We start from the raw sequence: 137,072 nt of genomic DNA, 5'->3' as shown, positions 1-137,072 counted from the left end.
GATGCTATAAAATGTGCAAATGTCGGATTATTATAAGTGTACATGTGTTATTAATCCACATGAAGACATGAGAAAAAAGATGAACAAGTGAAACACCACTGTCAGCTCAATATTATCACTGTAACTTTATTGGATAAATGTAATAATCCACACTTGAACCGCTCCCGCGGGAATGAGGATGCATTTCTTGGCAAAACACCGGCCACTTTCTAGAAATCATCTGGCCGCGTGACCTCGATGCTTCCCAGAGGTGGATGGCAGGTAGATGTCTGTCGTCCAATAAGGAGCGTGTGACAGGGCACAGAAAGTGAAAGAGAAAGCTGAATGTGGATCCTTTATAAAGGAAGACACCTGTCTTTTCACACAGAAATCTCCTCCACCAGACACGTCCAGAGTTTTTGCTCGGGCCCAGTATCAGACATCAGAGACGGACTGCGCGGCGGAGTTGTTTCCTTCCAGAGACTGAAGAGTAAAGGTGAGATGAAAGTTTATGGGTATCTGCTCTTGCTCACTGCATTCACAGACTTTTAGGGGCACTTTACACGGAAACGAAAACGGGTTAAAACCGCAAAACCTTTTTGCGGATGCACTATATCGTTTAGATCAGGGATTCTCAACCTTTTTTCAGTGATGTACCGCTTGTAAAATATTTTTTCAGCCAAGTACCTCCTAACCAGCGCAAAGCATTTTTTGTTGAAAAAAAGACGTAGAACACTGTGTCAACACTGTCTGTTTTATTAAACTTTGCAACTGCAAATAAACTGCATTCTCCTCAACTGTTTGCAAATGAAAATATATAAAAAATAGCTTAAGATCTTTAAAAATAATAATAACAATAACTTAGTTATAAATAAAGATTTGTGCACAAAATATAATCAACTTAAAGTGTCCTCTTTTAGGTCTGTGTTTAAAACTGAATTTATAAACTCGATTGTTTACAAACAAACACATAAAATCATTATATTTGTGCACAGAAAATGTTCACAAAAATGATTTTATGTATCTAATGTTCTTTAAGGATCAAAATAAGACTGGCATGGCAAACTTACAGACTGTCAGCACTGATGATTGCATTGTTTTAGTGAGAAACTTGTGCTTGTGCTTCACTAAGGATCTTGGTCAGTCTTGGCGGCAGGGAGGCAACTGCTGTGATCAGGCTCTTCTCCAGGCTCAGTCTGTTTCTCTGCTTTGTTTTTATCACAGTCATTGCAGAGAAGGAGGCCTCACATAAATATGTTGAGGCAAAGGGTAGTAGCTGCTCCAAAGCTTTCTGCCCCAGGTCAGGGTGCTCCTGCTTCACACACACCCAAAACTGTGTGAGTGTGGATGTGGCAAACTTCACCTGGAGGCCACGGTCAGATGACACTTCCAGCTCTTCCTGATCAGTGACAGGTAGCTTGCTTCTGTTTGCCTCAGACAAAAGAAATGGGTCTCTGACCCAATCCAGCTGTGCAGATTTCTCCTCCATGTCAGGAAAGTAAGAATGAAAATCTTGAATCAGTTTGGTCTTGACTGATGGACTGATTGATGGACTTGACTGGAGCTCTGTTCACATCCTCACGAGAGAGAAAATCATTCACCTGAGGAAAGCAGGTGAAATTTCCCTGTGCACAGGCCCTTCTCCACAGCTCTGCTTTCTTCAGGAAGCCTCCCACCTTGTCATACAGGTTTAAAAGGCTGGTGTCCTTGCCCTGCAGGGATGTATTCAGTTCGTTCAGTTGGCTGAATACATCTGCCAGGTAGCACAGCTTTGCCAGCCAGTCTGTGTCCTGGAATAAGGTGGCATGGGGGGATATGTGCTCAGTCAGAAAGGTGGTTACTTCGGCTCGTAATTCCAACAACCGGTTGAGTATTTTTCCTCGAGAGAGCCAGTGCACTTCTGTATGGAGCAGCAGCTGTGTGTGTTCAGTACTCATATGCGGCAAAAAAGGCGTGCATTAAGTGGCCTCGACTTGATGAAGTTGACCACTTTGATGGTGTCATTTAAGACGTCATGTAACTCAGGGCTCATTTTCTTGGACGCCAATGCCTCCCTGTGTATCACAGAGTGAGTCCACTTCACGTCGGGATTTTCCTTTTTAATGCGCGTGATGAGTCCTCTCGTGCGGCCTGTCATTGATGCTGCTGCGTCCGTGCAGATGCTGCTGCAGGATTTCCAGCTGAGGCCGTTTGCACAGAAAAAGTTGTTGACAACACAAAAAATATCCTCTCCTGTTGTTTTCCCCTCGAGAGTTTTGCAGAAAAGTATGTGCTCATAAATGTCGTCAGTATCGACGTATCTGACGAAAGCAACAAGTTGTGCATTTCCACTGACATCTGTGGACTCATCCGGCTGGAGGGAAAAAGAGTTTCTAAGTTTTGCTACAACTTGATCGACAATATCTGTTCCCATCTTTTCTACTCTGCGGCAAACGGAGTCATTTGACAGAGGCACAGTCTTGAATTTCTCAGCTGCGTTTTTGTCCAGCATCGTCTCAGCCAGCACAACAGCAGCTGGAAGAAGCAGGTCTTCACCTATAGTGAACGGTTTCTTTGCTTTAGCTATGAGCAAAGACATCGCATAAGAGGCCTCCAGGGCTTTGGCTGATGTTGTGGAGGCTTTCCGCATTGTGTCTTGAGATAACCTGAATTCCGAAAGTTTTCTCTTAAAAAAATCAGGTTCCCTACCAACATGAGATGCATGTTTTGTCTTGAGATGACGCTGGAGGTGCGCTGGCTTCATTCCACTGTTAGCCAACTTATCCCCACAGAAAAAACACAATGCCATGGGAGGATTGGAGCTGGTGGACGTGAATCCCATTAGGGCGTATTCTTCCGAATACTGTCGGAATTTTGGGGGAGCCTTCTTTCTATGTTACCAACAATGAGCGCAGAGTCGGTTGAAGGAATGCTGGATCATTTTAACTTGAAAATTTTTAATGTAATGGAAGCTGTTGCACCGATAAGAATCAAGAGCACCTTGATCAAACAGAAAACACCATGGAGAAACAGCACTACGGTCAAAAACCTGAAAAGAGAATGCAGGAAAGCTGAACGTAAATGGAGGAAAACAAAGCTTCAGATTCACTATGAGCTGTACAAAGAAAGCCTGCGTAGTTATAACAATGAGCTGTGCAAGGCCAGACAGCTGCATATATCTGAAATGATTAATAAGAATGTCAACAATTCTCAAACTCTGTTTGCTATGGTTGAAAAACTCACAAATCCTCCTAAACAGTCAAACCCAGACCTCCTCTCCACAGAGAAATGCAACGAATTTGCCAACTTTTTTAGCCAAAAAATCAAAACGATTAGACAAAACATTCACGCAACACAGACAAACAAGAAAACTAATCTGTGTCTAAAACCTAGAAATAACTCTGACGTTATGTCACAATTTAATATTGTTAATTTAAAAATCCTAGAGGAAACAGTTCGGCATCTGAAATCAACAACTTGTTCTCTGGACATAATACCATCCGACTTTTTAAAACTGTTTTTACCTCAGTAGAAAGTGATCTCCTACGAATAGTTAACAGCTCACCGGCATCAGGCATTTTTCCCAAGTCACTAAAGACAGCTGCCAATAAGCCACTCCTAAAGAAGAGAACTCTAAATGCCTCTATGATGAACAACTACAGACCTGTCTCTAACCTCTCTTTTATATCCAAGATTATTGAGAAAGTTTTATTTAACCAGCTCAACGACTTTCTGAATGAAAGTGGAAGTCTTGATAAGTTTCAATCAGGCTTCAGACGTCATCACAGCACTGAAACAGCTCTGGTCAAAGTGTTAAACGACATCAGGTTGAATACTGATTCTGGTAATGTTTCAGTCCTGGTTCTGTTGGACCTCAGCGCTGCGTTTGATACTGTAGATCACAGAATCCTGTTGCACAGGCTGGAAAACTGGGTTGGACTTTCCTTAACTGGTTCAGGTCCTACTTAGAAGGTCTGAGTTATTTTGTTACAATTGGTAGCTATGAATCTGAGCGAGTGGCCATGACTTGTGGAGTCCCCCAGGGGTCAATTCTTGGACCTCTTCTGTTTAACTTGTATATGCTCCCTTTGGGTCAGATATTGCAGAACTTTAACATCAATTTTCACAGTTATGCAGACGATACACAACTTTATGTGTCTCTGTCACCGGACGACTGCAGCCCAGCAGACGTACTGTGTCAGTGTCTGGAGGAAATAAACACAATTGGATGAGAGAGAATTTTCTACAATTAAATGAAGACAAAACTGAGATCATTCTGTTTGGTAGCAAAGAGAAGAGGGTCAGCGTTGGTAAATATCTTGAGACTCGGGACCTTACAATCACTGACCAAGTTCGTAACCTCGGAGTGTTGATAGACTCAGATCTGACTTTCAGCAGCCACATCAAAGCTGTCACCAAGGCAGCTTTTTACCATCTCAGAAACATCAACAGAATTAAAGGTTTCCTCTCCCAAACAGACCAGGAGAAACTCATCCATGCATTCATCTCCAGTAGACTCGATTACTGTAACGCTCTTTTAACTGGACTTCCCAAAAAGAGCATTAAACATCTGCAGCTCATCCAGAACGCTGCTGCTAGAGTTTTAACCCGGACTAAGAGATCTGAACACATCACACCAGTTTTAAAATCTTTACTCTGGCTTCCAGTCAGTCACAGAATAGATTTCTGCTGATGGTTTACAAATCCCAGAACGGTTTAGGCCCAAAATACATCTGTGATATGTTCAGAGAATATAAACCCAGCAGAGCTCTTAGATCCAAGGACTCAGGTCAGCTGGTCCAGTCCAGAGTCCAGACTAAACATGGAGAAGCAGCATTTAGCTGTTATGCTGCAAACAAGTGGAACAAACTGCCAGTGGAGATTAAACTTTCACCAAATGGAGACATTTTTAAATCCAGGTTAAAAACATTTCTGTTCTCATGTGTCTAGCATGAAATATCTTTTAACTTATCTAGACTGTTTCTTGTTTTTAAATTCATTTAAATGATTTTATTTGTTTCTCTTTATATTCTTTTATGTATTTTTAATGCTTCTTACACTCCCTGCTGCAATGCTTTTTTTTTATGTAAAGCACTTTGAATTGTTTGTACATGAAATGTGCTATATAAATAAATTTGATTTGATTTCTTTGTCACCTGTCCCTCTGTGTTCTCAGCAACACCGTTGCCGCGCTTTAACCAGAACTCCATTGTTTGTGTTGTCAAGGCGACAGTGATTTATTTTGTCTATCATGTAAAAAGGCAAATGCCGCGATTCATGGTTATCAGTCGCGTCACTGTTACGTCGCGCGCTCTAGTAGCCAGTAGAACGCCGTCATTTGGGTACCTGCCCCGCTGCCAGCTGTGTTTGTAAACATACCTGAACTTATATTAATTGATATTTATAATGACTTTTGAATTGATGCTATTTTTTAAATATATTTTTCAAAATCTCAAGTACCCCTGGAGTGCCTCCAAGTACCCCAAGGGGTATGCGTACCCCCATTTCAGAACCACTGGTTTAGATGGTAACAGCGTTTTGGGGGCATGAAAACGCAAAAAAGTGAATCCGCCCTCCAGAGTGGAATTCTTGAAAACGCTCCACTGTCGCGCCACCGTGTAAACGATGAAAAACGCAAAACTGCGTTTCTCGACTTAGGTGAAGTCAGTTTTAAGTTGAATAATCGACAGACATTCGCAAGCCACTCACACACATTTCAAGTGCACCCGTATTGCAGACTTTACAGTAAACACACGTGTTTTATTTGACATTTTGTACTGGATGTTTGTTGATATTACTCTGCCACCGAAAAGAAAATAGTGCGAGCATGAACGAGCTGCCAAATAAAACACGACAGAAGCAACTTTTCGCAACGAAATTTGATATGGATTACCAGTGCACACCAGTAACCACTCCGGTGAGTTGATGATTTTGAAAACGGACGTTTATGGACCTTTTAAGACATGCGCATGACTTGCCGTTCTGAAGCAGGTTGAGAAGAATCAAAATTAGGCAAATACCGGAGACAGCAGTAAACATCAAAAAAGCGGTGAGGGGGGTTCTAAAACATTGCAGACGACTCATAAAAGAGGCTTGATACGTGACATTAGTCCTGTACATGTTCTTACTCATTTCCTTCTTCTTGGCTTGATACGTGACATTAGTCCTGTACATGTTCTTACTCATTTCCTGCTGCTTGGCTTGATACGTGACATTAGTCCTGTACATGTTCTTACTCATTTCCTTCTTCTTGGCTTGATACGTGACATTAGTCCTGTACATGGTCCTATTCATTTCCTTGACACTCTGTCTATGTAACCTATATTTCAATTTACTCATAGCCTTGTGCTTTTCCTTATACAAACTATTTTGAGCATAATTTCTTTTACTTCTTTCCTTCCGCCAAAGCTTTCCTGTATATGTAAACACTCTTTGTCTTGCTTGTTCTGCAGGTTGCTCGTTAAATACATACGGTGTTTGGTGTCTGAAATTGTATCCATCACATGTCCGCACTTTACAATAACCATAACACGCCTGTGTTTCAGGCTGTTGAACACACACTATGTTTTCATAATGGTTACCATTGCAATTCTTTACATAAACTGCCTCTTTGGAGAATTGATGTTTGTGACAACCATATTCAAGCCAACGGTCATTGTGAAGAATCTTAAATTCTATTCTGAATTTAACAGGGGGCCAATGAAGAGAAGCTAAAACAGGAGAAATATGATCCCTCCTGTTAGTTCTCATCAGAACTCTGGCTGCAGCATTTTGGATCAGCTGGAGGCTTTTCACAGAATATGTGGGACAGCACAATAATAAAGAATTACAGTAGTCCAATCCTGAAGTAACAAATGCATGAATTAGTTTTTCTGCATCACTCTGAGACAGGATGTTCCTGATTTTAACAATATTACGAAGATGAAAGAAGGCAGTCCTAGAAACCTGTTTTATATTCGAGTCAAATGATAAGTTCTGGTCAAAAAAGGTTTACATTATTCCACTATTTTATTTTCACCATCAAACTGTTCAACCAGGATTTCTGCAACTGGCTTTCGCCTAAACTATATTTTGCTTTAAAAATGTGAACAGAGATTTGTTCCAACCTTTTCACACTGATAAACACTCCTTTGCACTATTTCCTACTACTTAACCCTTGTATGGTCTTCACTTTTGGGACCCTCTGGTGTCCCTCAGAACAAATTGACCCGGGACATATTTGGGGCTTTAAAACAATTTTAACAATACATTTTATTTCATAAAGCATTAACATATTGTCTTTATCTCAATTTCAAACAACTGAGATGATATATATGTTTAATGAATACAATCATTCTCCACTAGAACACAATTAACAATGGAAATGTGAATACTCTTTTTGCCATAAGCAGGCACATGCAATATTTGTTTGTTCACGCCACGGTGTATTCTTGCAAGATGACTGACAAAGTTAGTGAAGAGAGCAGCATCCTGTGTGTGTGCGTCTGACTCTGCAAACACTCCATAAGTTAGAGCCGCTAATTAAACACACACAGCATGCTGAGGGAGAAAAGTATTTCTGTATGCCTGTATGTATGGAATCTTTTTGTTTCTATATATTTCTTTTGTCATAGGCAAAGTGCATTGGAGAGATGTATAATTTTACTATCAAGTGAGTTGCAATGTTTTTCCTACATGTATGTTTATAGAGTTAGCGCCACCTGTTGGTGCTTGGAAAAGTCTTTTTTTCTCAACAATTCGTGTTTGATCGAACTCCTCCTACATATTTAATGCTAACAGCTCCAGACTTGGCCAGGTTACTCTTAAGACATGAGCTGAAAGAATCATGAAGAAACCTTTCCAAACTCGAACAATCTGGGCCAGGCGATAAAAATCATGTGATGTCGTTTGTGATATGAAAGCCTTATCATCATCGCAAAGTCATGAAACTTGGCACACACATCCACCCTGACGACCTCGTAAAGGGTATCGTGTGTGGCAGAGATAAATGACTCAGTGGCACCCCCTAGAAATTTTCAAAAACCCCTCCGCATTGGGGTTATTATGTGCTCGTACGTACGCAGAAGGTATCGTGCGTGTGGGCAGAGCTGCAGCTCCAGCGTCCAGCGCATGCCCCAACGTACACACATCCCAACGTACGCACACCTCGGCCCTGCATACAGCTGCTTGCAGCTTTCTAGTTATTATTAATTTTTACATGTAAATATTAGCATTTTAGCTCAATAGCTTCCAGATAACGTGATCAATTGACTCCAAATCAGTGTGGGATCATGTAACTACACTGGCTGCATGAGGTACACCTTTTATTTTTACATTTTATATCTGTTCATAATTTTCAATAACTTTATACACTGTAGCTCATCTCTGCTTTAAAGCAATACAATGTAACTTCTCAAAAAGCCCATTATGGAGCTCCCCATACAGGCTTGGAGGTAATGTACGGTTACGGTCTCTTGCTTTGTCGGCCTCTCTCTTTCTCTTCCTTGCTTCAGTCAACGTCTTCTTCTGTTTCTTCGGTGCCTCTGCCATGATGATCGTACTGACAATGTTGCGCTATCTTAGCCTTATACCTGGGAGCGTGAGAGGGGTCTATTTGTTTTTGCGGTAGGTGTGCCAGAAAGCAAGTCGAAGTACTTCCGCTCAGCTCCCGGGCCGGTCCAGCAAAGTTATATTGCCCAGTTATTCCAACTCAGACCCCCGAAGGGCATAGGAGACAGGCCAATCGTAATATTAAAACTCATTCTAGCCGCACAATTTTTTTCAAGCTGTTATTTTAAGGTAGAAATGTTACATAGTATTGCTTTAAATATCAAATTTTTTTTAATTTAATTTTATTTTGAAAACAGGAAGTTGGTACACCTGCAGTCGTCCTCTCCGTGTGTTTACTGTAAAGTCTGCAATACGAGTGTACTTGAAATGTTGGAGGGTTTTGCGAATGTCTGTTGAATATCCAACTTAAAACTAACTTCACTGAAGAGTAGAGAAGTAGAAAGACTTGGTCTTGGTAGTGTTGCCACCTAGCCATCTGGCTCTATGGAAGCAAATCGTAATCAAAATTCAAATTCAAATGCATTATCAGAAATGCTTTTTCATTTTAAGAATGTGGCTGCATTATTTGACTCATAAATAAAATTACTAATCAATCATCCTATTTGCATTTCAATTTTCTTCTTCAAGACTGCTCATTCTTTCACTTAATTCAAATGAAAAGGACAAAGACATTTGAAATTTAATTTTCAAAATATGCCTCAGCAAATAGATACCAAAATTCAATTTGAAATATAAAAGTTGAAAATTCTAATGCATTTACAGAAATGCTTTTTCATTTTAAGAATGTGGCTGCATTATTTGACACATAAATAAAATTACTAATCAATCATCCTATTGCATTTCAATTTTCTTCTTCAAGACTGCACATTCTATGCCATAATCAAAAAGAAAACAAAGCGGACATTGCTTTTTCGTTTTCGTGGTCTGCATGCAAAATACTGCCCACAATTCGATAATGAAAAAGCAATCTGAGCGGCGCAGGAGAGTGACGTCATGCCTGCTGACCGTGCTACCCATCATGTAGGCTACGGTAGGGGGCGGTGTGCACATTTGCTGTACAGTTAGCTGCCCAGGTGGAGTCAAACAATATATCCGATTCTGATGCCCGTGACCGGGTTGAACGGGTCACAGAGAGCTTGGCTGCATACTCTGCCGTCACAGATTCAGAGGTTAGTGCAGCAAGGGCTTGCGCGCCGAGGCTGCGGCCACGACCGGCCATGACTTTCTGGCCGCGGCCATTACTGAGGGAGCAGCCATTAATGAGGCTGAGACAGACGTTGCGAACAGGAGTTGGGGGATTACCTTTCACAGGTAGGATTCAACATTATTATTGGTTGTATTTTGTCAATAGAATATTATTGTACTGTATTTGTGTCTGCTGGCGAAATCGTAGCCAGCAAACGTTAAACTAGGATATGTTTATAGCCGGTGTTATGCCGAGAAGTGCACCCCCTGCTGGTCGTACTTTAAGGAGAGTCTGTGATGGAATGATATGATAAAACTACATCATAATTTGTTTACCTAATTGAATTAACGGATGCAAATCTCAATAAGTCCAAATTTGTATATAAAATTAAAATAACCAAATTTCATAGTTTCAGGTTCATTTTTATATCATTTCATCTGGGCTATAATGAGTTGAGATTGTTAATAGAAAATGTATCCAACCGTCTTTCGTGTTGACTACAAAAGTATTAGTCACGGCCCTTACTTTTGAATATATGTCCAATAATATAAAAATAGTTAGGAATAGGAATACTCTAAACTCTACAATTACCGGATTATCATAATTGTACACGTATTATTAATTTACATGAAGAGATGTGAAAACACCATTGTCAGCTCAATATTATTTTTTTTGGATAAATGTAATAATCCACACCTGAAACGGTTTACGCACGCTCCGTGAATGGGAATGCACTTCTCGGCAGAACACCTCTGTTCACACGGCTATTAGGCCAACGGAGACTTCATAAATCATATATTCCATAACACAGGCTTAGATTACAACTAACACAAGAATGCAACTTTTGAAATAATGCAAATATTACTGTTATAACATTGACCATCAGACTTTACACAGGTTTATTAATGACGTTTATTATGCCTGTATAATTCACATGTAATTCTTTCATCCTAACAAAAGTATTTACCTCATGTCTCATACCCACCCCACAGATTGTCCGACTGAGAGTTGGTGTTATTCCCTCCATCTTGGGCTTACAGGTTCACCTAATAAGAGTAGGTGTATCATCATAAGGCTATTAGCATTCATAAATTGAAATATTATCAATAACAGGGCAGGGTGAAATACTTATCCCTGTGTGTGTGTGTATTTTTATATATTTTAATATTATGCTTCTTCATTTTAGCCAGAAAAGGGCAGGACTACATGTTCTTCCAGAAAAGCTGAAGAGAGCCTGTCTGTGACCACTCAGGATGACAGCAAGGGCTCGCACATTTTCTGGCGGGACACACACACACACACACACACACACACACACACACACACACACACACACACTAGGGCCAGAACACCACCTACAGGTACCGTACATTAACAGCAGAATGACAGTGTGTGATAGACTGGTCAGTAGGCTATATTTATAAGACACTGATGCTCATTGTCAGCTGCCGCTGTTTTGGCAGCTCGAGCCTTGTCGTAATTTTGTACTTTGGAACGGATGGAATGAGAATCCAGCTTTGTTATATACATATGTATGTGTATATATATATTTCTAGTGTAAGGTAGAGGATGTTTGTTTTGTATGTGTATTTATTTGACGATTGCCTATGGTGCCCTACGAATGAATGAGTACGTATGTATACACACTGCTTGAGTAAATATTCAATGATGCGTCGTCAAATGTAGGTACAACCTCTGAGATAAGGGTGAACATAAATATGAAATGTTTCCAGATCTCGGGACTTGGTCGGACGGATTTCATGCGAGAACTCTGTCTCTCCAAGTCCAGCGCTGATACTTGACCTGTGACCTCCAATAAATACTTTGTTTAACTTAAGACTGCTCCAACTGGTTCTTGGGCTTCCAATATAAAGAATCGGGTCTAACACCCTGAAAGAGGAGTGTTTTGTAGAGCTTGTTTTTGTCTCATGCTCCCTTTTATGCAGGTCAAGAGAGGTCAGTTTGCCAATGTGGTGGAGCCTTATTTTCAGAAACACAGACACAAACAATGACAACAAGTTGGAATAATGGTTGTTGATGCCGAACTTTGACTCCTCAATGTGTTCCACAAGCTGAAAAACATCCTCCGTTCTCCTCCCGGATGATGTACGTGACTGTCGTCGTCTTTACAGCTTTGCTGAAGCTTGGCGAATCACCCACTCTGCAGCTCTCAGCACCTTCACCGTGCCACATGATGGAATCACTAGTACACCGTTGTTTTTCAGGGCTAGAAAGTGGTAGCTATCATGAAATGATGAAGGTCCAGCATCTCTGACCAAGCTTGCATGGCACACACCACAGGACAGCTTTTGCAGAATCTGGAGGACTACAAAACCCTGCGATGTAGTACAAAGCATTGTCCACAACATCCACCAGTATAAATATTGAGAAGTAGCTATTTAACATATTTAGAACGGTAATTTTGATATGATGTTTAATAAAGAAATACTCAAATCATTAGACTGAGTTAGTGAGTTTGAGGTTGAAGCTTCTGGGTCATCCTGAGTGGTCACAGACAGGCTCTCTTCAGCTTTTCTGGAAGAACATGTAGTCCTGCCCTTTTCTGGCTAAAATGAAGAAGCATAATATTAAAATATATAAAAATACACACACACACAGGGATAAGTATTTCACCCCACCCTGTTATTGATAATATTTCAATTTATGAATGCTAATAGCCTTATGATGATACACCTACTCTTATTAGGTGAACCTGTAAGCCCAAGATGGAGGGAATAACACCAACTCTCAGTCGGACAATCTGAGGGGTGGGTATGAGACATGAGGTAAATACTTTTGTTAGGATGAAAGAATTACATGTGAATAATACAGGCATAATAAACGTCATTAATAAACCTGAGTAAAATGTGATGGTCAATGTTATAACAGTAATATTTGCATTATTTCAAAAGTTGCATTCTTGTGTTAGTTGTAATCTACACAAATAATAATGTAATGTAATCTATACAAATTTGGACTTATTGAGATTTGCATCCGTTAATTCGATTAGGTAAACAAATTATGTTGTAGTTATATCATATCATTCCATCACAGACTCTCCTTAAAGTACGACCAGCAGGGGGTGCACTTCTCGGCATTACACCGGCTATAAACATATCCTAGTTTAACGTTTGCTGGCTACGATTTCGCCAGCAGACATAAATACAGTACAATAATATTCTATTGACAAAATACAACCAATAATAATGTTGAATCCTACCTGTGAAAGGTAATCCCCCGACTCCTGTTTGCAACGTCTGTCTCAGCCTCATTAATGGCTGCTCCCTCAGTAATGGCCGCGGCCAGAAAGTCATGGCCGGTCGTGGCCGCGGCCTCGGCGCGCAAGCCCTTGCTGCACTAACCTCTGAATCTGTGACGGCAGAGTATGCAGCCAAGCTCTCTGTGACCCGTTCAACCCGGTCACGGGCATCAGAATCGGATATATTGTTTGACTCCACCTGGGCAGCTAAACTGTACAGCAAATACGCACACCGCCCCCTACCGTAGCCTACATGATGGGTAGCACGGTCAGCAGGCATGACGTCACTCTCCTGCGCCGCTCAGATTGCTTTTTCATTATCGAATTGTGGGCAGTATTTTGCATGCAGACCACGAAAACGAAAAAGCAATGTCCGCTTTGTTTTCTTTTTGATTATGGCATAGAATGTGCAGTCTTGAAGAAGAAAATTGAAATGCAATAGGATGATTGATTAGTAATTTTATTTATGGGTCAAATAATGCAGCCACATTCTTAAAATGAAAAAGCATTTCTGATAATGCATTTGAATTTGAATTTTGATTACGATTTGCTTCCATATCTGGCGTGTTTACTGCATCGATAAATATGAAACGTCACACACTTTTGCGTTTCCGTATGCACGCAGATTTTCACCCTAAAACGCTCGTCTAAATGCAGATTCAAAAGTGAAAACGAAACGCCACTTTTGCGTTTTGGTTTCAGATCGTTTCCGTGTAAAGGTAGCCTTAATCTTATTTACTATCTGTGCTGGGACTTATCTTTTGAGAATAGATCACTCTAATAATGTTTTGTTTACTTCTCTTACACATACACAGGCTTTCCTGTATTTAAGGACTGACGTTCTTAAAGTTACAGAACAAACGCAATTTATTTAAATGTCATCAGATAACCCTCCTGTTGTCTTGCAGGTCAAAAGTGAGCCACTACCATGTTTAGCAGTAGAAAAAATACCTTAAACTATCTTTTTCCAACTTGAAATTTGGAGTCTCTTTTGGACTTTTCCTAAAGGGACCCCATCATTAGAAAAAGTCACACTTTATTTTTGTTTATGTTTCCATGTGGGCTGTACACCACTAGGGTACTACTAGGGTAAAAAGTTCAGTTTTTTTCCCCTTTCAATATAATTAATTTAGAAGTACTTACTTCACCTTTATATAATAGCAATAATAAACCTTTATTATGTAAAAGAAAACAGAAAACAAGAAAACTGTTGGTCCAACTGACAGTTGGTTTGTGGTAAAAAAAAAAAAAGTGTAATCCTGAAAACTGGTGATTGTCTTTTTGTATTGTGGAACCAAAAATACATGATAAAAAATGTATTGAATTGAGTTAAATAGATAAATAACAGGTGGTTTCATCATACTAAATAGATTTTGGATTTAAAATTCAATTAAGTTGCTTTATTTTGGGGCTTTGGTAGGGCGGGTCATTTCTGACCCGTAGGACAAGGGGAGTAAACACAATGTTAAGACCGCACAAGGGTTAAAGAGAAACATTGATTGGCCTAAAATAGTTGACACTACCACTTCTTTCACCAAAGGGAAAATAAAAAATAACTACTCGTTTTTTTTTAGCTTCTAGTAAATTATTGTCCCTTTTCTCTTGTAATCGTTGGTTTTTATCTCCTCAATCAGGAGAATTTTCGCCTATAAAGGTTTAATATTTGTGGGTTTTGGACTGTTGATGGAGCAAAATCAGCTTTTTTGAATATCCGCCAACCGAAGCACAAAGCGCGTGACCGCAGTCAACTTTCAGGTTTCGTTTTGCCGTGTAGATCAACTGTAATACCTCGGCATCGGATTAGATATAAATTTTAACCTGGAACAGGCTTCAGCAGAAGCAGAAGCTGCCCACCTTTATTTCGTTAGGGGACTTCAAATGACTTGTAGGAAGGCTGGTGAGACAGTTAGTGGGGGTCTGCACGTGTAGTTCTGTTTTCTTTTGTACTTTAGTAGCTTGCATTAATTATCCTTTTTTGTCCCTTGTACGTTCAGTTACATATTAAACTAAATATTAAATTAGGTCTCTCTTGTAAATGAGACGCTGGGTGGTCTCAATGAGATTTTACCTGTATAAATAAAGGTTAATAAAATAAAAAATATAATGTGTTTATGGAATGCTGTGCAATAGAAAAGAAAAAAAAAGAATTTACACTGAAACTTTAATTATGCAGTTGTATTGTTCAAATATTTAAAGTTTTATGATGGATTACGACTGCAGTTAATAAGAAGTTTAATAACAGATTGGTCAACATGTTGGATTGAATCAGAAACCATTCAAATAAAGCAGCTTACAGTCATGTTTGGCAAAGACAGACCACAGATCCTGACTTCTGACAGGCAACGGACTCAGTAGTGTTGTGTGTTCTCTTGTAGATAAGGATCAGTCTGCATGCTTTCAGTTTGCAGAATTTTTTTGCTGAACTTTGATAACATGAGTCTGTGTCACAGGGATTTATATTCCTCTGCAGGTTAGAGTCCTCGTTACTGAAAATGCCAGAATACCAGGTCGTTGTGTTCGGGAAGCTGGTACTCGGTGAGCTGCACTGTCAGAAGCACACACATCTCATAGTTTCTGTTCTTGTAATAAAAGTTGTCATTAAGTGTTTGATTATTTCTTCTTGCAGGATGTTCAGCGCTGTTTACTTTCATTATGTCCATTGCTAATATTTCAATTGGTGAGTCATAGAACCAGTAATGAATCAGGCAGATGTGTTTTTCTATTATTATAGATATGAAGTAACTGTATAATTTGGATTGATATCCTGTGCTCGCCCCCTGTGTCCACCAGGGGCAGTATACCTGAATGACTGTCCGCAGCAGCCCTACATTCCCATCTATCTGATAGTGGTGGGGGTCTTTGGTCTGGTGCTGGCGGTGCTCTCCTGCCTCCCCTTCGCTCCTAATCTCGATGGCTGCATCGCCTGCGGCGCCTGCATCGTCTTGAACTCGCTGATTTCTTCCTTCCTCTTCTGCTGGTTTATCGCCGGTGAGTGACTCATTGACACATGTCTCTGTTTGGCCGGCAACTGTTAAAGCTGTATAAACTGCTGCGTTCAAAGACAAATCAGATGAGATTAAGTATTAACATCTCTCTGAGGAGCTGATGAACTGTTGGGGTTCATATACGAACTGCAGCCTCCAAAATAACTGAATCAACACTTCTTTAATACGGCTAACAGGTCAAAACCAGTGTGGAGCTTAATGTGAACTCCCATTAAATTAAAACCAAGTACTAACATCAAGTCATGAATAGTACAGTTTTTCATATTAACGCAGTGCAAAAACATCATGAAATGGATTTCTTTAAAAGATTGTTAAGTTCTGCTCAAGCCTGCTAAAGATGCTTTGATCTGAATCAGGTGTTTCAGTGAGAAACATCTAAAACCTGCGTGAAGTCTCACAACTGAAGCAGCATGAGGGCCCTGCAGAGGAAAAATACTCCTCCTCCAAACTGTCCATTCCGTCATGATAGCAGACATTATCTCTTCCATGATAACCCTCCCCCAAGCTGTAATTTCCCAAACTACCTCCATTACAGATTTCCTGTGGAGTTTTTGACCTGAAGCTGTGTGTGTGGATCCTCGTGTTTATCTCATGCATGAATACATGATGAACTTGTGGCTGATAAGATGCACGACTTAGCAGAGGTGTGACACCTTTACGCTGCTCAGAGGCAGCAAGCTTTACCTGCTTTGGAAGTAACTTTGAGGTGTGCCAGCTGTTGAACGGTCCGATTGTAGTTACACATGTGAGCCACTAAATGTCCTTACTCCTTTTTTCATTGTTAGCCGCTCACAAACAACTTCTGTTTTCATGTAAAATAAATTAGAGGAGCAGTCGGGCTCAGTGAGGCTCCACTGCAGCTGGGCTGAACCATCTGTAGACCATGTGACTTAGAGAGGAAGCACATGTTCGGCCCCTCAGCTCTCAGTCCTCTAAACTTCACAGCTTATGTCCAGTTCAGTGAGTTTCATTCTGCATTTGATTTAGCCAAAGTTGGACGGAATCACACCGCATCCACTCTTTAACATCTGTTCCTGATCTTAAGACTACATCACATGCATTTGTATTTTTCTCTCGTTTTCTTTTCTAGGTAATGTGTGGATTTACTCAATTTATGAACCGAACTACAACAAGAATACAACAAACGTGGATCCCTACTGTGATAAGACAGTGTACCTGTTTGCCTTCTGGACCACCACGCTGGTCTACATCCTGAGTGGTTTCTACATGTTCATCGGCTGCTACTTCTTCTTCTGGTTCTACTTCTGCCCCGAAAGCTGCTTCTGCTGCTGCTTAGGATTCTGCTTCAGCAGGACTGACTGAAACAAAGTTCCCTCTTACTCTCTTTTCTTTTCACTTTTAATCTTAATTTGTTTTATATTGAATGATTAGTATCCATTGTGTTGTATTTGTTCTTGTAGTGTTTATGATTATTTTTATTATGCTTTTGCTTCTGTACTGCTCTTTGGTCGACTGAGGTTGTTTTAAATGTGCTCTTTAAATAAACTGTGACTAATGACAGGATGCATTTCAGGGGCTGCGTAAGACGAGCGTGCATGTAAGACTACATGGTGAATGTATGAGTCGTGATACTTGGAAAAGTGTCTAAATGAGATAAATAAGAACAGTGTAGCAACAATAAGATGTTTGCTCTTCATATAAACTCGCCTCCTATGAACAGATCTTACAGATGGAGACCAGAGAAGTTCATACTTTATAAAATATCTCTGATGTGCGAGATGCAAAAAACAACCAAAATGTAACACAAAATAACCAAAAAAGGGCAAAGATTGGGTACAAAGAAAAGTAAAAATAATCGAATTTATTTTTGAAATATGACAAATAAATTAAATTAGAAATAGATTTATGTACAGTCGGACAAAATAAAGAAATGAAAGGCACTGTACATCACAAAATGACATAAAGTTTGTCGCAAAATGACAGAAAACTCGAAAAATTGTAACAGGATGTAATTTTGTTTTAACAAAAGAGCACACTTAAGCTCATGTGGGTGTTTAATTAGTGGTATTTTGCATTTATCTGCAGTGTTACATCAAGGATTTTTACCTAAACATCTGATGCTTCTGCCCTTTGATGACTTACCGGCATTTATGAAGTCAGTGACACACTTTGGGGCTCCGTGCGCTAAAGTCATGTACACTTGCGGTCACAGTGGCCACATGTGTTGACTTTAAAGCGTGCGCTGTCTTTCAACACGGAGCCACAAGTTGATTCTCTGCGTCTCGGGTCTGTTTGATCCTGAGCATCAAACACTTAAATGGGTTTAAAAGAGGCTAAATGTCTTTAAAATATCACTGATATGTAAAAAATATTTTTTAGGTGTTATCAGCCATAGATTTGAGTTACGACTGAGTATTTGGAGCAGATTGGAGAATTTATTTGATATATTTTATAGCTACAGAATGCACCAGAGTTTGCAGACAGATGCACCAAAGCGGGACCAAGTAATTACTGGATTTGTTGAAAAGAAAAATACAGTGTCGGACTTTTGGAGCTTTGTTTTTTTTTTTTATGCATTCAGCATCTGTCGTGTTCTGATGATGATAAAGTTCTTCTGAAGCGTCTGTGAGCATCTTCACCATGTCAGAAAACTGGTTCAAACATCTGTACCAAGCTGGAATTTGTTTTTATGTCATATTTAATTCGTTTGCTTTTCTTCTAAAATCAGATTTCAGCAGACAGCCTGCTGCTCGTCTGACCTGCTGATCGTTCACAATCAGCACACCTGTCCACCTAATCCCCCTCAGCACTTCTTAAACCACCAGTTTTCCTCTGATTCTCTGTTTGAAATCATTCCCCGTGCTGCCATCTGTTTACTTTCCTTCATTTTCCTGTCAGCCTCGCTCTAAAGTGTCTGTTTGCTTTGGTTTTCTTGGAGCTGTAATCTGACAAAGACTGTCTTATCAACACATTAAGACACAAAATCATAATTCTAGGGAGATATTTCATGTTATTGAGTTTCTTTTGTGTAGAAGTCTACAGTTAACATTCAAATTCTCCTCATATGTTAAGGATCTTTGTTTGTTCGATATAAATATGGAGCTCTTGCTTTGTGTTCTTAAAGCCAAACACCAAAAATCATTGTTAATTTATTGAGTTTTTGACATCATTTGTTCTTCAACGCTTGGGTTAGTTATGCTAGCTGATAAAAGATCACTGGGTATGTTGAAAAGCATGTTTGTCCCTCATTTTCTTCCTTTTAGTTTGGGTTTCTCCTTTATTTTGACCTCACATACAAATGATACAAAAGTATCAAAGTTAATGACAGGATGATTCTTAGATGATTTATGTTTTAACACTGATTAGAAATCGTCATCTGCATTGTATTTTCTGCTTCTGCAAAAGCTCTGATGAATGTGTCTGTTGGATTTTAATTCAGCTGTATTCCCAAAAGATGCACAAAGTGTATGCTTACATTTAGAGTCAGGGTTGGGTTATAAAAAAATGTCCCAATCTTTGATGATCCCACAGAGCTCCATCAAATCCATCATCTTCAAATCTTCACCAAGGAAAACGCTATCTCTGGTGCAAACCCAACACATCCCATCACCCCAAGAACACCATCCCCACAGGGAAGCATGGTGGTGGCAGCATCATGCTGTGGGGATGTCTTTCAGCAGCAGGGACTGGGAAACCGGTCCGAGTCGAGGGAAAGATGGATGGTGCTAAAGGTTCACCTTCCAGCAGGACAATGACCCGAAGCATTCTGCTAAAGCAGCACTCGAGTGGTTTAAGGGGAAACATTTAAATGTGTTGGAATGCCCGAGTCAAAGTCCAGACCTCAATCCAATTGAGAATCCGTGGTTAGACTTGAAGATTTCTGTTCACAAGCAAAAAACATCCAACATGAAGGAGCTCAAGCAGTTTTGCCTTGAGGAATGGGCAAAAATCCCAGTGGCAAGATGTGGCAAACTCATAGAGACTTATCCAGAGCGACTTGCAGCTGTAATCGACACAAAAAGTGGCTCTACAAAGTACTGACTTTAGAGAGGGGGGTGAACAGTTATGCACGCTGAAGTTTTCTGTTATTTTGTCCTATTTGTTGTTTGCTTCACAATGAAAATAAAAAAAAAATACATGAAATGGTGCAAACCCTCAAACAATCCATTTTAATTCCATGTTTTGAGGCAACTTAATGGGAAAAATGCAGAGGGGGTGAATATTATTGCAAGGCACTGTAGGTCTTAAAATAATCCAACAGCAAAAGATTGTTTATGATCCAAGATGCAGGATGACGAATAGGGATGGGAATTGTTCAGAATTTAGCATCCAGTTATAAATAGTACAAATATAGTACAAATGGTTGCAGTAACACCACCATAAGTATGCACCAACATTTGATCTATTTTCGCTTCGGTCATTTTATTTTCGATGTGCTTGCTCCGTAGAAATGTATATTGGTGAGAGCAAAGCCATCACAGGCAAGTTTTACTAGCAAAACACCTTCTAAGGATCTGAGTGACATTAATACATTGGATTTTTAAAAAAGAATTTGCCCACAATGGTTGATGGAGAAGGAGAAACTGATTTGGTATCAAAACTGATCAAAATTCCTTTTTCAAGCTGTATGACAGTCTTTGAAGTCTTCCTGCATAAAGAGAGGAGGATGGATTTTGTCTATAAATAAATAATCAGGAACTCTTGTGAGTATTATACATTTTATTTACATATAAACACATACATATAAATATTAAATTATAAATATAAATGATGAGTCGCTCTTAATGCCTCTCATAATTCATTATGAGTAGGCTAATTGATGAATAAACATCCTGTAAGACAAGCGTGCTGCTGAAGCTGGTGGAGTTTCCACTGTTGTTGCATGACATGCACTTTAAAGGTGCCATGGCATGAAAATAAATGGAGGCTTTTATTTATTTGTATAGGCTTTAGTGGTCCCCTAATACTGTATCTGAGTTTTTTTTCCCCCAAAATTCTGCCTTGGTGCAGAATTACAGCCAGTCCCAAAAATGAGCTTTCCTTAGGATCCTCAGAATGAGCTTTTTAGGGTCTGCAGCTTTAAATGCAAATTAGGAGGAGAAAGGCGGGGCAAAGATTGCTCTGCTTTGCAAAGATGCACGTAGCGCTAGTCATTTCAATCAGGAGAAAGGCAGATATCGTGCGCGCCATAACACCAACAGCAGGACGGCTATCAAAACAACAAATAAGTACACAACACTCGCGTTACAGTAAATGAGGTGTCCACTCGCATACCTTATGCTATTTACTGTTACATTAGCGACAGTGACTGAGCTATTAGCTGCAGAGCTAACGACACAGACAGACTGACCGTTTTGACTCTGGAACCATGAATGAATCATTATCCTAACCATCTCATGGGCATGCAAACACCTCCCACAGCCATCCATCCATTTTCTATACCGCTGAATCCGTCGGTCGGGTCGCGGGGGGGCTGGAGCCTATCCCAGCGGTCAATGGGCGAGAGGCAGGGTACACCCTGGACAGGCCGCCAGTCCATCACAGGGCCACACAGAGACAAACGAGACAAACAACCACACACACGCTCACACTCACACCTAAGGACAATTTTAGAGACACCAATTAACCTAACATGCATGTTTTTGGACAGTGGGAGGAAGCCGGAGTACCCGGAGAGAACCCACCCATACACGAGGATCCCACAGCCCAGTTGATGCTATTAGCTGCATAGCTAACGATACAAACCCTTTCTTGTGGTAACAAGCTATGTAGCTATACTGTACATACAGGAAAGCAACACAATTATAGAGTGTTAACAACTCTAAGCCAAAGTGCAGGAGAAAGGTGTGGAAAACTTAGCGTGTGGGGTCGTGACACAAGTATAAAAAAAGCTCGACGTCGCCACCTGGGGGGACCTAAACCCCAAGAACTCCACTTTGGGACTCTTAAGGTAACTCAGGTAGGACATACGTGATTTTCAGTACACAAATATATTTCATTTAATCCTTTAAAAGCTAAGTGACAACTGAAAATAAACAACAAAAAACAGCTGGCGATGAGCATCCTCCAAAGGATTTAACCTGCAAAGGTGATGGTCACAGACAAACAATAAAAACTCAGTTTCCAGTTAGGCCACTCAGGCTCCCAGTAGTTCGATTCCGTGGAAGCGTTAATCCGCCTGCATGACGATCCCGTTTATATGGGAATCTCTGGTCTCTGGTCGTGCTTTAAACTGGTTCAAGTCCTATCTGGAGGACAGGAAATATTTAGTTGAAATTGGTAACTGTGTCTCAGACCAAATGGCTATGACCTGTGGGGTTCCCCAGGGGTCAATCCTGGGACCCGTATTGTTCAATCTGTACATGCTTCCACTAGGCCAGCTAATACGCAGCTATAATGTGTCCTACCACAACTATGCAGATGACACTCAGATCTATGTGTCACTGACGGCAGGAGAACACGGGCCTGTAGATACACTGTGTCGCTGCATCGAACAGATCAGTGTGTGGATGCAAAACAATTTCCTCCAGCTAAACTCAGACAAAACTGAAATCATTGTCTGTGGCCCACAGAAACAAAGAGAAAGTGTTATCAGTCACCTTGAGACCCTCTCTCTAAAACCTGATAATCAGGTTAGAAATCCCGGGGTAATATTGGACTCAGACCTGAACTTTAACAGCCACATTAAATCAGTAACATCAGCAGCTTTTTACCATCTAAAAAACATTGCCAGAATCAAAGGAATAGTGTCTAAACCAGACTTAGAGAGACTGATCCATGCGTTTGTCTCCAGCAGGTTAGACTGCTGTAACGGCCTGCTCACTGGGCTCTCTAAACGGGCTGTAAGACAGCTGCAGTACATCCAGAACGCTGCTGCTCGAGTCCTGACTAGAACCAGGAAATACGACCATATTAGTCCAGTGCTCAGGTCTCTGCACTGGCTTCCTGTCGCTCAGAGAATAGACTTTAAAACAGCTCTGCTTGTGTACAAGTCTCTTCATGGTCAAGCGCCAAAGTACATCTCTGACATGTTAGAGCCATATGAACCAACTCGGGCTCTGAGAACCTCAGGGAGGGGTCTCCTGCTGGTGCCCAGTGTCAGGACTAAACAAGGTGAGGCTGCGTTTCAGTTTTATGCTCCTAACATCTGGAACAGTCTTCCAGAAGATGTGAGACAGACCTCAACTCTGACAATGTTTAAATCCAGGCTGAAAACAGTTCTATTTAGCTGTGCATATGACACCTGAAAGTATTTTATCTGCACTCTTCACTTTTTAATTAACTAATTATTATTAAATGGGTTTTTAATTATTATTATTAGTAGTAGTATTTTTTTTTTTTATTATTATTTTTTAATGATTTTTTTTTAATATATTGCCTTCTTGTGATTTTATGTAGCTGTGAAGCACTTTGAATTGCCCTGTGTATGAATTGTGCTCTATTAATAAAATTGCCTTGCCTTGCCTATAGTTCTTTGTATAAAGCTCTGGGTTTGTGCGATGACGTCACGCGCACGCTTCGTATTTTTTTGGCTCAGAATGTTTCCAACATGGCGTCGAGGCAGAAGCGCTCCAAAGTTTGGTTATATTTCCCCAAAAAGGACAATACTTGGGCCAGTTGCAACACGTGCAGAGCTGTGATCACATCAAAGGGGGAAATACCTCCAACATGCTGAAACATCTGAGTTTAGTTAGGTGGGCGGTCCTCTTTTGGCAGGGTTGTTCTGATACTGTGTTCTTTCCATTTGAAGATGATGGGTTTGATGGTGCTCTGGGGGATAACTCGGTTGATCATCAAGATTGGGACATTTTTTTTTATAGCCCAACCCTGACTCTAAATGTAAACATACACTTTGTGCATCTTTTGGAAATACAGCTGAATTCAAATCCAACAGACACATTCATCAGAGCTCCTGCAGAAGCAGAAAATACAATGCGGATAACGATTTCCAATCAGTGTTAAAACATAAATCATCTGAGAATCAATCATGCATCCAGAGGGGCTGTCAAACTTATTCTGCTTTTCTCTCAGATTTAGGAGCTCATATCTGATCGTTAAAGGAGCCATGGCATGAAATTTTCACTTTTTAAGGTTGTCTAACATTAATATAATGTGACCATGCAGATGGCCTGATCGGGAAAGCTGCCGCTTATGACGTGGGCGCCTCATATGATGTCGAGGTCGTTTCCCCCCAGAGCCCATATATGGCTATGTCAAAACTGCCTTTCCCCGCCCACAGCTCTTTGCGCTGTAGCCTACATGGATGTAAAAAATCTGTTTAGAGCTCCTGCATCAGAACCTCTAAAGAGCCAGTGGACAGATTTAGTTTTTTCTGGGAAAGTGACGCCAGAACCGAAGAGATTTGTGTATGTGTGCGCCAAATATTTCACCGACGAATGTTTCCAGAACTTGGGCCAATACCAAGCTGGCCTTGCCGAACGTCCGAAAATTAACCCTGGATCAGTACCAACCAGTGGCGGCTCCTCCATAGGGGCGATTTGTGCGACGCACTACCAAACACGGAGTTTTTTTTTTTTTTTTTTAATCTAGTTGCTGAGGCGGGACTGATCTGCTGCAGGCAAACTGGTTGTATATGTCATTGTCCAATCAGATTAAGGTCGCGCCTGGTGTTGCTACGCCCATTTTGTGCGATTTCTGTCAGGGTCGAATTTGCACCAGGAAGCTCCCATTGACATGAATGGGACCTCGGTTTTTTTCAAAAATCCTGCTCCCAATGCATTTTCTATGAGGGTTTGTGTGCTCGCACAAACAACGCACAACGTGCTTTCGTCATCATATGTCTGTTGCGCGGGACCATGAACATTCTACTTGTTGTTGTAACATTTTGGTTTTCAATAAAGAAAAAAAAAAAAAAAACATTCTATGAAGAAGATGGCGAGTGTCGAATGCAACAATACGTTAGTGTTTCTGACAGAAGTGCCCTTTAGTCGTCGTACTAATGCGGAGAAGGAAGTTTGGAAGAATTTTGCAGGATTTTCGGGCTCGCCTTGCGAGGCAAAGATGAAACCGAGGGCTCCACCAACCCTGCTATTTTTCCAGGTAGTATAACTTACCCTTTTGTGCTCAATCATTGACTTGTAATGATTTAAATCTTTTATATAATGTTGACAATGATAGCAGAATGTATAATGACACATTCATTGTTAATGGTGCAGTATTATATTTAAAAAAAGAGAGAAATCTCACATAAGTAAGCTGCACTTAACCATGTTTGACAACTGGTTATACTTTTCTAAGTCATATTTTCCAAAACTTCAATAAACACTTGACTTGGATTTATATGTTGTCATTTTAATTAGATTCTGTAGAATGAAAATTGAATGAATCTTATCATTAAGAGCTCATGTGTTTACTTATTTCATAGAATCCTGGAACAATATGAGGAAAATAAATAAATAATGGTTAAGGTGTAATATTAACTGATTGGCAAATTATGCAAAAAATAACAAAAAATTATTTAAAATTATTACAATAAATTATGCTACCTAGACAAATATACCTCAGTCCTATGGACTTTTATGGTACTTATGGACATAACGGGGGAAATTGCAGAGTCACTTTGGTTATTTGGAAGACCAAATAACCCCTCGACTCTGCGTTGTGTTTATTTAAGGAAGACAAGGAGTTTCTGGATGATTGGACATTTTATTTCCTGTGTGGGAGCATAACAGGTTTGCATCAGTGCAATCGGTTCAGCTTCGCACGGCACACTCTGATGCAGCTTCCACAGACTGGAAATTGCACTACCTAAAAAAAATGTCAGGAGCCGCCACTGGGCCCAACTACAGACCTCGGACAAGTAAGTAATTTAAATGAATGACATGGTGTAATGAATCATGTGCTGTTGTTAATCTGTATTCTTTATTTCATTCTAAGACCTGTTCAAGGACTTTTAAGACCTGTGGGCGTGTTTACAGCATGAAATGTTCATGCCATATAAATACATTCTTTCTTTTTTTGTTGTTTTATTCCTTTATTTAGGTCATACTGCACATACACTGCCTTAGGACATGCACATGCTTTTATAAAACTGTTTTCTGTCAAATGTTAGAGTTGCATTCACTGTTTGTGTCATTTTTAAATGTAACATGACCAGAGAAAGACGCAATGTGAAGGAGTGTGGCACCGGTGTTATGCCAAAAAGTGCATGCCTGCAGAGAAATGCATCCCCTGATGGTCCCCTGCTTTAAAGAGAGAATGGAATGATATAACTACATTATCATTTGTTTATCTAATTGAATTAACAGATGCTAATTTCAATAAGTTCAAAATAAAATAATCAAATTTCATAGTTTTAGGTTAATTTTTAGATTATTTCATCTGGGCTTTACTGAGTAAAGATTGATATTCATAGAATATCCAACCGTCTTTCGGGCTTACTATGAAAGTGTTAGTCACGGCCCTTACTTTGGAATATTTGTAGGCCTACAATAATATAATAATAGGTGAAAGAGATGCTATAAAATGTGCAAATGTCGGATTATCATAAGTGTACATGTGTTATTAATCCACATGAAGACATGAGAAAAAAGATGAACTAGTGAAACACTACTGTCAGCTCAATATTATCACTGTAACTTTATTGGATAAATGTAATAATCCACACCTGAACCGCTCCCGCGGGACTGAGGATGCATTTCTCGGCAAAACACCGGCCACTTTCTAGAAATCATCTGGCCGCGTGACCTCGATGCTTACTGTGCACACGCACTTCCCAGAGGTGGATGGCTGGTAGATGGCTGTCGTCCAATTAGGAGCATGTGACAGGACACAGAAAGTGAAAGAGAAAGCTGAATGTGGATCCTTTATAAAGGAAAACCCCTGTCTTTTCACACAGAAATCTCCTCCAGCGGACACGTCCAGAGTTTTTGCTCGGGCCCAGTATCGGACATCAGAGAGGGACTGCGCGGCGGAGTTGTTTCCTTCCAGAGACTGAAGAGTAAAGGTGAGATGAAAGTTTATGGTGTTAGCCCGATTCTTTTATTGGAAGCCCAAGAACAAGCTGGAGAAATCTTAAGTTAAAAAAAGTATTTATTGGTGGTCACATGTGAAGTTTAGCCGTGCTGAACTCGGAGACAGAGCCCTCGCAGGGCCTCCATCAGAGAGAGCCCCGATATCCGGACACATTTCATATTTATGTCCACCTTTATCTCACAGAGGTTGTACTTGCACTCGACAAAGTATAATTGGACATTTGCTAGTGATATGAGCAGGCCATCCACCGTCTTTGTCATGTTCTTTGGATGTGATAAACGATGTGTGTGTGTGAGTGTTGTTTCAGGCGTGTATCTACTATACCAGACCTATCTGACATACATTTCGTTTGTATGAGTGTAAACGTACAAACTAGGAACATAAATTATTTAGTGAACTACAGAATATGAATACATAAAGTTTAAGAATAAAGCCAATTTATAACAATGGGTATCTGTTCTTGTTCACTGCATTCACAGACTTTTAATCTTATTTACTATCTGTACCAGTGGCGGCTCCTCCATAGGGGCGATTTGTGCGACGCACTACCAAACACGGATTTTTTTTTTTTTTTTTTTTTTAATCTAGTTGCTAAAGTGGGACTGATCTGCTGCAGGCAAACTGGTTGTATATGTCATTGTCCAATCAGATCAGGTCGCGCCTGGTGTTGCTACGCCCATTTTGTGCGATTTCTGTCAGGGTCGAATTTGCACCAGGAAGCTCCCATTGACATGAATGGGACCTCGGTTTTTTTCAAAAATCCTGCTCCCAATTAGCCTGGAAAACCGAGACGACGGCTGACTCGGGAGCTAGCTAGCTGGTCGACGGACGTGACGTGGTGGGGATTTGAATTCGTAGTTCGGAGGAGTTGGAGGTTTGGAGTGACGTGGCGGTTGGCATAAACTGATTTGTGACTGGATTGTATGGCGTCTCAGGGTGAAGACGAGGGAGATGATGAAATGGATAATGGAGATTGGAGTCATGTATGTGGTAGTGGTAGGTCAGGAAAAGAGAGAAGGACAAAGGAAGATAATATGAGGGGAACGCAAAGTAGTAAGCGAAGTCTCGAAGGAAATAGCTCAGACGAAAATAATATAGTATGTAAGAAGGTTGTCAGGGAGGAAACCAAAATAATTATAAAATTCAGGAAAGAAGATGAGGGTATTCAACTAAGTCCAATAAATTTATCGAGGGAACTAAAAAAGAAGTTTGGTGAGTTGATTCTGGCTAAGATTCTAAGAGATGGAAATCTGTTGATTATAGTGGGGAGTGAAGAGCAGAAAAACAAAGTGATGAATAGTCAGAACATTTGCAAAAAAATGGTGAATGAGATAAAGATATTGGGAGAAGCTAAAATAGCTAGAGGAGTAATTTATGGAATACCGGTGGATGAAGATCTTGAAAAGTTAAAACGTAGTATTAGTGGAAATGAGATAAGCAACATTAAAAGATTGATGAGAACAGTGGAAGGAAAGAGAGTGGAAAGCCTGTCAGTGATGGTAGAATTTCAAGGAGAAGTTCTTCCAGAAAAGATAAGAGTTGGATGTATGGTCTTTCCTGTTAGGCCATACAATTCTCCTCCGCTAAGATGTTATAAATGTCAGAGATATGGACATGTAGCAGCAGCATGCAAGGGGAAACAAAGATGTCCAAAGTGTGGAGGGGAGCATGGATATGAAGAGTGTAAAAATGAAAAGGATATTTGCTGTAACTGTGGAGGGCAACACAGGGTGACTTATGGAGGATGCGAAGTTAGAAGAAAAGCAGTGGAAATAGAACAAGTTAAAGTCACTCAAAATATAAGCTATGCAGAAGCTGCAAAGAGAATGAAGAAGCCAAGACAGGTGTCAGGGGAAACAATTATAAATACAACATCAGAACAAAGACAGATGAGAACAGATACAGTGATGACAGCTGAGATGAATACAACAGCAGAACAAAGACAGATAAGAACAGATACAGGGTTGACAGCTGAGAAGATTATGTTGTTCATTGCATATGTAATTAACTGTACAGAGCAAGTAAAATATAAAACAGAAAAAATCAAAATAATAGTGAAAGGAGCAGAGAAATTCTTTGGGATAAAGGACATATCTTGGGAGCACATAAATAAAAAGTTGGGGGGAGAAGGGAAGACAGGAGGACAGGAAGATAGAATATAATGTTCATCCTGCAGTGGAATGCCAGGAGTTTAATTGCTAATGGACAGGAGTTTAAGGGATTTATTAAAGAATTTAAAAAAGAGTTGGATATTATATGTATTCAGGAAACTTGGCTTAAACCAAGTTTAGATTTTGTTATTAAAGGATATGAAAGTGTGAGAAGAGATAGAGAGGGAGGGTCTGGAGGAGGATGTATAATATTTATAAAAAATGGAGTTCAATTTAGAGTAGTAGCTAAAGGAAAAGAATTAGAATATATTATTATTGAAATTTGGACAATAAATGGGAACATTAAAATAATAAATTTTTATAATCCATGTAAAAAACTATCTTTAGAGGTAATGGAGGAATTTGGGAAGTATTTAGAGGGTAAAGTGATTTGGTGTGGGGACTTTAATGGGCATAACTCATTATGGGGTAGTTGTAATGATCATAATGGGGAAGTAATTGAAGAAATAATGGATGTTAAAAATTTGGTAGTATTAAATGATGGGAGTGGAACAAGAATTAATTTTAGAAATAATACAGAGTCAGCCATTGATTTGACAATAGTGTCAAATTCTTTAGCAGGTAAAAGTTTATGGAAAGTACTTAATGAAACAACTATAGGAAGTGATCATTACCCTATTATGATAGAAGTTAAAATGCATATAGAGAAATATTGTATAAATGAGATGAAAAAATGGTGTTTTAGATCTGCAAATTGGAAAATTTTTAGGAATAATAGTGAATTAAAAATACGAAAAGTGGATGTAAATAGTAGTATTGAGGATTTGAATTTTAATATATGTAATGCTATAGTAGAAGCGGCTCATCAAACTATAAGGATAAAAGGAGGGAAAAAGGAAAGGAAGTTGGTATCATGGTGGACAATGGAATGTACTGCAGCTATTAAGAAACGAAATAAAGCGTTTAAAGTATTAAAGAAAAATCATAACCCTCAGAATTTGAATGAATACAAAAAATTACAGGCGATGGTAAGAAGAACTGTTAAAAATGTAAAAAGAGATTATTGGAGGAGTTTTTGTAACTCAATAGGGAGGGAGACAGAAATATCTAAGGTATGGACAATGATTAAAAGAATGAAAGGAATTAAAAGAGTGACTGGATATCCAGTATTAAATAATGGAGAAATAGCAGCAGTGACAGATAAAGATAAGGCAGAGATGTTAGCAAAAGTGTTTGTTAAAATTCATAGTTCTGAAAATATCAGTGTAGATGGGAAAAAAGGGAGAGAAAAAACAATTCTGGAAAATAAGGAGCTATTGGAAAAAATGGTAGAATCGGATGATGTATTGAATATGTCATTTACAATAATGGAATTAAATAGGGCACTTAAAAAATGTAAATTAACAGCACCAGGGAAAGATCAGATTTGTTATGTAATGGTAAGTAATTTAAGTGAATTTTCTAAAAACATATTATTGGAATTGTATAATCGAATTTGGGAGGAGGGAGAAATACCAAAAAGTTGGAAAGAAGCTGTGGTTATACCAATTAGAAAGCCAGGGAAAGATGAATCAAAACCAGAAAATTATAGACCAATAGCGTTAACATCCAATATATGTAAAATAATGGAGAGAATGATAAATGAAAGATTGATATATTATATAGAAAGTAAAGGACTTATAACAGAGGTTCAAAGTGGATTTAGAAAAGGGAGGAGTACAATGGATCCAATAATAGGTTTAGAGCATGAAATTAGGAAGGCTCAAGTAAATAAAGAGAGTGTAGTAGCAGTATTTTTTGATATTGAAAGAGCGTATGATATGATGTGGAGGGAAGGGTTATTAGTTAAAATTAGAAGAATGGGTATAAGTGGTAACATGTTTAAATGGATTAAAACATTTTTAGAAGAAAGAAAAATACAAGTGAGAATAGGGAAGGAATATTCTGAAAATTTTAATATAGAAAATGGGACACCACAAGGAAGCATAGTAAGTCCAGTATTATTTTCTGTGATAGTAAATGATATGTTTAAGGATTCAGAAGGAGGAATGGGTTGTTCACTGTTTGCTGATGATGGAGCAATGTGGAAAAGAGGAAGGAATTTAAAATTTATTGTAAAGAAGCTACAGGAAGCAATTTCAATGGTGGAAAAGTGGTCATATAAATGGGGATTTAGGTTTTCTGTGGAAAAAACTAAAATAATGTTTTTTACAAGGAAAAGAGTGGATGGAGAAATTAAGTTGAAAATATATGGGCAGGAATTGGAAAGAGTTAAGCAATTTAAATTTCTTGGGTTATGGTTGGATGAAAGAATGACTTGGGGTGTACACATTAAGAAAATAATAGATAAATGTAGGAAGGTTTTGAATATAATGAGATGTTTAGTTGGTACTGAGTGGGGGGCTGATAGAAGGTCATTGAAAGCTATTTATACAGGTTTAATTAGGTCAGTATTGGATTATGGGAGTATAGTGTATAATTCAGCTGCAGATACAAATCTAAAAAAGTTAAATACTATACAATATCAGGCTTTAAGAATATGTACAGGTGCCTTTAAAACATCTCCTATAGCAGCAATACAGGTGGAAATGGGTGAAATGCCTCTAAAAATGAGAAGGGAACAATTATCCTTAAACTACTGGTCAAAATTACAAGGTCAGAAAAAAGATAATCCAACAGTAAAAGTGTTAGAAACAGGGTGGGGAAAAAGGAAAAATTAAAAGTTATGGAACAATAGTAAATGCTAAAAGTAGGGAAAAATATTTAGATAAAATAGATATAAGTCAAACGATTCCATTACATACAGTTCCACCATGGATAATACCTGAAGCAAAAGTAGATTTATCATTATTAGAAAAGAAGAATAGAAATAATTTTAGTTTGAATAAATATGTTGTACAGGAACATATAAATCAATATTATAATTATGTAAATATATATACTGATGCATCCAAAACTTTAGATGATAGGATAGGGATAGGTATGATTGTACCGCAATTTAAAATTAAAGTGGGGAAAAGGGTAAGTGATGGAGTATCAGTATATACTGGAGAAATGATTGCGGTACTTTTAGCAGTTCAATGGATAGAAGAGGTTAAACCATTAAAGTCAATTATATGTTCAGATTCAAGTTCTTCATTAGTTAGTATTCAAAATAGTAAGTCAGAAAGTAGACCAGATGTATTAATAGAAATAGAACAAACACTATATAGAATTAATATGATGGGGCTTATAGTTCATTTTATATGGGTACCAGCGCATTATGGAGTTGAGGGAAATGAAATGGCAGATAGAATGGCAAAACAGAGTGTAAAAAGAGTAATGATTGATATTAATGTAAGAATGAGTGTAAAAGAGGTAAAGGGTATTATAAAACAAAAAATGGAAGAGAGATGGCAAAAGTTATGGGAGGAAGAAAGAAAAGGACGTTGGTTGTTTAAAATACAAAGGAAAATAGGGAAAATGAGAAGAACAGAAAGAAGTAGGAGAGAGGAGATCATTATAACAAGACTTAGAATTGGACATAATGGATTAAATAAAAACTTATATATGATAGGAAAACATCAATCAGGGAAATGTGAGTGTGGGGAAGATGAGACAATAGAACATGTTATGATATATTGTAGGAATTATCAGGTTCAGAGAAATAATTTAATTAGAAAGCTTAGTAGGATGAAAATGAAATTAGATATAGTAGATTTATTGCAAAAAGAATCAGGAAACAGATGTTATCAGGAAATTTTTTATTATTTAAAACGGTGTAGGTTATATAATAGAATATAGTATAGATAAAGTATATAAATGAGGGTATATGAGTAGGGAGTATGTAAAAGTGTAGGCATAAATAGATATATGGGTGTATAGATGAGTGTTGACGTATAGGTATATATATAGGTGTGTGAATATATATGTATGTATATATATATATATATATATATATATATATATATATATTGAACGGGTATATATTAATATAGGGATATAGATAAATGTCATGTGATCCACACTCCATATCAGTAGGTGGCGGTAATGCTACTAAAAGTTGTTTGCCAACCGCCAATATAAAATCCGAAAGAGAGAGAGAGAGCCTGGAAAACCAGCGCCAACTGCTGGACGGCAAAATGTTTTGCCTGCGGTTGGGTCTGGCCTCGATCCACTTGTCATTTTGAAAATACTGCCCTGAATCTGGCAGATGGCAACTAAACCAATCACAACGCAGAGATGTGTTTTGAATCAACGCGGGCGGGCCAGAGGGTTCTGGTGCGGGGTTTTGAGGGAGTGACGACAGAGCAGTGCGACGTTGGGCAGTGGAAGCGAACATAGACAAGCGAAAGCACAACAAGAAAGATGGCGGCGGCAATGGAACAGTGCTCGTTTGATTCAGCCTTGGCACACAGCCATTATAACGAACAGCCTTGCCACTCTGTATTAAGCCCCATTGTACCGGCTTTTTGGCTGCAGTTCCACCAGAATTCCACTGGGAGCGTCGGTGGAGACCAGAATGAATGGGGCCCTATGGAGCTAGATGCTACAAATGGTCAGTTTCACCTAAGTCTCCTCAAGAGCGCTCAGATTTGAATGTAGTTTCTGAGAGCTCAACATGGGTTTCAAGTAAAAAATCTACTGAACGAGTACATATATCGCTTTGATTTCTTACTGGTTGGCTTCTTGTTGTCCACAACGCGCTAGCATTGTGCTAATGACAGCTGGTCGACCAGCTATGTATGACGTCATATACACTTCAAATCCTTTTTTTAAGCAAATGAGTGGCTCTAAAAATCTAAAACTCAGCCATGGGTATTTTCTAAACACCCTTTTTCGAAAACAACATTCGAATTACTAGAGAAAAAATTATATCTTGAGATAAGGGCACGAAAGGGCGTATAGCTCCATAGGACTCCATTCATTCTGGTCTCCAAAATTGGGCGCCCCACGTGGAAAGAGGGTGGAACTGCAACCAAAATCGCCTCGTTGGAAACCGGAAATGCACCGTGAGTGGCGTATCTGTCCTATTATAGAATCTGTGCTTGGCATCAGTTTTGGAAGAGTCCCCTCCCACCAAAGCTTTCTGTCGCGCTTACTACGTCACAGTCAGTTGCGCTGATTGGTCAGAGCGTTGGCCTATAGGCACAGACGCGGTTTGAAAGACAACGGGTTGTGCTCATCAACAATGTTCCGTTGTATCCATTGATCGGTGCCAGACTAAATTAGACATCCAATCCATTTAGGCTGGTTTATCAGGCTAGCTCCCAATGCATTTTCTATGAGGGTTTGTGTGCTCGCACAAACAACGCACAACGTGCTTTCGTCATATGTCTGTTGCGCGGGACCATGAACATTCTACTTGTTGTTGTAACATTGTGGTTTTCAATAAAGAAAAAAAAAAAAAAACATTCTATGAAGAAGATGGCGAGTGTCGAATGCAACAATACGTTAGTGTTTCTGACAGAAGTACCCTTTAGTCGTCGTACTAATGCGGAGAAGGAAGTTTGGAAGAATTTTGCAGGATTTTCGGGCTCGCCTTGCGAGGCAAAGATGAAACCGAGGGCTCCACCAACCCTGCTATTTTTCCAGGTAGTATAACTTACCCTTTTGTGCTCAATCATTGACTTGTAATGATTTAAATCTTTTATATAATGTTGACAATAATAGCAGAATGTATAATGACACATTCATTGTTAATGGTGCAGTATTATATTTAAAAAAAGAGAGAAATCTCACATAAGTAAGCTGCACTTAACCATGTTTGACAACTGGTTATACTTTTCTAAGTCATATTTTCCAAAACTTCAATAAACACTTGACTTGGATTTATATGCTGTCATTTTAATTACATTCTTTAGAATGAAAATTGAATGAATCTTATCATTAAGAGCTCATGTGTTTACTTATTTCATAGAATCCTGGAACAATATGAGGAAAATAAATAAATAATGGTTAAGGTGTAATATTAACTGATTGGCAAATTATGCAAAAAATAACAAAAAATTATTTAAAATTATTACAATAAATTATGCTACCTAGACAAATATACCTCAGTCCTATGGACTTTTATGGTACTTATGGACATAACGGGGGAAATTGCAGTCACTTTGGTTATTTGGAAGACCAAATAACCCCTCGACTCTGCGTTGTGTTTATTTAAGGAAGACAAGGAGTTTCTGGACGATTGGACATTTTATTTCCTGTGTGGGAGCATAACAGGTTTGCATCAGTGCAATCGGTTCAGCTTCGCACGGCACACTCTGATGCAGCTTTCACAGACTGGAAATTGCACTACCTAAAAAAAATGTCAGGAGCCGCCACTGATCTGTACTGGGACTTATCTTTTGAGAATAGATCACTCTAATAATGTTTTGTTTACTTCTCTTACACATACACAGGCTTTCCTGTATTTAAGGACTGACATACTTAAAGTTACAGAACAAACGCAATTTATTTAAATGTCATCAGTTAACCCTCCTGTTGTCTTGCAGGTCAAAAGTGACCCACTACCATGTTTAGCTGTAGAAAAAATACCGTAAACTATCTTTTTCCAACTTGAAATTTGGAGTCTCTTTTGGACTTTTCCTAAAGGGACCCCATCATTAGAAAAAGTCACACTTTATTTTTGCTTATGTTTCCATGTGGGCTGTACACCACTAGGGTACAAAGATTGTCTTATGGGTAATTTTTGACCTGTGAATTATAAAAACATTTAAACACCAGAAAAAAGTTCAGTGTTTTTTTTCCCTTTCAATATAATTAATTCAGAAGTAATTACTTCACATTTATATAATAGCAATAATAAACCTTTATTATGTAAAAGAAAACTGAGAAAACAAGAAAACTGTTGGTCCAACTGACAGTTGGTTTGTGGTAAAAAAAAAAAAAGTGTAAGCCTGAAAACTGGTGATTGTCTTTTTGTATTGTGTAACAAAAAATACATGATAAAAAATGTATTGAATTGAGTTGAATAGCTAAATAACAGGTGGTTTCATCATACAAAATAGATTTTGGATTTAAAATTCAATTAAGTTGCTTTATTTTGGGGCTTTGGTAGGGCGGGTCATTTTTGCCCCGTAGGACAAGGGGAGTAAACACAATGTTAAGACCGCACAAGGGTTAAAGAGAAACATTGATTGGCCTAAAATAGTTGACACTACCACTTCTTTCACCAAAGGGAAAATAAAAAATAACTACTCGTTTTTTTTTAGCTTCTAGTAAATTATTGTCCCTTTTCTCTTGTAATCGTTGGTTTTTATCTCCTCAATCAGGAGAATTTTCGCCTATAAAGGTTTAATATTTGTGGGTTTTGGACTGTTGATGGAGCAAAATCAGCTTTTTTGAATATCCGCCAACCGAAGCGCAGAGCGCGTGACCGCAGTCAATTTTCAGGTTTCGTTTTGCCGTGTAGATCAACTGTAATACCTCGGCATCGGATTAGATATAAATTTTAACCTGGAACAGGCTTCAGCAGAAGCAGAAGCTGCCCACCTTTATTTCGTTAGGGGACTTCAAATGACTTGTAGGAAGGCTGGTGAGACAGTTAGTGGGGGTCTGCACGTGTAGTTCTGTTTTCTTTTGTACTTTAGTAGCTTGCATTAATTATCCTTTTTTGTCCCTTGTACGTTCAGTTACATATTAAACTAAATATTAAATTAGGTCTCTCTTGTAAATGAGACGCTGGGTCTCAATGAGATTTTACCTGTATAAATAAAGGTTAATAAAATGAAAAATATAATGTGTTTATGGAATGCTGTGCAATAGAAAATATTTAAAGTTTTATGATGGATTATGACTGCAGTTAATGAGTAGTTTAATTACAGATTGGTCTACATGTTGGATTGAATCAGAAACCATTCAAATAAAGCAGCTTACAGTCATGTTTGGCAAAGACAGACCACAGATCCTGACTTCTGACAGGCAACGGACTCAGTAGTGTTGTGTATCAGTTCTCTTGTAGATAATGATCACTCTGCATGCTTTCAGTTTGCAGAATTTTATTGCTGAACTTTGATAACATGAGTCTGTGTCACAGTGATTTATATTCCTCTGCAGGTTAGAGTCCTCGTTACTGAAAATGTCAGACAACCAGGTCGTTCTGTCCGGGATTCTGATACTCGGTGAGCTGCACTGTCAGAAGCGAACACACATATCTCATATTTTCTGTTCTTGTAATGAAAGTTGTCATTGAGTGTTTGACTATTTGTTCTTGCAGGATGTTCAGCGCTGCTTACTTGCGCTTTGCCCATTGCTCAGATTTCAATTGGTGAGTCACAGAACCAGTAATGAATCAGGCAGATGTGTTTTTCTATTATTATAGATATGAAGTAACTGTATAATTTGGATTGATATCCTGTCCTCTCCCCCTGTGTCCACCAGGGGCAGTATACCTGAATGACTGTCCGCAGCAGCCCTACATTCCCATCTATCTGATAGTGTTGGGGGTCTTTGGTCTGGCGCTCTCCTGCTTCCCCACCGCTCAGAAGCCAGATGACGGCACCATCAACCGGCCCTGCGCCACCTGGAACTCACTGATTTCTTTATTCCTCTTCTGCTGGTTTATCACCGGTGAGTGACTCATTGACACATGTCTCTGTTTGGGCGGCAACTGTTAAAGCTGTATAAACTGCTGCATTCAAAGACAAATGAGATGAGATTAAGTATTAACATCTCTCTGTGGAGCAGATGAACTGTTGGGGTTCATACGAACTGCAGCCTCCAAAATAACTGAATCAACACTTCTTTAATACGGCTAACAGGTCAAAACCAGTGTGGAGCTTAATGTGAACTCCCATTAAATTAAAACCAAGTACTAACATCAAGTAATGAATAGTACAGTTTTATAATTAGATTTTATAAGTGATCCTTTTATCCAGTAAGAATACGTATGAAAACATAAACCCTTAAAGGGGAACTCCGGTATTTTCAACATTAAAGTAATACAATGTAACTTCTCAAAAAGCCCATTATGGAGCTCCCCCTACATGCTTGGAGGTAATGCATAAATGTCATAAATCTCTTTCTCTTCCTTGCTTCATCAGTCAACGTCTTCTTCTGTTTCTTCGGTGCCTCTGCCACGATGATCGTACTGACAATGTTGCGCTATCTTAGCCTTATACCTGGGAGCGTGAGAGGGGTCTATTTGTTTTTGCGGTAGGTGTGCCAGAAAGCAAGTCGAAGTACTTCCGCTCAGCTCCCGGGCCGGTCCAGCAAAGTTACATAGCGCAGTTGTTCCAACTCAGACCCCCGAAGGGCATAGGAGACAGGCCAATCGTAATATTAAAACTCATTCTAGCCGCACAATTTTTTTCAAGCTGTTATTTTAAGGTAGAAATGTTACATAGTACTGCTTTAAGCCTCTTTTATGAGTCGTCTGCTAACTCACCGGAGTGGTTACTGGTGTGCACTGGTAATCCATATCAAATTTCGTTGCAAAAAGTTGCTTCTGTCGTGTTTTATTTGACATTTTGTACTGGATGTTCGTTGATATTACTCCGCCACCGCTAAGAAAATAGTGCGAGCATGAACGAGCTGCCAAATAAAACACGACAGAAGCAACTTTTCGCAACGGAATTTGATATGGATTACCAGTGCACACCAGTAACCACTCCGGTGAGTTGATGATTTTGAAAACGTTTATGGTGCTTTTACGGACCTTTTAGGACATGCACATGACTTGCCATTCTGAAGCAGGTTGAGATGAATCAAAATTAGGCAAATACCGGAGACAGCAGTAAACATCAAAAAAGCGGTGAGGGGGGTTCTAAAACATTGCAGACGACTCAGAAAAGAGGCTTAATGTTGAAAATACCGCAGTTCCCCTTTAAAGGTAGGGTAGGAGATCCTGGATTTTGAGTCCAGCGAAGCTGCATTTTGAAAATACACCGGTAAAAAGTCCCAACCCTTTTCTTCACTTTCCCCCCGAAGGCACGCCTCTAGAGTACATGAACGCGCACGAGCACGAAGGTGCACAAGCGCTGTTCTGACAGCAAGCATCGATCGTTGCCGTATTTAGTATTTAGTATTTAGTATATGCTAACTATACGTTTAATAATGCTAGGTGCTAGCCAAGCTGGCTCTAGTTTAGCTTCCTGCCAAGCTTCTGGACGCGTAATTCGTTCACGGAGCAGGGTACGCGCACAGGGGGGGGAGGAGGGGGAGGGATGAGCAGGTTGCAGTTTGATAGACGGCATCAGTATCCAATCATTGTGAACGGACCGTTCACAATGATTGGATACTGTTTTTCCTAGATTGTACGTTCTAGAGGCCACTAAAACTTTTCATATTTGTGTCAAAACTTTTAACTAATTGGTTGCAATGGGGGTGTGAAGAGTATTTCAAGCAATATGTAAAAAAATGTTCCAGAAAAAGATCCCCTACCCCGCCTTTAAGCATAAAAACACAACTTGGGTAGCTATAAAGATTTAAGGTAAACACAAGAAACTTGTTCTAAAGAAAAAATGGACCAGACTCAGTGAATAATTCCCTATACTCCCTATAGATCAGTGAGTAGTGCTGACCAACATGTCATTGGGGTCATCGGGTGGGAACCTCCTTTCATCAGTGTTTAATCTAGTTTGGCCCACGACACCTCCAGGAGGCTAGACAATGAACACTGGCGTCCCAGAGTCACCCCCATAATGCCAGCCAACACTTTCTTTTTTTTTTACAACCACAATCTACCTCAGCCTCTCACTAACTGCACACACCAGTGTGTGTTATTGGGCGTTTATATATGTATTAAATATAAGGATTTATAAGATGTTAACACAGTCTCAATACCTTAAACCCCGAATATAGGGCACCACCTTCTGATTTGTTTTAACTTGTTTAAGTTACAGTCCAGAGAGGAAAACTGTTAAGATAATAAAATGGGTAGTCTCACTGAAACGTAAATTCTGTTTGAAGTGACAACCGGCTTAATAAACTGTCCGTGACGCGCTTGAATGGATTACTTACAAACATTTATTCAACATTGCACAGGTATATAGGTGTATAAACAATTGATAAAGAGACAGAATATGGGTACTTTGCAATAGTTATAAGGAAACACGGTTGAAAGGGAGAGATAACTTAACTAAAAGGGAGGACTAGTGACCTGGGGTTTAAACGTTAATACTAAGTCTGGGCCTTCACACGGAGCTGCTATGGCTAATCACTTCGGCCGGTTATTTCCTACGGATCTCTGCACAACCATCACTTTAAGGAAGGGTTCAGCATCCAGAGTTCAGCAGAGTTCCACGGCTTCAAAGATCTCAGAATTCAGCGCCTTACTTTGTCGTAGAGTAGCATGGTTCTTTTACAAGATGAGCGTCGATGTTGGAGACCACGTTTCCTTGGTTACCAGCGGCTGGGCGTCGTTGTTGGAGACCACATTTCCTTGGTGACCGGCTGAGTGACGTTGAGTCGACTGTTTCTTCTTCTTTCCTTCCTGGATGGAAAGTGGTTGCTTGGGCCGTATGAGTTAGCAAACACTCGCGTGTATCGGACCAGACTTTAAAAGGGGGAAAGTCTAAAAAAAATTGGGAATTAATAGTTACGGAGTAAAACAGAGAGAGGACAAGAGAGTTGCGGGGTGAAGACAAGAGAGCGAATATCCTGCGCGCCTCTGCCTTTAAGCTTGAGGTCAGCAGTAAACATCAAAAAAGCGGTGAGGGGGGGTTCTAAAACATTGCAGATGACTCAGAAAAGAGGCTTAATGTTGAAAATACCGCAGTTCCCCTTTAAAGGTAGGGTAGGAGATCCTGGATTTTGAGTCCAGCGAAGCTGCATTTTGAAAATACACCGGTAAAAAGTCCCAACCCTTTTCTTCACTTTCCCCCCGAAGGCACGCCTCTAGAGTACATGAACGCGCACGAGCACGAAGGTGCACAAGCGCTGTTCTGACAGCAAGCATCGATCGTTGCCGTATTTAGTATTTAGTTTATGCTAACTATACGTTTAATAATGCTAGGTGCTAGCCAAGCTGGCTCTAGTTTAGCTTCCTGCCAACTATTGCAAAACATCCATAGTTGTAATTGTCCCTGGTCATTAGGCTGACATAGTGAAAAGTGTCCGTCATCCGTGTCCTCTGGGTGGCGCTGTGGTTCCACGGAAGAATTTCTGTTAAATCCAATATTCCATAACTTGGTAAATACTTCATGTAAAAGAATGGCGAATGTTTCAAAATGATCTGTAGATTTATGCAGTTCCGATTTTAACAGTTTTATTCCAGGAAAAGTGAGGATTAGGGTTGATTCTTATTCTTCTAAAAGTAGAGAGTTGAACATTCCTTGGCTGGTACCAGGCAGGAAAGAAAAGCAAGCCTGGTCTGTTTCTCTGTCAGAAGGTGTCAGTTTGCATAATTTATTATGCGTGGCTGGTGTGGAGGAGAGAATCTCACAAAGAAACTCCAGTTGGTCAGAATTCACATCTGGGTCCTTATCTTCTTTAGGTAATCCGTTAAGAGGATCGTAAACAGTGAAATGTTTTTGATGTCAAGACATTTGAAAAAGGGGGGAAGGTTTTTATGTAAACATCTCCGTTCTCTGTCTTTCCTGAGAGCACGCTACACCAGTCTCAGCGGGGTGGGGATACAAACCCTGATTCTGGTATGGGGTAGAAATAAAAGAGGTAAAGATAAGTAGGAATGGGATGCCAACCCTGGTTCGGGAATTGGGTAATGAAAATATAGAGGGTGCCAGAGGTGGAGGCAGGACAAAACACACTAGCAGATTCAGCAGACAAACTCACCTAAACAGTCCTACAATCACTAAAAATGCCAGCAAAAACAAAGCGATACAACTCACTCAAAGCCAAATCACCTAAAATGGCCACCTGGTTTCAAAAGGATCACATGGGTCACACCCTCCACTTAAATATCTTGAACTTCTTCTTTGCTTTTCCAAAAGTCTGTTTACCCTAAGTGCTCCCCCTGATGCACCCCCAGCTGCTATTGCTTCTTCTAATCCAAATCCACTGACTGGACTTTACTGCCTCATCTGACACTTCCTTCACTATTTTCCTCACACTCTGTCCACTTACACCCAGCTCCCTCAACAATGAGACAACAGACTTTGCAACAAATCCTCTACATCCTACTTCAACTGGACAGATCCTAACTTTCCATCCTTGCTGCTCTGCTTCTGCCCCCAACTCCACATACCTAATCTTTTTCCTTTCATATGCTTCTGCTACTAATTCCTCCCAAGGAACAGTCAGCTCTATGAAATAGACTCTCATTCTACTCCTAGACCACAAGACTATATCAGGCCTTAGATTTGTAGAGGCTATTTCCTGGGGAACAACAAGTTTATTTCCTAAATCTACCTGCATCTCCCAATCACAAGCATCCTCCAAGCTGCCGTGCCTCCTTATTGTCTTATTAACTTTCTCCCCCTGAATTGCCACTCTCTTCACCTTAGACCAGGGGTGGGCAATTATTTTTTCCATGGGGCCACATGAGAAACAGAAAATATTACTCAATTCTGCATAATATTAACTGTATTTCTTTATAAAAAAGCAGTAAATAGCATTGTTTTGACAAGCTGGTAAGAGTATATGTTATAATTAAGCAATGAAAATTTGAGGTTGCCTTGCAAAAAATGTAATTTATTCAAGCAAATTTCCCAAAACAATGGGAATGGCAATAAATCACTAAAACAACATCTTTCTCTCGTTTTCTTTTCTAGGTAATGTGTGGATTTACTCAATTTATGAACCGAACTACAACAAGAATACAACAAACGTGGATCCCTACTGTGATAAGACGGTGTACCTGTTTGCCTTCTGGACCACCACGCTGGTCTACATCCTGATTGGTTTCTTCCTGTTCATCGGCTGCTGCTGCTGCTGCTGCGGCTTCACCATCGCCACCACCGGAAGCACCACCACCATGAGCAGAAGCATCACCGTCAGCAGAGGCACCACAGTCGCCCCCAACATCAACGTCTAGAGACTCTCTGAAACAAAGTTCCCTCTTACTCTCTTTTCTTTTCACTTTTAATCTTAATTTGTTTTATATTGAATGATTAGTATCCCTGTATTTGTTCTTGTTGTGTTTATGATTATTTTTATTATGCTTTTGCTTCTGTACTGCTCTTTGGTCGACTGAGGTTGTTTTAAATGTGCTCTTTAAATAAACTATGACTAATGACAGGATGCATTTCAGGGGCTGCGTAAGACGAGCGTGCATGTAAGACTACATGGTGAATGTATGAGTCGTGATACTTGGAAAAGTGTCTAAATGAGATAAATAAGAACAGTGTAGCAACAATAAGATGTTTGCTCTTCATATAAACTCGCCTCCTATGAACAGATCTTACAGATGGAGACCAGAGAAGTTCATACTTTATAAAATATCTCTGATGTGCGAGATGCAAAAAAACAACCAAAATGTAACACAAAATAACCAAAAAAGGGCAAAGAAAAGCAAAAATAATCGAATTTATATTTGAAATATGACAAATAAATTAAATTAGAAATAGATTTATGTACAGTCGGACAAAATAAAGAAATGAAAGGCACTGTACATCACATCGTCGCAAAATGACAGAAAACTCGAAAAATTGTAACAGGATGTAATTTTGTTTTAACAAAAGAGCACACTTAAGCTCATGTGTGGGTATTTAATTAGTCTTTAAAATATCACTGATATGTAAAAAATATTTTTTAGGTGTTATCAGCCATAGATTTGAGTTACGACTGAGTATTTGGAGCAGATTGGAGAATTTATTTGATATATTTTATAGCTACAGAATGCACCAGAGTTTGCAGACAGATGCACCAAAGCGGGACCAAGTAATTACTGGATTTGTTGAAAAGAAAAATACAGTGTCGGACTTTTGGAGCTTTGTTTTTTTTTTATGCATTCAGCATCTGTCGTGTTCTGATGATGATAAAGTTCTTCTGAAGCGTCTGTGAGCATCTTCACCATGTCAGAAAACTGGTTCAAACATCTGTACCAAGCTGGAATTTGTTTTTATCTCATATTTAATTTGTTTGCTTTTCTTCTAAAATCAGATTTCAGTGGACAGCCTGCTGCTCGTCTGACCTGCTGATCGTTCACAATCACCACACCTGTCCACCTAATCCCCCTCAGCACTTCTTAAACCACCAGTTTTCCTCTGATTCTCTGTTTGAAATCATTCCCCGTGCTGCCATCTGTTTACTTTCCTTCATTTTCCTGTCAGCCTCGCTCTAAAGTGTCTGTTTGCTTTGGTTTTCTTGGAGCTGTAATCTGACAAAGACTGTCTTTGTCAGATTACAAAGACAGTCTTTTGTATGAGAGGCAACACGTTAAGACACAAAATCATAATTCTAGGGAGATATTTCATGTTATTGAGTTTCTTTTGTGTAGAAGTCTACAGTTAACATTCAAATTCTCCTCATATGTTAAGGATCTTTGTTTGTTCGATATAAATATGGAGCTCTTGCTTCGTGTTCTTAAAGCCAAACACCAAAAATCATTGTTAATTTATTGAGTTTTTGACACCATTTGTTCTTCAACGCTTGGGTTAGTTATGCTAGCTGATAAAAGGACGTCCATGCGCTACACCGAAGCTTGTAGAGTGTTAATCCAACATGACAGCGGACACAACGTTACCGTTCAATGCAGCCTTAGAAAGTGTTTCGGAGTAGATTCACCCTAGGGTCATTTGAACCGTGACATCCAGCCAAGTAGCCCACCCGAAGTTTTTCCGATATTGGCTGAACATCAGCTGAGTTACTGAGTTATCCCGAATAGCTTAGTACAAGCGCTAACGGACCCTGGCAGTATCTCCAAAATTACCACACTAAAATCACATGTCATGACACCAAACTTCTACAGTAGTACAAATATGGTCTGTACTCACAAAACGATGCATTTGGAAGTTTGTACATAGTCCAGGAGTTTATTATTATCAACACAAGCCTGATAGCTTTTCTGCTGCTAAAGCTGCGTCAACGTCACTTCTGGGAGCTGGGAGCTTCAAAGTAAGATAAGGGGTTGATCTACTACTGTAGACAACAAAGCAAGGCTGCTCAATTTCTCCATTATTAAAATAAATTCACAACTCTACAACATACAAATTCATGTAGAATATAGCATATAGGCCTACTTTGTTGTCAATTTAAGTAGCTTAGAGCGCAAGTTTACTTTTATTTTACTGTTTTTTCTTCTTCCTCGTCGAATTTCTGTCATCATCTGGTATAAGTGATACAATTGGCTATGAATCGCGCGCAAAGCAGCATGGGAAGAACCTGACGTCATTTGATAGACATTCGTAGCGCCCAATAAACGGCTCTAGGCATTCGTAAACCACGCCTCAAATACGAGAAAATGCACACCTAGTTCCCAGACCACCATCTCATCGAGATTGTGGACGCGTCAGCCAGGCTATCTTGTTTTAGCATCTTTGCACAATATGTCATCAAAATAGTTTGAAGAGAGTCTTTAACGCAAACAGTCACAAAAAACGTGTTTCAACTCGAGCAAAGTGTACAAAGAGGAAATGGAAGATAAAGAAGGGACCCCAGTTTCTGTAAAAGCCAAATATCAGCTGGAAAAGAAGGAGTCTGACGTGGCTCATCTCTTCCTGTCCTCACCTCATTAAGTCATAGTGAAGAAAATCAACGTGGAAACTTTTACTTTCCAGCACAGAAACATGGGAATTGTGATTATAAGTCATAAAACACAACATTCAAGATCTGCTGTCAAGCAGTATAGGCTGCCATGGATTTTATTTTCTGTTCTCAAACCATCAAGCGCTGATTGCCAGTTTATGTCTGCACATTTAAGTCTAATTACCATTACTGAATATCAGGATGCACAAATGAGATGTTAGAGGGTGCGTTGGGAGTCAGTCTATCCAGTCTTCTTGTGTTTTGTGGACTTGGAGAAGACTTATGACGGAGTCCTGTGGGAGCAGCTTTAGGAGTATGTTGCTACGGGCCATTTGGTTCCACAAAAAGTCAGACTGATGTCTGATGCACACTGGACTCCACCAGGACCATGGACGTCAGAACTATTTTCTGAGGGGGGGTGGGGTTTATGTTGGGAGGGGCGGGGCAAGCACCCACACTTATCAATGATTAAGGATTTGATTTGAAGTTATTTTATAACAGCTTGCAGTTATAAGAGAACTGGAATGGATGAACACGGCATCTTTATTGTTAAGAAAATGAAACTTTGATCACTAAATCAAGCCATTTAAGGAACATAACGGCATTATTTGTACCCTTGAATGTGTCGTCTATTCAGCAGCGATACTTAACATACCCAGGCAGAGCAGATAAAATACACCACAAATGAAAAAAAGAAAAGTCTGCGCTCATGTCTCAGGGCTTTCGTGCATTTCCAAAAGTGGACCTTCTCTCAGTTGACCTACTGATGAACATTTTAAGCAGGGTCGAGACTTTCATCCATAAGGTCACTGTGAGCGTTCATAATGGCCAAATGTGTTAGTCTCTCCTGCGTCCTGGTGTTGAGCAGCCAGGTTTGCAGCCTGAGCAAAGCTGAGGAAGAGCGCTCGGATGCCGCGACAGATTGCCAAGGCTACTGTATGTAGTCAGGCTGCATATCACAGCAAAAGCATAGATCTATCACAGTTGGTTTAGTGAGCTTTCAAACGTTTTCTGTAGCAGCTTTTGACAGTTTATTGATTAATATCATGTACATGTATGAAAGAGCAAGAATGTCTACACTAATTAAACGAACCACCTTAGCCTCGGGTAGGACTGAGTTCCTGTTTCTGGTAATTAACGAGCCATTCCATGGAACAGGTGTGGAAGTCCGATCGTTGACTGATAAAGTTGTTCTGTCCCTCTTTGTTTCCTCAGAGAGAAAAACAAGTCAAACGTGGTGATTTCACAATGAGCATCAGCCTCTGAAGAGCAGAAACAAGGACAAAGTCCAGCAGACGTACTGAGTCGTCTGGAGGAAATAAACACCTGCTTAGTTTAGGTGACAGTTAGGCTCTATTTTGTTTTATTTATTTCTTTGATTTGGCACAACCCAACAGCCTGTTCACCCTGAAGACAACCACAGACAGTAATTGAAAGATCTTTGTAAATTGTTTGAAAATGAGCTTTGACTTAAAGGAGTTCATTCAGGCTCCTAGTTATGAGAAGGTTGAAATTGTGTCGTAAAGATGACTTGTTGTGCATTGCAGAACATTTTGATATTCCTGTGAAAAAGCATGTTGCTAAACATGAAATTAAGAATATTGTTTTGCAAAAAACTGGTTGAGCTGAAAATCTTAGGGGACTCAAGTAGAACCGATCTAGATGTTTGTGATGATGTTTCTCCTGCTGAAGCAGGGGTCTCCCCTTCGAAGGAGGAAGGAGCTGCTGCTGTGGCAACTCCACCAGAAATCAGTGGTAATGTCAGGCTTAAGGTTCGGCTTGCTCGCCTTCAGTTAGATCCCATGAAAGGGGAGATGGTGCTGAGTTTGATCTCAAATTTGAGATTCGGAAGCTGGAAATTGAAGCTGAGGAGGAGATTAATTAAAACAGCTTGAAGTGGAAGCTATGAGGGTTTCGCAAAACAAGTCATTACCAGGTTAATTTGTTCCTTCTGAATCGGTGGCAGTCTTGCCAAGTAAAAGCACGTTTGATGTCAGCAAAAATATAGCTTTGATGCCACCATTTAGAGAGTCAGAAGTTGATTCCTACTTCAATGCCTTTGAAAGGATCGCAACGGCTGTAGAATGGCCAAAGGAGATGTGGGCTGTGCTACTGCAATGCAAGCTAATGGGTAAAGCACAAGAGGTTGCATCATCTCTGTCAACAGAGGATGGCATGGATTATGATGGACTGAAACAGTCCATATTGCGTCCTTATGAGCTTGTGTCGGAGGCCTACAGGCACAAGTTTAGGAATCATAAGAGGTCTAGTGGTCAAACTTATGTGGAGTTTGCACGAGAGAAAGGAGTCTTATTTGATAAATGGTGTGCTGCTAATGAAGTCAAGGGAAACTTTGAATCCCTTCGCCAGTTAATCTTGCTGGAAGATTTCAACAATACATTGCTTGAGAAAATGGTGGTTTTCTTGAATGAGCAAAAGGTGCCTCATTGTCAAAAGCAGCGATCTTGGCTGACGAGTTCATGTTGACACACAAAAATGTGTTTGTATCTACACCTCGTTCAGATAAGGTTTTAACCACCCGTCCACAGAAAGCTGAACCTGGTCAGGTAGAGGCCAGGGATAAGCAGCCACTTCCTTCACGGGAGGTACGGGAGTGCTTTTACTGCCATAAAAAAGGTCATGTCATTGCTGACTGCCTCTCATTGAAAAATAAAGCTTCGTCAACACAAACAAAGGGCATGGGTTTGCTAAAAAATGCATCAAACCCTATTGCCCAGATGTCTGAGAATGAACTAGATCCCAGTTTCAAGCCCTTTGTTACTCAGGGGTTTGTTTCTTTAACAGGTGATCCAAAGGATAACCAACCAGTCACAATACTGAGGGACACAGGTGGTTCCAATCTATTACCCGAGAGGGTATTTTGCCTTTATCGGTCACGTCATCTCAGTGTTGTCATCCAAGGTACTGGAATGTCTTTTGTGTCTGCACCTTTGCATAATATTCACATTAGCTCACATCTTGTGAGTGGTTTTTGAAGAGTTGCTGTTCTTCCCACTTTGCCCATAAGAGGGGTTGACCTCATTTTGGGGAACGACTTGGCTGGTGGAAAGGTGTTGCCTATGCCTGAGGTTTTGGATACTCCTGACACAAGACTTGACCCTAGTGAAATGTTGTTCTTCTATTCTTACCCAGGAGGAAGCCAAAGGGAAGAAGGTGGTATATGTGGAGGATAAGGGTCTCCTGTTGTGTCGCTGGGCTGGTGGCAACTTGGAAGACTGGAATGCTGTTTATCAGGTGGTTGTGCCAACAGTGTACCGTATGCAGGTGCTAGCTTTAGCACAGGATCATCCACTGTCAGGGCATTTGGGCATAAATAAAACCTATAACAAAATTCTCAAACACTACTTTTGGCCAGGACTCAAATCTGATGTTTTCCAGTAACAGGTGAACCATTTGGAAGGGTAATAGTTGACTGCGTAGGTCCCTTACCAAGGTCTAAGAGTGGAAACCAATGTCCTTAAAGACAAGCTTGTCTCACCTTCTAAAACAGTTAAGAGTATCCCAGAGTATGTTACAAAAATGAGAGAGCGCCTTCAGGAAGCTTGTTCTCTTGCTCAGGATACTTTGACCTCAAAACAGGTTAAAATGAAAAAGCATTATGACCGGAAAGCAGTGGCTTGTGAGTTTCACCCAGATGATAAGGTTTTAGTCTTGCTGCCCATCCTCGGTTCTTCTCTGGAAACTAGGTTTGTTTTCTGGACCATATGTGGTGGAAAAGAAGGTTAGTGAGACAAATTATGTTGTCCAGACTCCTGACCGTCGCTGCAAGACTAGACTCTGTCATATTAACATGATGAAACTTTATCACTCAAGAGAAAATGGTCAAGCCTCTAAAAGTCAGGTTGACTCAGTTTCATCTACAGCCCGTGTGGCTTCATTTTCTACTGATGAGGAGTTGGTCATACGCAAAGATCCATCTTGTAAGAACTTTTCGACGGTCCCTTTAACTGCTTTGACCAGTCCTCCTACACCTTTTATTTGGTCTGATAAATGCCAGCATGCATTTGAGAACCTTAAAGGGACACTATGTAATTTCTTCCCCCATCTAGTGGTGCAATTTTATTTTGCAAAGTTGAATGAATTTGCTCTCTAGCGCTTCACGTTTTTAAATGTGAGCTGCAACTGTAACACACATACAACAACACTATGAATACAGATGACAGATAACATGTCAGATAACATAACATCTCCTTTGGTGTGCAAGCAATGCAATTAGTCATATTCCGGGAGTTACCGGAAGTGACGTCGACGCAGCGTTAGCATTAGCCTGCGTTAGCAATAGAAGCATTAGCAGCGGTAAATAAACTCCCGGTAAACTTACAAACTTTCTAATGCCTCGTTTTGTGAGTTAAGAGCCTAAGTGTACTACGGCAGAAGTTTGGTAACAATCAATGCATTATTAGTGGGATCATTTATGAGATAAAATCTATTTAGCTTTTTTTTTTTTTAAACTTTATTAGTAAATCAACAAAATAACAGTTTACAAATGTGAGCATAACGCCAAAAAGAAGATATCCAGGGGGAGCATAGGAATAATAATAAAAAGAAGAAGGTGATGCACTTACAAAAAGAAAGCTAATGAACACAAAGACATATGTGCCAAGGAATAAAATCTATTTAGCATTAGCGGCTGTAATAAGCCATTTGGCGGAAATGACGTCACAATGACGTCATTTCTGCTTGTAGGCCTGGTGGAGAAATCGCGATTCGAAGTGCTTTATGTCCCTCTCGGCACTTCGTCATTTTTCATAGACCGGAAGGACATGGCAGCCTCCATAGAGCTTACCTGCTCTATGTAGATACAGACAAGTTATTCTTCACTCAGGAGGATAAGTGAGATTTTTGACAGAGATCATTTTACACCAATGAGGACTAACTTATGAATGAATATGTTGATTTGAGCTAATAAATGACTTAATTTATTACATAGTGTCCCTTTAAAGCATGTAACTTCTCAAAAAGCCCATCATGGAGCTCCCCCTACAGGCTTGGAGGTAATGTACGGTTAAGACACTGTCGTAAATCTCTTTCTCTTCCTTGCTTCATCAGTCAACGTCTTCTTCTGTTTTTTTCGGTGCCTCTGCCATGATGATCGTACTGACAATATTGCGCTAGCTTAGCCTTATACCTGGGAGTGTCAGAGGGGTCTATTTGTTTTTGCAGTAGGTGTGCCAGAAAGCAAGTCGAACTACTTCCGCTTAGCTCCTGGCCCGGTCCAGCAAAGTTACATAGCGCAGTTATTCCAACTCAGACCCCCGAAGGGCATAGGAGACAGGCCAATCGTAATATTAAAACTCATTCTAGCCGCACAATTTTTTTCAAACTGTTATTTTAAGGTAGAAATGTTACATAGTATTACTTTAAAGGATTGCTTTCTTGTTCTCCTGTTCTTTCCGCCCAAAATTTCAACCTGTCATTTAAACTGGAGATAGATGCCAGTGCAGTTGGGGTAAGGGCTGTGCTTCTGCAGGAAGGTAAGTATTGCATAGATCATCCTGTGAGTTAGTTCTCATGGAAGTTCAGTCTTCATCAAAGTAGGTATTCTACTATTGAAACACTTGCATTGCTCTTGGCATTGCACCACTTTGAGGTTTATCTGGGCTTGAGTGTGGAACCCATCACCATCTTCACAGATCATAATCCACTTTCTTTCCAGGATGTACAATCAAAATCAGCGACTTATGCGGTGGGCTTTAATCATTCAGGAGTACAGCCTCAAGATCTGCCATTAAAAATGGGTCAGAGAATGTTTTGGCAGATGCTTTGTCTCGTGCGCTTTGACCTTGCAATTTGGCTATGGTTGTTCCAAACATTTTTTTTTTATTTGTCAGGGTCATGCAAGGCACTGCTTGGCACTTTAAACACCAAACTTTGGAGCGCTTCTGCCTCGACGCCATGTTGGAAACATCCTGAGCCAAAATACGAAGCGTGCACATGACGTCATTGCACAAATGCTTCAGAGGTTAGCAGAACCCAGAGCTTTATAAAAAGAACTATAAACGGGATCGTTATGCAGGTGGATTAACAATTCCACGGAATCGAACTACTGGGAGCCTGAGTGGCCTAACTGGAAACTGAGTTTTTATTGTTTGTCTCGGTGCAGTCCTTTGGAGGATGCTTATCGCCAGCTGTTTTTGTTGTTCATTTTCAGTTGTCACTTAGCTTTTAAAGGATTAAATGAAATATATTTGTGTACTGAAAATCACGTCTGTCCTACCTGAGTTACCTTAAGTGTCCCAAAGTGGAGTTCTTGGGGTTTAGGTACCCCCAGGTGGCGTTGTCGAGCTTTTTTTACACGCCGAGTATTGTGTCACCACCCGACACGCTTAGTTTTCCACACCTTTCTCCTGCACTTTGGCTTAGAGTTGTTAAATGAATGACATGGTGTAATAAATCATGTGCTGTTGTTAATCTGTAGTCATTATTTTATTCTAAGACCTGTTCAAAGACTTTTAAGACCTGTGGGTGTGTTTACAGCATGAAATGTTCATGCCATATAGATACATTCTTTCTTTTTTTGTCGGTTTATTCCTTTATTTAGGTCATACTGCACATACACTGCCTTAGGACATGCACATGCTTTTATAAAACTGTTTTCTGTCAAATGTTAGAGTAACATTCACAGTTTGTGTCATTTTTAAATGTAGCATGAGCAGAGAAAGACGCAATGTGAAGGAGTTTGGCACCGGTGACTCTCTTGAAACTCTTGAAAAACGTGCTTCCTAGAGGTGGTGGATGTCTGTCGTCCAATTAGGAGCCGCTGTTATAGACAGGACACAGAAAGAGAAAGTTAAAGCTAAGTGTGGAGCCTTTAAAAAGGAAGACAGGGACCTTTTCACACAGAAATCTCCTTCACCGGACACGAAGCCGGTGGAGTTGTTTCCTTCCAGAGACTGAAGAGTAAAGGTGAGATGGAAGTTTATGGTTATTTGCTCTTGTTCACTGCATTCTTTCTGCATGCACGTGTATTGGCCAAAGAAGAGGCTAAAACACAAAGACACCTTTCTCTGCAGTACATGACTTTTAATCTTATTTACTATCTGTGCTGGGACTTATCTTTTAAGAATAGATCACTCTAATCATGTTTTGTGCACTTCTCTTTCACATACACAGGCTCTCCTGTATTTAAAGAGAAACATTGGCCTAAAATAGTTGACACTACCACTTCTTTCACCAAAGGGAAAATAAAAAAAACTACAATTTTTCTTTTAGCTTGTAGTCAATTATTTTCCCCTTTCTCTTGTAATAGTTGTAATCGTTTAATCTCCTCAATCAGGAGAATTTTTGCCTGTGAAGGTTTGATATTTGTGGTTTTTGGACTGTTTTTGGACCTTTGGACCAGAGGATGTGTTCCAATTACAGGGGGGTCACACTCCTCAGCCTCCCTGGTAAGGTCTATTTGGGGATACTGGAGAGGTGGATCCGTCGGATAGTCGAACCTTGGATCCAGGAGGTGCAGTGTAGTTTTTGTCCTGGCCGTGGAACAGTGGACCAGCTCTATACCCTCAGCAGGGTCCTGGAGAAGGCGTTCGACCGTGTCCCTCGGGGAGTCCTGTGGGGGGTGCTCCGGGAGTATGGAGTGCCGGACCCCTTGATACGGGATGCTAGGTCTCTGTATGACGGTGTCAGAGTTTGGTCCGCATCACCGGCAGTAAGTCGGACATGTTTCCGGTGGGGACTGGACTGTGAGGGCTGCCCTTTGTCACCGATTCTGTTCATAAATTTTATGGACAGAATTTCTAGGCGCAGCCAGGGCGTTGAGGGGGTTCGGTTTGGCGAGTATCTCAGGATCTTCAAGTGAGGGACGAATGGAGCAGGAGATTGACAGACAGATCGGTGCGGTGTCTGCAGTGGTCTCTGCACCGGCCCGACGTGGTGAAGAAGGAGCTGAGCCAGAAGGCGAAGCTCTCGATTTACCGGTCAATCTATGTTCCTACCCTCACCTATGGTCACGAGCTGTGGGTAGTGACCGAAAGTACGAGATTGCAAATACAAGTGGCCGAAATGGGCTTCCTCCGCAGGGTGTCTGGGCTTTTCCTTAGAGATAGGTTGAGAAACTCAGAGGGCCTCAGAGTAGAGAGGAGTCAGATGAGGTGGCTCGGGCATCTAGTGAGAATGCCTCCTGGACGCCTCCCCGGTGAGGTGTTCCGGGCCCGTCCCACTGGGAGGAGGCCCCGGGGAAGACCCAGGACATGTTGGAGAAAGTACGTCTCTCGGCTGGCCTGGGAACGCCTCGGGGTCCCCCCGGAAGAGCTGGAGGAAGTGGCCGGGGACAGGGACGTCTGGGCTTCTCTGCTTAAGCTGCTGCCCCCGCGACCCGATCCCTGGAGAAGCGGTAGATGATGGATGGATGGTATGCTGTGCAATTAAAAAATGGCAGTTTATCCTGAAACTTTAATTATGCAGTTGTGTTGTTCAAATATTTAAAGTTTTATGATGGATTACGACTGCAGTCAATGAGTAGTTTAATCACAGATTGGTCAACATGTTGGATTGAATCAGAAACCATTCAAATAAAGCAACTTACAGTCATGTTTGGCAAAGACAGACCACAGATCCTGACTTCTGACAGGCAACGGACTCAGTAGTGTTGTGTGTTCTCTTGTAGATAAGGATCACTCTGCATGCTTTCAGTTTGCAGAATTTTATTGCTGAACTTTGATAACATGAGTCTGTGTCACAGTGATTTATATTCCTCTGCAGGTTAGAGTCCTCGTTACTGAAAATGTCAGACAACCAGGTCGTTCTGTCCGGGAAGCCGGTACTCGGTGAGCTGTACTGTCAGAAGCGCGCACACATATCTCATATTTTCTGTTCTTGTAATGAAAGTTGTCATTAAGTGTTTGACTATTTCTTCTTGCAGGATGTTCAGCGCTGCTTACTTGCGTTATGCCCATTGCTCAGATTTCAATTGGTGAGTAGCAGAACCAGTAATGAATCAGGCAGATGTGTTTTTCTATTATTATAGATATGAAGTAACTGTATAATTTGAATTGATATCCTGTCCTCTCCCCCTGTGTCCACCAGGGGCAGTATACCTGAATGACTGTCCGCAGCAGCCCTACATTCCCATCTATCTGATAGTGTTGGGGGTCTTTAGTCTGGCGCTCTCCTGCTTCCCCACCGCTCAGAAGCCAGATGACGGCACCATCAACCGGCCCTGCGCCGCCTGGAACTCGCTGATTTCTTCCTTCCTCTTCTGCTGGTTTATCACCGGTGAGTGACTCATTGACACATGTCTCTGTTTGGGCGGCAACTGTTAAAGCTGTATAAACTGCTGCGTTCAAAGACAAATGAGATGAGATTAAGTATTAACATCTCTCTGTGGAGCAGATGAACTGTTGGGGTTCATACGAACTGCAGCCTCCAAAATAACTGAATCAACACTTCTTTAATACGGCTAACAGGTCAAAACCAGTGTGGAGCTTAATGTGAACTCCCATTAAATTAAAACCAAGTACTAACATCAAGTAATGAATAGTACAGTTTTATAATTAGATTTTATAAGTGATCCTTTTATCCAGTAAGAATACGTATGAAAACATAAACCCTTAAGCATAAAACACAACTTGGGTAGCTATAAAGATTTAAGGTAAACACAAGAAACTTGTTCTAAAGAAAAAATGGACCAGACTCAGTGAATAATTCCCTATACTCCCTATAGATCAGTGAGTAGTGCTGACCAACATGTCATTGGGGTCATGGGGTGGGAACCTCCTTTCATCAGTGTTTAATCTAGTTTGGCCTCCAGGAGGCTAGACAATGACCACTGGCGTCCCAGAGTCACCCCCATAATGCTAGCCAACACTGCCCCTCACACCACAACCACCATCTTTTTTCTTTCTTTTTTTTTGTTTTTACAACCACAATCTACCTCAGCCTCTCACTAACTGCACACCAGTGTCAGTGGAGTGGGGATACAAACCCTGATTCTGGTATGGGGTAGAAATAGAAGAGGTAAAGATAAGTAGGAATGGGATTCAAACCCTGGTTCGGGTAGGGGGTAATGAAAGTATAGAGGGTGCCAGAGGTGGAGGCAGGACAAAACACACTAGCAGATTCAGCAGACAAACTCACCTAAACAGTCCTACAATCACTAAAAATGCCAGCAAAAACAAAGCCATACAACTCACTCAAAGCCAACTCACCCAAAATGGCCACCTGATTTCAAAAGGCTCACATGGGCCACACCCTCCACTTAAATATCTTGAACTTCTTCTTTGCTTTTCCAAAAGTCTGTTTACCCTAAGTGCTCCCCCTGATGCGCCCCCAGCTGCTATTGCTTCTTCTAATCCAAATCCACTGACTGGACTTTACTGCCTCATCTGACACTTCCTTCACTATTTCCCTCACACTCTGTCCACTTACACCCAGCTCCCTCAACAATGAGACAGACTTTGCAACAAATCCTCTACATCCTACTTCAACTGGACAGATCCTAACTTTCCATCCTCGCTGCTCTGCTTCTGCCCCCAACTCCACATACCTAATCTTTTTCCTTTCATATGCTTCTGCTACTAATTCCTCCCAAGGAACAGTCAGCTCTATGAAATAGACTCTCATTCTACTCCTAGACCACAAGACTATATCAGGCCTTAGATTTGTAGAGGCTATCTCCTGGGGAACAACAAGCTTATTTCCTAAATCTGCCTGCATCTCCCAATCACAAGCATCCTCCAAGCTGCCGTGCCTCCTTATCGTCTTATTAACTTTCTCCCCCTCTTAAACAAACTAAATTGCCACTCTCTTCACCTTAGACCCTCCTAAGTTTACCTGCCTTCGTTTTTCTTCAATACCTGCAGCTAAGCTTCTTAATACCTGGTCATATCACCATGTATACCGGCCTTGTGACAGACTAACCTTACAACCTGACAAAATATGCCTTAGAGTTGCAGTACCTGAACATAACGAACATAACGGGTCTCCATTTACCCAGAGTTTTATGTTCTGGGGAGTTGGCAATGCATCATATGTTGCACCTATCAAAAATCTAATACTCCTTTCCTCTCTACACCTTCCCAATTCAACCACCATCCCTGCTTAGTCTGAGCCACTGCCTTTGTGCCCCTTAACATTTCCTCCTGTCTACAAACCTGCTCAACAACTAGTTTTCTCTTCTCCTTGGGACCTGCTTTACTCCACACTGGTTTGCCTGGGCCAAGCCCCAAGCCTCCCCGGCCTATTTGCTCATTACCCACAATCTCTACATGTCTAATGCTGCGTGTACACCAAGGGCGACCTACGCTGCCTGGCAGTGTTGTTTTCGATGACGATGACGAAATCATTTCGTTGACGCCACTTTTTTTCATGACGATAACGAGACGGTGACGAGATAAACATAGCTCTCTGATGACGAAAACATGACGAGACGTGTGTGAGTTTTCATGACGAGAATGGACGAAATTGTTAGTGGGTGATCTGTCAGACGTTTAAAATGCATGACATTTCTGCTTATTGTGTGTGTCAATTAAAACCTAAAAAGTATCTGCTGCGCCACCTTAAGGCTCGCCACAGGGATATTTTTTCGAAGGTAAGTTACAAATGCTGTTAACATAATCGATAAATTTCATAGTAAGCTAATACATTAGTACGTTTTCCACATACTCCTGGCGCAAATGGGCAGCTAACTTCAGGCTAAAGTTAGCTTTTGTTACGCTAACGTCAATTCATTATGTGTGTGTTACTTTAGCAGCATGTTTAGCCATGTTTACATTCAGTGACGGTGTGGTTATCTCTTTGTGTGTACGTTCTGTCAGCACGTAACTTGATATGTTAAACAGGTCGAGTTACTGTTATACGTAGAGTCTGCTAGCTTTAGCCTAAAAGCCACAAGTGACGTTGTGCAGCCCTAACCAGGACCTGTGCGTTTAGTGCGCTTACAGTAAAGTTGGGACATACGCACAGTACAGAATGAAAAATCAGAACGCTTTAGTATAGGGTCAGTTAATAAGCTATGTATTTTTGTTCTGCTTGTTTGATAGTTAAGACCATACTATTTTCTTAACACGGTAGACTATACTTATTTTTTCTCTTGTTTTTTGACTAAAACTAGACTAAAACCCTTTTCAGTTTTCGTCGACTAAAACTGGACTAAAACTATCACATATAGAAGTGACTAAAATGCGAAAAAAGAACAAAGGAGGAAAGAGAGGGCAGGGACACGAATAAACGTGTTGTTATTTACAATTTGTTATACAAGATATACATCACGTTACAAATTATGTAAAACTACATTAGGTACACCTGAGAAGAGCAGGAATAGCAGAGGCAGCTGTGAAAAATAAACTAAATTCGAAATAAAATCCAAAATAAATCCGAAATAAAACTTAATTGCAGTGAGAAAGGTATGCGTGGGGTTACTACTAGGGCTGGGCAAAAAAAAATATCTCGATATTTTTTAGGATTTTCACGATAAAGATATTTTGACGATATTTAATAAAAAAAATTCAAACTTGCTTTAAGATCACAATAAAATTAACACAAGCATGCAAGTCTAAGCACACACGGCCGGTACAGTGAAACTGCGAATGGCTCATTAAATCAGTTATGGTTCCTTTGATCGCTCTACCATTACTTGGATAACTGTGGCAATTCTAGAGCTAATACATGCAAACTGACCTTCGGGGATGCGTGCATTTATCAGACCCAAAACCCATGCGGGTGCCTCTCGGGGTGCCGCGGCCGCTTTGGTGACTAGATAACCTCGAGCCGTTTCTCAGGCTACTTCTCCCTCCGGAGAGGGAGCCTGAGAAACGGCTACCACATCCAAGGAAGGCAGCAGGCGCGCAAATTACCCACTCCCGACTCGGGGAGGTAGTGACGAAAAATAACAATACAGGACTCTTTAAATCCTTTAACGGGGATCAATTGAAGGGCAAGTCTGGTGGTCTGGTGCCAGCAGCCGCGGTAATTCCAGCTCCAATAGCGTATCTTAAAGTTGCTGCAGTTAAAAAGCTCGTTGTTGGATCTCGGGATCCAGCTGACGGTCCGCCGCGAGGCGAGCTGCCGTCTGTCCCAGCCCCTGCCTCTCGGTGCCCCCTCGATGCTCTTAGCTGAGTGTCCCGCGGGGTTCGAAGCATTTACTTTGAAAAAATTAGAGCGTTCAAAGCAGGGCGTGGCATGGCGCCGTGGTAAGGGCAGAGGACCACTGGCGCCGCACTTTATTGATTTTTAGCGATTGAAAATAAAAAAAATAAAATAAAAAAAATATATATATAGCCTATATCTCGATATTGCAAAATTACTCATCGTCAAAACAACATTCACGATAATTTCGCAAATGATACATATCGCCCACCCCTAGTTACTACACTATTGTATTGAAGCACTCGACACGGCAATTGCAAGAGTCTCAGGATTAAATGACTATTGTTTGGATAGGAACCAAAGTTTACATGTCTGTTTCCGCGAACCCCGCGGATTGTCGGACCCCTACAATCTGTGGATTGTCATTGGTTTTCGCCGAACCGCGTCATAGCTCATTACCATAATATTAGCTTGAGTTAAATGGCTGGAATCCGCTCTGGTCGCTCAGTTCTCTTCGCCCCTGGCGAATCCTCTCTGGTCGCCCAGTTCGCTCACCCTCCATAGAGAAATAATGATTTCCGGCGCTCAGGTAGCGTAGGTCGCTCTTGGTGTACACGCGGCATAAGAGTTGCTTCTGCCTCCTGAGCTGCCATTCTTGGTTTCAACTTCCTCTCCTTGGTTGGGTTTGGAACCACCTTACTAACTACCACATCTTTACTCCCAGCTAACAGGAGCTCTGTCTGAACTTTAGTACATTTAAACTCCTCTACTAGACTAGATACTGGGAGCTGGAGTATGCCTTTCCCATACAGTGCCACAGTACGTAAGCATCTAGGAACACCTAGCCACTTCCTAATGTAAAAGCTAACTAATCTTTCAATTTTTTCTGAATCAGATAATGGAATGTCATACACGTACAGTGGCCACATCAATCTAGGAAACAATCCAAACTGCAGACACCACAGCTTCAACTTTCCTGGGGTCCGTTTCACAAAGCAGGTTCAACAAACTCTGAGTCTATTCCTGAACGCTGAGTTTATCTACTCTGAGATAGAAAACTCAAAGTTTTCGGTTCCAGAAACGCTGATTTGAGTGAGTTTAGTCAGCTCTGAGTAGGTTCACCTTGAGTTTAGCGCGTGCACCACAACTTTAAAAAGCCAGCATCAATGGAGCCCCGATTCAACGAGTCACCTTGGCAACGGCGAAGAGGAGGGGCTACGTTTTTCACCAACCTCGAATTGGAAATCTTAATGCGCTCATACGTCGAGTTTCAACACGTTTTTAGAAATAAGTGCAACACCGTTGCAGCAGCAAAAGCGTAAGTTTAAAATTTAGTCCTTTGCAATCATAATAATATTACAGGGGAAAACTGCTTGAATGGTAGCCCATTCATTTATTTCATTTAGGTGCAATCCCGCGGGGGAGAAGCGCACTTGGCACCAGTGTAAGATGATCATGTTTTACACTGTAAAATAAATATTAAGTGGCTATTTGACTGTGCAGTTGTTTTATCCCCAACATAATGCTGTTTTCACACACATAAACTATGTTCAGTTAAATAATTTAGCCTATTCATCAGTGTTTCGTCTAGTTGGGCCCACGGCGCCTGGAGGCAAGACTGCGATCACTGGCGTCCCAGAGTCACTCCCCTAACTTAACTGGTAAATTATTGTTCTGGATAACACACTCCTCATCAGATACTTGTGTTTTAACAATGCAACTAAAGTGATGAATAGAAGAGTTGTAAAATGCACCTGTACATCTTCCTTTTTCATATTAACGCAGTGCAAAAACATCATGAAATGGATCTCTTCAAAAGATTGTTAAGTTCTGCTCAAGCCTGCTAAAGATGCTTTGATCTGAATCAGGTGTTTCAGTGAGAAACATCTAAAACCTGCAGGACAGCGGCCCTCGAGGACCGGATGTGGACATCCCTGCTTTACACCCTTTAGGATTTATGTAAAATCTGAATAAACTTTAATCTTCAGCAGCAAAACCTGTGTGAAGTCTCACAACTGAAGCAGCATGAGGGCCCTGCAGAGGAAAAATACTCCTCCTCCAAACTGTCCATTCAGTCATGATAGCAGACATTATCTCTTCCATGATAACCCTCCCCCAAGCTGTAATTTCCAAAACTACCTCCATTACAGATTTCCTGTTTTTGACCTGAAGCTGTGTGTGTGGATCCTCGTGTTTATCTCATGCATGAATACATGATGAACTTGTGGCTGATAAGATGCACGACTTAGCAGAGGTGTGACACCTTTACGCTGCTCAGAGGCAGCAAGCTTTACCTGCTTTGGAAGTAACTTTGAGGTGTGCCAGCTGTTGAACGGTCCGATAGTTACACATGTGAGCCACTAGATGTCCTCATTACTCCTTTTTTCATTGTTAGCCGCTCACAAACAACTCCTGTTTTCATGTAAAATAAATTAGAGGAGCAGTCGGGCTCAGTGAGGCTCCACTGCAGCTGGGCTGAACCATCTGTAGACCATGTGACTTAGTGAGGAAGCACATGTTCGGCCCCTCAGCTCTCAGTCCTCTAAACTTCACAGCTTATGTCCAGTTCAGTTAGTTTCATTCTGCATTTGATTTAGCCAAAGTTGGACGGAATCACACCGCGTCCACTCTTTAACATCTGTTCCTGATCTTAAAGGGACACTGTGTATTTTCTTCCCCCATCTAGTGGTGCAATTTTATTTTGCAAAGTCGAATGAATTTGCTCTCTAGCGCCTCGCGTTTTCAAATGTCTGTTGCAACTTGTTGAACTACGGCAGGCGGTATGTGTCAAGATTCTCTTTTTCTGTGGCGCGGCATAACTATGGTCTACCATTGCGAACAAAAGTGCAGGCCGTTCAGGCTGGTTTATACCAGAGAATGTTTAATGGCGTAGACTGGCTCTGTTTTTACCTGCAATGCAAACGTGACGTCAAAATGACGTAATCTCCGCTTGCAGGCCTGGTGTTGGGGAAAACGCGATTCGAAGTGCTTTATGTCCCTCTCGGCACTTCGTCGTTTTTCATAGATCGGAAGGACATGGCGGCCTCCATAGAGCTTGCCCGCTCTATGTAGATACAGACAAGTGATTCTTCACTCAGGAGGATAAGTGAGATTGTTGACAGAGATAATTTTACACCAATGAGGACTAATTTATGAATGAATATGTTGATTTGAGCTAATAAATGACTTAATATATTACACTGTGTCCCTTTAAGACTACATCACATGCATTTGTATTTTTCTCTCGTTTTCTTTTCTAGGTAATGTGTGGATTTACTCAATTTATGAACCGAACTACAACAAGAATACAACGAACGTGGATCCCTACTGTGATAAGACAGTTTACCTGTTTGCCTTCTGGACCACCACGCTGGTCTACATCCTGATTGGTTTCTTCATGTTCATCGGCTGCTGCTGCTGCTGCTTCGGCTTCACCATCGCCACCACCAGAAGCACCACCACCATGAGCAGAAGCATCAGCATCAGCAGAGGCAGCAACAGCCACGGCCCAGTCGCCTCCAACGACAACGTCTAGAGGCTCTGAAACAAAGTTAATGACAGGATGCATTTCATGCAGAATAAGTCTGACAGCCCCGCTGGATGCATGATTGATTCTCAGATGATTAATGTTTTAACACTGATTAGAAATCGTTATCTGCATTGTATTTTCTGCTTCTGCAAAAGCTCTGATGAATGTGTCTGTTGGATTTGAATTCAGCTGTATTTCCAAAAGAGACACAAATTTAGAGCCTCAACTTGTGGCTCAGACTTTATACAGAGTGCGAGATGAAACGATTAAATAACTGTTTTTAATTGAATCCTTGTATTTCTGTGATACTTGCTGTTAGCTCGGCCTTATTGATAGATATTAAGACTACATGGTGAATGTATGAGTCGTGCTACTTGGAAAAGTGTCTAAATTAGATAAATAAGAACAGTGTAGCAACAATAAGATGTTTGCTCTTCATATAAACTCGCCTCCTATGAACAGATCTTACAGATGGAGACCAGAGAAGTTCATACTTTATAAAATATCTCTGATGTGCGAGAGATCCACTCAGACCCACAAGGACAGCTCGCCTTCTCCGAAGACATTTTTTTAATCTGACAGTTCAGTTCATGGACAACATCTAAGCAGTTACTTTTGGGTATCTGAGAGAAACGTGATGTTTATTTATTCCAAATCCCAATTCCTCTCCTTAGCTGACTCGGCCTCATCCTTCTGTTCCTCAGGGTTAAGGTGCCCCATGAGAGGTCATCAAACAGGCTTTAAACAGAGACAGTGGAAACCATTTGGGTGACCACAACTTCTGTATCCCCATTTAAAAAAGGGCAAGTTGTCCCTGGAAAAACTGCAGTGAAGGGTGTTTAATGATTCTCCACAACTCATGACACATACTCGACCTCTGAATCCAAGAGTTTTTCCATTTTCTTGCCTTGTTTATCTTCTTGTGTTTTAGAAAATAAGGAGGAGATGCTTAAATTTCCCCAACAGCTGTGTTTTATTATTTTGCACCTTTTAACACAGATACGATTTAATATATAATACAATTTACATACAAAATGAAATGTTGAGTACTTAACAAAGACGCAGCTTTACACAACTATAGTCTTTTATGTAAAAAATCTTGCAGGATATTGTTAAATATTTCCACTCTCGGTAAAGTCGCATTTCTTTTCGGGGCTGTCGATCTTTTTTTGGTGGAATAAGTTGAGACATCAGCACGATTTGCGGGAAAGGACGTCCAGTGCTTTGGCGTGAATGGGCTTATAGAGGAGAGTGAAGCTGGAGGGGCTCAGTTGGCCTTTGCCCTGCGCGCCGACCTTTCCCATCAGCACGTAGTTTTGACCTGGATAAGAGATTAAAACAAACTGTGTCAGCATATGTCACATACCGTGTATGTGTACTCTCGCACATAACAGCAGCAGATGGGCTAAATTGAGGACCAAATATTCACTGAAATTGTAACTAAGTCATCAGACAAAGCCCAAATCTTGGTTTTCTGGGGGGCTTTGGGCCACATCTGGCCCTAACCCAAGTCAAGGCCAACATGTGACATTTGGGCTTTGTCAGGCCTCCATATCATTTCCCAGTGTTGAAACTGAGCCATTGGCGCCAAAAGTACAGATGCAGCCACTTGACTTGACTGGGACGGCCACTTAACAGGGAGAAGGTCAAAGGTCAGTTTCCACACAATGTGGATGTGGCTGAGTCTGCTGCCCAGATTATGAGTGATATTGAGTGATATTCAGGGGCCAAGAACAACTGCCCTGAGCTGCAAAATATAACAAGGCTGGAGAGAATAAAACATTTCAGAGAGTGCAACAAAAATCAAGTGAACATAACACAAAAAAGCAACAACAAAACGGAAAACGTAACATCTCATAAGGGGCGTTTAATGTTTCGTCAGGGCTCTGATCGTCAGCGCTGTTTACTATTTCAGTGAGAACGCATCTCGACTGTAACTCTTACAGCATTAGCATTACCCCCTTTCCTTTGTATTGTATGTTTAAAGTTGATTTAATCACAAGCAGCTAACGGATAACCCTCATACTGATAACTGAACAAGGTTGTCTCAGGTCAGTCTGACAGCTGCGGTGCACAGGAGCTACTATTAGGAGTCTGATTTCAGGATTAATTCAGGTGGAGATGAGACTCCTTTCAGATGGTTTGTGGTAGAAGAGCAAAACCTTCAGCTTATTTATTTCAGTGAGACAGTGTGGCTTATTTTAATTTTTTTCGGTTCAGTTTATGTGTTTAGTCTAATAACCTTTAAAGTTATTTTAGTTTATCTTTTTCGTCACGGTGACCATGGAGACTGTTTCTGAAGTGGTGGATCTGCATCCTATAGCTGATGTAAGGTGATCCAATATCAAGTAAAAGCACCATGTGAATCCCAGGCAGGTAATTCTTTTTTGGGGATTTTTTATGCCTTTATTAGATAGGACAGTGTAGAGAGACAGGAAGCATGTAAAGCCCATCATATGACAGTGTGTACCACACACATCAGCATATCACTGGCGACCTGTCCAGGGTGTACCCCACCTCTCACCCAATGACAGCTGGGATAGGCTCCAGCCCCCCATGACCCTGAGCTGGATTAAGCTGGTATAAAAAATAGATGGGTGACATCAACAGTCAGTGTTTTAATGCTATATTAACATATTATTCTCAGTCAAATAAGATCCGAAAGTGAAGCAGAAGAACCTAACAAAGCAGTCGGCACAACTTTTAGGTATTTAGCCTTTCCAGGTAGCACCTAAAATATTCTCTTTATGGAAATATGTGTCTCACATGCAAAGCCAGACAAAAACAGTGGATGCAGAGCACTGTGTTATACCTTTGATAAGGCTGGGGCATCGCTTGCAGGTAGAGGTCAGCGTGACCGTCTTGATGGGTCCTGATTTGTTGATTTTGAGGCCTTCTGCCTTATAGGCCCTGATCAAGGACACCTCAACGGTCGCCGAGCCCCTTGGACCAGCGGTCACAGATGTAATCCTACCCGTCATCACTGAAGGAGACAAAACGTCAGACATTGAGTCAACATCGTGAAATTGGGAAGATCAAATAACAAATGCACGTTTTACTGGGAAAAAATTAGGTGGAACAAGGGAAGTTTTGGATATTAAGACGTGAGTTTTGTGAGGATGTGGGCAGCCTGAGCTGCAACTCACCAAAGTCGTGAGGGCAGAAGCTGGACTGGAGAGTTCCTGCTCTCTTACAGGGTTGTGTACACAGCGGGTTCAGCGGTATAGCTGCAGGAAATGCACACAGCAACAAACACGCAAAGAAATATTAAGCACTTGCTGTCAGATACACACACCCACCCAAAGAGAAGGTTTTAAAACCATCCAACTCCACTCACGCTTCTTGCTGACTGTTGGCTTTTTCGTCACTGTCTTGGTTGGTCCTGGTTTGGGTGAAGGTGTCGGTTTTATTTTAGGTTTGGCTGTTGGCTTAACTTTACTCTTTGGTGTCGGTTTCACTGGTTTGACTCGAGGTTTCATGGTGGGCTTGATCACTGAAGGTTTGCGTGTGGACTTGGCCTTGAGGCTTGGCTTGATTGTTGGCTTAATTACCTTCGTTTTAAGTGTAGGTTTAGGTCCAGGTTTGATTATTGGTTTTTTCACTTGTATCTTGGTTTTAGGTGTTGGTTTCGCTGGTTTGGGTATCAATGCGGGTTGGACTGCAGGCTTGGGAGTGGGTCTACGTAGTGGAGGTTTCTTTACCAGAGGAGTCCTCGGCGATGCTTTGACTGGTTTGGAGGTAGGTTTAGGCCGGAGACCAGGTCTAGGTTTAGGGGTTGGTTTCAGTTTAACTTTAGTATTTGGTTTAAAAGATGGTTTGGAGGTTGGTTTAGGCGATGGTTTGGAGGTGGGTTTAGGCGTTGGTTTGGAGGTTGGTTTAGGCGATGGTTTGGAGGTTGGTTTAGGAGCAGGTTTAGATGTTGGTTTGATGGGTTTCCTTGGTCTTATGATTGGTATCTGTGGCGTGGAGGTGGTCTGAGGTCCGTAGATAAAGTCACCTCCAGCGGTGGGTGTCCGGGACCCACGGGGCACGCTGGAGTAATGGGCCATAAATCCATCTGAAGTCACACTGAGATCAGACACAAACTGGACAAGGAGTTCGTTGCCATTCGTCACTACAGTTCTACACAAAGAAATGGGGGAAATTAAAGAGACTCAGCTGTGAATCACGTATTTAGCTTCTTTTAAAACTAATTTCTGTGCAGTAATCTCACCCCGGTGGTCTGTCTCCACAGAATTTCCCAATCCTCCTGGAATCATCGGTCTCTCCCCCATTAAACAATGCCACATAGTCATAACGACAGTAGGAATCGGGCTCTAGATCCAGCTTCTCAAACTTCACTTCAATCACCTAGAAAAGAGGCGGCAACACAAAATATAAAGTTTATGACAGGGAATGAAGCTGGCACATGTTTATTTCTGTCTACAGACACAGCGAGGCGGCGGTGGAGGAGTTTTGAAATACAGAGGGGCATTTATCTCTCTCTTGCCCTCGGTTCCTTCCTTCGTTTCCTTAAGTTCAATCTTTTTGCACACATGAACACGCCTGCAGGCACTGAATGAAGTCTTTCATTTGAACTTCATCACCAGGCTGCTGTCACACGCCCCCTCACGTACATATTACATAAGGTACATAAGGTGGGACGCTTCCTTGTGATGGGCCCCTTCCACAACACAACATCCTTCATTTTACACACCCAGCCATACCGTGCAAAGAAAAAACTGATGCTGCAGCAGCTGTGCAATTTTTCAATTTTTATGACTTATCTGCATGCCTTACAAACATTTGTACAAGACATTTTTTTTACCCATAATCACTGACTCTCATTGTGTGTTTGCATGCCTCACAGTGGGGTGTTTTCTTGGGTTTTACTCGCTTTTTAACCACATGTTTCATAGACAACCCTTTGGATTGTGGTTATAACCTTTAACATAATTGTCTCTAAACTGTGCAGAGCTGAAAGACTCCTTTAGAGAACACAGCAGAGAACTCAAGATGGTAGAACTTTTAGTATTTTCAGACACTTTTACATCTACATAGTGCTCCTACAATCCCCCCTAAGTATCTTTAATGTATATTTTGAACCTTAAAATGGCGTAAAGTGCATAGATGCATCATGCATGCGTGGCCAGCAGTGGTACCCTGTGCATAGGGTACACCTGAAATTTAATTTCTGGAGGTGCAGGGTTTACCCCTCAATTAAATTGTTGCAGATTTAAATGCCTAACCATTATGATCTACTAGCCTTAACTAAGTACTTTGATTGTGTAACCATAACCAAGCTGCATACTGTAACAGTGTGGCACAGTAATGGAGCAAAGAAGTCAAAATAAACACAGAAAAAAACCCAGAAGTCTCAAAGTTTGGGAGTCAGGTGACCTTCCCCACTTCTGACCCATCTTTTGAATTGAACTGGACATGCGGCCGCTGATATTCAGGCCCAGCAGAGAGTGGACCAATCAGCGTACAGGGCTGGATGAAAAATGTTCCTTAACTTTTTCCTCCTTATTCATATTCAGCAAATCAAAGCAAACACCTGTATTCTATAGACCTTAGTGAGTTTAAAATGTGTTGATAAAGACGACTGTGAGGTGAAGTGTGGTCGGCTTACGTTGCTCGGCTCTACGGAGATGTGCCAGGAGCAGCTGATGCCTGCTGGGTAATTGGAGTTGGGCCAGTTGGGTGTCTTGACAGAGCCGTAAGATTTGGTCAGCCGGCCTCCACAGAACTGGTCCTCTGTGGGAGTTAAAAAGTGCAAAGATTCAAACAGCGGCTGCTTCATTCAAGGCTTAAATAAATGTACATTAGTGTCCTGAGCTGATGGCTTTGCATCTGCTAAATGATAGGCTTTAATATTAATGATGTCATCTTGTTTAGTCTTAAATAATTCAGTGGTTTCCGTATCCCACAGAACTTTAAAGCCCTTACTGGGAAAAATCTAACCAAAAAATCTGAATTGTTTTCAGCAGATGGTAAAAAATGACGGAGCAGCGGATATAACGTTCTAACTACATGTCCACACCTTCCATATGTGGCTTCCCTGCGTTAAAGGAAGCGAGAAAGCCTCTTCCTCCCGTGGCGTCGTCCGACACCATCTCCAACATCATGGTGTTGGAGGTGGAGATGACGGCGCCCGGCCTGAACGTCCCACAGAAACGGCCCAGCTTCTGCACCAAGCGCGAGTGACCGTTGTACACGTCCAAGTAGTCATAGCGACAGGTGGGGTCCGCCTCCATGTCAAAGAGGCGGAATGACAGCATGACCACATGACTCTCTGGGACCTGCAGGGTTAAAGAAAGGAAGTCTGGGAAGTAAACTACAGGAATTTTATTTCTTTTGTGGTGGAGGAAAAGTTAACATGAACACATATTACTGCAGGCGTTGTGATTCAGTATCAACACCCTGCATTTCTTTCTAAAATGAGAGCGATGAATCCATGTCCAAAGGTTGAATTATTACAAGATTATGAAGGTTGCAAATAAATAAATTACTGTTCAGTTGCTCTGAGCAGCAGTGAGCAAACATTTTGAAAATCTCTGGAAGAAATGGCTCGTTTGTTGCGTGGGAACAGATAAAACTGTCACTATCAGCATTGATTGAGGAAATGTGAATTGAATGTTTTGGTTCTTACTTCGTAAATGTAAAGTAAAACTGAATCCAAGGAACTGCAAATCAGGTCAAATTTACATTGAAATGAAAGCATTTGATACTTTATTCATTCGTGCATAAAATATTTGCTCATTTTGAATTTGACACCGGTAATTTGTTTGAAAACCTCTTGGGGCAGATGTTTAACACCTGCACGATCAACACGGTGTTGTATCAGTTCTTTAAAGTAAAGTAAAATGTTTTTTTTTTCTCAACACTTTAGTGCCTCCTTTGTTTGTTTCAAAATGCTCCAGATGTTTTTTAGTGGGTGACAAATCTGGCCTGCAGGCAGGTCAGTTTAGCAGCTGGACTCATCAATCCAGGCTTTTATAGCAGCAGAACGGGGTTCGCCATTGTGTTGCTGAAATAAGCAAGACCTTCCCAGAAGAAGACGTCATTATTATGTTGCAGATGTTTCTCAAACATATGTTTACTTGTATATTATTCAATCTGTGAGCAGATAAAATGTTGGTTGGTCTTTAATAGATTGTCCTTAATCTTTAAAAATGCCTAATTTATATTCATATACACCACAAATTAGCTTAATTTGTGAGACGGCATCTTCATGACGGAAACAGTTCCTGCATTTATGGAGGGAGCTTTGAACTTTGTTCATTACAGTAGATTTCAGATGTTGATAGATGGTGTAATCCATTATTTCTCATTATTTCTCATTATTATTTTATAAAGTGTATCTATTTAGATTGAGAGATCTATATGCCTTCAGTTTTTCACCCAGTAATTAACCCCCATCTTTACCACTGAAACACTCAGATGTAAAGAAGTGGGCTATGTTAAAGGGATAAAACACCAAACCTCACACTGCCTCTGATGCGTTCAACAGTGAGTCAGAAAAGTGCATCTAATTAGTTGTTAGATGTTCCACCAGCTGTTTGAACTAAATGGAAAGATTTTTGCATTCTGTGTTTTCCTTTTATGACCTGAAACGCATTCGCTTGCATCAAATTGGCAGTTGTGTGATCTCTAAATTGATCAATTCACACCAACTTGCATTTTTCCTATTTCAATAAGTTACAACCTGTCATTTAAATGGATTTTTCTTTTAGATTCTATGTAAAAACATTCACAAAAAATGTTTTTAAACAGGGGATTTTAATTAAAAGTGGTGCATTCATGTGTAAGGAAGCTCCTAAATTAAGACCTACAAATTACCTTCAGACGTCATATAAGGAGTTGAATCAGGTCCAACTGTGCGCAGTTTAAGTGTCACATGATCCCAGCTGTTCTGAAAGGCTCCAATACCACTAATCAAGAGGCTTCAGCGAGTAAGAAACATCATGAAGACCAACAAGCTCTCCAAACAGGGCAGGGACAAAGTTAAGAAGTAAAAATAAGCTTTGAAGCTTTAAAAATCCCACAGAGCACCATTGAATCCATCATTCCAAAATTTAATTAATCAGAGAAGCATAAAAAAAACCAAAAAGCACCCAGGAGCTGGAAAGCTCCACAGAGGTAGGCTGGTGTGCTTCATAGAGCTAAGCTTTTTGGAAGAGAAGCCAGAAAAACAAGCAATATTTAGAGGAAAGTTTACCAAATGGCATGTGGAAAAGGGTCCTCTGGTCAGATAAGACTAAAATCTAACTTTTTGGTCATCAAAAGAATCACTGGGACAACTGGGAAACTGATCAGAAATGGTGGGATGATGGATGGTGTTAAATCCAGGGAAATTCTTTAGGGAAAACCTGTTTTGTTGTTCCAGATGTGCCAAGCTCATAGACATATCCTAAGAGATTTGCAGCTAAAGGTGACCCTACACTTTGGAGCTGGGAATACAGATGCATGTACCACTTTTTTAGCTGGGGTTAGGATAGTTAGTTTTATCTAACTTCACCAATTTGGACTATATTTTTGGATATTTTCTACATAACGACCCCACCAAAAATCCATTTCCATTGCAGGTTTTGACGCAGGAAAAACAGCAAAACTCGAAACTTTTGAAAGATTAAACCAAACAATTCTCAAGAGTTTTGAAACTGAGTTGCTGAAACTGGTGTCATGACTCACAGTGATGTACCAGATGCATTTGCTGTTGGGTTTGTAGTAACTGGGGAACCCTTCACTGGCCACGATGGTGGAGTCTGTGACCAGGTGGCCTCCGCAGGGGAAGACTGGCCTGAAAGTGAGATGGAAAAACTTCAACCCTGATGTGTTGTCAAAGAAATGCAGCTCGACTGCGCAGCTATAGGCAAGGCAAGGCAGGGCATCTTTATTTATATAGCGCATTTCATACCACAGGCAACTCAATGTGCTTTACATAAAGACAAGGCATTTAAAAGATAAATTAAAACACAGTTAAAAGTAATCAAAGAAGAAAAAAAAAATATATAAACTCAACCATAAGCACACCGAAAGAGAAATGTTTTTAACCTGGATTTAAAAGTGCTTACAGTTGGGGCTGATTGATTCGGATACTGAAGAGTATTGAGGCGAAACCCTGCAAGAGCGCACGCACAAACGTTTACATACACGCTGAAAACCACAGTGGCGGTCTCTGTTCTTCGAGGCCGGAGGGGCGGGTTCCCAGTTAACCCCCGAGGCGTGTTTCTTCATTGGTCAAACCAGGCCAGCAAGACTGTCAATATACAGTGTATGAGCTGTGTGCTGACTGTACCACACGCCCACTCCTCCGCTCTCAGATAAACACACATCAAAACACCAGCCAGGTTGAGTTTTTAGATCACCTGATCGCTTTCCTCTTAAATCTGTAGCTGATTTTTCATGGCTTCCACACCATGAACACTGTTGCTGCCATCTTCAGGTGGCTATGGCTTCTGTTATATTGTGTCGTGCTCTTCAGGCATGCCTTTGGCGTCTTGTTGCGGTACCATAAGGACACTTTTGGCTGACGTATCCAAGCGGTTGAGTCCCTCCCTTCAGACCCTCTGGAGCTGAGCAGCCCACAGGCATTTGTTTGTCTCTCATGTTCCATTTACAACCTGTGTGTGGAAGGCTGTGCGCGCTGAAGCTTCAACAAACAACCCAATAAACAGGCATCTGAGCTCACGATGTGTGAGATTAACTGGGTCTGATCATTTATTTCACACAAAGCTACTCTACATTTGCCCGGTTTAATCACTACATCTGTAAAAGCATGCTGTCGTTTCGTCTCCGCCTGCATGTCTGCGAGTGTTTATGGGAGGAAAACCACATCTTTCTAACACTGAAACCTTCTATTTCTTTTGGTGATCATACAGCAAAACTCAGATTTTAGCAAGAAAAAGCCTCGCCACATGTGCACAAGCAGGAAAAACCACAGATTCACAGGGGGGTGGGGGGGCATATTGGACACAAACTCTTTGATAGGCTTACCTTAAGTCAGTGATGTTTGTCTGACTCTGAGCATCAGTCCGTCCGAATGTCAAAGAAATTAGGAGAAGGCATACAGTCCACACCCTGTCCTCCATCCTGCTGTCCTCCAAGATTAGGGAAAGACGGAGCAGGAGGAACGAGGGAGAAGCAGAGCAGAGGCGTGGAGAGATGTTGAGGATTGGAAGGGGAGGAGAGAGAGGAAGAGGGGGGGTACGATGGCTGGGATGGTGGTGTGTTATGAAGAGAGGCAAAGGTGGCCGAAAGAAAGTTGACTGACTCCAAATACGAGGGGAAAACTTCACCCCCTCGTCGTTAAACGTGATGCAAGTAGAGCTCAGAGCAGAGCGCACGGGTCTCAACAAACACTGAAGTGATGAGAAGTTCATTCATCCCGTCAATTATCCCAACATCTACTTTATGGACTGGAACTAGCACAAGTGGGATGGATATAAATTCATATATTTACTTGGTGATAACTCCATAGAGTAACAGTGTTTCATGAAAAAACCTGTGCACCATATTTAATAGGCAAAACAGTTTGAACTTGGATGTTGAAGGGTGTGGGCGATGGCACTGCACACCAGATAACCAAGTGGGAGAGTTTAACTGTAATATAAAAACTAAAGACTATTGTTTGGTCTGACAGTTCATGGTAATAACGTATTGCATTAAAATTTACCAGGATTACTGGTTGATGAGTCAGGCTTCACCAGCTAAACACAAAAATTATGCTGGACGCACAAACCAGACGTCCTACATATCTTTGAAAGTCTTGCCTCATGGCCAGAAAAGGCACAGATCAGCACGAAAACAGATTTTCTGTCACTCTAGCCACAAACACTTCGTTTCAAGCCACTAATTTGGGATTTTATAGACAATTATTCACAGGATATGAGGTTGGCGCCTCTGTTACGTTAGCAAAGCAAAGTAATGGACCCTGAATTCAAATTAGTTACGCAAAACGTCATCACGTTGAATCTGAATGAGAAGCGAGACCACCGTTGACGCATGTCATGGCAACGGTTGAATCCGAGCTGAGAGAAAAAGTTCAGCAGAAAATCTGCCACTCTGAAGCGAATCTGTAAACATCAACCATAAAAAAAGTCGAGAATAAGTCATCCTCATTTGCTCTTGAAAATGTGTGTAAATAACTCAACAACAGTACACAACACACAACCCTAAAAGGTAGATTGAAGGGTGTCTGTATATATATATAAAAAAAAGACAGCCTCGGCCTCAGAGCTAGCAGGAATAAAATATGGCGTCTAAACAAACGCTAGTGATGTCAGCTTCGCATTTTCAGTAGAAACACTTACATTTTTTGTTAAACTATCGGTTAAGGCTTTTTAATTTTTAACAATAACTCGATTAATACTATAAAAATAAAGATATTCCTCTATAATAACTTTGTGTATGCACGCTAATTAGCTGCTATCTGTTAGCTTTGTCACTGTGAGAATGTTAGCATGCTGACGTTAGCCTTTAGCTAAACGTGCTGCTGTGCACAAGTGCCCTTCAAAGGGCTGCTGCAAACACTGCTGTATACTTGTTTGGAAAGCTGCCTGGCTCACAAGCACAATTTAAGTGACTAAGATTTAAATCTTTTACAAGGAATTCAGAGGTGGGAATATAAATGTAGGAAAGAATGAAAAATACACAGACGAAAATAGTAATGGACAGGAATCTTAAAGTAATGGCTGAAGAGTTGACATGTGAAATTGTGCTTAGAAATATGCTTTGTTTTGGCACATGAACATTCATCATGATTGTAAAAATAGATTTGGATTCATATAACTTTAAGATTGGTTTTTATTAACAGCTGGCTCATAACATAAGCCACATGCATTATGATCTTTACTGTAATCATCATGTGCTGAGAAGTAAACTTTGCCACTTTGTGTTTGTCTATACGAGGACATGCCTTTATCTTTTTTAAGCTGCGGTGACCACTTAGGGTTGAAACCACAGTTGAATAGAAGGAGACTGTGGTCAGGTAGGAGAGCAGCTGCCCTGGTCTGCTCCCGGCTGATCCAGTTCGTTCTGGACGCTTCTATGTACCCTGGCCAACTGCTGAAAAACACCCAAAGACAAAAATAGACTGCAAGGAGCTGTATAAATCTAACTGTGCTGGAGAAGAAAAAACAAAACAGGCTTCCCATTTAAATGCATTTCAACTCATTTTATTGTCACCTTTTTGTACAAATAACTTCACAAAAATATTAAACTGTCGCAGACGCCACCGACGCCACGAAGCATAGGATATCACATGACCAGAACAGTGCCACAGAGAGGAAGAGAAAGAAAGTGACGGAGGTAAAGAGAAGATCGGCAACACTCTCCCATCTCTCAGGACTTTTCGAAAAGTAGCGCCCACCTCTTTCAAAAGCCACCACGGGCGAGCGCTGGCCACGCAAACGCTCTACGTCCTCTGAAAGTGTCACTGAACATTTGGAGAATAGTGTCTGTTCAGCTTGTTGTTGTCAACATTAATGCTCAAACTAAAACGAGACGTTAAAAATGTGGATCCGTCTCTTAGTGATGCCACAAACGCCACGTAAAGCCGTGCCAAAACACTGTCCAGCGAGTGTCGTCTGATTGTTTTCCTGACACACTTTCAATTAGCAAATTCACAACAAATTTCTTTTCTTTTCACTTTTTACAGACTTTTTGGGCATTTCTCCTTCATCCATCTGTAGAGGATTCAAGTACAAAAATATACACAATGTTTATAAAATTACCTGTTTCCCACTGTACATTTGCTCAGTTAAATCAAAGTAGCTTCTTCAGCCATTTACGACAAGTTTTTTTACAAAAACAAACTTTTTTTTACAGGATTTCAGTGTGAAAAGGATCCCCGAAACATTCGTTGTAAAGAACAGTCACATGAGCTGGACCCTGACCAGAAGAAATGGAAACTTCAGGGAGGTGGTTGATCTTTCTGCAAAGGTGCCATATTTGTAACACATTCACCTCAGTCCTCTCTGACTACTTTACAGTGAACATAAATATGCTGAAAAGAACAGCAAAAAGAGGGGAGAAATAACCAATCCACTCTAAAAAAAGAGTGGAATCCGCCTGTTGCTTTCATATGCAGTCCCACACCACGCCTGAGGCGTTGCAGTCAAAGTCAGACAATTCAACCGTCCCGTCTGACCTGCCCAACAATAAATGGCAGTTGTGTGGATTAATATGCACCTCAATGTCCCCACAGAGCTGGTTTTCCCTGGCACCGTGTCACTAACGCAGAAAGTCCTGGAAGGTGCATATTATTCTGCGCATCACCGGAAAGGTTGCGGTAAACACAAGAGGCTCTTTTTTTCCGGCGCTCAGGTCCCCGCCTTTTCGCACACAGCCTCTGAGGTCGCGCTCGGCTCCTCTGCCGTCATGTCTTGGTTGCCGTCTTGCTTTTTGGCTTCCACCTCTTCCTCCTCGCCTTCGTCTTCTGGCTGAGCGTCATCCATCGCGGTCTCTGTGAGACTTGTCCCGGCCTTGCTGACGCTCTCCTCCTGAGTCTTCAGCACAGTGCAGAGCTCCATCTCGTGGATTTCTACATCAAATGGGGCAACGGGAGACATGGGCGGGGGGCACTTGCAGCCTGCGCAGCCCTGAAATCAAACAGAAGGGGACGGATCGCGGTTACTTTACTGTGCACCGATGCATTCTGCTTCTACAAACATGGCACGGGCTGGAGCGGCAGAGCTTACAGAGATGTTGATGGCACGTGGCAGGCGCCCTGTGCGGATCCAGGGGTGAACCTGACTCAGCTCCTTCTTCTGCTCATCTGTGAAGCGCGGCTGATGTTTCTGCAAGTTCCTCAGGGCCTCACGATCCTCCCGCAGCACCGTCTCCATGTCCCTGATATACACACAGGAGAGGCTCAGTGTTAAAAGTGCCAGCTGTCGAAGCTTCATACATTAAATTAACTTTATTTTTCTCTTCTGATGGTTACAGCCACAGGTCACATCTCACCTGACGGGCAGCTGGTACGTCATCATGACCTTGTCGTCCGTGTTGGCCATCAGCAGCCAGATGGGGTCCTGCAGGACACACTTGATGAACTGCTCCTCCCTGCCGTCCCCTCTACCGCTGCTGCCCCCTGCTGGCTGCTTACGGGAGTGGTCGTTCTCCGATGAGTCGATGCTTCCAAAGTACTTGCTGGTGTGGCTGCCGCCTGAATGGACAAGAGGTCAAAGCTCTCGTTTAATTGTGGGCAGACATGTCAAGTGGTTTGTGCTTCGCAGAGTCAATTTTAGAGGTTGCAGTCTTAAATGTACTTTTTAAATAGATCCATCACAGACAAAAGAAGAGGTTTCCATTTGTGATCCTTCAAGTTGAGCCATTTCACATTTAAGTAAGCACAAGCAGAGTCACTATGACAGCTAATCATTGGTTGTATAATGTGAAAAGGCCCATTTTCTTTGTATGTTTGAAGGTGATCTAATAAACAATGTACAGTTAAGTCCAAACCCATTCACACCAACTTAAGAGTTGTGACTTTTTCTTTTGACTGGAAATGGCATTAAGAGTCAAATGATGGTAGGACATCGTGCAAGATGAGGTTCATAAAAATTAAACATTCATTTAACCGGCGTTTATAATAAAATGCAACTATTTCTATGGCTTTTCCCCAAATATTTTTATGACAAATACCCTTTCTTAGATTCAAGGTAAACACAAGAAGAAAAAAAATGGACCAGACTCAGTGAATAATTCCCTATACTCCCTATATATATCAGTGAGCAGTGCTGACCAACATGTCATTGGACCACTGGCGTCCCGGAGTCACCCCCCTAATGCCAGCCATCACTGGTCCTCAAACCACAACAACCATCTTTTTTTCCACAGCCACAAGCCACCCCAGCCTCTCACCAACTGCACACCAGTCACAGCGGAGTGGGGATTCAAACCCTGGTTCGGGTAGGGGGTAATGAAAGTATAGAGGGTGCCAGAGGTGGAGGCAGGACACGACACGCCAGCAGATTCAGCAGACAAACTCACCTAAACAGTCCTACAATCACTAAAAATGCCAGCAAAAACAAAGCCATACAACTCACTTAAAATGGCCGCCTGGTTTCAGAAGGCTCACATGGGCCACACCCTCCACTTAAATATCCTGAATTTCTTCTTTGCCTCTTCCAAGAGTATGTTTACCCTAAGTGCTCCCCCTGCTGGGCCCCCAGCTGCTATTGCTTCTTCTAACCCAAATCCACTGACTGGACTTTACTGCCTCATCTGACACTTCCTTCACTATTTTCCTCACACTCTGTCCACTTACACCCAGCTCCCTCTACAATGAGACAACAGACTTTGCAACAAATCCTCTACATCCTACTTCCACTGGACAGATTCTAACTTTCCATCCTCGCTGCTCTGCTTCTGCCCCCAACAGAAGGAGTGTCTCGTTTTCTGGATGTTTTCGATCATTATCTTATTGGAAGGTCCAGTGGTGCCACAGTTTTCTCTACAGACTTCCTCTCATATTCGGTTAAGTAAAGCGACTGAAACGTTATACCGTTTTTGTTTTGTGTTTAAAATCAACAGGCCCGACTGTAATATGGGAAAATCTATTTAATTCGTTATTATATATTTAATTAATTAGCTTAATTATTCATCAATACCCACAAGTGTGTTACAGTTTTTGCCAATTATTTAAAACTTTATCATATCAAAACCAACATTTTTGTATTGCTGGGCTCAATCATCACATCTATCATACAACTAAAATAACCGTAACTCTTCATGCCGAAAATGGTGATCATTGAACTAAAGAGCATTTCATAAGGTATCTAAGTCTGTTTGTGCGTCTGTCTTTTAAGAAAAAAAACACGTACTAGTTCCACTGGTGCCAGAGGAGCTGCAGCCATTGGAGCCGGAGCCGGAGCCGGAGCCTAAGGACCTCGTGCCTGAGGAGCCTGAACCGGAGGCGGCCGAGCCGGTGCCTGAGCGGGAGTCTTCCTGCAGCAGCAGATCCAGCAGGTCGCTTGAGGTGGACATGGCATCTTGGTTGGACTCGTTAGTTTCACCCTAAAAAAGGGAAAAATAAACAACAAACGTGTAAATTTACTAAATACTTGATCAAATTAAGACTCATTTTACATTAAATGAGTGAACAACAGCTCTTACATTCTCATTCTCCTTTGAGGTATCATCAGAGCTCCTCTGATTGGCTGAGTTCTGCCCCCCTGCTGCACCGCCCTGCACAGAGGGCGCGGCTTGCTGTGATATTACTAGTGCTGTAGCCACCTCCAACCGGTTGATCGGTGACTCCTCCAGTTGCAGCAAGTTGAGAGGGGAGGAGCACCGGGACTGGAAGAGGGGGGACTCTGCACCGTCTGCAGGCACCTGGGTGCAGGACAGCGGGGTGCTGCTGCGGGACTGGGTGCAGGTGGCCGGCATGTGCACCGGGTTGGGAATATTTGGGACAGGGACTGTGGGGGCCCCGGGGTAAGTGTAGTTGGGGTTGTAGAAGGTCCCTGTAGGGGCACCCTGTTGAGACATGGGTGCTCCGATCTGGGGGAACATGTAGTTGGGCAGAACGAGGGCCATCATGGGAGGTACCATCTGGGCAGGGGGGAAACGTGACGGGTCAGGGACGGGTAAGGGCTGCGTGAGCTGTGGGAGCTGTGGGTAGACGGGGTAGATTGGAAGCAAACCGGGGGCAAAAGGGGCGGGGGGGATGCTGGCCTGGGAGCCCAGGGAGGGCCAGGAGGAGGAGGTGGTGGGAGCTGCGAGGGGCATGCTGAAAGGCATGGGGTCCGTGCTGGTTCTGGGGTCCTGGTGACTCCCAGGCGGGCCCAGAGAGCTGCGCTGGTCAGACGACTCTTGGTGTCTGAGTCTCTTACCGCCACGACCCCACCGGTGACCGGTGCTGCCCCCTGCTGCCGGGTAGTCACGAGAGCAACGCACTCCTGGGAAAGAGAGGGGAACACAGCATTAATTATGTTGCTTAACATCAGTAATTTCCCAAACTACGCCACCACTTCCCCTTTATTTCCCCACACTGTCTCTCACTGCCATCGTCTTCATGAATGAGCAGTGTTTGTGTGTGCGTGTCTACCTCGTGACAGAGCAGCTGGGGTGTGGTAGCGCACAGTCGAAGACGCCGTCTGATCGAAAACGCGCAGCTTGCTGAGGTCTTTGAAGCGGTCGAGGAAGGCCTGCTCCTCCTTCTGGGTGTGGGCGGACAGCACCTCCTTGGTAAGACCCAGCCGGCCACCTCCGCCTCCACTTCTCCGGCTGTCTCTCTCCGGCTGAGGTTGAGGAGGTGGCGGAGGGGATGGGAGGCGAGGAAGAGAATGGGCGATGGCGACGTTAGTGGGACGCGCTGAACCGCCCAAAGGCCGAGTCAGGGTGGCGATGGTGGGAAGCGCAGCAGTGAGAGGAGGAGCCTCTTCCATCACGATGTCTGTGACGGAACAGGAAGATGACGGGGTGTTATGAAGACAAAAGAGAAAAGGTTTTTTAGAATCACAGTTATTACAAAGAAATGCTAAATAAACCTCAAAATGTTCAAAAAGGTGACAATTCAACAGATTATTTTAGAGTTTTTTCCTGAATGAGAAGAGACTGGAAACATAAACATTGAACCAACAGCTCTCTAACAGTGAGTATCAAACAGCTCTTTTGCATGACTGGCATGTTAAAGTGCATCATTTGTAGTTCAGAGTTATACAGAGTTATACAGATACTGAAGTGGTGTTTTTTCCTCCCATACTTCTGGGAGGTCTTTTAGCCAAGTCACTTGTTTTGTACTTTCCATAGACCTGGTTGCCATTTCCTTACAAGATTTAGCACAGACTTGGGTTAATGTGAGCCAATCTTCGCGTACCCTTACTCCTATAGTGTTCCAATTGACCTTTGCTTTAGGAAACTACCACCTCTTAAAAGATTTAGATCCTGTAATGAGGCGGCAGCCTGATTCTGTCTGGTTCTTCTGCTGAATGGATGTACAGATGTACAGATGTTATGTTCTTGCATGTTTGCTCGTTGTTTTAGCCTAAACAACTTCCTCCTCGATACCATTTTACAAGGGCACCGTCATTAAAATGTTAGGAAGGTGCAGCCAGACTTTGGAGACAGGCTGGCTATGCAAGACTTTCAAGGATAAATACAGATAGCAGCAGACAGAGTTCAAGATTCTTCTTTTTCTTGTGTTTTTGGCCTCAAGATGCTCCAGCATATTCAAGTGGCATAATCCAATTTGAAAAGACATGAACTTGAATGAAAACTGTAGAAAATCTGTTTGGGTACAACAAAACCTCAAGAAACTGCTAAAAAACTAAAAAAGCTGCAGTGAGAATTGGAGGTCTAAGTGAGTTTTACCTGCCGTCTTTTATCACGAGGCAATGAATTTATAAAAGATCCCAGAACATAATGTTTTTTTTTCCGACTTCCACTGAGGAAAAAAAGATTTTGTTAGTTGAAATATGCTAAAAACAAAAATAGAACTTCATCATGGATCTTGGCATTTTTCCCATCGAGGACCTGCAGAGAGTGTGAGTGTTGACGGTGCCCACCTGACTCGGGAGGTTTCTTGTCTCCTACATGGACGATGGTGCTGCTGAAGCTACACTGAGACGTTACTGAGGCTACACTCTCTGCCTTCGTGGCCATGGTCAGAGGAGGCAGAGGAGGTGGTTCACCTACAAGGTTTACTGAACCACCTGGAGAGAGATCAGCGTCACAGTTCAGATAAACAGAAACATGAACAACCAGGTTTATTAGTCTCATCAGGCAAGTCAAGCTCACATTTTCTGACTGTACGAGCAGATGGTCAGATATGTTTCTTCTGCTTCTCATTACTCTAAGTAATACTTCCATAGTATCTCATTCTGGTCGAACATAATAAAAGTACCTTTGCAGTTGCTGCTGGCGTCCGGCTGCTTGTCGTCATCAGACGTGCAGGAGGAGGAGCCACACTTCCTTTTGAGAGTGTTAGGAATGTTGCAGCTCTCCAGGTACCTGTGTAGAACAACACTGGATGAGCGGACTGATGGGGAGAACATGGCGGGACGCAGACGGCTACGGGGCTCGTGCACAAACCTGATGATGCTGTCCAGACAGTTGATCTGCTGGTAGGAGTATCCTGTACATGGCTCCTTCTGCACCAGCGGCGCTGGGACCACAGCTTTGGGTGGAGGCGTCACGTCAGCTGTCAAACCTCTGAATGGGTCGTTGCTGATGGCTTTGACGGCCGTTGCGCCTGAATGAAGAATAGAAATGAGAACGTCATCATTTATCCTCCCATCATCGTTAACCATCTTTAGATTTGATCATGGAGATGAACACCGATGGGCCTTTTTAACTCACCTGCGCTGGTGTTTTTTCTGGGCGGCGGGCGGTTGCGAGACTCGATGAAAACCTGCTGCCCGTTGGTTTTGACCATGTGAACGTCTTTGCAGATCTGCTGAAACGTCATCTGGAAAACCACATAAAATAAATTATATAAACAATTAAAGATAATCTCATGCTCATATGTGATCATGATTAGATTTGACCACTTTTGAGTTTAAAAATCATCAGTTTGTGGAGCTCAAAGTGCACTTTAAACCCTCTGAAAGGCCTGTTTCAAGATCTTGCTCGCATTTGCAACCCATTCAACTTGAATTAGTGAAGAAGTCTCATGGAATCGAGTCTGGCAGAGGCCAGGAGGTGACCAGAGATTACGATGTTGGTGCGACTAAAAAGTTTATCCCGAGTTTATTCTTTGTGTTTGTTTCTAAATGCATTTTAGATTAAAAAGCACTTCCTGCTCTGACTCACAGGCTTGTGCAAAGTCACCGCAGTGGCGGTTTCCTCCATGGTGGCGCCGTTGCTGTCGCTGGACGAGGCACTGAGGTGCTGTTGGTGGGACCGAGAGCCCCGCGAGCCACTGGACCCCAGCGAGCTGTAGCCCTGAGAGCTGCCGCTGTGCACCGGCTGCCCCAGGACCCGGTGGATCTGCTCGCTCAGCTGGACGACGTCGGGTGTGGTGACGCGACCCTCGCAGCCCTGCGGCATGGAGAACACGTCCTCGTTCAGAGGGCTCCTGGAGACGGACAGAGAGGGAGAGAGAGGGCGTCTGAGCACCAGAGAGCAGAGAAACTGTGTGCTAAGGCAAAGAAACAAAGAAAAAAAACAACTTACGTTCTGACTTTGTGGCGTCCAACAACAAACGCCACCTTTCTGCTCCAGGGGTTGACGAAGGAGGACCAGCTGGTGTCGATGGTCAGATATTCCCCGTTGCGGGCGCACATCCGCAGGGGCGAATACTCAAACGGCTGACCTGCAAACTGCAAGACTGAAGAGAGAAGAAGGAGCACGTTAGGATGGAGCAGCTGAGCCTGTACAGTATACAGTTATGCCTGGTTTTAATTGGCTACAACTAAAGACTAAAGTCTATAATAACGTGTAGTGAGGACGCCATCGCCTTTATATGAAGAAAACGTGGCATTGAAACAAAAAATCTATTGTATGTAAAGACTCATGGCCGCTTTTTAAGGTGGTTTTTAAGGTGGCTGTCATTACCAGTTAGACTGAAATGAACATTTCAGAAATGACTGATAACACACGACCATTTTTAGGGTTTTTCAGAGAATGATTTGGAAAAGAAATACCAGTTAAAAGTCAGGTTGGTCTGACCTGACAAAGAGGAAACCGGATCATAAAATAATCTGATTGGAACCAAGGTCTGACCGATAATACTGAAACTGGAAAGGCACGACAAAATGTTATCTTCAGAAAACTCTTTTTAATTTCCTTTTTATTCGTGCCTCCATAATTCAGATCAAGCTCCACATGGATGAGACATAAAGTGCAACCTTCACACCAGTAAGATCACTTTAGTCGAATCAAGCCTTTTCATAAGGCATAGATGGTCAGTTTGGCCCATCATGGCTCATTTCTGCCCATAACTGGTTCTAACTTATCAAATAGATGCTCAGTGGTGACTAAACCTCTGAAAAGACAAGTGTGTTAATCTTAAAAAGTGTTTGATTAGAGATATCTGCTATAAAACACCACAAGATAACTGTAGACCATGTGAAAGCCTCCATGAAGCTTTAATAATCACTGATGAGCAAAGACAGTCTGTACTCTCTGCACTTTACCATCTACTCTGGCTATAAGATAGATGTTTTGTGAATAAATTAACTGTGATTGGTGGCATAATTTCTGCTGCGCACTAATAATGTGCAGCAATGATGAGTTTTTGGCATCTTTAGTGCCAAAAGGGCACAATTTAAAGACAACAGCATCCATAAAGTAAAGATAATGGCATATTAATCTCTTTCTGACCTCTATTCTTGTATCACAAAGCTCGTTTTACCTCAACAGAAAAAGTTAATTGAATTTAAACGACCTCAACAGTCAGACAAAACCTCACATCTTTAAATCTACATATACGATATATTTATGACGTATATTCCTACAATATGAAAGCAGAAATAATAGTTAAGCTGACTCACTCTTCTCATGAATAGCCACCATCATGGGTCTGTCCTCTGGGTGGATGTAAAGCAGGATGGGGGTCCCCACCAAGTCCTGTGGCAGGTGGCCCAACAGTGGCACAGCCCTGAAAACACACCACATATACACATAATTACACATTACATACTTCTAACCAATAACAAAATACTCAGAGGTGATAAAGAGGAATGTTCTCACAAAGACATGCAAAGAAGTGCACACTGGATACTGGAAATGAGGAGAAATCCCCACATAAAACCAGATGTATGGCTTTTAAATCTAGACTTAAACTTTTAAAGGTGGGGAACTGACCTCTCGTCCACTTCTTGGAAGAGGCAGCTGGGAGTGTGACTGGTGGTGAAGATCCTCTTGTCAGGAGGGATACGAGGAGCTGATGGGAGGAAAAAGGGAACAGATGCAAATGATGCAACGGTCTCTGCTAACAAATGCTAACCAATCTTTTAAATTATACTGCTGATGATGAGGACGTGCATGGGTCTTGTACTGCATCAAAATGTTAAATACTGGGCTTTTACTTCAACTAAAAGCCTTTTCAGGGTCAAATAAACTAAAAGTGCCACAGAATGTGTCGCTCAAAGACTAAAATGAACATAAACAATGCTCTGCTGGCTCGTTCACAGATGTATAAAAGTGGGGCTGTATGAAATACCTTCGTATCCGGAGTGGACCCTCTCTGCGATGAGCAGGCAGCAGGGCTGAGGCTCTGCGGCGTCGGAGTCTCTGAGGGTCAGCTGGTACGGCGTGAGGCGAAACGGGTAGTAGCGAATCTCGCCGCCCCGTGCCCGGTGGGCGCTGAGCCGACAAAACATGGACTTCTCCTGAGTGCAGTCAGCAGGAGGAGGGGCTGAGGGGAGGGAAGAGTCGGTCAGTACAGGAAGCACGCCCCTGAGTTTCTTCACCTAATCTTAGCAAGTCTAAACTCACCTGAGCCAATGCAGGAGGCCCAGGCGGGCAGGCGGCAGGGGGCTGTGCCGCTGTAGAAAGTGCTGACGTCCTGCGGAGCCAAAAGCTCAGAAAACATTGTTCCCTGGAGAAACTCGGGCTTGCAGCGCAGCAGGGATGAACCCTGTGGCGACACGTACACGACTTTCCCCGACAAGAATGACACCGCCATGGAGAACGTGTCCTGGAGAAGAGGAAGGAGGAGGTTAGACGGCTTGGTTTAGAAGGCTGAGCCTCTTAAGAGATGTTGTAGAAAGCATGAGATGGGTGAATAACTGTGTAAAACTCACAGTGTTTTTGAGCGTGTACTCTGAAGTGATGTTGTCAAGCTCCTCGATGGTGAAGGCAGACAAGTCCAGGCTGCAGCCGTGACACTCCTCCACACTCCACTGATGATAGTACTCTTTGTTAGCTGCAAACATTTCACATTTCTCAGTCAGGGTGTTGAAATGCTCACGGGCAGCATCACATACAGAAATAAACCAGTGCTAACACACATATTCCTACCAAAACAGGCCTTACCTTTGACTTGTCTGACACACTGAAGTGCGTACTTGAGCGCGCTCAGGGTGCCCGAGTGGCCCTTGCCTTTGCGCTCAGTTGGCAGGCGGAGCTTCAGCTCCTTGATGGCCTTCATCAGCTCCTTCTGCGTCTGGAGCCTCGCCGACTGGTCGCTGCTGCAGCCCGAGGTGGAGGGGGGGTCGTGCTCCGAGCTGGTGGACAGCAGGCTGTAGGCCAGAGAGCCGCTGGGAGGCGACAGACTCTGAGAGTTGGAGCTGGGTGAGAAGTTAAAAATACTTTGGTGAGTTTCTAACACTCATTTAAACCAGGACAAGACACTGATTCAATTCCATTCTGTGTGTGAGAGTCCTTTGTCGTCTGTGCAGGAAGCACGCGCTCACGTTGGGGTGTCACATGTGATCGCATCAGAGGAACACAATACAGAAATGATGTGCATTTCCTGGAATCTACCGAGCAGAACTAAGAGGCAGAAGGCAGTTTCAGCTCACTGAAGAGCTGCTGTTGGCTGAATTTGAATTCACCCTCCTTAAAAACATCCTTTTAATCAACAATAACGTAATATTCTTCCTTACCTCTTGTTGCTCTCTGTGGTTTCCAGCATCATGCCGGAGTCCTTTCCATTTGATGAGCCGTGACTGCGGGAGCTGCGGGACGACTGGTGTCTACAAGACCCGTTCTCCCTATCCCCGGAGTCGTTCCCGCTGGACAGTCCGTCCATATCATCCGAGGTAGCCCCCCTTTGATCTCCCGACAGACCTCCGGACCTTGACCCCTCGTCGGGTGACGAACACCCTCCGACTCCGCTCCCCTGGCCCTGGTTGGGGACATTGGCGCCGCCGGTCTTCTGAGCATTCAGCCCTCGTGACTCTACTTCTTGGTCTTTCTCGTCAGCCGCCGACACTCCCCCCTGAGTGCTGCTGCTGGGCGTTGATGTGGAGCTGTCATAACTCATACTAGAGTAGGACGAGGCTGGGACAGCTTGATTGGAGCAAATTTGATTCAAGTGGGACTACTATTTAAACACAAGTGAATCATTGTTGGTTGATATTTAAAAGAAGTGAAATGAAAACTGAGAAGAGAAATCCTTTGTTCGTCCTGCAAAACAAAACAAAGTTTTTCTTTTATGAGTCGGTGCCTGTAAAGCCCTCTGAAGTGCAGACTGTAATCATCTCACAAACCACAAAAAAAGAGGTAAGTGATGCCTCTAAAGGACTGAATTTTACCTTCAGTTGTCACTCAACACGCCGCAGACGAGACGAATGTCTTGTTATGAAACAGCTCTGGCACAAGTGCTCCAACAGATGGGACGAGAGATGGAGATGCAGAGTGAGAAAAACACATTCCCTTTCACTCGTCTCTGGTTTTCTCGCCTCCTCAGAGTTGTGATGCTCCAAGTGTTAAAGGCCAGCTGAAATGAACAGACAGAGGAAGAAAAGCAACAGCGTTAGGATCATAAAATACTCACACATCAGTACCTCTGAAGGACTAAAGCTTAGAAAAGACAACAAAAGAGATCGCATTGGTCGTGTTGGACTCGAACATGGTGCTGTGTGGGCTGCATGTAAAACTGTGCTGTTGTTCAGGGCCCAGCTGATTAGTCTTCTGCACAGATTATCTAGAAATAAAAAGAATAAAAAGGCACCTAATCTGGTGCACAGAATGACAATAATCTTCAGGTGCAACTACGTACACATGCTTCTGAATATAGAAGGCAACATTACACAGGTTAGTCGTCATAGCACAGTCACCTTTTGCCCAGAGGGCAGTCAAAATAAACATTGGAGCAGAGACCTGTGATAAATCGGGGTTTATTTGTGAATAGCAGCTCCAAGTATACGTTTATAGCCATCACCTACGCAAATGAAAGTCTTGTGCTATTTATTTACTAGGCCAAGATGGCACCCATAATCCTTTAAGACCTAAAGACGCAATTGCGAGAAGACGCAGGCAACTATTAAGTCGTCAATCCAATTAATTTTATACACCTGGCTGCCCCACAGGCCCGTTTACCCGCCTCTGACAGGGGTGCAGCGATGCTTGGCTTTAGTTTTGGTTGCCGCACCGACAGCTCAGACAGAAACGCTTCCCGTCTGACGCAAAGACCAAAAATGGCGAGGATGGGTTCAGAGCAGCAGAGCTAACAGGTACGGACAGCTGATGACGACTTTAACTCGCAAATTACTTCAACTTAAGGCAAACTTACGAAATACAACGCTAACGGGCATTATGTTTGAGGGTGACGCACACTTGCACATGGCACAATGTGTGGCCGAAGTGGGCGGGGGAGGGGTGTGAGTGGGTGTCAAAGCAGGCTGGCATCCATGCATACATCCACAGATGATAGCAGGAGCTGCAAGACAGGGATGGTGGTGGCGAAATGAGCCGGGGCTATTAAGAAACGCCTGGATGTGTCGCCCCAGTCCACAAGGCAAGGTGAACATCTGATGCAGCCCGGTTAAAGCTCAAATTCTCCCCTCGATTTTAGATTGGAACAAACAAACTCCACATCGCAGTGGCCACATCAGGCCTGAGCTGTCGACTGTGAGGTAACAATCACTGATTCACTATGCCTCCCACCCTCTCCAATTATTCACAGGAAATGCACCCTGTGAGACCAGCCTCCGATTATGCAAGTTGGAGTCCATCTTGGCGTGGGAAGGAATACACAAGGCATCCCGACTGGCTAAGATGGTAAAAGCTGCTTTATCCCCCGGAAAAGATGCCACAATCTGTCAAAACTCCAGCGAATTTAAGATCAGCTTCACAAATTTAGAAATCACCAACAGAAATGCACCTTGGGGGAAAAAAAAAGCTCCGTCCAAAGCTCGGTACTTTCTTCTTCAACTGATGCCAGGGCGACGGATAGATGGTTGTGTTGTGTTGCGTGTTTTTCCGCTGCTTTTACTCCATTTAGGACAATCGGAAAATAAACTGCAGCATCATTCGTGCTCACAGCGTGCGACAGCTTTGAATTCAAACCTGCTCGACTCTTTTTGGAGTTCACCAAAGTTAACAAGCTGCAGGAGCCATCGTTGAAATGAACAAAGCCATACAGCGTCACGGCGTCTAATGAAGTTGGATAAGCTCTGATATTTAATCTGATACAAAAACAGTATCTGCAAGGCTATGCACAGACTGTAGATACACCGTCCTAATCAATGGGAATTTAACTGATTATTCCAGTGGATTATTTGCATGACATGGCATGATGATGATCGTCACTCGGTGTTATCTTTTAAATTTGAATAAACACGTATAAGCACTGAGTTGCAGTGCTTGCACCTCCTCAAACATGATTATTTCACACATTTCTGTTAAAGCATACCATAAAGTTTTGGATGAGATAGAGGGGGAGGGGCGTTGGACAGATAATTAGTCAAAACAAAGATACAGATAATTAAAGGCCTTGGACCCAGTTACCCAGTAATTATGCTATTATTCCTCAACCTGTGTGAGATGCTTTGTGCATATCGCAAAGGTAATGTTATAGATTATAGGACGTCAGGGTAAAAAGCAGAAACCTCCCAAAATATCAGTAAAATGCATAAATAGACCGAGCGGATGTGGTTTTAATGGCATGTAAAATCCGCTTTCTTCTGCTTTTCAGCGCAACATGGGGCACTTCCCTGCCGCAATGATCAGCAGGACTCTGCGGAAGGTGTGGCTCCGTGCCTGAACATGTGTCTGAACTTCCGGCCGCACACATCCATCCCAACGCCCCGCACCACGAACACGACTCACACGCACCATCCTCACCTGTCCGCGCCTCCGGTTGAAACCGCGCGTCACCGCTGGACGTCGCCAATACAGCGAGTGCCGCTCGCCCTGTTGCTATCACCAAGCTATTATCTCTTGTACACACTGCACGTGTCAGTGGCCGTGTTTTCCGCGAGCCTCAGCGGCCGCTGATTGGTCGGCTCGCTGGACCAATAGCAGAGCGCGCCGTGCAGAAGCATGCCACCCCACACACTGATCCCAGCTCCGCCTACAACTGGGCCTGTAACATGTATAACTCAGCGAGCTGATTCACGGTCAGTGCTCAATGACACCCGGCCGTTTTCCAACGCACGAGTAAAACATTAATCTCACAGAGATAAAGTGATCTGCATAAATAGCTAAAAATACCTTCATTCACTTCAGTTGCGCTTTGTTAAAACACACCCATGCCTGTAAAAGAGTAGAAGTGGGTGTAAAAAAAGTCAGAAGATCTGCTGATTACTGCTCCATTTAAATTAGACTGGTCTGTCATCCTCCAGCGTGTTAAATGACTGCAGGATGAGCATATCGCCAATCAACCCAACCACAAAAAGGACAAAATGTCATGCATCGCTACATGTGCAATCCCTGCAATGTCAGCGCATTTGTCAAGCAAGTGGAAACTGTCTCTGAATCATCTTCACAGTTAATCCTCAGCAGAGAACAGCTGCAAAGACAACATTAAAACAGCTAAGATTTCTTCCTTTATAATGGACCTCGTGTGCCACCACAACAAACTGAATGCTCATGGATTTTTTGTGTAAATTTAAAATACTATAAAGGTTATTTCTTGTGATTTTTTATTTTTTTTTTGTAGCTAAAATAAACTCCACCACCAGCCTTTGTAACTTACAAAGTAAACAGAAACCAAAGCATGTTCTTTCTTATTTTGGTTTAGTCCGTCCTTGTTGTGCTCAAAACATTTTATTGGGACTTTCAAAGGAGCCGAGAAGGTTGCCAGTGGTGATGACGGTTCTTAAAAAAGCCCAGACCCTCAGACCAGATGCAAACAACATTAGTGTCGCTGTTCCACGTTAAATATAAAGTTTCTGGTGTGAATGACACGAGCAACTGCTTTGCTGCTATTGAGAATATCTGAACCGCATTCAATAACATGATAATAATAAATATAATAATAAAAAAAGATACTTTGTTCAGCCAGGCAGCAAAGGTCAGCGCAGAGTTGTATTCACATGTGTGATACGATATAAAAGCAACGCCCTGAAACACCACGATGAGCACAAGATTAATTCTTACACTGCAAACATGGATTTGCTCTAAAATCAAAGCAAGTTGCAAACACAACAGAAACCAAATCACTTCTGACACCTTAAGAGGAAACCAGAGTCGCTTCCTGGCAGCCTCTGATAAGGTTGGCATTCATGATTGTTTTCAGTTGTTTGAGAACACGCAGTACAGACACAATCTCACAAACTTTTGTCCCAGAATACCTGCCCATCTCTGCTTTTCACCCTTTACACCCACAGGGGTTCATTAGGAAATTACTTTATGACCAGTGGAAGCTCCAAACGGAAACTGTGGTGCTGTTCCTCTGTGTCAGCTCTAAAGTTGGTGGTGAACCTCTGCTTCTCACTTTGATGTCATCACTGTGAGGGGAAACTACAGACTGTGTTTTATACTGTAATTGTTGGGTCACTACCCGGCAAACACGTGCTCAAAATGTTCAGATATGCAGAACATCATCTCTACTGTCACCCTGCTGCTCAATGGTGTGAAAACTGACCACTTTGACATGTTTATGCACCAAACTTGAGGACTCATCTCTGAGTTGCCCACTCAAAGATCTCTATCAAACAGATTATTGGATGAAGAAGTTCTACATTTATGTACACAAAAATAAAGTAGGTAAAACAGTGTGCCATATTGTTTATTACTCATGGCTTTTCAAGGCTAGGAGAGGAATGCAGGGAGGCCATAGCTGCAACTAGACTTTGAACATCTCACAAAAGGAGGGGCAGCCAGGTGGCCACTCCACGTTTGCGTAAAGACGCATGGAACAAAGATGGCTGTAGAAAACCAAAGCATAAACATTACTGGCACGCATTTTGTGCATGATGTCCGATGCAAATGACAGAGGGATGGCAGCAGAAAGTGCAATTCATGGACACTAGCAACATCTTTAAATCACAGGATATCTTTTTTTAATTTTTTTCAAAGATCAGAGGCGAGCAGTTCCTACAGTCACCGCACAAGTAAAGCAGCTTTGCATTCACATGTTCATAGCACACTGCAAGTACGTGCAGCTTTATTTACAGAAAATGGCGCAGCAAGAATATGTGTGCTTCAGATGATGTGATCCTCCAAATCATATCTAAAATACCTTTAAGTGACATGTGCAGTTAACAGAGCTGCAATGAACACAAGTTAATCTGCACACATATCCAGAGGGTTCTTACGGATTATAACAAGCATAATTGAAACATCTGTGAATAAATCCTCCAAAAAAATAATAAAAAAATGAATGCTAAACGTCAGTTTAAGACCCCCTAATAAAAAGCCCTCAGATAATGAAAAGCCTGCGTTGTCTTAATGTCTTAATGCTGCACGCCTTAGATATGGGCCACTGACAAATACAAAGCACGACTTGGATGTCACAACAATCTGTGACCAGGATCATGAATAAACGTAAGCAAAACTGATACCAGAAACACTGATCTGTATCAATCTAAGGCGGTGTGGGGGTGGGGGCATTTCGCAGCTTTGGCACCACATTGTGCAACGTCTACAACTCAAACATCACAGTGAAAGACACTGAAACCTGGACATATTCCATTTGATAATATAGCTTTTAGTTTGACAATGTTCAATTGATAGTGTTCAAGTCTACATTTTGGAGCGATAATAGCACAGTAGTAAACAGCTAGTAATCGTAAGAATGCTGCTAAGCAACAGAAACGATATTTTTCACAAAGTCGACAAACCTACCTTCGATAGACTTGATGATAACAGCAGCTTATTTGATATTCCACCGTGAGATGCTCGAAATTTTTCGAAAAAAACGGCTTAAAATCTTGAGAGCAGCGAACGCATTTGCTTAGACTTCAGTATTGACTTCCATACAATCCCAGTCCGCTCCCCAACTGAAGTTTACACGCATGGCCACACGTGATTGTGCATGGACTGGCAAGTGATGGTGAATCCGCGACCGTGATTGGACGAGGCGGACTCGAGACCGCGCCTATGGACCGCCCACCTAGATTTTGATTGGTCGCGGTGGGCGGGGTTAGCCGCACGGGGCTCAATAGTCACGTTGCGGAGTGACTGGTCCTGAGTTCTTTTCCAAACAGATCAAAACACGAGAGGGCGTAGCCCGCTCTGCACACCGAGCGTCCTCCAGGCCACCGTAACACGGGAAATAGCACCGCAAAGAAATTTAGAGAGCTATCTGTTTGGTTAAAATAGCAGCTGTCTTTCATTGGGATTATATCTCTGACTCAACAAAGTTACAAGAATGAAAAACTAACCTCAACGGGTAGTGGCATTATATTTTAGGTTGTTTTTATGATCAAATTCGTTGCACCGTTCAACAATAATAATGAGAAGATTGAGAAAGGTGGAGGAAATATACACTCTACATGAATGTTAACAATGTGTGAACATTTAGAAGAAAGTTCTAGTACAATCTGGAGTTATTAATGCCTTTTAGATAGTTTTAAATATGTATTTGATAGGTTTAAAAATGATTAACATTAATTTTCCTCGCTCTGGTTTGTGCTGCGCGTTTGCTCCGTACTTACGGCTGTAGCAAAGCTCCTGCATGCTCGTGTCAACGTGCTTCAGCACTGTGACGTCATGTGCTTTACTTCGAGAGGCACGCGGACTGCAGGGTGGTTGTCGAGTTGCGGTAAACAGAGCTGATGTGGGACATGTCCCTGTCTGTAAATACACATTAATGCGTTGTTAATTTATAACAGGGACAGATTATGCTTTAAGCAAAATGTTTTAAACGGCACAGACACAACAACCTGTGCGTAAAGTACGTTTATCAGCGTATTCATCGGCCAGGTTGGCTTAGAAAATCAAGGTTAAATGTGTTTTAGATGCAGATAGAAAGTAAGTAATACAACTGACGTTTACGTATTTGTGAAAACACAAGCACTTTCCAATAATTAGGCCGTTCAAACAAACCCTACTCCACTTTTTTTCCCCCACAGTCAGTGGTTCACTTGGCCGTGCTCACATCTGGTGGGTGAAAACTTGCACACAGCACGTCTGAGATCATGTGCTGGAAATGGCAGCAGAGCTGTGAGCCGGCGGGAGCTTTAGGAGTGCGTGTAATCTGCCACCAAAGGACACGAAAACGTGTGAAATGTTGCTTTAATAAGTTTAATTTACAGAATTTTACTGGCTCAGCGCTGCAGGTTTATTAAGAGGTGCTCGTGTTTGCTGTTCTGCACGATCGAGAGGAAGAGTAGCACCTAATGTGCCATATTTCTGAGGAACATCGTGTAAAAACAACAAGTATTCAACTACTATAACTACGGCTATAAAAAATGTGTCCAATAGGGGGCAGCGTTGCGTGAAATGAATGCACCAGGAGGGGAAATATAAACACGAAACAACCACAGTAGGTGTGTGTTCAATGTAAAACAAAACAGTTTGTGTAGTTTCTGCAATTCTCTGAATTATTTTCCATGATAATCTGACTTTTTTCCTGCTTGTGAAGTCTCTAAAGGTCTAAAGCTAATCGGTGAAAGTGAAAACAGGTGTGCTTCATTACTGAGGGCCAAGTGAGAGGCGCCCCTTCAAGTTGGAGTGGACGGGTGGGACTGCCCTGTGGTTAATTATCTGTACGTTTAGTGCTCTCACGAGTGTTGGACTGTCATGGACTTTCACTGATCTCTGTGTGGTTTATTATTCCCTGCATCTTTAAAGCTTCGGATGGCGCTCAACCTGTGTCAGTCGTGCAAGTGGTACAGTCCAGCAAAGAAGAAAAACACACACTGGTTCAAAGAACACAAAAGAGGGGGGGGGGGGCATGTTCTGCCTGTGCTGATTACGTAACACCTAATATCACTTCTTCCTTTAACATGATCTCAACTCTCGCCGCATCAACAGGCATCCACATCTATTCAAAGGAGGAAGTAACACAACATTTACTGACTGATTAAAGATTATAACGGCACGTTTTCGGAGCTGCTGGCCAGGATTCGTTATCCCATCCAGAATGACTCACGTCTGTTCATCTGCGAGCTGTTTGGCCCTTTGAAAACAAACAGAGTAAATGCATGTAGCTACAGGCCTCTTTTTTACAGGCCCTGGTGTAGAGCTTTTAGGACGTGCAGGGAGCTGCTTTTCTTACCTGTCTTTTATGGAACGGCAGGTAAGATGAGGCTCCTGATTTACCACTGAGATGTTTGTCAGCGTACGATGCTTTCCACCTCCTCCAGGCTGAAGAACGACAGTGAAGGCTGGGATGAAGAGCTCAGGTGTGCACTTGTACTGATGCTCCAACTGGCCTTCCTGCTGCAACGAGGAGAAAAACAAAAGAGGGTTTTGAGCAGAGGAGTGACCAGAATGGCATGTGTGGGTGGGCAGTTAGCTCATCTGGGGGGGGGGGGGGGGGGGGGGGCAGAAAACAATACCTGAAAAAAATCGGTGGAAAACCACTACTACAACTTCAAGCACGCCCCCTATTCAAACGAACCAACTGGAAAGCAGTTTTGACGATTGTTCTGCCCCTTAACCCCTTCGCCATGTTGCAAATATGTCCTATTTTGGAGAGGTTTTTAGACCAGGACTTTAGGATGCAATAGCTTTTGTTTAACATGCTCCACATTCTCCATTGAGGGTTAAAATTCAAGTAGATACTTGGGACAAGACATCCAGCCAACTCCAGCTTTTTATTACCTTCATTAAGTCTACATTTCAGATCATTATATACAACAAAAACATCCGAAAATGTGAAAATCGCCTTTTTTTTCAGCAGCAAGGGGTTAAGGTTTACGGAGGGGGGGAAACACGATTACAAAAAAATAAATAAAGCTATAAACTTTGCAGATATATGCTTTTTTAAAGTCACCACCTGCATTTATTCTATCAATACAAGACACAAACAGAGATAATAAATCGTGGCCTTTTTTCTGGCCAGTTTTCTTTGGATGGACAGGGCAATTCTCAGGGGGGCAGGATTTGTTCCTGGGGGGGGCAGTGCCCCCCATAGCCCCTCTGTAGCCACGCCCCTGGTTTTTACTGCAAAATGTCTACAGATTATGAGAGGATTTTCCTCTTCAATCTTCAGCTGATGAGCTGATCGAAAGGCGTTACGGTGGTTCGGGCATCAGCTGCCTGGTCGCCTCCCTTTGGAGGTTTTTCAAGCATTTCCAGTTGGGAGCAGAGCCAGAACATGTTGAAGGGATTATATATGTCCCTTCTGGTCTGGAAACACCTCATGATCCCCCAGGAGGAGTTGGAGAATGTCGCCGGGTAGAGGAAAGTCCGGGCTTCCCTCCTGGACCTGTTGCCTCTGAGATCCGACCTCGAATAAACAGAGAAACACGTACAAACATATAAACTCTGACTAGTTTTTGGAAACGGGGATAATTATTGTAAAACCGCACAACAGAAACAAACTCACTTAACTTACTCTAATCTGAATGAGGCCTGTGCATCTATGTAAACACATCTGCTGAGAAAAGCCACCAGTTGCTAATCGGTGAGATTTCAGACGACTTATCGTCGGTGCCAATTGTGGCTTTCAGCTTCTTAGACTCAATGATCTTCTTCAACAATAGTGGATAACTGGATTATAGAAATAGTCTCATCTTTCTTTTCTGGCAGCAGATGGCAGCATTGTGTCTTCTGCTGCGTCTTCTTTGGCAGGAGTCCTGTTTTTCAGGTTGGTTAGAAATGCCAAACCCAGCTGAAATGGACAAATTACTCCAGTGTAACGCACAATATTCAGGTCTGTTAAACGAAGCACACGAAGAAGACATTTTCAAGTCGTATGGTGTATTCTGAAGAAGCAGTTTCTTTGTTCAGGTCTTTCAGAAAGCTGTCACTGGTGATAAAAAGATAATACTGCTGATTAATCCGCTCTGTGATGCAGCACAAAACGCCTGAAACACCAATGGACACGACTGAAGGCCAGAACACTCGTCAAACAGGAGTGTAGCAACTTTGTTTATTTTTTTCTTCTATTGAACAATCTGATTTCAATGTTTTTGGATGAATAAACTAGTTATTCTGATGAACTGTGGGTGGATCTTTGCTGTTCTTATACTGTTACCTTTGGTTGTATTCCTACGCATCTAAATGGCACATATTAATCCCATTTTACTTCTCCCACATGGCCAACACAAGTTATTTCATGTTCTATCTCATGAATTTGATCTCTTTTGTTGATATAAATCCATTTATTTTGCCTGTCAGGCCTCCAACATATTCCACAAAAATCCTTTGTAATATTGCTTATTTGCTTACCCATTCTCTGTGCAAACACATTTGAAGATGTGAAACATATTTAGGGTTGTTATTGTCACGTTTTTTCAATCTACAAATTCTCCAAACATTCTTTGTTGGGGACATGTTAGGACCAGTCTGGTCTCCTCAAAAACTCAGCCTTTTAAACATCATACATTTTTAATATAGTTATCATTATCATATCATTACAAGCCCTGAATTGCAGGACTAAAATACAGATATAGACGTTTATTCACGAATGAACAAAAGTTGACAGGAAATATCTTAGCTTCGTACTTTCTGCCAGTAGATCAATGTAACAGCGCCATTTCTTCTTCTTTGATTTTTCTAAACAGCAACAACTTCAATGTACAAAGTTATGTTTTTCTTTTCTTGGAAAAACTTCGTTTCACATTTTTATTTGACATTCAGACTAATAAGATATTTTTTCACATTAACGATTGTAAAAAAAAGTTATCTTTATAAGATTTCCCTCTTTTTTCTTGTCTTTCAAGTGCTGAGCTTCGTATATCCCTTGAAATGTTTCAAGCTGCGCTATTTAAAGACTTTCCTGACCCACTAATTTCAGTTAATTTTGCCTCAGTTAACTGTTGGCCTCCTTAGTACAAGAAAACGTGTCAACGCTGTCGAATCAACACAAAATTTCAAGGTTTTGTGACGTTTTTAGGACGCTGAAACGATCGTTTGGCCAATCGGCACGAAGGCGGAAGTATTAAGGAGGGAGTGCTCTCACTCTTCTTCGCGTGTTTTGCTCTTTTTTGAAGGCGGGACCCGTTTAAACAGGGCGTATCCACTGCCTGTTAACCAGGAAACATGTTAATGTTTCTGAGTGGTCCCTTCTTTAGTTTAGTTTGACCAGTGTAGCTTCTGGCCGGAGGTCCAACAGCCGCCTGTCTGTCTCATCCGGCTAACTGCGGCTCTGTCCATCAATGGCGGATACAACCGCCGTTACTGGTAAGTTTCCGAGCCTTTTTTTCATCCTCATTTGCAGACACGACGCGGAGCACATTCGTTGATATTCAACGTTTTTTGACATTTAACTCCTCTCCGGAAAAGTTTGCTGTTAATTCAGACTTCAGTCTTTGTGTTGATGTGGCAGCCAGTCTGGAAAATGAACTCAACAGCCATTTAGGAAAGTTGTCAGAGTGACAGATGCATCTCAGGGGAGCATGAAGCTAATGTGAAGGGATGTGCAAACACAGAGTATCTAACTTATAAAAGCCTGGCCGAGGTACAACTTTCCTTAATGGTAAAACAAAAAAGAAGCTTTTAATGGCTTACATGATCTTTTCACAAACTTAGACACGATTAATGTAGATAGTAGTATTGGTTGATGTGTAATTGCATCTTAAAAAGTGCTTCCAAGTATCAGTTTTTCTTTATTTAATGACAGTAAATCTAAGCAGTTTGGCTCATTTCAGTCGGGAGATAATAATCCCTCATAATAAAACCTTTTTAAAATACATCTAAAGTCTCACCTGACAGCTGTCCTGATGATTTGAACTGCTTCAGACACATTTAACTAGTTTATTACCCGGGAAATGAAGCAAAGAAATGCCAAAGTTTCGTCGCTTTTGTCCATCCCATAGACCGTAAAGGGTTATGGATCCAGATTGTTGGTTGCATTGTGTTTTAGGAATCAAGATTTTGATTTGGCTCTTTGCCGTCCAAGATAGTAATTGACAGATGAGTAAATGATGGAAGTTCTCTGACTTTTGGCATGAATTTAAACACTGTTTACTCAGCTTGGTTTCTGCAGGATTCAGTGAGATGGCTAAACACACAGGCTGCTGACACTGAGAAGAAATCACTGCTCCGTTTTAGTGATTTTACACTTCAACAAGTCAATTTTCTGATTCTGAGAAGTATGTGACTTGCTAAAGGCCAAGGCTAAGGCTGAATCGACATACTTATTCATTGAACCGGTCATCCAGTACATTTGTTTAAAAACAGAAACGCTTACGTAACGTGAGGCTGAGAAAAGACACCTGAAAACGCACTGATCCAAACTTTATTAATCGAATATTTTTCCAGGTTTTCCGCTCTTTGGATGCTTCTACTTGTTGTTGAACTCAAGCTTTCGTGTCATACGTGCGGGATAAGACCTGTGGTGATGAGTCATAAGCACATATAGCTTAAATTCAAGTGAGTCTTTGCAATTAAACAGATTTGGTTTGCATTAAACACAACACTTTTGCAATTTCCTGAGTGTGTGGAAATGGGAAACCACAAATGGATGAGGCACTTTATTCTATTGGTTTTCAGTGGTCAGCTGAAAGCGTGCGGTTGCAGTCTGACAGAAATTAATTCCTACTCTTGTTTTAAAGGCCGTGTGGTGTATTTTTTGCAGCTATCCAGTAACTTCCAAAGGGCATATCCTGTCTTGACGTGTGGAGTTCCTCTTTCTTTATTCCATGCATCCTCAGGGGTAAACGGACTGCTCGGTCTCTTAAAAGACCCGACACCAGAACATTAGCAGAGAGGATGCTGCGGCCTAATGTGTAGGTGGTCATTGTTGTAACGCTGAATGGAGTTAAGGGTCAGATTACGAGCTGAAGGGAGGAATAACACATCATTTTAGTCTTTAAACATGCAATCTGCTGCTTGGAGACATACTTTCTGTGTCCTGGGGTTTCTGCTGATGCCAGCAGGAACATGGACATCCTCTTTTCTGTCTCGTGCTCATCAGTTTCAGCCTGTGGCATCCAGCAGATGATATCCAGTCTATGCTGCACTCTGACCAAAGACTCGATGTAGGGGGGATTAGAAAAGCTCAGGTCTTTGAGATTTGAGGTCGGGTATTACCGAACGAGAAGAATTGCACGAAGTGTAAGCGTGTATCTTTTGCAGAGATTGATTTGAAGTCATTTTGTGCTTGAGACTGTTCGGTATGAAATAACCTTCAGGCAGACAGAACTTCTCACCGGTAAATCCAAATAAAACTGCAGGAAATTAAAGCAGCTGCACGGTAACGCCGGCTTATTGATCTTGCATGCAGCTCTGGGAGATGTTTCAAATGTTGGGTTTGTCACGATAGACGGAAACACTTCTTCACATCTAGAGTTGGAGAGGGGAGGATTACTCCTTATCAGAGTAATTGCCTGTTTTGGTGAATTAAGTGATAAACTGCTCAGCTTTTGTAGATTTTCCTCTGCTTGGAAACCAAGTTAAAGTGGTCAGCTGAGTTTGATACATACCAGCTGTAGTCCTTTGTGCATCTGGTGCTCGATGAGCTGATTTTTCTTGTAGCCAAAGGCATTTTGATCCAGTAAGTATTTGTTTGACTCACCTAAAATCCAGAGAATCACATGCAACTGAGACGGAGTGTTGTGACAGAGTATGTTTCCTCTGTTTCGATTCAGTTCTCACGCGCTCATACCGAAGTTAAAGCCAAAACGGACATACGTCACAGTTTAGTTCAGGACAGTTTTATTGATAAAGTGCCAAATTGCAACAAGTGTCATCTCAGGGCACTTGGATACGATCCAATTTGTTGTAATGCAATCATAATTCAATCAAATCCAATTCATTAAATTCTGAATTAGTCCAATTCATATATACAGAGCTATATACAGATTGCATTGATATGATGCTCCTGTCCTGAGCGTGCATGAGGCGACTGTGCAAAGAAAAAACTCCCTTTTAACAGGAAGAAACCTCTGGCAGAACCAGAACCAGAAAGGGTGGCCATCTGCCTGGACCGGGTGGGAGAAGAGGTCCCCCAGCAGTCTGGGCCTATAGCAGCATAATTAGGGGATGTTTCAGGGTCACCTGAGCCATCCCTAACTCTAAGCTTTATCAAAAAGAAAAGTTTTAAGTCTAGACTTAAAGGTAGAGATGGTGTCGACTCCCTGAACCCAAAGTGGCATCAGGTTTCCCTTTTTATAGGCGTACGTCTCATTTTTCACCAGAAGTAGCGTGTTGAAACTGTTTCTACTTGACTGAGTTAGCTTGATAATACTTAACTATGGGCCATTAGTCAGTTGGAATTGTATAAACTGTTGGAGATGAGACCAGACCTTGTAAAAATGACCACGACCACCATTCAATCCACCAATAAGAACATCACTACCTTGCTGGCATCCCCCGTTGCCATGTAAAGGAAGCCTAGTTACCACTGTCTCCATGACGATCATGAAATATTTTCACCCTGGATGGAGTTTTCTGAAAAACTAACAAAGCAAAAGGCCTTATTAGCTCACTGCTGCAGGCTGTTAAAGAGTAAAATGCCTTCTAAATGTACGTTTTACTGTTTTTACACTAAATATTGATCCATCAGAGTGCAACTTCACTTATTCTGCATAAATTCAATAATTCTTTGAAATAACCTCTTATCTGAAGAAATAAGGGGATACAAATGGATTTTTAACACCCTGAACTTTAGACGAACCACGTTGCTTTCACTGTGCCTGCAGCGATGTAGGGAAAAATACAAGTGCCCTTAGATTTAGTCCAAAACAAACTCTGGTGCATCTTGTTTTACAGGAAATAGACAACAAATTTTGACGTTATTGCTGCCAAGTTTTGTATTTACGTCATTCTTTCATATCTAGAAGTTATCTTGTCGTACTACAAACTACTGAAAGGGTCTTCAGTCAGAGGCTTCCTCAGCTTCTGGCACAAAAAGTAATTTCTTTCCACTACTTTTTAGGCTTTTATGATAGCTTTATAATCACTTTGTGTCAATATTTTTTAATAGATTTCATTCATTCTGCTTTTAGTAGTTGATTCTGTTCAATCTTGTATATACATTATACATTATAATTTCCTTTTAGAGATTAATAAACTGTTTATCAATAAAAATTGGCAACCATTTCCCTGTTTTACCTTGGCTGTAAGGTCATATTTGGTGATATTATTTAGTCTGCCGGAAACTGAGCTGTGTCGATTTGAGGTCATCTATTTTTGGGTCGCACTGAGCCAGGTTTACTTGGGGTGTTATCCAGTTCACTCCCAGTGGTTCTGTACATTTAGATCTGGGCATTGTTACATTTCAATACTGGTGTCAGAACTTGGTGTTCGTCTGTGATATTTATCATAATTGTTGGCGATTCCCGACGCTCTCAGTTGGTAGAAATTCAATTGCCACCGATTCATGTGTCTCTATGTTTTCATATATTACTGCTCATTGAATATCTTTGGGTTTGGATTGTTGGTTGGATGAAACGATCGTTGGATGAAACGATCATTGCCTGCCGACGCCATCTCAGGTTCTTGGGGACTGAATCGTCTGGCTGACACACGATTGACAGGTTAAGGTAATAGACGGATGAATCGATGACGAAAACAACCTTTAATTGAATCCTCACATTGGTTTCACAGCCCAAACAGAGACCTGCCAGCCTGATGGTCTCTTTCACCCTGCATCGCTGTATAAATAAACACGATTAAATGCGTGAAACGCCTCCTGGCGTGTGGATGCGACATCACTTGGCGCTCACGCAGGACTTCCACCATGGCACCTGCTGTGGATGCTAAGAGATTAAAATCCCCCTTAATGACTCCCTTCAACCCAGTTCCCAGTCGTTGTCCTCCCTTAAATGCTTTTTAATTCAGTCCTTTGCTTGCTTTGTGAGTCGGTTAGAGAGGAAGAATGGGTCGTCACCATCGTCATATCTCATTGTGAGCACATGGACACATTTGGTCACCAGGAGGTCAGCGAGCAGACAATGTTTGGTGTGTTCAGCATGATGCGGCGGGCAGCCGGGACAATGGAAGAGCAAAACACTCGTGAGCATCTGGGGGCATGTGGTGAGGTATTCAGATGCCTCATACTTGCCGTTGTTGCAGCACAGCAAGCGTCTCGAGGATTTTATTTGATTTTTATGAGGGTGAAATGAGCTTTTTACCCGTGCCACTGTTTCTCTTTTGTGTTTTCTGACTTTTACTGTGCTGTGCACACACTGATGTGGACAGGAATGCAGACAAAAGCCCTCTTGTGTCTTCTGCTGGAATGTGTCACGTGACGCATCGACAACAGGAGCCATGGGAGCGTTCGGCTTTCACTGACCACAGATCACGGCTTATCCTTTGATGTGTGACCTTAATATGACCTTGTGTCCTAAATGAACAGTAGAAATTAGGAGTTACGTGGATGGAAGACCAAAACAAACAATTAGGGCTTAATATATCATAGCTTTCTAACCCCGTTATCATCAAGTTTTTAGTTTTTTTTAGTTTTTTTTAATGAAAGATGCTCTCTGCATGGAGCATCTTAGTCATTTCTAACTTAACGGCACATCTTTGGATTGTTGTAGCTTCCAAGTAATATTGCTTTGGCTTCCACTCAACTATGTTTGAGCACCTCATTTGTCGTAGATTGAACAGCAAAGAGCATCCCGGATCGGCGGCATCGTTGGTGCTTATCTCAACGACTTAACTCCTGATCCTCAGCCCAGCTAAAATTGCTGCTACTTTTGGACGGAAACCGGAGACTCAAGCCGGTCAAACTGATTGAGTTCATCGTTATAATGATGAATAAAATCATCTTAGACTTTCAGGACTGTCTCTTTAGTTGTGTGAATTGAATGTGGAGCGTATGAGCTCCTCCCAGCAGCCTTCTCAGGAGACTTTAGTCCATCTGTACGGGCAGATAGGACAAAGAAAGCTTAGGCTGGAGTGGTAAAAGTTTACGATCCCTGTTGTTTAAAACCCCTCAGATATGACCAACCCTGCCACATGTAGGTGTGTTTGTGTGCTTTAGCAGACTCAGAAGCACATGGGCCTGTGTCTTTGGCTCACTGTGAACTGAATAATAATAATAATAATAAGAGATCAATGGGCTCGATTTTATCTGGGAGAGGAGCACGAAAGCTCCGTCATGTTGCCGCTGACGGTGTTTAAATTCGTAACTGCTTTCATTTGTAATTTGTTCTCGCCTTCATCTTTTGTTTCTTCGTATTCTCCAGCGGGGCCAACCACGAATAATGGTGCCGTCAGAGGCAACCCAGACTACATTGCCTTCGTGCTGGTGCCGGCTTTCTTCCTTCTGGGCCTGCTGGGGGTGGTGATCTGCCACGTGTTGAAGAGCAAGGGCTACCGCTGCACCACCGCCCAGGATGATGATGATGAGGAGGAGTGTGTGGAAGAGGAGGGAGACCCTGAGCTGGGTGGAGGTAATCAGATCCGGCCAAATTAATTTAAATTGGATTGTTTGTTTATTTGATGTCTTGCCCAAAGTTAGTGACACAAGTATGATTGTGACACTTATTGCAGCCATCATCAACTGTTTGTACAACACACACACGCCCAAGTAACTAATAAGTTAAATCCAACTGTCTGATAACTATTAGTCAGAATACAGATGTGTTGACGTGCTGTGGTGGACAGGCCGAGATCATCGCTCCGACTGGTTGTCACGGAAAAGTACGGCGCGTTTACATAACCCACCATTTAAACTGACGTTTTATGTCAAAAGGGGAAAATTTAGTTGTTTTTTTTATCTTTCTCTGTTTTCACGGGAGTGCCGACAAACTGCAAACAACGTGCACGCCTCTTTCACCGTAACACTCATTAAAAACAGGAGCAGTGTGAACAATGAGGGCTTAGCGATGCCATCCAACCTTTAGCCCCACCCCGCCCTCAACATGCAGCACATCAAGCTTTTCTTTTCGAGTGTTAGAGAGAAACAACGGTGGCTGTTTAAAGATGCACTCGACTGTCGGGTGTTACGGACGCTCGTATGATGAAGTTAGATCTCCCTCCTGTGTTCTACTTTTTAGTCGACCGTACAGAAGCAACGCTGCATGTTCGTGTTAAAACGGACGACTGAACATTAAAAAAACAAAGCAGAACATGGCGTAGCTACAAGGAAAACACGTTTGACACATCCTCTTTTTATTAACCTTTCAGTGTCTCTGGGTTCAGCTGAGGAGCCCAAAAAACTACTTACTTACTAAACGATACCACTAAAAGCGCATTTTTATTGAACGATACAACATGAAATGGTCAGTTTTACAACAATATGTTGGGAACGGCTCTCAAGATGAACGATCCTGACCTTCATTCTTTCCTTTTTTTGGAGTTTTTAAATGCTTTAATGTTGAAGAAAAGCAGAATTTTGCCCTGACTCCAGCACCTCTCATCACCTTCTGGCTTCAGTGGCCTTTTTTTTGAGATTGGACCACCACACAGACATTAAATTAGCACCTTTATATTATTTATATTACAAAGCAGCGTCCTCTGTGGGAGACGATGACTCCCTTTGGTGCGTAATTGTGGGCTTTTTTTTTTTTAAATGAGAGACTGGGGAATTTTACTCGTGATCATTAGTAAAAGTAACATTTGCTTAATATTGTAACACAGGTGGTTGATTTTCTTTATTGCATTAAAGGCATGGTTGGTAATCCTGTTCAGAAACACATTTTGTAATACTGGGTGAAATGGTCCGTCTGTCCTGAGAGAAATCTATACAAGATGTATTTAGAAAAAGGGACGAAAATAATCAGACCTCTGTGGCAGCTGCAGGACTGAGAAAAAGCTGACCAATCCGAGATCAGCGGGATTGGAGCGCCTACAAAAACCAATCAGATGCCTCTGCTTTCTGCCTACGCCCCCCTCTGTCGGCTCCCTGCTCCGTGTGCGCATGCGGTTCTACCGGCTTTGGATGACGCACTGACGGAATGGGGAGGGGGGGGTGGAGCTTAGAGGAGGGGACACTTTCGAATCTTGCTAGCTCTCTTGCTAGCTCTCTAGGATTACCTACCATAGCTTTAAGCTGTGCGCTGCATATTTAAACAGGAAACTCACTTTCTCACTTTACCCTCTTTGGTCTAACAGCAGCACATGAGAGGAAGCATTTTTATCTGGATAAACATTTATTAAACACCACATTCCTTCTGTCAAACTGCGACGCTGTTGCACAGAAACCACCGGATTTGTGGTAGAGAGAATAGAGGTCAGGGAGGGGAAAAAAAGAAAAACGATAAGATCACTGGATGCTTTCACCTGCCTTCGAGTATTATCAGGCTTCGACTACATTCCTGGATCTAATGAGATGGCATGTGCCAAAAATAACCTGATGTCATGACCAACCGCTTCCCTGTAAAGATTTTTCAGTTTGAAATTAACAGGATTGAATAAAACAATACTGTAAACTCCCCCAGGCAGGAGGTAATTTTAAGAAAAACAGTTGTTAGTCTTTGTACAGATGAAGGAACTCCAGAAACGCCCCTGACTTCAGAAACGCTGATGACATTGAATTCGGAGCCTTTCTTGTAATGTCCTCGTCTAAATTTAGCCATATTATTGAGAGAAAGCCCCTGTCACTTCAAGGCGTGGAGGCTGGTATAAACCAGGAAGACATTTGGCAGTGGCGGTGCTCATGTTCTGAACTAACAAAGGGCGTGTTCAGTAAGGTGAGACTAACTAAATCTCAGCACAGCCGTCATAGAAGAGAGTTGAGGTGAATTTGTCGCGCAACTCTGAAAGAGGCCAGGTTTGGGTGCTCTACTCTCCTTTCACTAATGCTTGTGCTCAGAAATGTTGGCATCCACTGTGTTGGACGGCGGTTTGTCACGGGCAAGTGAAAAAAGAACTGCTGACACAACGCTGTGAGGTTTGGTGCCGTCTCTCTCACTAAACTGTTATCATACACCGGACCCCTCGATGGTTTTCGACATATTTCACGTGTCCCTCTTCTCCCTTCTGGACTAAAGCCTTGGAATAGTCTAAGGAATAATTTTAAGTGGTAGTATCCATCCCTCCATCCATCCATTTTCTGCTGCTTATCTGGGATTGGGTCATTTTGAGCAGAGATCCCATACCTCTCCTTCCCCAGCGACATTGTGCCGCCCTTTAGAGGAACCTTGACGCATTTCTGAAGCCGGCCAAGAGATATTACGACTCCAGCGGGTCCTCGATCCACCTGGAGGGCCTCCTCCCAGTGCCTAAAAACACGTCCCTTGAGAAGTTTCTGAAACAACATGTCCAAATCAACTGAACTGTCTCCTTCCAATATGAAGGAACTGCGGCTTTACTCCAAACCACTGACCCTATCCCTAAGGCTGAGCTCAGGCATCTATCGGAGGAGGCTCATTTCGGCCACTGGTATCAATCCGTCCATTTTCGATACCCATTTATTCCAATTCGTGGTCAAAATAGGCCTGGTTCCTATCCTAGTTAGCATTGGGCTAAAGGTTGGGTAGCTGCCAATCCATCACAATGTAGATTTAAAGGTAAATCAACAGCGTTTTCTTTGGGATTCTCTTTGCCATGACATCGCTTTTCTTCAGGAATTTGTTTAATCTCTGGAATATTATATCAAATCTGTGAAAACACCGGTCTGACGAGTTAGTTTATTGTTTCCGACTCGGAACAGAAACGGCTTCTGAGTCATTTAACTTTAATCTTTAGCAGGTCAGACAGGAAATGGTTTCCAGTCATCTAAAACATATAAAGTCTTCTATGAAACTGGCAAAAAACACACACACACACACAAGTGTATCATTTCAAAGTGAAGTTATTTAATTTTTTACAGTTTGAATTGAACTTTTCTCTCAAAGATGAATTAAAAGTGGTGATGGAAACTTAGTGGGGTGGAAACTCCTGCCAGTGGTGCAACAGTTGTTGGTCCATGAAGGTTTTTCCCTGTTTTCTCTGCCTCTTTGTTTCCTCATTAAGCCCTACCCTGTCTCTGGCTTGTCAAAACCAAGCTTTTGTGTTCTGACCTCATTCGTTCAGTTCATCCCCTCTCACAGAGATCAGGTTTCCTCTCGGCTTGTTCCCTTTAGCGCTCTTCTGTTTCACCCTCCACACTGCTCACCATCGCCCATAACGCACCAGGAGGCTCCTGAGAATGCGATCATTATGTTTATCGGCAGCCAGGAAAACCAGAGGAAGCAATCAACAGGAAACTCCAGGAAGTCGGAGGCTCATATGGGCGTGTGCTGCGTGGAGGTTTTGGTCGGCAGTGTTGAAATACAGTTAATCATCGCACTTTCTATGCATTTGTGCTCATCGCTGATAACACAAATATCCGAGGAAGCATGACACTGAACGTCACTGATTCAATAGAGGACTGCTGACAGTTTCGCCCTTCTACTCGATCACGTATTGTGTGATTATCCCACAGGTGATTAAAGGTGGTGCACCCAACACGTATTTAAGATTTAAGCAGGACGTTTGCCGGTAAACAAACAAACCGTAAGATGCCAAACTAATTGATCACGCACTAAGCTTGCAGCTGTATCCCAGTTACCTCAAACAGTCTTGGATTAATTATTGGGTTTTTTAAAAAGTGCCAACCAGCACTAAACAGCCGGTAAACAAAGAAATCAACCAGCATGTTCTGCTGACAGCTGAAGAGTGACCGGCTTTCACTGTTGGTCTTTCTCTGGAACTTTTTAGTTCTTGTGTTTACTTTACAGATTCTTTTGCTCAAGTGGCAAAAAAAAAAAACGAAACAAAAACACCCCAGATTCAAGCTTTAAAGCAATACAATGTAACTTCTCAAAAAGCCCATCATGGAGCTCCCCCTACAGGCTTGGAGGTAATGTACGGTTAAGACACTGTCGTAAATCTCTTTCTCTTCCTTGCTTCATCAGTCAACGTCTTCTTCTGTTTCTTCGGTGCCTCTGCCATGATGATCGTACTGACAATGTTGCGCTAGCTTAGCCTTATACCTGGGAGCGTGAGAGGGGTCTATTTGTTTTTGCGGTAGGTGTGCCAGAAAGCAAGTCGAAGTACTTCCGCTCAGCTCCCGGGCCGGTCCAGCAAAGTTACATAGCGCAGTTTTTCCAACTCAGACCCCCGAAGGGCATAGGAGACAGGCCAATCGTAATATTAAAACTCATTCTAGCCGCACAATTTTTTTCAAGCTGTTATTTTAAGGTAGAAATGTTACATAGTACTGCTTTAAAAACTTGTAAACGGCACTGGATTAATGAAATTACACGCTCAAATCTCAGGAAATATGCAGTAAGATGCTCCATGAATCTGTGTGGGTTTCCATTATTCCTCCAGTTAAACAGAGAAGCCTCAGAGAGTAATGTTGTTAAGTCTCAGTTAGCTTTAGCTGCACTGTTTGCGTCACTGATGGCCTGAATGACGGTAACGACACGTAACATTTTCTTTACGTCCTTCTGTGTGAGAGATGATGCTGATGTGATTTCGATTGAGATTAGACACCTAATAACACAACTTTGTGTGTTTCTTGTTCTTGCAGATATGAACGACACCCTCAGTGACAACGACACAGTTGGACATATTGTCCAATACATCATGAAGAACGAAGGTGTGTTTCCAACAGGTTTCCCACCTCCTGATGCGCATTATTTTTGCTTCTCTTAGCTTCTGAAGGTTTCTGAACATCTGATTGTCGTGGGACTTCCTTCTTGTTATGTGGGAAGGTAGGTTTTCACACACTCTGCAGGAAGGAAGCGAGTGCTGGAGTCTGAGCTGTGATGTATGAGCGGCTCTTCTCAGAAAAGCTTGGCTCGGGAATCAGGGTTTTAGTGGAAGTTCATATCCAGGACGACCGCTGTGGAATTTAAAGACGGAAAGGTGGTTGGTTAGATCGCCGTTTCACAATGAAGTCAAACAAATGCTGCTGTTGGTGATCTTATTTCTGGACCGTAGCATCAGAAGCAATCAATCCTAAGATTGTGTTAAATTCACAATAATAACCATAGAATATTTCCTTCATTACCAAAGAGTGATATCGAAATAAGGCTTTTTTTAGTTGAATAAACAACCTCCTGTTTCACTTATTCTATACCAAATGGATACTTCACAAGTTTTTATGAAACAACATCTTTAAGGTTTATGGCTCAAAGGTTTTGATTTCCTTCAGTTTTCCTCAACGGTAATTACTAAAAAATGGTATCCATAAGTAGTTTGTAGAGTTTAAATTAGTGGTTTAAAATGCCACTTTTTAACCTCCTAGGTTACCTAATTAGGTTGAAATGTTCTTTAGATGTATTTTCATTAATTCGTTAAGTTTCTGGTGTAGAATTGATCATGTTTCCCAGATAACACTCCTCAGTAAAAGAGCGTTAAGAGTTACAACTGCCCCCGTGCACGTAACACCGTCTGGATGACACATGAAGGCAGGACTGGCCGTCACTGTCCTGAGCTGTGGGCTGACTTTTCTGTCCCCTGAGCCGACTCATCACTGGTCCTTACGGGAGTGGGAGTCCTTCAGCTGTGACTCAGCCTCACGAAGTCCGTCTGACACGCAGTGACTCAAGCACTAACACACCTTGAACAGAAACAGCTGATAAAGGTGAATAAAACTGCTGTTTTTAGCTGTTTTAAAAAGGAAACTGGTCATCTGGGAAACCAGAGGTGATTGTGTTCTGTTCCGTTTATATCAGCAACAGCATTTCGTCTTCGAATAGGAGGAATAATGGACTTCAGTACGTGGAGTGCTTCATCAGCGGAGAAATGAAACGCTGCCCTCTGCTGATGATCCAATTATTTCAGCGTACTTCCTTGTACAACCTCTGGAACAAACAACATGGAATCCCCACACTTCGAGGATGTTCATTCATGCTTTTATTCCTCATTATTTAGCTAAAAACTTAACAAAAACACAGAAAAGACACAAAACAGTCTTGTACAATAGCTGAAAGTTCTGGGTAAATCATAAAATTGTGGGTATTCAGACAAAATGGAGGAAAAAATTGTGGAATCATGCTTTTCTGGATGTAAATCCCATTGTGAATATATATATATATATATATATATTAGATTTGTGCAGGTATTTGTTGGTGATTTCATTGTTTTTTCCTCAAAGAAAATTATTATTTTAGGGTGTGAATCCCTTTAAAACTAGATTCCATCAGTTTATTTAGATTAAAAGTTTTATGATTAAGCGAGCAAAAATATGAGCCGATTTTCTGTCTGACTGCTTTTTAAGTTGCAGCAACTAAACAAATATACTTTTTAGTTAGTATGTTGAATCCTAATTAGTGCACCGGCTTTTCTCGACCCGCTGTCCTGCCATTAAGCAGCTGGAAGAGCAAGGATATTCGCAGAAATTCAAAAAAAGGTCATTAAACCCCAAAATCAAGCTTTAACCTTTCGATAATTTGCTCTTATTTCTTCAAGTGTTATTATAATGACTTTATCAAAGGGGTGTTCTTCTAAAACTCTCTGTGATGAGGAGGGACGCACTTTAACTCAGATGTTTGAGTATATTTACGCAAAGTTGTGATGTGAAACTCTTACAGGAATCATCTCTTATGTACCTTCTTTTAATCTTTGTACACTGTGTGCTTGTTTTGACATCAGTGAACGCATCAGGACTTAAATCTGATTTAAATCTGAGCTGCTGCTTTTGGTAAAGCCACTTTGCCTGTAAGCACAAGCTGGTAGCTGATGTTTGGGGGCGGCGTAATAAATCCAAAACATAATCTCCAAGCTCTAAATTTCTTACCATTACACCTAAGTTAATTTAAAATGCCCCAGTCATGTTTTTGGAAGCACATTTCCTTTGTGTGGACCAGCGTACTCCCCCTGAGGCTGATGAAGTTAACAGATTGCGTCTTATGTGCCACTTAATTGCGTTAAAGATTTAATCGTTCTTAGCCATCTTTCAATAAGTGCTCTGCTTTTTAAATCACTGGAGCATTGTCACTAATTCCCACCACAACTGTTAGCTGTTTCCCCTACTCTCTCCTATCTATAACTCTCTCTCTTCTTCCTCAGCAAACTCAGACGCTCTGAAAGCCATGGTTCATGAGAACAGCATCGATTCGGATGGGTAAGTGTCCTCGTGTTCCTGTAAACATCAACTCTGTAAATAAAAAGGCTTTTTTAGGAGGCCACTTGTTTTATTCATGTCGTCCACCAGGGGGCAGTATAAGCCTCTTTGTCAGCCTGTGACTAAGCACGGAGCAGCACAGGAACACCCAAAGCAATCAGGCCACATTTCTCCTCTGATTCCTCTCCAGATTGGCGAGGTTTGATTGAGGGCGAGCGGCTGGAGACTGTTCCCAAAATGCCGCTGTGCCACACATCAGTGCATTGTGGGATTATCAAACGACATATTTTCTTCTTTGGTTCTTAACTGTGACAGCAAATAAAAGGGGAACAAATTATATTTTCTAGACGTTAAAACTTTTTCAGCTTCCCTCAGAGCTGAAACAATCAGCTGATTAATTTATTAGCACCTTATATGATAAATGTTCTGGGATTTTTATTTAATTTTTTCATTTATAAACTTAAAAAATGTAATTGCATCTAAACTAATCGGCAAATTAAGTTGGACAGCAGACCTGTAGGTTACACTCCACTCAAAAGCCACAGATTCTCGCTAAGTGTTTAGACTAAAAAGCTTAAAAATGACCTAATTTGTTAACTAATCTAAGGCGCAATCATTAGCTTGATGGCTAGTTAGCTTTACCAGCTATGGAAGTACCGCTTGTGTGCGTCCATGGCCAACAAGGATTTTAATGTGGACTTTTTGTGTTAGTTTTTGTTAAAAAGAAGGTTTTCTGCTCCATCAGAGTTTCCCGAACTTTATTGGAGAACTTAAAGGTGACCAACATTATCTCACAACATTTTACAGTTAGTTGCCAGTTAGTTAGCCTAACCCACTGTAATCTTTTCATGTCTGTGAAGAAGAAATATTAGAAAGCTTCTTTTAAGTTCATGAAGCCATGCAAAATCTTAAAGCTCTACTCCACATATTGCGATATTCTTGCCATGCTGCGCTAATCTCTCATTTTTCTCTGGTTTTTGTGTGAAAATTGTGCATGAAACTAAGGGTAAATTGCTACTAAACAGTTGTTCGTACTTCTACGATCTTTTACAGAAGTCAAAAATGATGTTCTGGACAAATTTGAACCTAAAACGGTGAAAACCGAGCGATGGGTGAAGCTGGTGATTTGTTCACGTTTTGGATCCTGCCTCTACGTAAAAATACGAAACCAGTTGGTAAGGCTTAGAGAAAGAAAATCCTATGACTTCATAATGAAAGAAATCCGTGACACAGACAAAAACATTTAAGCAAGTCGACCGGTTCAATGTTAATCTGTTCTGAAGCTAATTAGCTTAATATTTTAGCTAGCTGTGGCAGATAAAACTGGTAATTTTTAATATATCAGCTCATAATATGTCTTAAAATACATTTCTTTAGAAAATGACCAAGAATAGTGACGAAATCTCTGAATGTGGGAACAAAAATCTCAACTAACAGCAATAGCAACCAAATCTGAAACGACTCAGGTGTTAGCTGCAGCTTTAGCTTGCATCAGGATCCGATAACAGCAACAAAAATAATCTACAGGCATGAATTTAGGCCTGAGTGGGTCATTTGATGCTAATATTTCAAATCAAATGCTGCCTGCTTGTCACTATAAAATGACAATAAATGATAGGAACAGGAGCTGAAGGCTCAAGCTGACTCAAACTGGACGGTTGGAGTCGTCTTTCTGCTGTTCGTCCATACAGCAAAACATAGAGAGGACACGAGTGCTGTTTTTCCTCGGAGATGAGAGGAGATAGAGTTGGGCAGATGAACACATCGGAAGAGGAGGTGCTTGTGACATTAGAGGAGTCAAAGTAAATCGAGTTAGCGGCGTACTGTGTGTTTTTCCCCGTCTTTACACTGCTGCCATCTTCCTTTCCCGACTCCATATTGCTCTGGATGGAAAGCAGTTAAAGAGATGTTCCCTTTTATTTGGTAACCGCCTGGATAAATAGTGGGAGTGTTACCTCTAATGCTCAGCCACATTGGATGTCCACGAAGGGGGAAAAAATAAGTAAAGAATATCACACACTTCCCTTATCTCCCTTCACATATTTCCACCCCTCGTTTTTCCTTCTCTGTTTTCTCTCTGTTCAAATTGCCCCCTGCTCCACTCCCTCTTTCTTTCCATATCTTTCTCTCTCTCTGCCAGGATGGGCAGCCTGCCAATGGATCACTTAGAGATGGTGGATAGGAGAGGAGAGGGGCATCGGTTGGGGTGATTTATGGGATACATGGGGGCAGACAGACGCACTGGGAGGAGGGAAAGAGAAATGGAGAGTGACTGTAGCTGTGCCTATCTTGGTCTCCAGATTCTCCCCTTAACTTCGACCCAGCACCTCCTCATCTTCGCCTCATCAAACTCATGTTTCATACCTCCACTCATGACGGAGCCTAACCACACCTGCGCTTAACGAATACTTATGTGCGCCGGTTTGAAAAATAATCTTCTCCCATCAAGTTAATTCAATTTATTTCGCTCTTGCTTTGGCATTTTTCTTGGAGCTTTGAGGTGACGACAGCCGCCACATTTAAGTAGCCTATACTGCCATCTGCTGGCGGCTTTGTGTGCTGCAAAGGCTTTACGTTTTCAGGTCATATTCGTGTTGTATTTAATGGAAACGCAGCTAGTGACTCTTTAAAACAAGCTGTCGCTCTCTTGTTACTATGGTTACTATTAAAAATTACGAGTTTCTTTCTTTTTTATTGTCTTGGAATAACTCAAAAGTTTTTAGGCTAAAAAAAAAAAAGCACATATTTGATCAAAAACGTGAAAACAATTGTTTTATTTCTTTCTTGTTGTTTATCAAAAAAGTTTCGCAGGTATTTACGTGAATATGGGCCTTACCTCACATACTTAATGGAAGTATTGATGGCTGGACAGTGGGACAAAGTTTAAAAACATTCAAACTACAAGTTCAGGCATCTTTAGACCTATTGATCATGTTTGTATCAACTCTTAACTGACAGAGACGGCAGCGGCCGATAATGCTAAGTGTGTCGAACGCTGGTCTTTTAACACATGGATGGTGGGCAAAACTGAGCCATTTGGATTTAGGTTTTTAGAACAAGGGGAAAAACAGGAGCATTAAGTTCAATATTTTACATGGTGACGTATTAAACTTTACTAAATTACTTAAACGAGGGGAAATATTTAGGTTTTTCGACCAACATCTCACAAATAGAGAATATTTTGACGGTTTATCAAATAAAAATACTCCATAGTTGTTGCTCTATGTACCTACGTGCCTCCTGAGAAGAAAAAAACGAACTCCTTAACACCAAGCCTTTCCCTTTTCGTACTTTAAGGTTTCATGTTGATTTCAGCATGTAGAAACACTATTTGTGCTTGGGTTGATCTCCAGGGACGTGGAGAGAAAAACACGAAGGAAAGCAGAAAGACCAAGCGAGTTGTCCTCTATTTAAAATCTCGACGCAATTCTGAGGCAAGGTCTTTACGAAAGTGGAGAGAAATTGTATGTGTGGTGATATTATTTTAGTTCTTATTGCAGTGTAACTATGACGTCCGAGTGCTCCGAACTGAAACTTTCTATGAATTTTCCTTCAAACATCATCAATTAGTGTTTGTTTGCACAGAGCGGGTCAGTAATTGCTTGGAATTCTGATTTATTAGGCTTTAATAAAGGAAGAACTAAATACGATTAGACCTCCTCTGTAAACTAATTATAAATGTAAGTCGATGGTTAGTGAATTTGTGAAAATGTTTTTTCTCTTTAAAAAAACAGCTGGGTTTAAAGTATCTTATCTTTTCGTCTTTAAACAAGCTCTAATTTCTGGTTCTTTCTCTTCAGGCCTCCGCTCACGCCCACCTCCGTGGACTCTTCGACTCCTCCCTTGACCCCTGTGTCACCGGGGGCCCCTCCGGGAGCAGCCAAGCACACCTGCAATCACCTGCACACCATCGGGGGACTCGGCGGCCACAAGAACATCTGCACTCGCTGCAGCCAGAAGAAATGGCCGCTTATGAGGAAGCTGTCGTCCCGCAAGCCTGAGCAGCGCCGCAGTCACCACGGCGAGGTCACGGTCCTTTCTGTGGGCAGGTGAGTGATGAAACAAGAGTTTACCGTCTTCCCTCAAAGGTTTCTCAGGCTCTTCCCAGTGGAGTTTGGATCAGCAGAGGTTAATTAAAGCTGTGTTTGCCCCTGAGGCGTCTCAGTCATTAGTCCGTACGCATTGCTGACAATCAAACATTAACTCTGAATAATCATCAATGAAAAATCCTCTATTAATTACACCGGGCGAGTGCATTTTGACACCAGACTGCTGATCTGGAAAATGAACAAGCAGATGGTTTGTTTGAAACGTGGGAAAACGGAGGCTTCGGTGGTACAACCGCCGTTAAAGTGACACGACAAGGAGAGACGCCCACTGAACTTAAAGTGACAGGAACAGAGAAACCGCAGCTCTCAGACTCACTGACGAGTCGTTTACTCCCAAAAGTGGTTCACCACTATCCTTCCAGGTTTTACTGATGAATTGGACAGTTTTTAACCCATTTTCAATGGTTTAAAGGATCACATTGGTCTGAAACGCACCACAGGAGCTGTCGTAATGACAACTTCCGGACCCAGTCCACATGAAATGTGAACTGTTGTGGGTTCCAGTAAGTGTAAGACTGCTTTGTTGTTTCTCTATGAAGCCGTTTTAGACCAAAATAACCCATCGGGAGTTAATCTCCGACGGCGCGTTAACGTTATAAAACCCGTTTTAGGTAAACGGCAGGCACAGCGTTGTTGCCGTCACACAGCGAGCGTTTCTCCTGCTCAGTTTCCTGCAGCGAGCTGATTGGGATGCAGAGAGGCTGCTTTTCATTTACACTGTCGGATGACGGAGGGTCAGCATGACCAGGATACGAATATTAATCTGCTGATTTGATTAAAGCTGTAGCTGTGTGTTCGTGTGTGTGGGTGGATGAGAGAGGTGTCATTTTTAAATGAGCTGGAGGTGTTGGGAGTGTGTTTGTGCAGAAGCAGATGTCAGTAGTGGCACCAATGTAATATAGATGCACCATTTACAAAGGTCAGTAGTAGTCGAACCCATCACGCATCTCACCGACTGTATTTTAGCCAGAAGAGCATTCTCACATAAGAACAGGAGCTTGTTTTAATGATTCACGAAAACATCCAGGCTGAAAAAGGGATTTTGAAACACATTGGTAACAATCAAACATTAATAAATTTAAAAACTTTCTTTCTTTGCTTTTCTTAGGTTCCGTGTGACAAAGTGTGAAAAACCAGCCAGGGAGCGGCGGACTCTGCTCATAACTGACTCCAACAGGAGCTTCCCATCAACACCCACAGAGGTGGAACCCCACGACCGAACGGCGTCCGAGTCCCAACAGGTTTGTGGGCTCAAAACTTCAGCCGTTCGTGTCTTTCATCTTTATCGTAGTATCGTTTAAAGGGTAAAACTAACGAAATTCTTCGTGTGCCTAAATCTAACCAACTAGGCAGTCGATGAGAATTGAAAATAGCTTGAAATGCACTTCTTAACCCACAATCGTGTGGAAAATCCACATAATCCGTATGAAATCCAGCTTTCACGTTACAAAGTAATCTGCCAGGAATGGACACCTGCACGTATTTGTTTTTGCAGCGAGGCTTCGAGTAAAATCTACAAAAGCCGACTTCCTATATTTTTATGTTTAAGTTGAGTTCTTTTCATTTTGTTTGTCTGACATCTAATCTCAAGCCTTCACCTTTTCTGATATGTGGTTAATAAACTGGCCTTTTTGTGTTTGGATTGATAATCGAATGTTTAGTCAACCTTCTGTGTGACAGCTGTTGTAAAATAAGTGGAAAATCAGTTGTAAGTGACTTAAAACGTGCCGTCACATTGTCCAGCAGCAGTTTGATGACTGTTATGTTCCCTCTTTTAGCTTCTGTGACACCAGAAGGCGCCTTTCATCTCCAAGTGCTCATAGCGGGAGATGTTACTCGACCTCGCATCACGGTTTTTGTCGTGGTTCGTTTCTGATGTTTCTTTGTAAGGGATGAAAATTAATCCTGAGCAGATCCTGATGTCGAATCTATAATCTGCTAGATTTCCGTCTTTGTTTCAGACTATAAGACGCGTCTGTTTAGATTCATCAGGCTTCACTGAATCAACAACCAAACCAAATTTGTTTTAGGGTGGGAAAAAAACATGCCACTCAATAACATCCGTGTTTGCTCCATTTCTTACTGTTAGCTCCCGTGTTGACTTTCAGCTTTCTCACGCAGGCTGTTTGAGGACGTAAAATGCCCACGACGATAAACAAACTCTACACCGTGGAAGAATGATCGGTGCACAGTTTGACTCTTTATTATTTCCTCTTAACAGGAGCAGAAGGAAAACTTGGACAAGGAGAAACGATAGAAATCCAGGTAACTCGTCATTATTTTCATCAGCCGTTTGAGTGTCTGTTTTCCCAGATCTGCCTGTTTCTGACTTTTCTTCCTGAACTTCCCAGCTGTCCGAAGAGGGAGCAGAAGCAACATCTGGACACTTTTTAAACCCAAGGAGAACATTGAAACATCAGCGCAGGGAGGGCGCACGGACCCAGGAAGCATCCCTCTTCATTGTTGCTCCACAGGGAGTGAAAAGTGCTGCTGCTGATGGGCGTTATACAAGCCGAGGGGGGAGAAGGCGTGTCTGTTACATCCTCTCTAATTCCCCTGTAGTAGTTTCACAGCAGTGCCTTGCTCAGTGGCGTTAAAGCAGGGCAGCTGCTTGATGCCGTCATGGGAGCTTGAACCGGGGCTTTCCCAGTAAATATGGTCTTATTACTCACAATGACGTTTGTACATATGTTTTTATAAGTGGAGATATTAAAGAGTTTTTTTTTTGTTTTTGTATGTCACTACTTTAATTTATGAAACTACCCAATGCAGCGGCCACATCGCCAGGAAGTAGACCGGAGCATCGGCAGATGTGATAAAAGCTGTCGCTTTCTTAAATGGTGCGAGCGTGATGTCGTTGGGATGAGTAGTCGTCCTCGCAGTGCCTTTTTAACAATCTTGATTGTGTTGTTTATTTTAGTGTTCTGTCATCAGTCTGACTTCAATAAAGAACTTTACGTATTCTGAGTCGAACAACAAAGCAGCTTCGGTATTAAGAGACTGGCTCCTCTCTGGATGTTTGAAGTTGGTCTTACGTATTGGAATCTTTGTTTCTGAGCAGCACAAAATTGTCCCATTTTTCGGATTCAATCGATGGGCAGCAACAATAATGTGCTGAATATTTGCACATTCCCGTCTTTTTCGCCCAGTTAGGGTCTCTACCACCACGTTCAGACGCTCATGCCTTCACTGTTTTCCCCAGTTTTTTTTTTTGTTTGTTTGTTTATTTTATGTTTTTAAAGAAAATGTCTGCCTGCTGTGTCTGAAACGTCTCAGAATGGAGCAAAAAAAAGAAGATGAAACAAAAAATAGAGCATTACATCTGAAATCATGAAACACTCGTTTTACGAAAAATTTCGTAGAGATGATGAAAGTAAAAGTGAGCAGGATTGTTACTGGACACATTTACAATTTTAAAAAATACTGATTTGTGCAACTGAAGGCTGACATTTACACTGGGTTTACGGTTGTTTTTTTTAACCAAAAAAAATCTACTTGTTAACAAAATACATTTCGTTGATCAATTTAAATGAGCTGATTAGTGGGTCATCTTTAATGTTTTGGGTCAAATGTTTTTCGAAGCATCAAAGCGGAATTTTTCTGTTTCGTGAGCCTTAACCTGCTGACTTCCTGATGGTGTGTTGACAGATTGATCATCGGTTGAAAACAGAAAAAGATGCTTGTTGTAATTTCGTGAGCCAAGGATTTGAGCCTTTTTGTATTTCTAATGAAATGTGCCTTTTTTTTGTGTGTGTGTGTGTGTTCTTGTAGAGGTCGGTTAACGTCAAGAGCTACAACATGTTTACAGTACGAGCAGTCGTCTACCGTAGGAAATAGATTTTGGTTTCCCCAAATAAAAAAAAAAAACTTAACTTCCTCTTAAAGGAAAGATGCGACAATTTTCCTCCTGTTTATGCATTTGTGGCCATGCTGGGTTATCCAAGCCTGTCTAGCCTCTGTTTTTAAGTTTTCAAGAAATTAAACCTCCATGGGTAGTTATAAAACAATATCATAGATTTTTTTTTTTTTACCAACCAGCTCTACTCATTTGGTCTGATTTGTTTGAAGCCACATTCTTGTCAGTTCATATCTCCAAAGCCACAAAGTCCATGCCAGAAAAACCCCTTCTGAACTGCCTGGATACTCACGTTTTAATTTTTTTAATTTTTTACCAATCGGAGCAGATTGGCTCGTTTGAGAGGCGGGGCTTAATGAGACACATCGATAAGTTTTTCAGACAGAAGGAGACTGAAAGTCCTTGAATGAGCATGATTTTGTCTCTTTAAGAGCAAACGCTGCTTGTTTGTGGAGGGAATATAAGTGCATGAACACCATCAAAATCATTAAATATAATTTCTTGGATTGAGATGTAGATTAAACAATAACATTTTAGCTTTAAGATTAAATACAAGTTAATAAAAAACGTGTTCCGGCCGAAAGTTTCTTACGTAACTTGTATTAGTAACATGGTGTCCCTACCCCACCCTGTATTCATCTCTACGTCACTCCAGTGAGATGAGAAGTTAAATCACTGCTGGTTTGTAGCCTTAAAATGTTTACAGTATGTCTTATGTTATTTTTCTAAGTAAGACTAAAGGCTGAGTTATACTTCTTTTAACTGCCCTTGCGCTTGCGTCTTGCGCGTATGTTAATGGCTCGAGACGTTTATACTTCATTTTGCTTTGTTGGCGGTTGCGAGTGCTGCGTGGCGATTCACCGCCAGGACAATAGGTGGAGTAGCGGGTTTTTTCAATGACAAGCCTACTACGATGAAAGGAAATTCACCGCCAGGAGCTCTTCGGCAAGTCTCTCTTCCATAGATTCATGCTTCTTCTTCTTCTTGTAAATAGCCGGTATTTTGTCAGATTTTCAACACCTTGGGGGTCTAAACGACTACTTTCTCGCCTGAAAATGTTTCAAATGTTGCTAAAGTTATATATTTACAGAGTTTATAGCTTAAGGGAAATCAGCTTTTCAGGCCGGCTGATTTCGGCTCGGGCAGGAGTGAAGTGCACTGTGTTTTCGACCACAGCCAGTGGCTTGTGCTTGCGTCTTGCGTGAAGTTTAGAAAATTGAGGTGACACACGCAAGCACGCAAGGGGGGGCTTGCAACCGCGCAAGGGCTTGCGTTGCGGCTTGCGGCTTGCGTCTTGCGTTGCGTCTTGCGTTACCGACTATAAACCAGGCTTTAGTTTCCACCCACTTTGTACACTACAACCACCAAATCAGTTTTTTGGGTTTTTTTAGGTCCGACAATTTTGTCGATATTCTGAACTTATCAATCTTCATGATAATGACGAATAGAAGTACATAGAATCCCCTATTAAGCTAAATTTTTATTGACGTCTACGTCTTTTCCTGATTTAGAAAATCAAATGGCAAAACTGACTCATGCCATTAATGTCACACTTAAGTCTGTTTAACTGGTGATTCATTCAGCCCCGTAGAAACACGTAGGTCTGAAACTTACCCTGCTCATGTCACTGTGAATCCGAAAACTGATCCTTATTTATTTTTTTGTAGCGCGGCCCACTTTAGAAAATAAAAGTCAGGATTTCTCAGCTGTAAGTGTGATATTGAGGTTTTGTGAGGAGAGACATGGATCAGAAAAACACAATTTCCCCGAATTTGCCGAAATGTTTAATTTCCAACATGAAGCTTTTACTTTGTTCTTCACGAGTGTCATGATATCAAGACTTATTTTTGAAAGCAGATTTTTGTTGTTCGTACGAGACAATTTGCTGCATTTTAATGTCGTATATGATGAAAATAAAAACAACTAAAGCGTAACAGATCATGAGTTCACTTTGTTTGTCAAACACTGCGGTTCCTTCACACAGATAGAAACCAGGCTGCCTTTCTCCCTTGTCGGACTGAACCGACTTCATCTTCGTATTTTATTCCGTCTCCTTTCCCTCTGCCCTCTCTTTGCCCTCTGCGGTGCTTCTTTTCGTACCGTAATGAAAAGATCATTTGTCTTACTCATCCCTAGTCCACCGACCTCCAGCTCTCGACCATGTTATTTCCAGATAATAGAGACGGAGATGTGTTTTTAGCACAAGACTTGTTTTTCTTCGCCCTCTTTTTTTTGTCTCCTCATGACCTTCTCAGTCTTATCCGGCTCACTCACACCAAACATTAATTGGTACTGCCAAGATGGATCACATCGCTCTAATTTTGGCCTTTCTACATTAGCTCTCTGTAAAGTTTGAAGTAGAATATAAAATCCTTATTATATACAAACCCCCTAATGGCCAAGCTCCTACCTATCTGAAAGATATTAATTTTCCCTATCGACCCACAAGTGCTCTCGGCACTTGAGTCTACTTATTTCCAGGAATACTAGTCTTGTTAGGTCTTCGGTTTTTGCTAAAGGATATAAGCCTGAAATTGGAGCAAAGAAAAGGATTAAAAAAAAATTTAAAAAGTAAATTCAGGTCATTAGTTCAGTGCATTATTAACTAATGCCTAACTGCTTCCAACAACCAGCAAGCATGTGATTAAAGAGAGCTTATGAGTGACACTGCTGGTGTCGCCTCACGGACCCAGAGGGAGGATTGGCTTTCATGGTGGTGACGGGGACACAAGGCGACACCACCCCTTCTAAAAACACACACAAAGATGGCTGCGGGGTGTCAAACCTGTCAGAGAGATGGTGGTTGACACTGCAGGACATGAGTAAGCTGCAAATATTGACTCTTGTTGCGTGCGTGTGTTTATTTTAGTTCGCACCGGGACAAGAAACAAAAGGGTTTCGCCACTTCTGGGTAAGGTTTGTCACACCACAACGAAGCGATGATAAATTCCACTTACAAGCCATGCACACAAACAGCTCTGATCCGTCTGTTTTACATGACTTCACAAGCAGTAAATTTATCTCAGGCACTGAATTATTCAGGCCTCCAGGCGACAGAGTTCCCATGCTGATGCCAGGCTAAGTGCCCCACATCCTATCTTCGTCTCTGGCTTTCAGCCAACAGGACGGAGCTCTGGCTTTCTTTTTTTGGAGAAACATTTGGAATCAAAGGGAGAAAGTCCGGTCAATGTTTAACACCGCTGACCTTCAAAAATGACTCACCTTTCACTTCAACACCCAACACTTTCCCAAAATTCCCATGAGAAGGCAGCAGTGACTGTTTTAACCACCAACACTGTATATATTCAGAGAGTTTAAACAGCAAACATCCTAATTAAGTTTCCTGGTAACAGGGTTATTATTTAACCAAAGTCAAACATTTGCACATTTCTGTGGATGTTGGGTGGGTTCCAACAATAGATCCACTATTTTGGCCTGTTTGCTGAGACGTTTAAGAGGTGAAAGATTACATTAACCTTGAGAGTAGAGTAATCTCTGACTTTTAGTCTGATGGAGTTTCTGGACAGAAAGAAATCAAATCAACATGCAGCTTTTCCAAAGGGAGTGCAAAAATTGCATTTAGAGAAAGTCGTTTGTAAAGATGATGAGACTCCAGGGAGGCTCTTCGGCTTCTACTTTCAGATAAATTTTTCATTTACATGGGTATCTCCAGGTCTCCAGTATTAGAGCACAAATTAGGCCATTTCAGTTTATTTCACCTGGCAAGGAGGGGAAGGTTTACAGAGAAAGCTGTTTCTAACAAGTCTTTGCCTTCAGGGGTTGTTTCTCCTACTTGTAAGTCAGCTGTTGTTCAAGCCTTGCTGTTTAAAATAAACTGGCATCACAAGGATTTTAGACCTAAACCTAAACTACCCTTTTACACCAAGCTTGTCTGTTTTTTTTTGTATTTTCAGTATGTGCGCTTATTGGTATTTTTCAAACCTTCAGCACATCAGATGAGTGGACGAGAAGAAGGCGGCAGTGATGACAAAGGGCTAACGGCTAACGTAACATGTGACACATACTCCTCTTATTTACAGTTTTCCCTTCTCCGAAACACTTTTCACATCGATAAAGACCAAAGAGTTCAGCTGGATTTACAGTTGATGCGTCGCTTACGGCGCAGCCGACCCGTGACGTCAAAATGGCGTTTCAGACCTGCCGCTTGCCTTGAAAAGACGGCGCAGCGCGTTGTCGTGCACCAGTCGATTTTTGTAACTTGGCTGCGCCGAGAACGACAAACCGGATGGACCAATTTGAGCCCAGAGGTCCGTTTCACGAAGCAGGTTTAGTGAAAACTCTGAGTTGATTAACCCTGAAATGAGGGAAACCCTGAGTTTTCCGTTTCACAAAGGGAGGTAACTCAACCCCGAGAAAGAGGGGTAACTCTAGCCTGTTTCACAAAGAGAGGTAACTTAACCTCTCGGGTCAGTTACCGTAGTAACAGACTCTCTGAACCTAACCTGGTCGGGACCAGGTTTTATTATGGCTTGATTAAATTAATTCTGGACTCTCTATCCGACCACATGAAGACATCGGGACACTTCGGTTTGGCTTTAGGGACCCTCTACTCACTACCATGTAAGTGTTATGTTGTTTGGAGCTGTAGAAGAGGTATAAAAATAGCGTTTTGTAGCGGCGAAATGATATGCCCCTCTCACTTCCAGGCTAACGACTTTTGGCTAAAAACGGTCAAATCGAAATTCTTAAAACACATCCGAATGACATGATTTTGATGTCAACTGAACGTATGTACTCCCAATCATCCCGTAAATTGATCTAAAGTGCATTTTACTCCGGATTATCCCTTTAACTCCGTGGTGTGTAGAAAATGACAGACAGCTGACTTGTCTTTTCAGGCCGATCTTTACTGACTGATTGGAAACACAATATGTACTGGTCACATATACAGTTGGCTTGCCGCCGGCAGCTTTCTCACAGCACGCTATAAAAGAACCAGAAGCGTCTTTAGCATAAAGGCTAGTTAGCTTTATATCGTTGAAAGAGCATTTTACTAATCATTTGAATAATAGCACAGAAAATGAACAGTTTATCCACTCGTAAGATTTCTTAGTAACAGCTCTAGAAGTACTAATGCACTTATATTCATAATGTATATATCAAACACGTTAACACGTGGCATCTGTACAGAGTAAAAGTTGTACCTTTTACTTTTTTTAAAAGTAAAATAAAACTATCTTGAATCTTGAGTGTTGCACTTGACAACCTGAGCATGCCTCTCATTAGCTGGCAAAGTCTTAGGCTACCTTTACACGGAAACGATCTGAAACCAAAACGCAAAAGTGGCGTTTCGTTTTCACTTTTAAATCTGCGTTTAGACGAGCGTTTTAGGGTGAAACTGCGTGCATACGGAAACGCAAAAGTGTGTGACGTTTCATTATCGATGCAGTAAACACGCCAGATGGCTAGGTGGCAACACTACCAAGACCAAGTCTTTCTACTTCTCTTTCCGTGATCCATTAAAAATCCGGACACTAGCTCCTCTGTCTCTGGCACAGTGAAGGGCAGCTTGATAAATTTAGGCCCGAGGTGAATTGTGATAGCCTCGCAAGTTTGCCTGACTATGAGCGACACAGTCGGTCAGGATAAACCGAAGGCATTTGCCGTTTTGCGCAGCTGACCCTCTTCGCTTAAGTAGTAAAGCGTGCAAGCTACCTTCTCAACGACAGGGACAGGCGCCCGCATGTTTGTTACTTGTCCCTCAATGTGAGGACGGAGTTCCTCACTCAGGGCAAACAGAGACTCCTTCGACATGCGAAAATTTTCATGCCACGCTTGGTCGTCTACCACTCCATTCATGAAGTTATCCCACCACTGAGAGGTCCTCCCAGGTCCCCGTTTTCATTTCCGTGTAAACGGCCCCTTAGGCTACGGCTACACGAAAACGTTTTTCACTGTAAACGATACTTTTTCTTATCGTTTGGCTGTCGCGGCCACACGGAGCCGGCATTCCCACTACCCCAAAACGATAGTTTTTGAGAACGGGTTCCAGAGTGGGAAGATTTGAAAACGGTGTCGTTTCGTTTCCATTGTTACAGCGAAAACGGATTTGTTTACGTCTGCACAGCCACATGGCTAACGCCAGTGACGTATACACATACGTCAGTGACCAGAAAAAAAGCGGCTTCTATTCAAAATCCGGAAGAAGAAGACAACACAACAAGGACAGACAGCGATCATCATGGACCCCACAACATTGATAGCAGCACTGCAACGTGAGCTTCGCGCTGTTAGAAGTAGGGGCTTACACGCATGCGCATTGCTTCTTCTATTGTTCTGGTGTAACCGGTGGGGGTGGCTTACAGCGCACCTAGAGGTGTTTCGTGTGTACTGCATCGTTTTCAGCAAGCGTCGCGTTGTCATGTGGACAGAGAAGCCCCCCCGTGTGGTCGAAATCGTTTTCGTACCCGTTTTAAAAAAAAGCCTCGTTTCGTTTTCGTGTAGCCGTAGCCTTAGAATGGCCATTGCTATTTGTTTACTAGGTCAAAGAGAGAGGCCCTGCCCCAGAGCCAACAACTATCCACAGAAATTATACAAATAAAAATAAAAGATGGCAAGTGGAATCAATGACCACATAACTCTGTTACACTAGGGTGGTTTATAGAATTCATAAGTAAGAGCACATCATGGAATATTTTCCTATGTTGTTCAGAGTTCCATTGTTGACCTACCCTGGGTCACATATGTAAACAATCATTTGCTCTTTATCTTCAGAGTGAGTGTTGAGAAAGATAAATGTTGCTCTGCTGCTTCAAAATGACAATAGAAATGAACATATATTTAAAGAAACAGGCTTGAATTGTTAAATTGTGTCAAGTGTTTCTGATAGTTTCTTTAGATATACTGTCCTAACTGTTCCTCCTGAGACAAGGTGTGTTTGTGTCTCACAATTAAGGGTGACATCATTAACTTCAACAAAGCCCTGAGAAAAACAAACACATTAACCAAGCACACACACCTCTGGGACTCTAAAACTAGCTGCCTAATGGACTCAATAAAAACAACATGAAAGAATCTGGCACACAAAGTGATCTCTATTTGCTCTCATACAGTCGACAGCAGGTTGTGGCACAAATGAGCTTATTGCAAAACCGCTTTTTGTGCTGTTATCTGTTATCTCGAGGTGAGGAGAAGTGATTACTGGGAGTCACTGAAATAGTGACAGATACTCGGACATAGCTTTGAGCATGCAGTGAAAAGCTATACACCCATTTGCACAAAAGAAAACAAAGATAACCTGCTCAGGCCGTTGACATACCATTCTAAAGGTGTATCCACATACGATCTTGGATTTTTAGAATAGTACCTTTTTTACTGTCTTGAAGAAAAATAACTAACTAGATCAACAACAAAATGAAAATAAGATTAAAAAAATTGGTGAAAATCAGTTGACAAACAGTTGGAAAGTTGAATTGTGGCGTGTTTAAAATCTCAGATTGCTGTGGATGCATTTGGGCGTTTTTAGCTTAACAACAACTGAGCTGACGATGTCACATGACGTGTCCCCAGGTAACACAGGTGAACTCTCCTGGTACACAACGTGAATGGAAACAGTCGCCGGTTAGGTATTTAAGGTGCAGATCCTTCTTTAGGCCTGCTGGATTTTTCCCCATCGCTTGTAAAATAACTTTTTTTAATGCTGATCATCTGCCATAGAAAGTTTTAGGCCTGCTACTTTTATTTAAGGACACTCTGCACACCATGCTGAGATGTGCAAAGCTTGTAGGCCAACAGCGCTTTGAAAAACACCTGACACCTGATCGTATGCCTGCCAAACTGTGTTATCTTTAGTAATTTTCTTGGATGCAACTATAGAAATGGGAACAAATGATGAATCAATGCAACAAGCTGTTTTTTATCCAAGTGCCCAAATTGGTTCTTCACTGGTTCATCACTGGTTCATCCATAGAGTTAGGTGCCTTTTTCATGGCTGAATGATTCATAGGTCAGAGTTAAGTGGCTCAACAGACAAAAAATGCACTTTCCTCTGAAAAAGGTCAGGTACATGTGGTGGACTGCAAATGAGTGCAAAAGCAGCTTTAAAAGAAATAAATGACTTGATAGAGCTTCATGAAGCCTGGAGAACTAGAAAGTCTGGCTGCTTGGAATTAAAATATTAAGGTGGGTTAAAAACTGAAGGGTTTCTGACTAATTCCATATATTTTAACAAACCCTTTCAATGAACTAAAATCAAAACTTTTCAAAAATGTATTTAGGGAAAAAAAAATAGTCAAAACCTGTTGTCACAAATAGAAAAATACATTCCAATGAAGCTGAGGAAAGCTCAAATCCTGTCAAAATTACCATTCATCAACGAATGCCGTTCAGCTCCTTTTTTAACACAACACAGAAATCCAAATAGAGGAGGTTTCCAACACATTCAACAAAGGAATAAGTGCCATGAGGCCAGGGCCGTGGGAAGTAGTTTTTAACAGGGGGTGCGGTTTTAAAAAAAAAAAAAAAAAAAAAAGGGGGGGGGGGGTTCTCAAACTGTGGGTCGCGGCCGCAAACTTGTAGAATATTATGTAAATACAATAAATAGCTGTATATATCTCCTTCAATGAAATATTTTAATGAGCAAAAAACGGAGACTTTCCTGCAATTGTTGTGGAGAAATTAGAGTCGAATCCCGCGTTGGTCAGCCGTCCATTGGGGAGTTTATTGAACAAACCGTCACAGCAAATGTGCATACAGAATGTACAAAATGTCCGCCGTCTTCATACTGTGAACCAACTTTATACTGGTTTAATCATAACATGCATGCGTCATCCGGACTTAATCTCTTTCTGCGACGCCGAGCGTCTGCCCTAAATGTAAACAGCCCATACTACCTTTTACCCATATTCATATGAACCAGTCAACAAGGCCCAGGATGTAACTAGGCCAGAAGTCATGAGCATGTCATGACATCCTTCTCCCACACAATCTGACCGTGGAACTCCACCCGTGCTCGTGTGTGAAGGGCTCATATTTTGCAACATTGTTGCGAGCTTTAATTATATTAGAACGTTGTTTAAGTTCCTGTTGTTACATTGTGCTTAATCGTGTCCTGAACACACAGTTTAGGTCAGTGGCGGCTTTTTCGCCCTCGTTGTGGTCAACGCAATAAATGAATGAATGAATGAAGGAAATGCAATAATATCCACAATGCACAGCGTTGACGTTATGAACTCATTTTAAACAGTATTTTTGAATTATTAAGAAACTCTACTGAACAATATACCATTGTGTACACCAAAAAATGACAATTATTTTACGTGTTTTAAGGTGTTTATTGATTCATGTTGGGCTTGAGATTATGAATGCAAAGCAATACCATCAATGCATAACGTCACCACGTTCAGAACTGAACATTTTAACAGTAGCCTAGGCCTATTTGTATCATTAAGAAACTGTAGGCCCTTCTTAACTTTATTTTTGTTTAACCTTTTTTTTTACTCTTTTATTATGTTTATCGATGCATTTGTAATGGATGCAAACTAGCAGAGAACAGTCGAGTCTAAGCATAGGCTACATAAGTAAACCGCGCATTACGGAGTAGCTACAGATCTCAATAGCAACTTTGTAACGGTAGACCGGAGCAGTGGCTCAGTTGGTAAGAGACGTGCTTCCGTTGCTTGAGTCGGAACGTTTGTGTTTTGATACGCGTGTTCGAATCCCGATCGGAGAAGACTGTACAATAGGTTTTCATGAAATATATTTTTGTTAGCTCCCCACCATCTCGCAATGCACATTCAGCAGGGGGTGCAGCCGTTGAATATACATTCAACAGTTTTATGAAGCAGCCATCTCAACGTGAGAGGACTCAGCGGCTTCTGCCTGGGAACTGGAGCCGGAACGGCCATTTCCGCTGCCTCGTATCTGAACGACATACACAAACAAAGCACGGGTAAACAAATGTCTCATGATCCGCTGGTTACAAATAACCTAAAGACAAAAGGATTTCAACCTGTCTGTGGCGAATCCTCCATCGTCTATCTTCTCCAGTTCCTCTTTGAGAACTTGGTGATGAGCCATTACACTGAACACAAACCAGCTCCACGGCATAAAGGCATCTTATTGGAAAAATTAAACTATAATTAAACTAAAAAAGATACAAAAAAGGAAAAAAAGAAAGAGCTACTGCAGCAGGATGCACGATAATAAGCTACATCATATATCAAAAAATTGTGGATTCTTTGTGATACTTCAGGTTGTGTCTGTTTACTAAAAACTGCCTCGTGCATGATGAGACGCACATAACGGGAATGAAAACTAAAACGATATTCGCAGCATTTCCTTACCAATAAGGATGGACAACACTGTCATCACAAAGGAATACACCAGCGCACGTGAGGCGATCTTTTCGCAATGGAAACGGCTGTTGAACAAAAGCTCATCTTAGTAAGTGGGTTGTGCAAACTGAAGGCGAAACCAGGAGTAACAAGTTCAGACATCCCTGAACATAAAGTGAAGTTAAAGTAACTCATCCCTGACTGGATCCCTGAACCGGCACTGAGCTGGCCAGCTGGAACACTTTTCAGAGAGTGACATGAAGATTAGCTCAATTATAGAGAATAACATGTTACAAACTAACATCAAAGTTCAAATCAGCTCAGAAAATGAAATTCAACAAATGGTAAAGTAAAAGCAAAAACTAATAATAATTACTTTCTATTGAATAAATTAGGTATAATGTAACAAAAAGGCAGTCCTATGTCAATTTGATTCAGTGGTTATGTGACACTATGATGTGTAAAAAGCCAAAAGCTGATTAAAAGATAACACCGGTTTTTTGACATTGGGCCCTTGATTTCACATTATAACATGATGTTCTACTCACCCCTGCTTGTTGTTGAACATTTGGAGCTGTTCCGAAGATATTCGAGAGGCGTCTGGCTGCTCTCTCGAGATTTTCGGCCATGAAACGGTTTCCTATGGGCAAGCTTATACAGGCACAAACTATGCTGTTTATAATTTATTAATTACTCTACACTAGCACTGATAACGTGGAGGTGCGTCGCTTACTTAAAAAAATCCGGGTTATTGTAATTTTGATTTTTTTGTCGTAAAGTGGGTGTTACTGACGTCCTCGTGGTGCTACTGCCACAGACAGCCCACAGACCTGCTGCCTATTTATTCATTCGGCTAAAATTCAAAATTAGTAACCCGGATTTTTTTAAGTAAGCGACGCACCTCCACGTTATCAGTGCTAGTGTAGAGTAATTAATAAATTATAAACAGCATAGTTTGTGCCTGTATAAGCTTGCCCATAGGAAACCGTTTCATGGCCGAATATCTCAAGAGAGCAGCCAGACGCCTCTCGAATATCTTCGGAACAGCTCCAAATGTTCAACAACAAGCAGGGGTGAGTAGAACATCATGTTATAATGTGAAATCAAGGGCAAAAGGGCAAAAAACCGGTCTTATCCTTTAAAAAAAGTACAAGACCAAACTATTATAGATTTTATTTTTTTAAAATGTAATAAACGCAAATGTTTATGTTTTTGCATGCTGCGTTTTGATGTTTCCCAACACATGGAACAGTAATCCAGTATATTATATTAAATGCTATGACGGTAACTGTCCGCTAGATGGCACAGTTTGACCGTGCCGTGTTTTTCCGACCGCCGCATTTATGTTCGAAGTGGTTGCCCTGACAACAGGATGAGATATTTTTGTTTAACCCTTTTAAAGACAGATGGACTTTTAATGGCCATTGTTGCAATTGGAACTGTTATTTGGAAAAGTGTAGCGATAGCAAAGTTAGCTTTAGTAGAACAGGACATTGTGCGTTTTTAGTCTATATAAATGGGAAACATACAACATTTAATTACCGCGTTTTCCGGACTACATCTTTTTTTTAAAGTTTGGCTGGTCCTGCAAATTTCAAGTTTCAAGTTTATTTGTCATATGCATGAAAACACAGGGCCAACAATGCAATGAAATGTGTTGGATGAGACCAACGTGTGACTCAACAGTGCAGTCAATAAGAAATTATAATAGTTTATAAAGAAAACTCCGGCTACCTCCCACCGTCCAAAAACATGCACCGCTCGACAGCAGGCAGATGGTGCACCTGTAGAAGTTGGTAAGGATGGTTGAGTTCATACCAAACTTCTACAGCCTCCGAAGGAGGAAGAGCCGCTGGCGAGCCTTCCTGGTCACCGTGTCGGTTTGGCGAGACCACTTGAAGTCCTCGAACATGTGCACACTGAGTAACTTGAAGCTGCTGACCCTTTCCACCTCAGCGTCTCTGATGTAGATAGGGAGGTGTATGCTCCTCCGCTGCCTCCTAAACTCTACAATCATCTCTTTGGTTTGGCTGACATTGAGAGAGAGGTTATTGGCCTGGCACCAGCTGTGCAGTGACTTCACCTCCTCTCTGTAGGCCGTCTCATCGTTGTTGGTGATGAGGCCCAAGATGGTTGCGTCTTCACCGAACTTGAGGATGACATTTGAGCTGTGCCTGGCAGCACAGTCGTGGGGGAACAGGGAGAACAGAAGAGGGCTAAGCACACAGCCCTGTGGAGCACCAGTGTTCAGGATCAGGGAGGAGGAGGTGTAACTGGTGACGAGCTTAGAGGGAATGATGGTATTGAACGCTGAGCTGTAGTCAATAAACAGCATTCTCACATACAGTATGTGTTCCCTTGGTCCAGATGGGTGAGTGCAGTGTGTGTTGCATTGTTTCTCAACCCACTATTACCCAGCAGGTCGTTAAAGGTTAGCATATTCCTTATGTGGAAGCTTCTCAAGCAGATCGCGACAAAGCCTTTGTTGTTCTTCATTTTTCTGAATTTCAACAATATTTCACTTTAGTGAGATAATTAATGTGATAATACTACACTGCAAAACTCACAAGGATGAATAATGCTCAGTGGTTGCTAGGCAACGCTCAACTTTCAATCATTCAATTCCACTGTTTCATTTTGTTTTGAAATTGCTGCGTGTCACGTGACTTAGCATGTTTTTCCTGTTATTTCGTGGATGTTGCCGCCTGCTGCATCCTCAAATATCTGACAGTCAGTCGACTCAAAACAGTCCCTTAGGACCTCCTCAGCCTCGTTGTCCCATAGAAACCGTTTTTTCCTGCTTCAGCTTTTTTCTATATGCTGGGAGCAATAGGATGGGGCCAAGTGCCTTCAGACCTTCACCTCTACTGACTGAATTGTCTTGGCTCACAAACTTCGTGAAACACAGAAACACACGAAGCTTTTCATCTTCCAGATACTGCAGCAGTATCATTGATGACAGTGTTCCTGCTCTTGACAGTGGCATTGTTTTCTTTTCGACTTTCGTGGTTGTAGGGTAGCGGTAACCTTCACGTAGCAGCGACACCTCTGTGACGGAGAAAATTGCTACTGCTGGCGCATCGACTTGCGCCACTATATATTCACCCTATTACGCCCCGCCCATTTTTAACAGCCTTTTTTCTTCCGCTTTGTGTTGGAACTTCCGGTCAGCTAGTTCCGGTTAGCTAGTGTAAGGTAGTGTAAGATGGATGTTACCTGGGCAGAGACAAGCAATGCTGTTCGTAGTAGTGGAGGTGAAATGTTACTACACCCTAGTCTAATAGCAGAGTGGATGGACGACAGATGGCCCCCTGTGATGTACGGCGATATTTTCAATCATATGGTTTTATCTGTAGGCGTAGACAGGGCTTTGATGAAAAACATTAAAAGCACCGAAGCATACCAGTACCTACACAGCGGAAAGGTCGGTCGCGTCCTGCTGCATAAACTGGATGATCAAAAGTTATTTTTAAAAGCCACCGTAAGTCATGCATTGATCCTCCCACTGTGTTCTGATGTCGCGATGTCCATCACCCTCGGGCTCGAGCTCAGGCTCAGCCTCAGCAGCATTGCTGGTTGATGCCAATGACTCAGTTAAAACTAAGATTTATCCGTGTTGTCATGGCTTAACTAAGGTTAACACTATTTTTTAAAACATTTACTCCTAAACTGCAATCGTTTAAAACTGTGTTGATAAGCAGTCGATAACAGAATGTTACCACAAATGTAGCTAGCTGCTAACTCGCGTTAGGGCAAAGTATGTTCTGAGAACTTACCCGATTGCCTAACAAGCTGTCGTCACGGACGTCGCACCGGAGCTTCATAGCCAAGCCATTTCTCAGGATACGGGTGTTGGGTAGTAGGTCTACCATCCACAAAATGAAATGAATAGACATAGGGCTTTTTTGGAGCTTTTTTTAAGTGAAGTGCCCTCAGCCAAAGACGCCGGTCTTCCTCAATGCTAGGAGGCGGCTGTAGATGAAAACTTGGCCCACAGCATTCAATTCGCCTCTTCCCGTGAGTAAAACACTCTTGCTGAAGAGACAATCTTCTCTTATTCCAATTATTATGGCAACCACGGACTGCACAAATGATACTAGTCATTTTACCTGACTTCTTTTTACCCTTGATTTTAATGACTCAGCTGCGCCACCGGAAGTTCTAACACAAAATAAACAAGATGGCTCCGCCCTTGTAACCATGGAGAATAGGGTGAAGCAGACGTGGCAACCATGCTAGAGCCTTAACAGTGATCCAGAGTCTGTTCCCCCCTGGTGTGAAAGGAGATGTGTTGGAAGTATTTTGGGAGAACTTTCTTCATGTTTGCTCTGTTGAAGTCTCCCAAAACCCAATAGATGCAGCCTCCGGGTGCGCATTCTCCAGTCCATTCACAGTTATACAGCTCATCCAAGGCTAGAGTTTTATCAGTCTGTGGTGGAATGTAAGCAGCTGTGAGGAGGACTGAGCTGAATTCCCGCGGCAGGTAGAAGGGTCTGGCTTTAATGGTCAGCAGTTCCAGGACCGGGGAGCCTTATGTTTCAAGCATAGTGACATCAGTGGCCCCCAAGGAGTTAACCATAAAGCACACACCCCCTCCTCTTGACTTGCCTGAGTCTTTCGTTCTGTCCTGGCGGTAGATAGCGGTAGCAGTTTCTTATGTCCCGTTGGTGTTTGATCCGTGCACGTAACTCGTCCAGTTTATTGTCCAGGGTAGTGATGGGCACAGCAGCTCTTTTAGATAAACATTAGAATCAATTCACTAAGAAGATTCTTTCAAAAGATTTGTTCACCGAATCGTTCAGTGCTTGGCGGGAGGAGGCTGCGACTCCGACCCACCCAACTGATTCACGGCTGAGCGGTTCATGTTTCAGTTTAGTTCACGGCTTCCGGGACCGGGAGACGAGAGTGCTGTGGCTGTGTTGCTTTGACAAACACGTTTCTAAAAAATAAATTAGTACTAAAATGAATAAATAAAAAGTATTCAAGTATGCAACTAAATGTTGGGTTTATTATAGGAAATATAAATCACATTACAAATAACATAATACAAAAAATAAGTATGAACTAACCTACAACTTTGAGCCCAAAATAAATATTAAATTAAGAGCAAAATGAAGATAAAAACTCTTGTAAAAACTGTACATTCATAAGAAAATATCAACTTAAATGTGCAATCTAAAAGAAACAAATAGACACAACACTAGTCCAGGGACATTCGATTCCACTGTTTCATTTTGTTTTGAAATTGCTGCGTGTCACGTGACTTAGCATGTTTTTCCTGTTTTTCTGAGTAATTTTTTTTCTGAATTATCGAGATATTTCGAAATCCCGCGAGAACATCCAACTTCTTTCCAGCCCCACCTTTAATCAATCTGTCACATTTTGGCAAAAGGTAATCTACACATTTACATGTCATATAAAGTGAGAAAAAAAAGAAAGGAAAAGCAAAGGATAAGAACAGACTTTGTAGACAGTGTAACACCAGACTTGCTCACTTCCAAGATCTTCTAACTTTCTCAAGTCTTTTCATACCTGGAGTTACAAGTCCCGCTAAGACTCGTTCAAACTGACTGACAGCGCTGTGACGTTTGGAACTATGAGGCTTACATGAACCACATGACAGCACAGCGGTGACATCAAAGCGTGTCGCAGCTCTGTATTTACTCTATAGCTCTGGTGGACAACAGTGGGGTTACATGGCACTGAAAGGATCGGATTATTCACTAAATTACAATAAGACTGAGTTATTAAATTCATGTAGACACCTTAATCTGACAGGAAATTGGATCGGATTACTCGCGATTGTATTAAGACCCTGAGATAACTCGGTTGAAAGTCAAATTAAACGTGTATGTAGACGGTGAAGCACGTGGTGAATTAGACTTCTGCGTTCTGCGCATGCTCGAGATTTTTTCCCGCATGTCATACCCCGGTATGATAGGTGGCGCTGTACCCATTTCAACTATTGCTAATAGAGCCACTTCCTGTTGACCTCTTCACCAACAACAACAACAACAACAACAAACTCAGGCATTCGAGGAAGATGGCGAACGAAGAGCAAGATGAAGCTACGTCCCTCTACATTTCGTTTGTGATGAGCGGCTTGTTGCACAAACGCGATGCACAACGGAGCATTCTCCATCGGGTTGTTTGTTTCTTTCTGACGGCGACGACAACAGGAATATCGTCTCCTTTGACTTACGGTTCCCGACCCCGGGAAAAAATCTCAAGCATGCGCAGAACGCAGAAGTCTAATTCACCACGTGTTCAACCAAGTTATCTCGGGGTCTTAATCCAATCCGATCCTATTCCTTGTCCGATCAAGGTGTCTACATGAATTTAACAACTCAGTCTTATTGTAATTTAGCCAATAATCCGATCCTTTCATTGCCATGTAACCCCACTGTGTGATTGGGTGAACGCCGGTTCAGTTTGACCAATGTCTTTTCGTGCAGCGTAAGGGGGCTGAGGTGCGCTCCATTTTTTGTATGTTGGTGCATTACGAAGGTGGGCAAACATGGTTTACCTTTGGAAAATGGGAAAATGGGGGGGGGAAATCATCTTGCTGTAAAAGTTGGGGTCCCCCACCCATCCCCCACGGGTGCGGCGCCCATGAACGTAGGCTAGACATGTTTACTGTGGCCCTGAAACCGGGTGTGACTATGCCAGATATGTATTTTGTGTTTGCTGTGCTTATGATTTATGTAGACTGAGTAAAAACGAGTGAAGAAGAGAGCGACTGTTTTCGTTCATTCATTCTCCCATCGCTCTTTCCCTTGTTCAAGGGTACAACAATGGCAGATATTTTCTGTTGTGTCCTGGCTTTGTTGAATTGGTAATGGAACTGAGCTCTTTTTTTACCTCAATTGTTAAAGGTCCTATGGTTTCCTTAGGATCCTCAGAGTGAGCTGTTTAGTGGGGGTATGGCCTTACTTACGCCCGTGGTACCTTGCGCAAATGTTTTGTGAATCGCTATGGCTCGTAGATGGCACGGCAGCCCTATGCCGTAAAACTAGCGAAACCTGTTGAAATGAGCTTACTTTGACAATATGACGAACTAGTTACTGAACAACTCTCCTAACACAGTCAAACATCAAGCAAGTGCTACACAAGACAGCAAAAAAGGCGTGCGTGAAGGGGAAAGCAGGAGTGAGGATTTTGACATTCTCATCTGATTGCTCTGGTTTGCAAAGATGCACGTAGCGCTAGCGCTGGAACCATGAATGAATTATTATCCTGATGAAATGCACTGAATTTGTGAATTCATTCTTCTTCAGGAAGCTTGAAGTAGGGGGTTTTGGTCTAAAATGAGCGAGCTAACCATCTCATGGGCATGCAAACACCTCCAACAGCCCAGTTGGCAGAGATAAGTGCTCGCAGATGCTATTAGCTGCATAGCTAACGATAAAAACCCTTTCTTGTCGTAACAAGCTATGTAGCTATACTGTACATACAAGAAAGCAACACAATTATAGAGCGTTAAATCACGAAGAGACGAATGGAGCAAGAGATTGACAGGCGGATCGGTGCGGTGTCTGCAGTGATGCGGGCTCTGCACCGGCCCGTCGTAGTGAAGAAGGAGCTGAGCCAGAAGGCGAAGCTCTCATTTACCGGTCAATCTATGTTCCTACCCTCACCTATGGTCACGAGCTGTGGGTAGTGACCGAGAGAATGAGATTGCGAATACAAGCGGCTGAAATGAGTTTCCTCTGCAGGGTGTCTGGGCTCTCCCTTACTGGGCTCGGCAGTAGCCCAAGTTCTGGAAACGTTCGTCTGTGAAATATTTGGCACACACACAAATCTCTTCGGTTCTGTCGTCACTTTCCCAGAA

General features: G+C 41.9%; 6 protein-coding genes across 9 annotated transcripts; 4 read left to right on the top strand and 2 right to left on the bottom strand.

The window, feature by feature from the left end:
• Positions 1-15,445: 15,445 nt before the first annotated feature.
• LOC142368670 (transmembrane protein 272-like) lies at positions 15,446-18,058 on the top strand. Its single transcript, XM_075450872.1, has 4 exons — positions 15,446-15,488; positions 15,580-15,630; positions 15,744-15,941; positions 17,049-18,058. Exons 1-4 carry the CDS (start codon positions 15,446-15,448, stop codon positions 17,279-17,281), a joined length of 525 nt encoding a protein of 174 aa, XP_075306987.1. The 3' UTR covers positions 17,282-18,058.
• Positions 18,059-26,734: 8,676 nt separating this feature from the next.
• Positions 26,735-43,022, top strand: LOC142368832 (transmembrane protein 272-like). The gene is made up of 5 exons (XM_075451029.1): positions 26,735-26,885; positions 37,066-37,130; positions 37,226-37,276; positions 37,390-37,578; positions 42,681-43,022. Exons 2-5 carry the CDS (start codon positions 37,088-37,090, stop codon positions 42,941-42,943), a joined length of 546 nt encoding a protein of 181 aa, XP_075307144.1. The 5' UTR covers positions 26,735-26,885; positions 37,066-37,087; the 3' UTR covers positions 42,944-43,022.
• Positions 43,023-53,619: 10,597 nt separating this feature from the next.
• Positions 53,620-62,176, top strand: LOC142368669 (transmembrane protein 272-like). The gene is made up of 5 exons (XM_075450871.1): positions 53,620-53,708; positions 54,319-54,383; positions 54,479-54,529; positions 54,643-54,831; positions 61,902-62,176. Exons 1-5 carry the CDS (start codon positions 53,620-53,622, stop codon positions 62,174-62,176), a joined length of 669 nt encoding a protein of 222 aa, XP_075306986.1.
• A 954-nt stretch (positions 62,177-63,130) lies between these two features.
• On the bottom strand, positions 63,131-72,277 carry pcolceb (procollagen C-endopeptidase enhancer b). The gene is made up of 9 exons (XM_075451066.1): positions 72,149-72,277; positions 70,844-70,952; positions 68,193-68,451; positions 67,782-67,906; positions 66,384-66,520; positions 65,508-66,292; positions 65,317-65,397; positions 64,983-65,153; positions 63,131-63,491 (listed from the first exon to the last, which is right to left on the bottom strand). The coding sequence occupies exons 1-9, from the start codon at positions 72,241-72,243 to the stop codon at positions 63,361-63,363; spliced, it is 1,893 nt and encodes a 630-aa protein (XP_075307181.1). The 5' UTR covers positions 72,244-72,277; the 3' UTR covers positions 63,131-63,360.
• Positions 72,278-74,312: 2,035 nt separating this feature from the next.
• On the bottom strand, positions 74,313-94,318 carry per1b (period circadian clock 1b). Of its 4 annotated transcripts, XM_075451063.1 has the most exons (22): positions 94,158-94,318; positions 92,593-92,731; positions 86,302-86,486; positions 85,651-86,173; positions 85,079-85,332; positions 84,847-84,968; positions 84,539-84,740; positions 84,264-84,458; positions 83,906-83,984; positions 83,593-83,699; positions 82,274-82,427; positions 81,911-82,175; positions 81,458-81,566; positions 81,191-81,350; positions 81,003-81,109; positions 80,665-80,811; positions 79,206-79,553; positions 78,272-79,056; positions 77,980-78,172; positions 76,118-76,319; positions 75,853-76,003; positions 74,313-75,753 (listed from the first exon to the last, which is right to left on the bottom strand). In XM_075451063.1, exons 4-22 carry the CDS (start codon positions 86,028-86,030, stop codon positions 75,475-75,477), a joined length of 4,239 nt encoding a protein of 1,412 aa, XP_075307178.1. In that variant the 5' UTR covers positions 86,031-86,173; positions 86,302-86,486; positions 92,593-92,731; positions 94,158-94,318; the 3' UTR covers positions 74,313-75,474. The 4 variants fall into 4 exon arrangements, with proteins under 4 accessions (XP_075307178.1, XP_075307179.1, XP_075307177.1 ...); XM_075451064.1 differs by lacking the exon at positions 92,593-92,731; XM_075451062.1 differs by lacking the exons at positions 92,593-92,731; positions 94,158-94,318 and adding an exon at positions 91,781-91,949.
• Positions 94,319-97,076: 2,758 nt separating this feature from the next.
• On the top strand, positions 97,077-117,820 carry rell1 (RELT like 1). Its single transcript, XM_075451313.1, has 8 exons — positions 97,077-97,231; positions 103,186-103,392; positions 108,441-108,509; positions 110,927-110,981; positions 114,782-115,030; positions 116,199-116,331; positions 117,312-117,355; positions 117,442-117,820. Exons 1-7 carry the CDS (start codon positions 97,207-97,209, stop codon positions 117,345-117,347), a joined length of 774 nt encoding a protein of 257 aa, XP_075307428.1. The 5' UTR covers positions 97,077-97,206; the 3' UTR covers positions 117,348-117,355; positions 117,442-117,820.
• Positions 117,821-137,072: the final 19,252 nt, after the last annotated feature.

The sequence above is a fragment of the Odontesthes bonariensis genome, chromosome 19 (assembly GCF_027942865.1).
Source record: "Odontesthes bonariensis isolate fOdoBon6 chromosome 19, fOdoBon6.hap1, whole genome shotgun sequence".
Classification (NCBI taxonomy): domain Eukaryota; kingdom Metazoa; phylum Chordata; class Actinopteri; order Atheriniformes; family Atherinopsidae; genus Odontesthes; species Odontesthes bonariensis.
This window is presented reverse-complemented; position numbering and strand designations above follow the sequence as displayed.

Bases quoted from the DNA above. Each gene is read 5' to 3' on its own strand.
- LOC142368670 (XM_075450872.1), top strand. From the start codon at position 15,446: ATGCCAGAATACCAGGTCGTTGTGTTCGGGAAGCTGGTACTCG. The intron at 15,489-15,579 runs GTGAGCTGCACT...TTCTTCTTGCAG, and splicing joins GTTCGGGAAGCTGGTACTCG to GATGTTCAGCGCTGTTTACT. The intron at 15,631-15,743 runs GTGAGTCATAGA...TGTGTCCACCAG, and splicing joins CATTGCTAATATTTCAATTG to GGGCAGTATACCTGAATGAC.
- LOC142368832 (XM_075451029.1), top strand. From the start codon at position 37,088: ATGTCAGACAACCAGGTCGTTCTGTCCGGGATTCTGATACTCG. The intron at 37,131-37,225 runs GTGAGCTGCACT...TTGTTCTTGCAG, and splicing joins GTCCGGGATTCTGATACTCG to GATGTTCAGCGCTGCTTACT. The intron at 37,579-42,680 runs GTGAGTGACTCA...TTTCTTTTCTAG, and splicing joins CTTCTGCTGGTTTATCACCG to GTAATGTGTGGATTTACTCA.
- LOC142368669 (XM_075450871.1), top strand. From the start codon at position 53,620: ATGGGCTTCCTCCGCAGGGTGTCTGGGCTTTTCCTTAGAGATAGGTTG. The intron at 54,384-54,478 runs GTGAGCTGTACT...TTCTTCTTGCAG, and splicing joins GTCCGGGAAGCCGGTACTCG to GATGTTCAGCGCTGCTTACT. The intron at 54,530-54,642 runs GTGAGTAGCAGA...TGTGTCCACCAG, and splicing joins CATTGCTCAGATTTCAATTG to GGGCAGTATACCTGAATGAC.
- pcolceb (XM_075451066.1), bottom strand. From the start codon at position 72,243: ATGGAGGACAGGGTGTGGACTGTATGCCTTCTCCTAATTTCTTTGACA. The intron at 66,293-66,383 runs GTGAGATTACTG...TTCTTTGTGTAG, and splicing joins TGTGGAGACAGACCACCGGG to AACTGTAGTGACGAATGGCA. The intron at 63,492-64,982 runs GTATAACACAGT...TCTCTTATCCAG, and splicing joins ATGCCCCAGCCTTATCAAAG to GTCAAAACTACGTGCTGATG.
- per1b (XM_075451063.1), bottom strand. From the start codon at position 86,030: ATGAGTTATGACAGCTCCACATCAACGCCCAGCAGCAGCACTCAGGGG. The intron at 81,351-81,457 runs GTGAGTTAAAAA...TTCTTCATTCAG, and splicing joins CAGAAAAAACACCAGCGCAG to GCGCAACGGCCGTCAAAGCC. The intron at 76,320-77,979 runs GTACGTGTTTTT...TTGTCCATTCAG, and splicing joins CTCTGGCACCAGTGGAACTA to GCGGCAGCCACACCAGCAAG.
- rell1 (XM_075451313.1), top strand. From the start codon at position 97,207: ATGGCGGATACAACCGCCGTTACTG. The intron at 103,393-108,440 runs GTAATCAGATCC...TTGTTCTTGCAG, and splicing joins AGACCCTGAGCTGGGTGGAG to ATATGAACGACACCCTCAGT. The intron at 115,031-116,198 runs GTGAGTGATGAA...TGCTTTTCTTAG, and splicing joins ACGGTCCTTTCTGTGGGCAG to GTTCCGTGTGACAAAGTGTG.